At 34.0% G+C, this 144,179-nt stretch overlaps 3 protein-coding genes across 3 annotated transcripts; 2 read left to right on the top strand and 1 right to left on the bottom strand.

The window, feature by feature from the left end:
- The first annotated feature begins 35,754 nt into the window (after window positions 1-35,754).
- LOC149414807 (uncharacterized) lies at window positions 35,755-37,855 on the top strand. Its single transcript, XM_089643392.1, has 3 exons — window positions 35,755-35,791; window positions 35,908-37,372; window positions 37,774-37,855. Exons 1-3 carry the CDS (start codon window positions 35,755-35,757, stop codon window positions 37,853-37,855), a joined length of 1,584 nt encoding a protein of 527 aa, XP_089499518.1.
- Window positions 37,856-37,871: 16 nt separating this feature from the next.
- Window positions 37,872-126,408, top strand: PsGEF (Protostome-specific GEF). Its single transcript, XM_089643391.1, has 30 exons — window positions 37,872-37,986; window positions 38,103-38,167; window positions 40,165-40,319; window positions 70,590-70,759; window positions 78,059-78,233; window positions 79,625-79,810; window positions 81,356-81,671; window positions 87,554-87,754; window positions 89,310-89,468; window positions 91,456-91,665; window positions 92,787-92,900; window positions 95,278-95,488; window positions 98,089-98,242; window positions 98,794-98,899; window positions 103,177-103,326; window positions 105,080-105,253; window positions 105,394-106,363; window positions 107,094-107,278; window positions 107,728-107,798; window positions 108,069-108,157; window positions 108,525-108,654; window positions 109,291-109,456; window positions 109,653-109,768; window positions 110,073-110,175; window positions 113,199-113,340; window positions 113,937-114,142; window positions 115,548-115,662; window positions 116,570-116,663; window positions 117,332-117,410; window positions 119,126-126,408. The coding sequence occupies exons 1-30, from the start codon at window positions 37,872-37,874 to the stop codon at window positions 119,210-119,212; spliced, it is 5,214 nt and encodes a 1,737-aa protein (XP_089499517.1). The 3' UTR covers window positions 119,213-126,408.
- Window positions 126,409-128,014: 1,606 nt separating this feature from the next.
- On the bottom strand, window positions 128,015-136,862 carry LOC149414805 (ionotropic receptor 84a-like). The gene is made up of 8 exons (XM_089643390.1): window positions 136,855-136,862; window positions 134,440-134,607; window positions 132,789-132,933; window positions 132,058-132,166; window positions 131,761-131,972; window positions 131,473-131,598; window positions 129,365-129,513; window positions 128,015-128,234 (listed from the first exon to the last, which is right to left on the bottom strand). The coding sequence occupies exons 1-8, from the start codon at window positions 136,860-136,862 to the stop codon at window positions 128,015-128,017; spliced, it is 1,137 nt and encodes a 378-aa protein (XP_089499516.1).
- Between the last annotated feature and the right edge of the window lie 7,317 nt (window positions 136,863-144,179).

The raw sequence follows: 144,179 nt of genomic DNA, 5'->3' as shown, positions 1-144,179 counted from the left end.
ACAAACATCCATATCTGAATTTCATGTCCTTTTTCTTATTTTCGCTTCATGGCGACATAATAAAAAGTCTTCTATTTTCTGTACATATTTTCGTCAGTACACGCTCATACATAGATCTAAAAAAAGACAGAGTTGCCAATAAAGCTTGGGCACAAAATTAATAATACATAAAGAAACTTTAAATTGTTCTGAACCTCCGAAAATTCGCTACTAGGTAATAGAAATATATATTTTGTTTTACATAAGTAGGGTGAATAATCCATTTGGTTCATGAGAAACTCAAAACCAAACATCCTCGTTACAATCTGTGCACATCTTCCATCAGAACTAATCTATATTTTGCAATAATTCTTTCGTTCCGGTGACCTTTGCCTCGGACCGCGTTCGCCCTCTTTTATGCGCCCTTAAATTTGCGAAAAAATTGCATCCCTTAAACCTTAAAGCTTTCTACCCGAAATCCCACCTTGTCAGGCGGAAAGCACACAAAGGCCTCGTCTGACATGAATCCAGCGGTTCTTACGCGTTTTTTCTAATTTCTATAACAACAATAAATCAGGTTCGGAAGTAGAGTGGCGCAGGGATATCTAACTGAGGCCCACCGCTTTGGAGACATCTGCCAAATATGCAATGGAATCTAATAAAAATGTTTTAATCATCTAATATGTAAATTTATTCCAACACTGCAAATTTGTATGATGAAATGTCGTACTCTCAAATACCACATTCACGACTAGATTTATTTTCACCTCTTCTCACTTTTCTCTCTTTTCCCTTCCTTATTTCTTCCTTCTGTCCCCTCACCACTTTAAGAAAGCGATTGATTTTTAATATAAATATTAATTTTTATTATTGCATGGAGAAAAATAAGTTTTGCTAATTTTTTAGAACCTGTTCAAATTATTGGTAGGAATGATTCAGTGAATTAGCATGTTTCAAATTACGAATTTATTGTGTGGTAACACGTGTTGTGGGCCTGGAATCCCGTTTTTAACCGGATTACAAATAATAAATTAACAATACTCACTTTTCTCCGTGTGAACTATGTGCTAACATAAAATGTTAATTTGTTTGCTGTCCTTGCATTGACAAATGCATTAATGTTTAATTTTTTCCCCAGGAAAGTGTTTGTCGAAATAATGTCACTGTTACATGATTCAACCGTTATTATTATACATTTTATAAATTATTAATAATTGTACCATTTTTTTCACGACCTTTCCAAAAATATGCTCTTTTTTCCGATATAAACTATTATGAAACATCTAAAAATGTGTTTTATATTTAAACATTCTAAAGAAAATTTGCAAATGCATTGTAGCAAAATAATAAAAATATTTTGCATAGAGATATTGAAAACAAAACATCCCAGGAAAAAAGTTTTTTGTAAAATAATTTCATATATATTTTCAAAGTAGGTCGCACAGCAATTATTTGTAAAACATAATATTTAAAAAAAATCAATACCAGTTTGAAGCATCTGCAAGCAAAGAGTACAATAGGGGTACGAAGACAATACAATGCTCCGGATATTTTTACTTCTCGCCAATTTGGGGATGCTGTGCCATGAGAGAGGAACGCGGAAGAAGTACAGATCCTGATTTTCTGGATTGCCGGGTTTACAATGCGGTGGGGTGGCTTTTGGAATTTTTGATTTTGGTTTTGGAGAATGACAAGAGGGTAGCGAACACCACGTGTTTAAGAATTTATACAGCTTCTGGATGTTATTAGCACGTGTGAAAATTCGTGATTTTTTCCCACAACCTTCAAAGTCACAAATAACCTAATGTTTCCTGCTACCATCACTGAAAGCGGAAGATGGTGCTTGCGCAATGATACAGAACTTACTCAACATGTGAATTGAACCCACGATGCCTGGGGAAATCGACGCATTTGTTAAACTAACCGCCGACCAGTCTTGGCTATGTCTTCTTATTTTTGTTCTAAAGCCTTCTGGCGCTTAACTTAAGATGACTTTATGTCACTTCTGAAAGGTATGTTCAATTGTCATTATGTTGAGTTATCATAGAACCGTTCTGTACGTCTATTTATATATTATACTAATAGACCCGAGCAGACGTTGTCGTGCCACAAACCGACTTCTATGTAGAACGCATTTTATATAGGCTTCATTTTATGTAGACTGCCTTTTATCTGTTGTCGCTGATATTTTATGCATTTAACATACATAGAATACATGCGCAAATCACATCCATCGTATAAATTATTTTGACGTTTCATTTGATATCGATCATTTCAGCAGATTGTGATTACTGTTCAGTACGATGGAAAATAAGCAAAAAAGTAATTAACAAAAATATAAATTTATAATTAATAATGAATATAAGTAAAATGTAAAGTGAGCTAAATAAAGATTGATTCTTAAGTCTAAACAATATTGTTGTTTTAAATTGTGGTAATGAATTTTAATTTTGATCTCGAAAACAGCGCCACCTATCGAGTCCAAAACTATCATATGTTTTAAGCTGAAACCAACAACACACATTATCAAAATTTCATCGGAATCAGTGGGGCGGTTTCGGAGATTGACGTGTACGAACACAGTGACACGTGATTTTTTACATTAAGATAAATGATTTTGAAAAACAGTATTAAACCCGAGCAAAGCTGGGTAATGAAGCGAGTAGTTAACTAGACCAAACTGTCCTTCGCCATTAAAATATGAATAAATTAAAGTGGGGTTGAACTCTTGACCTAGATAATACTATACATATATCTGTATTCAAATTCGCACCCTCGCAGTCACCACAGCGTTTACAACAAAGCTAACAAACCAACAATACTGCTAGACTCTTCCGCACGAATGCCTCTTTTGGCGAAACACATCGGTCGGTTAGACCCGCATTGTTTGTTATTGATTTATCTAGTTCTAAAATAATAAATAAGTGATTTTTAAAGGACGTTAGGTGACCCATACTTTAGGGTTAATGTCATGAATTTCAATAATGAGTAAAACCATGAAATAAAATAGGTTAGATAGAACCTAACGGAAAACTAATGTAATGAAAATGAGCCCCATCATTTGTGGATAGGTGGACATAAAATAATCAGAACTGTGCTGTAAGGAAAAAAAACTTTGTTCATATTCTAAGTTTTGTGTACCTATTCCTATCATTTTTATTTTCAGTGCTACGGTCCTTAGATTATTATCTTTGCCGCACTTATTTAATTCCTGTCACAGCCCAGTTCTCTCTTACTCCAGATCGTAAGATCCCCACCCACTTTAGCCACCCAAGATGAGGTCTCTGAGTCTAATAACCAGATTCATAGTAAATTGGTGTCCGCTGCAGCATTCGATCGGGATTCATCAATCGATCAAACTATTTAAACACTTTATTAGTACAGAGCGTTTTTTTTTACAGTAGCTGCATACAGAAGGCCCTGAGGAAAATAATTTCCCTCTGGGTCTGTCATCTTTAAGGATAGGGATGCTGTGGATGATGAAAAACTTTTCAAGAAAAGAAATGAGAGGAAGTTCTAGAAAGGAAACAGTGGGTAGGAATCTAGGAGTCAATGGATCCAGAAGTGATGGACGTACGAATCCATCTCTCGATGGGCCGGGAGAGTCCGGCTACAGGGTCAAAGGGTCTCTCTTAACCTGTGACTCACGATCCGGTCCATCACACTGTAAGTAGACAGATGCATCTGCCGCACAAGACAAAAAACAAAGTTCATAAATAAAGCGGTACATATAAAGTTACAGTCTATCAATTATATGTTATGTAGTTCGTGTTATGTAAGTGAATAATTTTAACTATCATTTATTATTTTTTCATATTTTTTATTAATTTATAATTTTTACATTATTGTACCTACTCACTTATTGTGCCGAATAATGAAAAAAAACAAAATTTGTTGTTCTTAAAATAATTTTACTGACCAGAAACATGTCATTTTTGTTACAGCAATGACCAATACTGTCCATATTATATCAATGACGTATGATTTTTTTTTGTTTGCCTGAAAACAGTTCTTCCACTATAAACGTTTTAACCGCTTTATTGCTCAAAATAGCGTAAGTACGCGTATATTTATTTATTTGGGTAAAGCAAACTATATTGGGATCTGGTGTCATTTATGGTAGAAATACCTCGTTACGATATTATTTCATATCGTATGATAATTATATTCATTTATTCCGTCGGCCGATGAATAAAATTGTAGCCCGTTAACATTTATCTTGGCAAATAAATTTGTTTAAAGTTTCATACTGTACCGTGTGGACATATGTTTAAAGGGATAAGACGACCTTAAACTGTTAACAGATCAAAAAACGGACATAACTTTTCGGCCCCTTAGAGTCAAAAAAACGTAACTCAATTTTTTATCGATTCTGAGTTACGGATGGTAAAATGAATTACTATTTTATATTTAAAAGATGGTTCAGAAGCACAAAATACCATCCTTTAAAATTTCCTCCTTCTCATCCTTTAAATGAGAAGAAATTATTAATATGTTTCGTTTGTTTAAAAGTATACAACACTGATTAATTGAGAACTATGTTTTCTTGCTCTCCTGTAAAGTAGAGAAAAATGAGATACGTTTTTTTTACCCTAAGGGGCCGTTTTAATATTATTGATTAATAAATTACTTAAAAATTTAAGTACAAAGAATGCGTAGAAATTATAGTTTTTTTTGTAAATTCCATTATATTATTTTTCAATTTGCAAACAAATAGTTTACTTATGAAAATGCATTATCTACTTTGATAATTTAATATGGGATAATGCCTTCAGAGGGCGAAACAGCAATCAATTGTAATAATCATTACACAGCAAAACATGTTAATAAATAAATTTGTGTTTTTCCAAATAAAAATGATGTAAATATTGAATATATAAAAGAAAAACTTAAATATTAAATGACGTTCTACAAATTAAACTCGAGAACAATAAAAAACATTCAAACTTTTTATTCGATTGTAGGTAAACAATGTATAAAATAATTTTCATATTTTTCATTAAAAAAAATTTGTGAGAATTGCAGGTAAATTCTATAATACAAACTTTGCATCGTTTCTTTTTAACTATCTGTAGGAAGCTGTGTTTATCCCATAATAAAGAAAAATAAAAACAAATCATAATAGTGTAATATTTAAGTTAATACATTTGTTTCTGACACGAGTAGTTTTTCCGAAGAACAGGTTTATTTTTAAAAGTACTTTCAATATTAAAAATGACTGCTTTTCAATATTTATTACACCATATTAATATTCGTGCAGTTTCATGTGCCAAGTAAAATGAACGCAGTTTGTATAGCATTCTAATGACCCCAAAAATATGTTATATGGTCTCCTGTCTAGATGCTTGTCTATGCAAATATATCCTTCCAACTACCGCCAACAGATGGCGGCCTAGTGCCATATCTACCACAGACAATATAAAAAAAATATTAAATAATGTGTGTAGGTAGGTGCTGAGATGTCACAGGACTTTGAACTTCAACGTAACATCTGCCCAGTTTTGTATTGAATATGTTCCGTGGTGAACAGATTAAGACGTTTGTTTTAGAATCAAGGTGTTGCTGGTTGCTGGTTGGATAACTAACAGCTTGTCGTAATATTTATAACACAATACATCTAATTCACGTATAATAAATACACCTAAACACCCAAAACCCACAAGCAGCGCAGATAGTTACAGATAGACTCACATTTATGCATATTTACATTTAATTTCTCACAAATCCTATCTATTTCCTGTAATAAAGGGTTAATACGTTTCAATTTTACTTGATCAATTCGACACTTGTAACTATATTGACAAGTCTGCACCCTATTTCAACAAAGTTTTTAGTTAGAAATCTTGACGTTCAATAAAAGTTGATCAACTAAAATAGAAACGTCTGAACCCGCTATTAGTTATTCTAATCTTCGCGTTCATAATTAGTTTAGAAAAAATCAATTCGTCAATTGTTGTTGGCGGATGTTCATACAAATAATGAATTGTTTATTGGCGGGTGTACATTGTGCATACGAAATATGAATAAATAGTTTTGTGCATATAAAAACTAAATTTATTCATGAAATGATTACGAACACAATATTGTATTGGTGATTCAATCTATCCTCTGAAAATTTTACGGATAACTGTTAGAGGATTGACGAAAGTAAATTGTGGGGATTTTTCACCATCCTCGTCATAGTTTATCCATAAGATAACGTATATTTTAGATTGACGATTTATCTTAATACAATAAAAATCACGTGTCACTGTGTTCTTACACGATAATCTCCGAAACTACCCAACATGTGTATGGTGGGTTCCAACTTATTATAAAGGATAGATTTGGACCCAATTTTATTTTTCTTTGTTTCAGATTGTTCATCTAAAAAAACATTCAACCACAAATTTTACTTCCCTACATAGAATGCGATATGTGGCAGGACAACATCTTATATTATAAAATGTATTCCAAATAGTTGAGTTAAATTCTAACTGGTTTCTAATCTTTAAATACATAAATTCAGTCTGTGAATATTTGTTCTCGCAACACTCAAAAAGTAGTCGACCAATATCGCTGTACATTTCAAAGTTTGTTATTATTAGTGCCAAGAATATTTTGAGATGGTGGAAATGGCCTGAGAAATAATTAACGCAATATATCTGCACCGGAATGAGAGTACGGGAACGGAGTAGAATTTAAGTCAATTTAATGTAGTTTTTAGCAGTAACATTGTGGTATACAGTAGTCAATGGTGGAAGAAGCCGGAGGCGCCCGAGAAAGACATTAGCAGTAGCGAAGAATTGAGGGAGATCCACTAGTTTATTTATAAAATCCGAATTTACTATTCGATTCACACAACTATAAAATTTTTTTAAATTTTTTATTATATTCAAAATTTTCCACCTATTTATTTGTTTTGTTTTATGTTTACACAACTTATCGTTTGGATAAACCATCAATATGAAGGTTAAATACCCCCCCCCCCGAATGCTCTGGAGAAGGGATTCCTAAAGCGTGTATTTATATATTATAATAAAATCGTGTATAACTTAATTACTAATGAAAATACCTGAGAAAAAGGTTGATGTTAGATTGGTCGATATTTATTTACAAAAAAAAGAGAGTCTCTGGAAGATACGTGACTCGCAAGTAGATGGAAGTAGAAGTTGACATCATCTTGTAGTTGGATGTAACAGAATACCCCTGCGGAGAACTGACCTGATGGTTGGTTAGTCAAAACAAAGTGCAGTAGTTCATGTCGTTTGAAAGTGACCCCGAATAATGTTTATCGTTTTAATCTGACCACATTGCAGTAAATAATGAATAATTCATAGCAGTACTTACTTACCACCAGCGCCGGCGGGTGATGTCTGTCCAAGCGCACCGTATCGTACCTGCTTAGCTATCTATTTTATTTAGGGGTTTTGTGCCGCGTTTTGTGGCATGCGCCATATGCGCGCGCACCTTACCGGTTTTATTCTAATTTTTCGAACTTATGTACAGTGTACAGACTTGGGGCCTGTTGTTTTACAGAACTTGATCAATTCATCAAGCTTCAAACATAATATTCTAGTTCTGTACGTTTTGCGGTAAACTGAACAACAAAATTAGTTACGCTTCTTGAATTTACGTTTGTTTATCTTACAATTTGTAACAATAATATCTTAGATTTATCAAAAGCAATTGAATAAAAATGGTCCCGGAAAAATTAGCCTACGAATAATTACAAATTCTGATCACCGGGACTCATGGAGACCAATTTTTAAAAATAACAAACTTCCGATAGAGACGAACATATATATAATGGAGTTATGCCTGTTAGTTCGATCATCTCCAGAAAAGTTCCCACGAAAAAACACGCTATAAGGTTCACAGAAAACTTATTAATCCCAAAAGCAAACAAAACTATGTTTCAAAAAGGACCACACTACATGGTCAATAAAGTATATAACAACCTTCCACGTAGCATCAAACAAATAACCGATATATGTACTTAAATTAAAATCATCATTATAAACATTTCTTTTAAACAAATGAATACCTTACATAAATTAAATACCTCTGTTTTTTATTTTTTTATTTACGTACATTTGTTAACATGTGTGGGTTAGCTGGAACAAATAGGATGTAACCTATAAGCTATACCCTTTGTACTCTGTATTTTAGTGAAATAAATATTTTTTTGAATTTGAATTTGAATTTGAACTCGGATATTAAACCTCGACAGCCTCCGTGGTAATACAATTTAATCATGTAAAATAATATGCATAATATTTGCAGCACGTTCCAGAGTGGAAGATAATTCCAATAACGCCCTAGTGTAAGACCACCATTTAGAAATGAAACGTTGCTTGAAATAGCTTCAGCCGTGTTTAGTGACCAGATTCGAATGGCCAGGTACTCCCCTACTTACCTTCAGCCTCACAACTACCCCAATCGGACATGCCATAGTATCACTGGCTCTAAACGGTTGGGAGCTGTTGGGACTCTTGTATGGTATTCGCATTAGAAATATATATGTTGAGTTTTGTAAAAATGCTCCTCAATTGGATGTTAATGTTACTCTGGAGTGTGCATTGTAAAGGAATGTAAAATAAATATTTTGGAAGGTTCCTAGCTACTTAGATTGAACTAATTAACACAGCTAAAGCGATTTCAAGCTACATTTTTACTGTGCTTTTTAAGACGATACAGAAAAAAATCTACTACGTAAAGTTACTAATCGTGAACTAAGAAAAATGTTAGGTCTACTATAGGGTTTTCCAATAAGAGGTGTTATTTTAAATAGCCCGCTATTTCGGTAGATGTTACTTTTGAAGCTGACATTTTTTATCATTTGACAAGTAGAAACTACTTTATTAATAAAAATGGAACGATACACGCTTCAACAACGCATTGAAACTATTAAAATTCACATGGTGGAAATTTGGCAGAGATAGTTCGTAAAACTCGAACATTTTTGGGTCGTCGTGAAGCACCTTGTCGGACCGCAATACAGAAATTGGTGGAAAAAATCGAGCTGTTGGGACAACTTAGTGATGTGAAGAATAAAACCTGTGCACGTCGCTCAAGAACAGCCGAGAATATTGCTGCTGTAGCCGAAAGTTTTGAAGAAAACCCAGGTTTGTCCATTCCTCGTCGTTCTTTAGAATTAGGCATTCCACAAACGTCATTACACCGTATTTTGCATGAAGATTTGTGTCTTAAGGCATATAAAGTTCAGTTTACACAAGAACTCAAGGCGGCCGATCATCAACAACACCTATAAAATAAAATAACACTTCTTATTGGAAAACCCTTTATAATAAAATTAAATAACAAAAATCCAACTTCTATCAAACACAAGGGGTTGCTTTAAGGCTATATTTTAGGCTTCAACTAGGAATATTCGCTTGAAAGTTTATAATGATAATTTTTAGTCATTGTTGTTCGGTTAACCAATTTTTGATCAAGCTTAAAACAGGCGCTTACGTAAGCGATCGTGCGATCGATTCATATATATTTTAAAGAGTCCCAACCGCTTTCAACAGCCTGGAGCCAGACTATGGCATCCCCAATTGTCGTATGGAGGGTAAAGATAGTGGGGAGCGGAAAGAGATGGTGGAGTGGAAGGTGAGGAGGTAAAATATGATAGATAAGTTAATTATAAGTAGAAGTTAGTGTTTTCAGTCAGAATCCTATGATTAATGTTCCTGACAGTTAATTGCACGTTACGGCGGGTGTGCCTTTCAACCACTCTGTCGTCAGTACTCTGTTTTTACGCTTTTGGTCAGTGGGTCATAAATAATATCAACTGATGTTTGGGTCTGTCTGTTCAATGATAAGTTCTTAGGGACCTCGAGGTCCGTAGAGCGTATGAGCGAAGAAAGGAGTGTAATGAGAATATAATGTAGAAGTAGTCAGGAACGCTCGAAGAAGACTGAATCAAATACTTGAATCGGCTCATGCCGAGAGTCAGAATAACAGACGAGTATCTATGAAATGTTATATGAACGTGAATGAAGCATGGAGTGTGCGCCGATATACATGGTTTTCCAATAAGAGGTGTTATTTTGATATTCAATCGTAAAAGATCAATGGTTTCGTTGCTTGTGTGGCACGTATCGCCATCTTGTTTAAAATAAACGTTGTCCGGATCAATACCATCCAATTCCGGCCATAAAAAATCATTAATCATCTCTCGATAGCGCAATCCATTCACCGTAACTGTTGATCCAGCCTCATTTTCGAAAAAGTAGGGTCCAATGACTCCGCTGGACCATAAACCTCCCCAAACAGTCACAAGTTGAGGATAAAGAGGCTTTTCAACAATAACTCTTGGGTTTTCCGAGCCCCAGATGCGACAATTTTGCTTGTTGACGAAGCCACCGAGTTGGAAATGGGCCTCATCACTCAAGATGATTTGCATTTGATTCACTCAAGTGAATTTTAATAATTTATTAATGGCGTAGTTTCTACTTGTCAAATGTCAAAAATGACAGCTTCAAAAGTAACATCTACCGAAATAGAGTGCTATTTTAAATAACACCTCTTATTGGAAAACCCTGTAGTTATGTGGCGGCCAAGTCCCATTACATGTCCAATTTATTATTTCATATTTCTAAACATACCGCCCATTTTTACGTAGATAGGTACTTGTACACTATTAAATTATGTAATCAACTTATTGATAAACGGCAAAACATTGCACCAAGCGAATTAATTACTACCATTATAATTAATTCATATTAATACAAACCTGGAAGTAAAATCCACTTCCCCTACCCCTTATCGACCTGATCACTCCTACTTACCACATGTGCACCTTACCGGTAATATTTAAATTTGTTTAAGGAATCAGGTAAGTAAGGTTCTCTTTGCCTACCCCTGTGGAGAGAGGGTGTCTGGTGCGTATTTACGTATGCAAATCAACTGCAATTTCAAAATTATTTTTTAATTTGATTCTAGTTTGTCAAAAGGAACATTATTAGTTTTTTTGAGTGTATACTTATGTAATTATGTGTCGTGTTTAATTAATTAACTATCACACCATTTCTAACTGACTATCACAGGGGAATGCAGAGAAGATAAAACGCAACAAAACTTTGTCTTAGCTTACACTAGACATACACTCCCTTCTGCATTAACAATTAAAACATTGTCTTATTAAACTTCTTCAATTCTATTCCTCAATTTATTCTCCTGAAATATTATTTCTCCGTCTATCCGCTCTACATACAAATTATGCGCTCATTTCTCAATTTCGTTCATTCTTTCAAAGTTCAGATATTCGTTCAAAGTTATATTGTTTGTGTCTCAGAGATTTCTTAATTTCATACATTTTTTCAAAGTTCAGACATTTGTTCACAAATATACCACAATTATAACTCAGAGATACGGGTTAGTACCAGAATTCCAATGATTTCCGCTTGAATTGACTGCATTAAAACAATAGAAGAGAAACATCGCTAGAATAGTGTTTCGGGATGTGTGACACCACAAAATTAAGGTTAATTTTCCCTTACTCCTACTGAAATCGATCAAACTTTTTCAAATATCATACTCGTAATTCATGCTTTTTTTATTTTTATGTGACACCTCACAAGAGTGTCCCTACCTGTGCAGTGTACAGACAGGGGAACTATGTCACCACCCGGTTGGGCGGCGTTGTGAGGCGGAATAAGGTAGGGGCTGTAGGAAGGGATTTGTTAATGCGGGCCTTGAAGAGGCTCGGATTATAGGAGGGAGGAAAAACAGATGCCGCTAGCTCGTTCCACATACGAGCCGACTTACACAAAAACGAGTCGTAAAAACGGCCCGTTCTCATGAAGCCAACGTCAACCGTGAACGGGTGTTCAGTTCGTGTCCCTCGAGTTTCGCGCACGTGTACCGGTGCATCAGCAATGCTGCTAGCTCCTTGGAGCAGGCTCCATTGAAATACCTGTAGAACAGACACAGCATGCCTACATTGCGTCTATGCATTAGAAAAGGCAATCGGTCTGTTAATAACGGATTGTCAACAGACAGACTTGAACAGACAATCAATTCCATTGGCCTGGTGACAATGGCGATGGCGAGTTTTCTTTTTCGTCATGTTGGGTTATCTACTCTATGACAATCTATGGTCTATTCATAGAACTAAAGTTGAAGTAGATTCTACTTTGGATTTCTTTCCATATTCCTTTACATGCCTGTTCTCATTGGTTTATTTCATTATATCCTATGAAACAGATCAAAGAAGAGGCCAGTTTTAGAGGTTTATCATACACGGAAAAAAACTTCCTAATATAAAATATTGGCAATTTTTTCAGCTCTTCAAATTATCTATCAATTATCCGGTTAAAAACGAGACTGCAGGCCTTGAACGAATTTTAAAGATAGTTACCTAATAAACTATTTGTAAAATACGAATGTATTATGGCGTTTCTTGACATTATGTATTATCAAGAAAAACGCAGGTGAGTGAACACGAATTCCGATGTAGGTACTAAAAGTTTACTAGGAAACGGTATCTCATTTTTATCAGGGTTTTATTAAATCAGCAATACTCATTCTTTTCCGTGTATTTTTAGATATTCTCTTTCACAGATAACGATTATAATATACCTACGATTGATAAAGCTTTTATTGAGCTTTCGTGTTTCAACCATCAATTAATATCATTAGTTGACCTGTCAAACCGCAATAGAAACAAACTTTGACTCATTTTGTCCGTGTCAAATTGTTAATGCAACAATAAAAAAACTATTTGAGAATGCATAAACAAATCACGAAGGTGGCAATGTGATCAGGAAATAGCAATTTGAAACATTAAGTTGACAAAGGGAGAGTCAAGGTTTGTTGCACCTGCCTAATAGCATTATTAAGCTAATTATTATTAATCTTTGCGGTCATTCAGGTGTAACTCAAAGAAGGGTTGCGGACCCCTTCGTTCATAAATATAAAACAAATCATATCACATGTCTTACATAATTAAAATATTGTTAATATCTATATTAAAAATCTTTTAAATCATTCGTTTTATTGTTAAAAAACGGGCTGACGGCCTATAACGAAGGAATTGAATGAGTTCCTAACAAAGTATCAGTCAAAAGCAAATGTTTTGTGAGGACGGCGGAACACGTGTTCATACAAATACTGATATATATTTTGTAGCATTCCGATAGAAAATAACACATGTTCTCAATATATTCTGAATACCTTATATTTTAACACGGAGTTAAAATGCTGTAACTTTTTAAGGCGATGTCATACGTAGTAATGCAAAATCATGTATTTTTGGTCGCCTAGAAATGTTTCAGATGCTTTAATTAAATACTGCGAGTAGAATACATCTTGGCCTTTGAAACAATCGAGTTTTTTTTAGATAAGTCTTTTTATAAGCGCAGAAAAAAATAATGAATAAGGCCTATGAAAACTGCTTTAAATTTCAAAATCTCCTACTTACGAACCCATTTTCGGTTATAAATTTATTGTGTACTATGGCAAATTAAGTTATTTATAAAATAATCGGAAAAAAATTAAATATTTATGACTAAACATCCACAAAATAAAATAGAAGGCACTTTTTGGCCATGAATTTTTCTTGCATAAATCAAAACAGGCGTATGGTGTTAAGCGGGAATTTAAACCTTATCGCCATCTACGTAAGGGTTGTTATTGATAGCGGCACAATTTAAAATACTACATGACGTAGTGCATCGCCTTAATAGGATCTTTTTCTCGGTTTAATTACATCAGATTGTACGAAATAAATCCATTTGATTTGCTAGATATACCATGATAAATAGGTACTAATGAACAAACTAAAGAATTAACCTTTACCTGAGAAACAAATCGGTCAGTCCATGCATCATTCAGATTTAAGCACACAATTCTGTTATTCTCAAGAATTTGGTTCACTTGTTAGTGCCATGTCTTGTTCGGGCGTCCTTGACTTCTTCTGTCATTCATATTAGCGTCATATATATTTTCTTCTTTAGCTTCTTTCTTCGTTTGTCCGCTCTACACACCCAAACCATCAAATACCGTTTATATATACCCATATCGTTCATATAGAGTTAGTAAGTAAAAATATGGGGTATCGCCATGAAAAAAGACTACTGTTGAATTTGAATTCAATTGAACCGTTGCTTGAAATGCTCTGATTTGGTTTGCAAGTATTTTTAACTTTTCTCTTCCCAGTCTCCTTCTCTTCCCTTATTTCCTAAGCCTCACAAATTTGGGATTCCATAGTCCCACTGACTTCGATAATTCTTACATATTTATAGCCACAAGTGGAGTGCCACAAGGCTCTCATTTAGGACCCATTTTGTTTATTATATTCATAAATGACATTGTTGATATATTTACTAACATTAAAGTATTACTCTTTGCTGATGATTTGAAACTTTATAAAGAGATTAATAACATAAATGATTGCATTATATTGATATTATATTTAACTAATTTGAGAAATCTTTTTGAATGGTGCTCTATCAACAAACTTGCATTGAACATAAAGAAATGTCAGTTCATTAATTTTTACAGAATAAATAATCCAATATTTTTTCAATATACATTAAATGATACAAACTTAAATTGCGTCAGTGAAATTATTGACCTAGGTATATTGTTCGATAGCAAACTAACTTTTGTGTATCATATTAATAACATTATCAATAAGGCTCTTAAGACTCTTGGATTTGTTTTGAGAGTTTTAAAAGACTTCAATAATTTAGGCACATTTATCATGTTGTACAAAACCCTTGTTAGATGCCAACTAGAGTATAACTCTACGTTATGGTCTCCCTTTTACAATATTCATTCCGATAACATTGAAAAGATTCAACATAAGTTCCTGAAGTATATAAACTATAAATTGCATATTCCAGTAGAAAACATTGATTATAACTACTTACTAGATAAATTGTCCCTATTAAAACTTTCAGAAAGAAGAATAAACACAGATTTAATAGTAAGTACTACATAAAATACTTCATTACAAAATTGACTGTCCTGAGTTACTCCAATTAATCAGCATCCACATACCCAAAAGATCTTGCCGAATTTTACTACCCTTTTATTTTTATAACACCAGGACACTTTCTGTCTTATCAAAATTCCCCGATTCCAAGACTTCACCGTCTCGGAAATAAATACTCTGATCTGGGAGATATATTTCATCTTAAAAATAATCAATATAAACATTGTTTATTTCAATTCTTTTATATATCGAGACACAAATAGACATCTATAATTTCCGCAATATATATATTTTTATTTTTATTTTGAATATTTATTTATGTGAGACTTCTTATCATTTTTACTAATGTATCTTATTTTATTATATGCTTTTGTTGTAACATTTAATATTTTTCTTTTTTCGTTGTGTTATGTTTCCTTTATCGTTTTAATATGGTAGAATTTATAATAACTGTGATACTCTACTATTAAACTTTGTAGTGTGTAAAAGCCCATTGGGGCGTGTAATAATAAATAAATAAGTCTTGTCAGTTATCTAAGAACATCAAAATAAAAACGAATTTACTTAAAACACATTTCTTCGAACTTTAAAAAGGAACTTCGAATATGACTGAATTTTCACGAATGAGTTAAGTTAGCAAGATTGTTAATTTTTCGTAAAATTTTTTGTGGTGGACTGGTTCTAGTTAGGTACCTTAGTGGTACTTCTAGTAGAGATGTAGTGGATGAACTTTGAGTAATATTCAGGATGGGTTTACTTAATAATAACAGAGTTTAGGTACACTATTTATTATCACACTAAGGGGGTATTTCACTACCTCTGATTATGTTCTGACTAAGCACTAATCCGCGGATTAGTCATTTTTTCATTTTCACTATATTATATGAATAACGCTAACGCTCGAGTTAAAGTTCGATTTGACTAATCAGTGCTCGAACCTTACGTTAGGCCCTATTCCTCGAATCAAAGATGGCGTCAAAACATTCCGAGTTTGACAGCGGAGAAGTGAGTCGAATTTTGTTGAATGAATTTGAATGCTTGTATGATCCATCCTGAATTATTTGATTGTGTTCAAAATAAGAAACAATGTATTAATTCGACACGAATCTATCTACAATGACCCGATAATCAACATAACATAACCAAAAAAATGCACACTTTGCGGTGTGCGGACTGTGACGCATGACAGCCGTGGCAGTAGATGGAGTAACTGCAAACATTTTGCGATGTTGCCAGACTATTTCGAGTGTTATCTATCCGGAAGCTCGGAAACAATGGTGAAACGGTCGCAGTTGAATAACGAAGTTATTCTGATCTTTAAAGCCAGCCAACGGATAGCTAGTCAGATATTTAGCCCGACATAGTGAAATACCCCCTAAATGTACAAGTTATTTAAAGAAGGTTCCTGGTAAAAAAAACGAAAGCAGACATACCCTTTTATAATCATAATCATGCTATTTCGTACATTTAGATATACGTTTATTACACTTTTTTCTATAATAATAATACTAATTTTGCCAGTGTTTTTATATGGTCATTTACGACAAACTGTGAAAAAATGTGTTAACAAAATCAACCCCTAATAACAATTCGTTGCCACATGCTCCCCTAACCAATTAAAAATCACATTATCGTACAAACTACTATCACCCACAAAAATCTATGAAATAATTGCGAATCAATTCAGATTTTCACTAAATTAGATTGCACTCTGACACTGCGGTGCCGGTATTTTTGACCCCAACAAATGTATTTAATTTTTTGGGGTAATTTTCAACACGCAAGGCGCTCAAGTGGTATTTTGATTTGACACGGACGCTTTTTAACGGATTTTTCTAGTTTTTATCGACACTCGAAAATAACGACAATCTGATGTGGATCCCCTCATAATAGTTTAATAAAAAAATAGTTTACTTGCGTGCCTAAAACCTTTAATTTAATAATGGTTCTGTAAACAGTTTGTATCAAGCTTCGAGTCCAAAAATGAATGTGTCTAATTTTCTTTGAATCATAAGATTTGAAAATAGGTACTTAAATACATACCCATTCACTAATAATTATACACCACATCCTTTGTGTATACTTTTTTAATATCAAATAAGTAACTATACAATTTGTCCAAAGAATCGTCACTAATTCGATGAGAATATTTTTTAAAACTTTCTTCATGCAGGTAGGTAGCATAATATTGAAAAATTAAAATAATTCCAAATAAACACGACAAATTCCCATCTGAAAAATCATCCATCAAAACTGCCACTATCTTGAAATGGAAACGGAAAGTACAAACAAAATTACAGACATGGGAAATGTAAAATAGTCTAATTAACTTCGGACTTCGCTATAATCGCGCTCAGTCAATCATAAAAGGTTTTTACCAACGGAACAAATAATTTTTTGAAATATTTGTGTTTTATGGTATTATAAATGCTCTCATTACTAACAAATTTTAACCAACCTGTCAAGTCGTCCTGCGAGTAGCCAGAGAAAATGGTACGTCATAACTCTATTTTGCTACACATTTCTTGGATAATCCACATTAATATCATTCAATAATTATATTATTCTGACCATTGATTGGGCAATGTCGTCATATGAAGACAACCTATTCGTCCTTTAATCACTTTCACGTCAGGAATTCTCCTGACAATACTTTCTTCATCGATCCACCATGCCAGTTACATTCCTCACTGCTGCACATCAGGTTGTTATCAAAACCCCACTATGGACTGCTGACCTCACTTCCTTGTATAACTGTTTACTCTAATGGCCGACAAAATGATACTTAAATTAATTTGTGTTATTTCTGGTTTCGGATCAGTTGGTTTCATATTAAGTATCGAGTTATCATATTAAGTTCTTTGAAGGGTTGTAAAAAAACCATTGAAGTATTTTAAAAATATTATCTGGCTAGTTAAATAAGGGATGATACGACTTGAATGGGCACTTTATTTGAGCATACGATTTCCGTTCAAGCATAAAAAATATTTACTTCTTTTTGAGGGTGCTATTGAATAGACTTTAGGAATTACAACCGTAACCGATATTCCTGATGGTTGACAAGATATCCAAAGTTACAATATTATGCAATAATTAAATTAAAACAAAAAAATTGATTTTTCTTCTACGTGACTTACTTTTCAGTTGTGATTTTTCTTCATATACCCTTTCTTATCGGGGGTTGGCCATGGGAAACCTTCACTCTTTAGGCTGCAGCCCGAAAAAACGCGAACTCACTCGTACCAATCACGTTTATTTAGAAGACATCTCGTTCGTGTCTATAATCTTCCCTGGGATTTTATTTAACGCTATTATATTGTGACCATTAAATTGATAAGCTCATTTAAGGTTAAACGCAACGCTCGTTGTATTCTACGTATTCACAGATGGCGTTAATCAATTAATTTTGTTTAAATACGCTTTTGCAAGGTATTGCTTTACAGTATTAAGACAAATTATTTGTTTGCGCCCTCATATACGCAATATGAAAATTAATAAATAGTTTTGTCCATATAAAAACTCAATTCTATCGAAAAAGGCATACAAATACAATATTGGATTGAATCATCGGTAAAATATTGTATTTGTGTGCCTTTCTCAAAAGAATTAAGTCTTTAAACGAACAAAACTATTGATTCATATTCATATTGCGTATATACGGGCGCAGACAAATGATTTGTCTTAATATTGTAAAGCAATACCTTGCAAAAGAGTATTTAAACAAAATTAATTAATTAACGCCATCTGTGAACACGTAGAATACAACGAGCGTTGCGTTTAACCTTAAGGGGGTGACAGATTACGCTATAAGAAAGCGTTACAATCCCATACAGACCTGTCACACCTAAAAAATTATGGGTTATAAGTGTTGGCGTTGCCACGAGAGGCGCTGTGATCTGCTAGCTAGGAGATATTAGAAAATTATGCGACCCTATTCTATCATCATAAATATTCTGTCATTTGTCGAAGTGACAGATCCCATACGAATAAATGATATTCCGAGGCAGTCCCCCAACGATCTGAACCCCTCTCCTGGGGAAGATTATAGCGTAGTTGTCATCTCAACATATAATACTTACGCATAATTTGGGGGTGGCATGTGTCTCAGGCTTAATTCTCGTGTAACATTCGGACTACTGTTGCTGCTCCACACTTTTCCGAAGAATTATGCTGCTAAAAATCCCCGCTCCCGCTGCTGGTACCGCTGATGAGTTTTGAATTCCAATATTGTGTCATAGAATCTATTTCAATCTCCATCGCCCTTTGTTGAACTCGATCGCTTCATCAGCGATATTGGCAAATTCCTCCAACAAACGGGACTGACTGACAGCCTCCGGTCGTCACCCAGAGACTTCAATAAATCAGTCTTATTGGTTGAAATGGTTTCTAATATATTGACCTCCTCACTTATGGGTATAAAATCATCACAGAACTAAACTAAAAACCCCCAAAACATATTTAATTACGCTTTCAAACAATGCTCTTTCACACCTGTGAATATAATTTTGAATTAATTTTAACAAATCGTCAACACGTTATTAGACATGCAGATAATATCAAATTCCACATCGCGTATCAAACAGTTGTTGCACCAATTATCAATACAGTTTATCGTTTATCGCCTTTACAACTGTCATGCTTTCCCGAAAGGACTTTACAACCGTCCTATAAATTATTTATCGTAGCAGATCCCCACTTGATAAATTATTACAATAATAAAATGGGACTTATTAACAGCAGGACATCAATGGGTTTTTTTCAAAATGCGTATTTATATTTTATGGGGGATTAATATAATATTAATGATATTTTTAAACTTCATTGCTCTAAAACTTGCGCCAGTTTTTGTTGAAGTGAGTGCATGCTTTATTGCTGCGATATAACGAGAGTTTTGTTGCAAAGTTAAAAAAATCAACCCGTAATAAATGAATAGTTTGTTTTTAATATAAAACATTTATTTTCCAATTTCGGGAGATGTCTTGGGCCGGCTAGAAGCCAATTAGAAATACGTCTGTGCCCGTTAGTGCCACCAAAAGTTGAGAGAATGCATTGTCATTGATAACGAGTCTCGGAATCTCTTGACCCATCGATTCTTGCTCACCCTTTCTTACACTTTTCTTTTCAGAACGTCAAGTGCGATGATTATCGTAGTATTCTTAAAAACATCCAAACAATGTTGACCAGTTCATGTGGATTAAATTAAAACGTGTTGCAAGTAACAACTAGATTTGAATTCCTAGATACTGAACCATTATTATGTCAATCGTTGCACCCTTTCCCAAACTATAAATGGAAATCTATGTGCTGAAGTTGCAAAAAACTTTCAAACAGTGATGTACAACCCCATGAAATTTGCACACTTGTAAAATCTATCATTATTTCTTCAACCCCACAATTTTAAGCATTATAATACTTTTCAGGTGAATTTAAAAAAAATAAAAAAATATATATTATAGATAATAGAAACAAACGAGATATGGCATGGAACCGTGCCGACTGTCGAGCTACGACTAAACTATCATAATGGCTATGTAATAAAAATATTAGTTGAGTTTGTGGGTTGAAACAATAGCGTGACTTTGGGTGTAAATGCGATTTGCAGTAGTATGGCTCAACGATGTTAGCGACATTTTTATGGTTCATCTCCATTATTTCTATGACCTATGTTATTTACAGAGCTATGTTAGAATAAAATAGTTAATTATTAATTAAATTTTCATACTTATAATAATAGTTCATGGCTCATCTCCGTTGTTACTATGATCTATGATATTTACAGACCGGTATTTCAGATTAATATTTTTACGCTTTGAAATAGTAAAACTTTCGTAGATGTTCAGTTACAAGTTACAACAGATACTACAAGGTCTACAAGATACTACAAGGCCTTAAAATGATCTTTCTGCTCCCTAGTGTTAGTTGTTTTTTGTAAGTCGAGGAGACAGGTGCTCTCAATAATGATGGGGGGGAAAAGGTCACGTTAGGATCCCAGAAATAATTACTTGAACTAAGGGACTAGGGCAGGGGAGTTAAATGAAAGAAACGCGGCCCAGATAACACTGCAACACGTGGCTTTAATCGCATTTGTTTTTTGATTGTAGCACTGAAATGGCAGATTTTGATTAATAGTACCTAGGTATACCTATTTAAAAACTACATAAATTTGTCATGATTTTTCGGTGTTACATTAATTTGGCTGCTGATGCATTAAAGTTAGCAGGAACGAAGAATGCACATATTAAGGAAAAGAAAAATACTAGATTTCCATTGCTATGCATACAAAATAATAACTTTTAATTAATCTGTAAGACGAAGTTGAATTTGATTCCAGACACTATTTCTATTAATAATAAATACGGATCTTATTTTTTTTTGTGTTTCTTTAATTAAATGTGGTTTGATTTTTTTTTATCATATTCTATTATAGTTAAATCTGACTGTTATAGTTTTTTTTTCTATAATATTTTACACACTTTAAGGCAAAAAATTCCCGATAAACATCTTTTTATCAGTTTGTCTAACGTGCTCTTTACATTATAAATTTTATTATAGTGAGTTTACAGTTACATTTTTACAATTATATGTATAAAGAAATATAGAAAAAGAAAATTATAAAAAAAAACATAAATAACAAATTTATTAAGAGTATTTCTCAAAATAAATGTACGTAACGAAAATTTAGTTACGAAATAGTGTTACGAAATAGTCATAAGACGTAACTAAATAGTAAACATAAGGCTTGTTTACACAATGGCAAATTTTATTTTACTTTTTTTTACTATTTATTAAATTTAATTAGTTGTCGTCTTTTTTAAATGTAAGTAATTATCCTTTACTTTTTTTATTTATTGTACATACTACAAACATACATAAACTCACGACCCAAATATTTGTATTTTGTTATACCAAAGGGGTTTAAAAAAAACAAGGGAGTATAAATAAATGTTTTTTAATCAAATTATCAGCTCCCAAATTGAAGTACCTAACACAATATTCAACAAATCTTAAGAAATTAAAGAACAGGCACTGTTTAAACTATTAAAAATTTAATAACATACAATTATTTAGTTTGAATCACTATCCATTAGCGTTTTATAAATTTCTTCCTCATCTTTATAATAATTGAAATCTTTCCGAGACACATTTGGTCAGTTTTTCAGTCTTTGGTTTATCACTCCGCTTTGGCGCATGAATATAGTCATTTAGTGATAGAGATTTAGAGATAAGGCCCTTACAAACCACTTTCTTTTTTGTATGTATATTTTACAGTTTTTCGTTTTTAAGATAGTCACTCCACATGGTTTATCTTTGATTTTGTTAGAATCTTCATTTTCACTATTCATATTTTCAATATCAGTGTTATTTTCTATGGCATTATTATTTCCTATTATAACATCTCCGATTTATTATATAATCCAGTTTCAATGGAAATAGCATCATTATTAGTCTTAGTTTGTTTATGCAATAATATTTTCAGAATATTCACTTGCCTTTTCATCCGATTACAGCACTGTCTTAAATTCTTATTTCGACTTTTTAATCGAGTATTTTCTTCAGTCAGCTTTTGTAGTCTTTCCTTTAGGATTTTTTTACTATTTTTTCTACGTTCAAATGTATTATTGTCTTGTGTCGTAGGATTAGCCTTTTTCTTTCTTTCAGCTCTTTTATCATTGGCTTGTCTCCACTTTGCTCGTAGCTCTTCTTTTTCTTCTTCTGTAAGAATTTATTTTTGCCTTTCGGCATTGGTTTTTGGGGGCATTCCTAAAAAAAAGTTATGCTGTAGTTATGGTTCTATCAGAGTAAATAAAGATAAATTTATATTTAAATAAGCTTTTATAAAAAACTTAAGGCACTTATAAATATTGTATAGAGCGCCTGTAGAACGGATAGTGTGTATGAGTGCCTCAAGCTTATTTAAAATAAAACCAGTATTGGACGGCTCAGCTTGATCTTCAAGTACTTGTCATTATGTATAATGCCATATAATCGCGATGATAAAACATACAAGTCCGACGACACCTGCTCTGCCATTGACCATCAGGAATTTCCAGCGCATCCTATGTATTACAACCTACTTACTTTCCAGCGCCATCAACAGATCTGCTCTATGGTATAATAAATTTTATTTTTTTCCTATTATATCTAAATACATATGTTTATTTGTGCATTGTGCATAATATATTACATTATTACTAAACTTACATAAGACTTTCATAAAAATGTTAGACACACTTACAATATACTTACTTTTCTTAATCACGTTGTAACTGTGTACACTTAGCTTTACATTGAACTTTTTCGTTACGTTACGAAATTCATAACAAACGTTACGAAATTGTAATAAGAATTTATGTTATAAAAATTCAATGGTTTGATAAAATTTAAAAGTGTTAATACGTAAGCTTAGCAATGTTCGTACCGCACATGTTACAAAAAGATGAGTAGAAAAAGACTTACCGTTTTGTGAAAAAAGGCTAAAATATTTCCTGTTACGAAATAGTGGTCCCACTAAAGAAACACGTTGTTACTGATTTTAACAATTAATGTTATGGCGGAGAAGTCAGACCAACAACCAATCAGAAAGAGGCTAGTGTTGCCCATGTTAAATTTTACGAATGGGTTAAAAAATTACGGTGGAAGTACTAATAAAACGTAACTAAAGAGTAGTTACTAAAAAGTAAATGATGATGTCATACTTTGTTTTTTGTGCATAAATTATTAATTTATTATGAAACCCCATAGAAAATTACCTTTTTACAGAAACTACATTTAATTAAGACCCTAAAACTTACAAAAAATCACATATTATAACGTTATTATCGCATTTTATGAAGTATAAACAAATGAGGTGGGTAGGGTGGCAATTTTATTTTGTATGGAAGGTAAAAATCGATATTTTTTAAAAAATTAAAATATTTGCGAATTAATACGATTGTAATGTTTATTTTTCGATATTTTAAAGCCTAATATTTATTCTACAAAATGGTGCATATTTTTTTTGTATGATTAATTAAAAACATGTGAAATTTTTGAACTGTTTGTAGGCACACTTTATTTTTCCAAAATGTACACTTTTTTTGAGAAATACTCATAAGTCTTTAGAATAATATATCATTGTAAGCTAATACAAATTAATTCTTTCAGTAAGCCATGTCTTCAGTAAGTTCACCAATTGTTTGTTCTGGGCACAGTTTTTAATTTCAACAGGTAACATAATAAAACAACTGGAAATCATATATCACACTGTTTCGAACCAGTGTGTGATTTTCTATTTAACATTTTCGACCGACATCAACTGCTTGCCCACTGCTCTACAGGCTATTCGAAGAGGCGGCGGCACCTCAAGTATTTCTCGAATATAACTGCATTAACAGCATTTTTGAGATATGAACCGATGCAGACATTAGCTGATATTCTTAAATGGTAAATTTATATTCCGCCAAAGTTTGAAAGCTTCTGATTCCAATACGTTCAACATTACGTTGGATACCACTTTACTAACGCATTCGTAGAACGTAAAAACTGGTGAAATACTTAACAACTTCCGACATTGACTGCAACATCCCTTCTTTCTATTTCTTACCTGTCAATTACACGTAATTCATTTCCAATTCAACGGTATCCTCTAAAAACAATAACTTGTCCTTCTCTTGTGTACATCAGTAATAAATACATTAACTTCTTTTAAAAAAATCATGACAAATAACAACAGTGAAGAATATCGAGAGTTTAGTTGGGTAAAGTTAATTTTAAAACACGAAGAACTGAAACAAGGATTACACTAAACAATTTGGATAACTTTTGGTAATTAGAATTTTTGCTTTGTTAAAAAAAACTCTTAGATTATCATGCGTAATCTACCCCAAAGCAAATTTGATTTCACTGAACCAGAGTTACGCAGGATGCACAGACAAACGAAATTAATAATTTGTTAATTAAAATTTTAAATAAAATCAAAACATGAAAAAGTGATTTAAGTAGGTACCTACTTACACAAGGAGACTCAATATTTAGTTTTATTATGAAAAAATCAAGTAAAATATCAAAGACATTTGATGATAGAAAAAAAACTATATATTTTGGTGTGAAAATTCAATGTTTTATGTATGATCCACGTCAAAGTAACGACCCAGGGAACTTTTACAGTAATTCCGACACATCAACCTTTCAAAGGTTGTTTTTTTCACAAATTATCGTATTTTACTAACAGGTGCTTCGAAGTAGCTTGTTATGGATGCCTAATGGTGTTTTAAGGTACAATTTAATGTTAGGTTTACGGTAAGAACCCCTCCAGGAGTATTATAATACGATAGCGAAATTAATATGTGCATCAAATTTTCAAAATGACTTTATCCAGTCTAAATTTGTATCCATGTTATTATTAACCAATAATCAATTAATAAAACGATTGACTTATCGATGAATGAATTTAAAAAAATGTTGCAATATATCATGGAGTGGGACTTATTTGAACAAATCGAATAGGAATGTTCAAATTTAAAATAAAAATTGCATGATCAACTGTAAAGAAAAGGATAAAGATACCTACTTACACAAAAAGATGAACATAAAAAATATGTTATTAAAATAAATACCGTAAAAAACAATGGCATGTCCATTTATCCATTCTAATTACATGTGATTTTGCACATAAACGGCGCCATACAAATCATCCAAATATTATAATTAATATTTAGTACCTACAGTTATTTACAAAATATTTATAAAATCTTGCCTTAAAAATTACAACGGGTTCTTATTTGAATCCTTGTGGAAAGCCGTGATTTCTTTTTTATATGAAATACATTTAGTCAGTCGTAGATTCCAATTATATTATGTACATTAAAAAAATTTATTATGACATTTAGAATATTAGTAAATTTGCAATACATCATTAATAAATGAAATACAATTTCGAAAACATCGCTTTATTTGGGTGAACACGCCAACCGGTTTCGCACAACCTCAAAGTGCAGTAATTATGATAAAGATAGACAGTGTGAACAAGTTGAATTTGTCATTATTTTTTAAAAACTTTTACAATATACTTTCAAATGTATCCAGAAAGTAACTAAATTAGTAAGACTTTATTAAAATAATATTAATTCGCTTTTGATTTAGAAATAAACCGTATCTCAGAAATTCACGAAGAATCTAAATTAAAATAAAATTAATTGCGTTTGATTTGATAATATTATTGATATGATATTGGGATTGGGGCTACATATTCGACATTTTTCGAAAGCATAACTTTGAGCGTGTTAAATTGATGAGAGAATTTATACAAAGGCTGCAGATAGGTGTGTCAGATATGTTTTTATGATTATTTATTCTACAAGGAATTAAATAAGGAGAAACAGGTGTCGGGAATGGCTTAAACTTTAAACCAACAAAGGAGAAATAATAATGTATGAACACTTAAGGGATCGTTAACCATTTCGTCATAGTTTTTTATAATATTTATTTGTAGTAATGTAACACCATTAACAAAAATATGTTACAATATATAAAAGTAATATATATTTATTTATACTGAGTTTTTACATGTGATCTCACGTGAGAATAATATCGTTATAAAAACACAAATAGGTATATAAAATCAATTTAGACACCTATGTTATTGTCTCCTTATGCAATAATTTGCATACATCTAAATAAAGATTTAAAACAAAACAAATAAAAATACTAAATCATAAATGCTCACTTAAATGACAAATAGTACAAAGAAAGGCAAGATAACAAAAGATGTACAAATAAAGACACAAGAAAGACAAAAATAATGAAAGGCAAGAAAACAAAGGAGGCACAAATAGAGACAAAAAGAAAGGAAGGCAAGATGACAAAAGAGGCATAAACAAAGACAAAAAGAAAGAAAGGCCAGATAACAAAAGAGGCACAAGTAAAGAGACACAATTAATGCATAATATAATTAGCGCAAAATATTTTTTAACAGCAGAACATTTTTTTGGAATCCATATAAATCGAAAATATCTACTTTAGAAATATTCAAATATTTCGGCGTAAATTGTTCTATGGAGACCATGAAAAATAAATAAATTTCGTCACCCCATTTGGTCTAAATAAACATTTCATAATGATGATGAAACACTTTCCTCTATTTCACATTTAAGCAAATAAATGATCAGACTTTTGGATCAAGAAACACCCCACATCGCATTTCTGGTATTCTTCTTCGTTCTCTGGGTGGACTACTAAAATAAAAACCTCTACGGGATGGCGTGGAGGTTTACATTATTTATTTTTAATGTGAAAACCGTGACAAAGTTACATTCGGAACCATTGGGGAATAATATGACTACTTCAATTTGGGTATTTTGTAGGGCTGGGGGGAGTGAATAATGGAAGGAGATGGGTAATACGAAGATTGAGAAGTACTTGCCTATTCGGATCTGGTCACCTCACGGCTAAAGTCATTTTAAGCAACGTTTTGATTCTAATTTTGTCATCCCTAGCGCGATACTGAAAGTATTTACCATTCTTTATAATAAATTAAGAAGTCAGATGATTATGTAGGTATATACAGGGTTTTCCAATAAGAGGTGTTATTTTTATATTCAATAGTAAAAGATCAATGATTTCGTTGCTTGTGTGGCACGTAGCGCCGTCTTGTTGAAAGTAAACGTTGTCCAGATCAATACCATCCAATTCGGGCCATAAAAATCATTTCTCGATAGCGCAATCCATTCACCGTAACTGTTGCTCCAGCCTTATTTTCAAAAAAGTAAGGTCCAATGACTCCGCCGGACCATAAGCCGCACCAAACAGTCACACGTTGAGGATAAAGAGGCTTTTCAACAATAACTCTTGGGTTTTCCGAGCCCCAGATGCGACAATTTTGCTTGTTGACGAAGCCACCGAGGTGGAAATGGGCCTCATCACTCAAGATGATTTGCATTTGATTCACTCAAGTGAATTTTAATGCATTGTTGAATCGTGTATCGTTCCATTTTTACTAATGGCGTAGTTTCTACTTGTCTAATATTAAAAAATAACAGCTTTAAAAGTAACATCTACCGAAATAGCGGGCTATTCAAAATAATAACTCTTATTGGAAAACCCTGTAGTTATTTTAGTGAGAGCCGAGTGGGTATTTTAACGTGAAAAGAATATACCTGTTTAATAAAGTAAAATACGTACCACCGTTTTATTTTATTTATTTTTAAAATTTAATAGTTATCTAACAATGTTTTCAAAAATATTAACCGTTTTTGATTTATTTGTACCTCTTTCGCAATTCTGTACTCATATTAAATGTAAATATAATTGATATAAATATTTAATTTAAAATCATTTAGTTGAGCACCCCTGGAGTTGTAAGACAGGTTGAAAGCGCAAAGAAACACACTAGAAACGTCATCTGCTAGTCGCGTCTAATTATCAGGGCTATTAAACATACGGACTGCAGCGCTTACCACCTTCCAGATAGCACCCCCATAGTCCGATATCAGAGAATATCCGGTCAAACGTTTTATTTTATATATACCAGCAGTAACTACATATTATTTTGGTTTAGATAAAAATTTGTATTTTTTTTATAAAATCCCATACAAGTTAGTAGGCTGCTTTGAATGAGTGTCCCGGCCTTGTGTTCTAGTAGGTTTTGATTCTACTCGCTTTTCATCAATTCTCCTCAAATTAAATGTCACTCACAATTTCTACAACACATTACCCTAAACGCATAGGACAAGGACAAGGAAAAGAAGATGAGATGAGACATTAACCTATAACAATACTTGCCCTTCCTCAAAACTTTCCTTTCTAGTTTTTTCCCTGAAACGATCCATCTCTGTCAAAACTCATTTCGCACAATTCAAAATTGGAGCACATTTAAATATTGCGGAAAATTTATGTACTAAGAATATACCTATCCCATTTTTTTTTTAATAATATCTTTTAGGGGATGTAAGAAGGAAGCGAAGCATTGACCAATTCATTTCTCATCCTCGACTTCTTCTGTCATTCGTTTCCGCGTCATATATTCTCCTTATCTACACTATTTTTTGCGCATCTTTTCTGATCCCAAATAATCCAAGCGACCACGAAGAAAAACGAGTACTTAATTTAAGAATCTCTTAAAAACGGGAATGCAGGCCATATCCTGATAAACTTTTAGTAAATTCCAAGTATATCGGTACATGCACCTGCATTTGCCTTGACGAAATGCTCAAATATTAGGATTTTTATGAATACGTGTTCCGACATCGCATATATCCCTATTTTACTATTAATTCATTCGTTAAGGGCCTGCAATCCCCTTTTCAAACGGTTTACAAATAATTTGAAGAGATTCTTAATGAATCAGCAATACTAATTTTACTCCATGTTCCTTTCATATAAATTAAAATGATAATACATTTTATAAAAGAGTTATTTTAATATTTTAGTTTTTCAGAATGATTTTCTCCCATCAACCTTTCTAAAATTGTTTATCAACGGTTGAAATAACCTTATACTCTTATGTTACCTTCAAAAGTTCATTCTCTTGTAACACCTGTAACGCATTTTTGACATTTCTTTACGGAGCAAACAAATAAATGCCATTTATTCCCGTTGAATTAATTAAAACCATACAAATGTCAACTTGTTGTGATCGCCGAGCAACGGTTGTCATATTAAAGCAACCTGTTTGTTGACTAGCTGTTTACAGTTGACAATTTAGTATACGTAACAGAATTATTTGACATTTCGATAAGCTCTAACGTTTTTTCCACCGAAGTTTTTTGACATTTTGAGCTATTCGGTTCCGGACATCCTCAAGCTTTTATAGATCGTGATAGTATTGTTTCAACTCTTTAGTTAATTGGCATTTAAACTGAATGTGTGTTAGAGATCATGCTGGTTAATGGATAATGCTTTTTACCTGCTTTTTTGGTAGTGGGAAATATAATTAAATTTTGTGGTAATAAAGTCTTATTTCCTTGAGTGCTTTAGATTTATGAATTGATTTATGTCTTTGAACACGGGGGCGAAACAATTAGATTATCAGGCGCTATATAAAGCACTATGAAACAATATTGTTTTTCTTTTCTGTGCAGGATCTGAATATTCGTTTTTAAACGAATCTAGTAGCGCGGTGAAGCTAAAATTTAATGAGGTGGGTAAATTATAACACATTTTTTGCACAAGTGTCTAACTAAATAGAGCAACAAAACATTAAATTTAAAAATAAGACTTTTGTGTACCCGATTTGGGAATTGTAGTTAAGTTAATTTTACACAGCCGGTATTATCTTCCTAATTTAACCCAACTTATAAAGATGTTTGAAAGTGCAATAATTGTAACCGTTTAAATAAATGCATTTATTTGCCGGTAAAGTGTTCAGCTCCGCCGGATGTCGAATGTCAAACCCTAGCGAAGTGCATTGTTATTTCTTGTGTTAGAATTTTTATTCTAATGCAGGTGCCTTATATACGGGCGTGAGGGTCGCAATGCGTCCTAAATATGTATTTTAACTAAGAAACCTACGTTCCTATTTTTAATCTAAATATAAACTACAAAAATTGGCAAAAAGTGGAATTTACCAACACTTTTATTATTTATTTATTTTTTACACCTGTGTAATTTTGTAATTAATTAATTGTGTAATTTTATGAAATTGTCATTTTAAAAATTTGTATCATTTTAAAAATTTGTCATTTAAAAAATTTGTATCATTTTAAAAATTTGTATCATTTTAAAAATTTGTATCATTTAAAAAATTTGTATCATTTTAAAAATTTGTATCATTTTAAAAATTTGTATCATTTTAAAAATTTGTATCATTTTAAAAATTTGTATCATTTTCATAATTTTTATCATTTTAAAAATTTGTGTGAAGAAATCCAAAAAGCGATAAAGTACCTACACACATACCTACAATACAATATTTTATTACTTTAATTTGGAACCGATATGTCACGAACCAAGAATTCAGAATATCCCGTGATTTTTCACGGGTTCGCTCTAGTATTATAATTATTATATTAGAGATGTTTACAAAAACCTTAGTTAGTTAATTTCGACTTCATTTAGTGGATAGGCAATGTGACCGTGTTTCTTGATGGACGAATAACGAATCATATGATAGCAGACCGGACATTGAAATGGGTGTAATTGCGGATTTTCACACGCTTTTAGCGGAAATAGACTTCAGGAAACGGAACTGTACTTTGACAGTCGATCGCGAAAATCGTCCCGTGCTTTTATTGACCTTCGCAAATACAAGCAATGTAAAATTCGTTGTTTGTTGTACATCTGCTAAACTGTAGTAATTGCAAGTGCGTCCCAATTTTGAGTTTAGCGGCCACCTTTGGTCTAAGGCCCCGAAGTCGGTATCTGTGCTTTCAGGCCTCCTCCACAAGAATCTCTTCAAGATTCAACACCCCTCAACAATACCTAAATATGATAATGGCACTAAAGTTTCATATAGGTTCTCCCCTAGCAAATGAATAGTATTTTCGTATATCTCAAAGCGTTTTTTAATTTATTTTTAACTAGCTGACGTTTACCCAGCGTTGCTCGACTTTTCTCTACTTTCAATAAATATAATATCCATGTTTTATATACATATAATAAACCTTCCGGAAGAAGTTCTCTAAATGATAGTGAAAACCATATCAAAGTTCGTTGCATAGTTTAGTCTAAGCGAACAAACAGACAGACGCAGATAGCGAATTTATTTTAAGAAGAAGCTACAAGCCTAAAATGTGTATATTCTTGGTATACCTTATATTGTAAATAATAATCATTAAAATCGCTTGACAAACGGAGTCTAAAAACGTTCGATTTCAAGCAAAAAATTGGTTTTTATTTATTTTCTAAATAATTTTATATGAAAGCAAAAAAGTTGATCTAGTGAAACTATCACAGATAATCTTAGCTATAATAATGTATTTTTTTAAAGTTGTATCCTTTATGCCTTCATACATTTCTATTGGAAAAATATTTTTTTTAGTAGTTTACATTTATATTTTTAATTTAGTAATTTATTTTTTTATTTGTATTCTACTCAAGCGAAGCGATAAGAAAACCTTCAATTTATCAAATCATATTTTTTGGTATTCATAATGTTCACCAATTCGTTATAAAGATTAATCAAAATAGTGATTTGGCATTAAGCTTCGCCTTAAATATATAAATGTTTTTAACTATTCAACTTCATTAATTACATTACATTGGTAATATAGTGTGTTTGTCTCTTTTTCTGTTATTTACAAGTATATTCGTGTGTTTTTAAACATATCTGCCTACCCCTGCGTAACCTTACGTAGTACTTCTTCAAATACCACCATTATGTTTTTATTGTATATTATACTTCCTACCCAGAATAGCCATATACAAAAGTTACATGAAAATACAATTATTCCTTCAATTAGCATCGATCAAGTTTTCCATGTTGACTTATAGGATAGGTAGTATTTATTATGGATGTAAGAATATATATTGCAGTGACGTGCAGTCTGTAAAGGCTGGAAATTTATTTACTAAGAAACTTTTTAAATTTTTCGTATTCTTGTTTAAAAAAGGATTGTAGGCCATTCAAAGATGAATCGATTGGTTTCCTGATAAGCTTTAATTAAAAAAACAATGTTTTATCACATGTTCATAAAAAAATCCTAACGTTTTTGCATTTCGTCGTAGGTGGATGAACAGGTGTTACGATATTATTATGAGTTTACTAACACTTTATCAGGAAGCGGCTGGTATTCCGTTTTTAACAGAATTATCAATAATTTAAAGAGATTTTTTATAAATCTGTGAGTTTTTATTTTATTTTTTCTTATAATAATAATAACATAGCATATATAGGTACAGCGCAGTTTATGTCATTTCACTTTAAGTGCGCTTTACTATAACAAACATAAAAACGGGAATTTAGTATTAGTGGTCATGTTCTTAAAATTATTCCTACTGTGTATTACATGGTGACCGGATAAATCATCAAAATGATAATTCATCACATCTTTAAAAAATTATATAAAGTCATGGAAAGTGATGAATCAATAACTTTATTAACTGGGTTAGGTAGGTTAGGTTGGGTTAGGTAAGGTTTAATTTTTTTTTATTTCATCGTTTCTAATGACTTTATCACTTTTTAAAGGTGTGTTGAATTGTCACTGTGTTGAGTTATCATGGAACCGTATGACATTATACTCGGGGTGTTTCGATCAAGTATATGTTATCATATAATTTAAGCATGTTTATCAAAGTTTATAAATGTATTAATTGCGAGAGTTCTAAAAGAAAATTCTATAAAAATACTTCAGACAGCCTATCTTTGCTTATTTAGCAAGGCATGCCACTGGTTACAATTTATAAGGGCAGAGTGTCATCGACACTGCTCCAAGTGGCAAGTGAATAGCGACTTAGCTAGTGCCCAGTGGCACGCATGCAGTTGCAGGTGTGTTAAACGCATTTGGCCGTTTGCTTCATTAATTGCACATGCAGTTTAGCAAACGCAATAGACGCGGACAGGTGTGGAGACCATTTCAATGTTTTAACGATGCCTCATCGATCAATAGGCTGCATTCTTATGAATACTGGACAATAGATCATTAAAAATTCGACCGAAAATTTACTCTATTTTTATCAAAACAATTCATTACTGTAGTTTGTTTTTCCAAACATTAAACCTTAATGGAAAGAGTTAACTCGAAATTTCATATAAATGTATATTATTAATAAATTCACATCTTGTGATATTAAGTTTTCAATTTAATGGCTTTGCCAAAGGTAGTCAGGTATGAATTCTCACAGGGTGGCTAAAAACATTATGTATTTTGTTAATAGATCATTTTTTTTTCAAAGTATGATAGAAAGGTAGTTAAATAAATGGGTAGAAAAATAAATCACACTCTTTCTGATTCTAAAAAAGTGCGTGAAGCTCGTATGAAACCGGTTAATTGACTGATCAAATAATTAGGTTAAGATTAAATAGTGGTAAAAGCGAAAGGCTCCACGGGATCAATCCTCCACTACCTAAAACCCCACTTCACTGCACAAACAACACTTTCCGCTTATATTATTGGTAGTAGAAGGAATCCGAACCATGTTTGGTTAATCGATTCAAGTAAAAATTTGCCTCTCTTTATAAAATCAATGGTTTAAAATCAAGATATTTGTCTCCTTTTTTTATCGAAAATGAGCGAAAAACTAGTGTCTACTAAATATAAACAAAAATTTCTTGTGTAAAAATGTTTAGTTTTAATTTACTATCCATATTGCAATTTAATTCTGATAGAATCTAGAAATCATACCATAGAGATAGCAGTAAAAAGTAAAAAAATGTTCTCCGTCGATAGTGATTAAAACGCACAAATAAAAATGATGTAAGTATGGTCAAAATAGCTCAGTTTTTCTCTGAAACTTTTTCTGCCATCTTTGTTACACATTTTCGTTCTAGTGTCGTTAAAATTGTCTGCAGTGATTAAATATAATGTTTACCTTAAAGTAATGGTTCACGGATTCTTGTATATTTTTTTCTATTTCATATGGAGTAATATTTTGAAAGGACAATTCACAAACGTATAAATAAATGAATAAAAATTGTTTCGAGTTTTCTGTATACACGTCACTTGCTTGCGTGACTAAAGTGTTCAAGTCCATATATTTCGCAGCCAGACCTCCGAGTTGGAGAGGAAATGTTTTTCCGTGGTTTTACGAGACGTGGAGGGCTTTATGAGTCGACTGCAACCATAATTCCACACAGCATTTTAAAATTGATCAACATGTTGGAAAGGAGGAAGTTTTCTGACGATTTATGAATACTGTACACCGCAAAGAAAGATGGATGTGTTGCTCTTTCGGAGTAATTTAGTGCTAAAAGAAATTATTTTACAAATAATGTGTTTCGTAAAGAAAATGTTTTTTCTCTCTGGAACCAATCACAATTTTTGAAAAATATGGAAAATTTAAAACCCAATGGGCGCTTTTAACACTCTCGTTCTTTAGCACAATAATGCTGCATCTCTTTTTACACACTTAATAATAGTTAAACGAGATGCACGTCTGCTTCGTCCATAGGAAAAATACAATATCATTAAATTAGCAACCATTGCTGATAATGGAAATAACAGATTCATGAAAGATAAAACAGTGCAAATCTTAATTGATTTCTGCATTTGGAAAATGCTTTGATTAAATAACAAATTTCTTCTATATTGATTAAAGCTTGGGTTAATATATAGTGTTGCCATCTCGTATGATGACGTCTGCCCTGTTGAAACTTTGGCTTGATCAAAAATTACCCAAGATAAAGATACTTTTGGCCGTGAAAATCTCAAATCAAATCAAATGAATTTCTATTTTATAGTTGGAAATCACAAATTTTTCTTACTTGTCAAAAGTGAGTTGATCTTCAACAATTACAAACAAATTTTGACTTATTCACAAAAAATATAATTTGGAAGGGAAAAACATAATAATATCTGCGACTGTTTTTAATTAAGTGAATATTTATTTTAGAATGATTGAGACTAATATTTTTTCATCTCTTTGCAGGTTCTAGCCGCCAGCCAAGATGCTTAAGTGGGCTGTAAACTCCAAGAGGGCGGAGGGTCAGGTGCCTTCCCGACTATCCCTAGAGTCCTCGGGGGCTCTGGAGACAGGACGAAGACGATCGCTGGCTGCTCCTCCCCAAGGCAGAAGAAGGAACAGGAGATCCCTGCACAACATCGATAAGGAAAACCTGGACTTTATTGGATGCACACCAGCTTTTTCTCACAAAGAACTCTACGCTTTTAGAAAGCTGGAATATACTTCAGGAGCTTTAAAAGACGTTAGCAACCTGACTCCCAATTCCGCTACACCAAATTCTCCAAGAATTTCAACTCCTAATAGAAGAAGTAATGGCTATGTGGAAAGTGCTTTCGGACTTGAATCAAGGTTCACCATTACTCCAACGAACTGTTTGCCGCATTCCATCGTTCCTTCTCAACCATTTCTAAAGAAAAGGAGAATTTTATTAGATAAAGAAATTTATGTTGATTGTGCTGATATAGTTAACGAAGTTATAAAGATTGACGATAATTTGAGCGCGAAAACAAATCTAGTTAAAAATTTAAGTGAAAACGTTTCTAGTCCAAATTCTGGAGATGTCTTAGATAATAACAATGTACAAAAGAAAGAAGATTTAAAACCCGAGTTGGAGAATCAAACAGCGAATTTAAGTAAACCAAGACAGCATTTAAGAAGGCTGTGCATTGAAAAACCGCTTGTAAATGCTGATATTAATTTCAGCACAATTAATGCAACTAGTTTGCAAACCTTTGAAATAGAATATTCGCCTTGTGCGTTTAGTTCTGTAAATAACAACAACAAAAAATCTAACATTGGCAACGGAAGAGACCCAGCGTCTTGTTTGAGTACTTTACCAGTTATGGGATCGAGAATGTTCATAAACAATCCGCTCTACTTCAACGTGGATAATACGGCTATAGACGGGAATATTCCAGCGAATAAAAGACCGAAGGTAGATTTTGTAGATAATTTCAGTGCCATGATGAACAAACTTTCACCACTGTCAGCTTTAAGGCAGAATGGAAGCAAGGATAGAGTAAAAATGTGCTCAGAGGTTTCCCCACTTGCCAGAAAGATGGCTTCGCTTTGTTTCAACAGAATGCAAGCTAATCCGCTTTCTCCAGACGATGAACCAACAAATGCAGCAAAATCAATGTTGGAGATCAAAAAGAGACGGCCTTTATTAGCGGTGAGAGATGATGAGGTCTCAATTGAACTTGAAACCAAAACCATCAGCGAACGTAGCCTTGGAGATGAGTCAACGATAACTGATTCAAAGATGGGAGATGTAACATTAGAAAAAATGATTGAAGATATTCTAAAAAGCACTAAAAAGGTAAAGAGAGCTAGAAAGGTAAAACTTCACACGAGACTTTCAGATATGGATCAGAAGTTGAAGAAAGCAGAAGTAGTTAAATCGCCGAACAATGAAATCAGTATTTCACCTGAATGTGCACCAGTTTCACCAAAAACAATTGTGAATAATAATGCGGATGTTAAATCAGCTTCTGTCTTGTCAATCAAAAACATTTTTTTAGAGAACTCTGATACGGTTGCAAATAATTATTTAGAACAAGAAAAAACCTTTATCGAATACGACCCATTTAATTGCGAACGCGAAGTTAAAACTCCTGAAAATAGACTTTCTTGCTCTGCAAATGTAGGAATGGAAACAATGCTAAAGAGTTGTTTAGAGAAATGTTCTATTGCTTCTATGGGTAAAGTAAATTCAAGAAAGAGGGCAAACTCACTGGGTTTCACCCCTAGACACAATAGTTCTCCTCCCCATAACTGCGACTTCAACCTCAAAAGACAAAGATGTGTTAGAAGGAAACGATACTGCCACCGAGAAGAAATAGAGGAAACTGTATCATTAAATAATGACATCACGGAATCTGGACTCACTCTAAAGACTGGGATCCCAAGTCCTTTCACTCCAGAAAACAGGTCCTTGTCAAGAATATTAAAAAGCAGTTCCTACAACTCCATCACTGGATATCCATTCCTATTCAATCCAGGTGACGATGTTGAATATTCAGCAGAGAAAAACAGTTACCAAATATCAGACCACCAAATCTCAAGCAGTCCAACATTAAATTACATAAACTATAGAAACATTCCAGCGACGAGCATTTCTGGTAGTAGTTTTATGCTTGGTCAGATATCAATTGAAAAGAAGTCAAGTTCATACGCCAGTTCAAAGATGTTTGGTCTAACTTTGGAGTGTGGTATTCCGAGCCCTTCCTCACCCTTTGCAGCAAATAGATATCTGGATTTAGACACTCCAGGATTTTGCTCATCTTTTTTGACTGACAGCTCAACTCAAAAGTTTGCTGATGATTCTGTAGATGTGTTGAGCGAACCTGTTACTCCTGTCGCGGAGTTCAGGACATCGAGAAGATGTTTGACTTATTCCCCGGAAGAAGATGATTTAAGATGCTTAGAGATGAGAAGCAACTTGAACAATGCAAGAAGCAGACAAGGCATTGTTCAAACACAAACTTCTGGAGGAACTGTGGATTTAGCTATTGAATGCAAAGATGATCAGATATCTGTTCATAGTGAGTATGATCATAGTTGGAATTTTAATCATATTTAGTTGAACCACACATCGATATTAAGAAACATTGTTATTTTATAAAGCTGAGTATTAAAACTTTGTTTTATTTCATTTCAGTTGTCAAATGCAGGAATTTACAGAAGGCAAATGGCAGCTCCAAGAACATTAACGCCTACGTGAAGGTAATTTATAATTTAAATATTTTTTCAAATTTGGTAAAGTTACTATGCAGCAAACGAAATTATTAAATCGTTACCCTTGGCGAAGTAAACGATTTTCAAATGCGTATACTTTTCACGTATTCGAATTATTTTTCTCCCCTTACAGAAAACACATACATTTCGGGAAAAATATTATCTAAATAACTGGGTCAAAAGTCGGAACTTATTTCTGCGTAGTCACGCCATGGATAATATATTATGTATCTATGCGGGCAGAAACCTTTTTCAAAACAAATGATTTTTTTTATACCAAATTTAACATTTCTAAAAAGTTTATTGTGAGTTCTTTCTTATTCGTGTGGCAGGAATGTGTAAGAATGGTTCTTTTGTGACAATTAAAAATTTTAAACATTTTATTACACACCTTTTTATGCTCTTAAATTGTGTACGTATGTTATTTTTAAGATCATTTCAAGTATATAAAATTCTCTCACTAAAAAAAATCGCAAAGTAAAATCGTAAATTATTAAAACCACATCTGGTTCTGTTATTTAACATGTTATAGGTATGAAAAAATATTTAGTATTTCTTTAAATGCCACTTACTCAGAAATATGAGTAAGTGGCATTTAAAGAAATACCTCTCTAGATAGAGATAGACTAAATACATCTCTCAAGATAGAGAGATTTTTGCTCTATTTTAGGTATGTGGGATTTTATTAAATATTTTCACAACAGTCGCCCATCATCTTATATAAAAATTGTACCTGCGTACGTTTGTGCTATAACTCGCAAAACTCGAAAAGTATTCTACCGATGTTGCTGAAAATTTCAAAGACTGTTCTTCGTTTACGTATTTCCTCTATCATTCGTATTTACGTATTTCTCTTTAAAACCACCTTCAGTAATCTTCTCTTTTCTAATAACACATACACATTCACGTTCATATCCTATCGCTTGGAGTGCTAGAAACGGCCAACAGTTTTGACAGTGTCAACTAAACCAGGTCAACTTCTCGCTCGTGCACCCTGCTTGATTTATAGCTAACCGCTTCGCCGGCAGCATTGGCTCGATGCCAAGGGGCTGAAACTAAACGATAGTTTTCTAATCTACTTACTCCAACCCTTAAAAAAATGTTTGCTTTCACTTGGCCAGCAATACATATGTTCGTGTTAATACGCTGCTCTTGCGTATGTTCTGGTTGATATGATATTCCGGAAAGCTCTTGGCTCGTTGGGGAATTGTTGGCATTATGAATTCAGAACGGGATGGGAAGATTTGGCATGAGCAATTTACAAGTCTTTGATTACTGCGGATTGAAATGAAAAAAGTTTTTGTATGTTATTAATATTTTTTTTATAAAAGCAGGGCAGCACGAAGTAAAATAATATGTACGCTATCACAATTTTTGAGCAATCACTTGCTAAATTAAAAAAATCTTAAAATTCTAGGTGATTCATTAATTTAAACCGCAGTAAGAAGTTCATATGTTTCTATTTAATATTTTTAGGAATGATATTAACTAAATAATATGGTAAATGAATATAAACATTTACTATATTATATACAAACAATCGCTCAAGTGGTATACTAATCAAAAAACGTCACTTTATTACGTTATTTTTAGTGATTCATTATAATTAATGTAAACATTACAATTGCGGCTGTCTGTGATGTGCGTTATTCCCGAGGGAAATTATACATTTTCGTAGTAAAATAATACAATAACAGAAAATTATTTGAATAATTTTTGTCTTTTTCAAATTTCGAATTACAATATCGCGTGATTTTTCACGAATCAGCGTTTAGTTTTGTCTTTCAACCATTTTTTTAGTAAAATCTTCTCTCGTATGGTGAGAGGGCCAGAGGGATACATCTAGGTCTACGAGACAGTCTAGGACCTCGGGAGGCAGGAGTTGCCCTGTGGACCTCATCAATCCCGCCGGGGAATGATTCGAGCGGGCATACTTTGACCACATTTACTGCAATTTCACTCAATGTTGTTTACCCTTCCTCCAGGTGAACATCTCCGGAATGGACACTTACCAACGCACCCCAGTGAAGAGAGATTGCAGCAGCCCCCAGTTCGAGAAGCATTTCCTCCTTCCCATCCCCTCTCGAGGGGGTGGAAGACGGATCCAGGTATCTGTGTGGCACAGAGACAGTCAGAAAAGGTAACACATTTTCATTGAACTCTAAAAATAACTCATAGACATTAAAATTGATAAACCATCCAATCGGGGAAAGGGGATCAAACTAAGTTGCGTAAACGAGGGAAGCAGTATGACCGCCTCCCTTTCTTTAATCTGTCAATAAATTAATCTAACAGTATACAGGCAACTCGCTTTGTAATATCACTATTTAGTCTAATTACTAGTCCTTTTTACAATGGGCTGCGTTAAAAACAAGTCCCAAATTGGGTAAACAAAAGTTTGGGCTTGTTTCGAAATTTGAATATTCTCTTACACTATTTAGTAAGACACTTTTACAAAGGTGTTAAAATTTACCCACCTCATTCATCAAACCCTCCCGGTACCAAAAATACGGTCACGTGGTAATGTTAAATAGTTATCAATTTTAGGGCAAGTCTATCAAATTGAATATGTATGGAAGAACTGTCCGTTTGAGTAATGGTAATAAAAAGCATTGAATACTCATCAATCTTTCAACGATTAATAAAGTTTTCGATAATTTTGCAAGCAATTCCACTGAGATCTTCTACATTATACAAAAAAGTTAAATAAATAGCTTTATTCAGATGTATCTTTACCTACACACTAGTCTTTACCTATACTGTGAAGACTTAGTAATGTTGATTACCGTATCTTGGCGAGCACGCAATAGTCGCAACACTCATGCTCTGGCGGAATAAAATGGTACTATCAAATACGGCTACCATCTTGACTGGATTGACTGAAACGCAAAGTGGTCGAATCATAAAAGGAAAAATATCAGTAATATTAACAATTTCTTCAAATTATTCGTAATCCGGCTAAAAAAGGGATTGCAGGCCCTTGAATTGATAGGTTTCCTGATAATTTTTTTGTAAAATTCCTGTGTATTGTCACGATGTCGGAACACGTGCTCATAAAAATTCTACTATTTTCGAATTTCGTGAGGATATATTATCAAGAAGGAGCATGAACACATGTTCCGATATTATTACGAATTTACTAACAGTTAGTGTCTGATTTGTGAAATGCGTGAGATTAACACCCAGAGTGAGCTAAATTACTCTACCGGCATCCTTCATCGTAACGCAAGCAAACTTTCCGCTTATGATGGTATTGGCGACATAAAACTCTAATAACAGGGGTTTGCTCAACGCTCACATTTTAATTATTTCTGATGAACGTATTACTAAATTCTGAAATGTTTCTAGAGGAAAGCCTGGAGATGTAAGTTATTTATATTTAAAATTAATAAAAACAGGACCTTACCATTAAAATAATGTATGTAAAACTTTATAAAACTTTTTTCAACTATAAAGTTAGTGGTCAGAACGAGGTTTTATTTTTCTAGACGATGAATTAGTAACTTCCCGAGGGATTCCTCTTGATACATTCATCCTAATATTATTTTTACACGACTTCATCACTTACGTCATAAAGACTCCTACTTTATTTTAGAGATTTGATAGGGCAAATTCAGCCGCAGGTCTGTCCAATGCACTAGTGGCGCGCGTCGCATATTGTTGTGCACGGCTGCTTCACATACGTCGTTAAGATTCTGGAATTATTTTCGGGTATCGTCTCGTCTGAAGAATTTTTCAAATATTGTCGTGTTATTCGCAATATATGGATTTGTTTTTAAGTCATTGATTCATTGACTGTGTAAAAAGCTACATAAATAAAATTAGCCTTGGTGCGTTTAAATATATAGTATGTATTGTTATACATTATAACTCGTCACTGTGTGAAAATTTCCTTTATGAGAAAGAGATAGTTATAAAATGATTGCTAGAAAGTTAAGCAAGATCGTACCGACTGAAAAAGTTATTATTGTACGCCAAGCTAACTTGCTTTTTGTTGTTCTTTCGGTGGATCGCCTGCGACTTTACATGTACTTTGTAACATGACAGTAAACTGTCTACAAGATTGATCTGTTCTGAATCAAAAGCTCGAATCATTCATGCAATAAAATTATCAGCATTTAAGAACAAGTTAGTAAAATACATTATGCAAAATTAAAGTGTAAAATTACATGGCCTATTACCTCTGAAATAAGTGCCACTAAGCGACCACTTGGTCCAAGGGTAGAGTTCAGTGTCTCCCACGTCTTTGGGATGTCTTGCGTGACCACAATTAGGTATTGTGACTAGGCTTGAACAATCCCTCCCCCTGGGGTCAGCAGTGCGTAAAATGTGTCAGCGAGCAAAGAGAGAAATAGAAACCACGTAATTAAAGATGTATTCGTCTTAAAGGGTAGACATTTATTGTTTTAAGGGTCGGTTTTTATGTTGCAAACCGGTCACTGAGAAATTAGTTATAAAGCAAATGTACTAACTTTTGTTGATATTTATTAAAATAAACATGAACATTTTGTTGCAAATTATTATTGGGTGTTTTTGGAAATAATTATAGGTTCACAAAACATTTTTCAGCCCGCACCCTTATTTCCTTCATTTATACAACTGTAGAGCTTTTTAAATAGCTATGTAGGTAATCTATTTATTTATCTATAAGATAAAAAGGAGTGCCTGTGGCGGGTGGCGTGGATTTGATTTGTGTACAATTCTTCAATTTTATTTTGAGATTCATGAAATTTTGCACATTTGAACTTCAAAACAAGAGGAAGGTCACTGTCTACATCAAATGTCGAAAAACTTTTGCACAAAGATAACGCCGAGTAATTCGGCCATGTGCCTTTTAATAGAATACAGCATGAGATCACGCCGTTTTATTTGCTCTAATTTTTTTTAAACAATATCTTGATAAAACTGTTTAGTTAAGGAAGCATATAATAAAAAAAAAAGTTAGGTATATGATTGTACAGGATATATACGTGGGTACACAACATTTCAATGCAATAATAATAAGTTAGGTATATGATTAGACAAGTTATATACACAATGTAGGTACATAACATTTCAATCCAATAAAATAAGTTAGGTATATGATCATACAAGTTATATACACAATGTAGGTACACAACATTTCAATGCAATAAAAATAAGTTAGATATATGATCATACAAGTTATATAAGTAGGTACATAACATTTCAATGCTGCAAAAATAAGTTAGGTATATGATTATACAAGTTATTTACGTAGGTACTAAACATTTCAATGCAATAAAAATAAGTTAGGTATATGATTAGACAAGTTATATACGTAGGTACTTAACTTTTCAATACAATAAAAATAAGTTAGGTATATGATTATACAAGTTATTTACGTAGGTACTAAACATTTTAATGCAATAAAAATAAGTTAGGTATATAATTAGACAAGTTATATACGTAGGTACTTAACATTTCAATGCAATAAAAATAAGTTAGGTATATGATTAGACAAGTTATATACGTAGGTACTTAACATTTCAATGCAATAAAAATAAGTTAGGTATATGATTAGACAAGTTATATACGTAGATACTTAACATTTCAATGCAATAAAAATAAGTTAGGTATATGATTAGACAAGTTATATACGTAGGTACTTAACATTTCAATGCAATAAAAATAAGTTAGGTATATGATTATACAAGTTATATACGTAGGTACATAACATTTCAATGCAATAAAAATAAGTAAGGTGCATGATTATAGAAGTTATATACGTAGGTACATAACATTTCAATGAAATAAAAATTTGGCTCAGTGTTCAAAAAATGTTCGAAGACATATTTAAATATGTATTATTTTCTAAAAATACCTGGTTTAACTGTGACTGAAAAATTACGCCCTCCTAATTTTGCTTCTTGCCTTATTGCGTATTTGGTCTAGTGATCCCGATAAAGGTCAGCGATAGCCTTCGGTCCCCTAAGAAGTAAGCAGTATTGTAGAATTTAGGTTCGTTTTGTAGCAATTACATGCATTCATAGCGCACGCGAGGCTACTTCTAAGACATCTGCGTTATTTCATGCCCAAACCATAACTTTTTGTGGTCTACAAATAATATAACCGTTAGAACTCTGCCTTATGATGTAATAGGTATAATTAACTATTTGACGTAATTTATAGCATTAAATTTCATGACACAAATTTCAACGTATTTATTATACGTTAAAAAAACGCTTTATACTTTAACCATTGGCCAGAAAACAGTTTTATTTGTCATACTAATGAAGAAAATTACTGGTATAGAAGAAAGTAGAGGAACTAGAGCCTTCATCCCCTTCACACTCACGTAGGGGGTAGTTTATGTCTGCAGCAAGAGGACGAGACGTTTCTTTGACTACTAGTTATACCATTTTTGTACATATTTTCCCTCTCTTTGTTTTTGGCATATTATACAAAGTTTACAAAAATGTTTTTAGCGATCGCTTGTCATAATTTGCAAATTTTATAGAACCTAAAAATATAGGATAAACGGTGAAATGTAGGTGGATTCATTGGCTTTAAGATATACACATACTTCCCATGAACACATTTTTAAGCTCTTAAATATATAGAGAAATGTAATTTTTTTAAGAAAATCTCTAGTAAGATGTCAAGTTGAAAAAATAATTATATGAAATTCCCTTGATAGAAAAAAATCGCAAAATACGCTCGAAAAATTATAAAGTCACATCTAGTTCTGTAATTTAATATGTTATAAGTAAGAAAAAATGTACAGTAATTTTTTTAAATGCTAATGTAGAGACTTTTTACTCTGTTTTAAATTTGTTGAGTTTTGTTAAATGTTTTCACAAAAGCTTACTCTTGTTCTTCGTAAGCTTTTTTTTGCTGTATTTACATAAATCTCCCTTTCAAACCGACTTAGTAATCTTCTTCTTCTCTTTGAACTCTTATAACAGCCCAGTCTTTAATCCGCCTCATAATGTCACCCAACAACATACTTTTATGATTGCCTCTGAAATGTATACAATACCAGCTATACCCCGCCATGCACTACTGTGGGCCACTCTAAGCAGATAGAGAAAATCGAGTGTTGCTTTTACCTCCAACAGATGGCGCTGTTTAAAAAAACATGTTTTTAGCTGTCACAGGCAATGGCAAAAAAATATCCTAAGAGGTCACAGGTGACATTTATATTGTAAAGATTAATAAAAACACACGCGTATTCGAATGCAACGCTTTGTCACAATTTTAATATAGAAGATAACTTGGCGCGTAAGGTTGGAATAGTGAAAAACTTAACTTATTAGTTGAAATGGCAATAAACTGGGCTTACTGAACCGGTGCATAAGAATCTAATAAGGTTAGTATCGTATTTGTACTTATGTGTACAAAATGTACATGTGAGAGTATAGATTTTTTTTTAAATATTTTCATCTATCCTAGATACCATAGGACATTACCGCCTCACTGCCTACCCCTTTGCAGCCAGCTAATTCGGTTGTAGTTTTATTACAACTTCCGTCAACTCGCGTCAGCACAACTGACTCAGTTGGGGACATTTGTGATTTTAATATCAGATTAAGAACTAATGACATCAGTTATTTGACCCAACCGCAATAATTAAAGACGGTTTTTTTATCCCACGCTTTTCTAACTATTGTGGAATTGTTCTATGACTGTTGATTTCGTGCTTTAAAACTAATTGTGGTTAAAAAAATGTGTTACTTTCATAGACAATTATTAAATGGAGAATATATGGAGCCACTACAATATTGCACCGACTTTCAGAGCGGCTACACAATGAAAGTTATGCGTATGGCTGGAATTTTGGATTACCCAACCAATTAATATTATATAAAATTTTATTGGAATACATTTTTAAATAACGTTTGAATGTAATATAATACAAAATCATAAATTGAAGAAGAATATAATACTGATAAATCTAAACGAAACATGAAACAGAACAAGACAAAGAAAAATAAAAAAGGTAACGTTCACAACTGGGAATCGAACCCAGGATATTTTGTCTTACCGGGACAACTCCTCAACCAACTTGGTCGTGTTATCGAGTTAAAGAAAGCGGTTTTCTCTATTAAGTCACAAATAATTGCGAAAGTTGTCTCTAAAATCATGAAAATTTCAATTGTTATATAATGCCTAAATAAATAAAAATGGCTGACCTCTGCACTAAATATTTTCTAAAACGTTTTTTTTTACTTGTTCGATTTGATAAGGTATTTTGACTCCAATCGCCAAATTAAAATTTATATGAACAAGGTCTCGCAGCCTTCTCTTGAAGCCATTTCGTAACCCTGTGCAGCAAACATATCATTAGTCAACTAGGTACATACGCATTTTAAAATCGATTGGAAAATATAAAAATCTCTCTCCTCTGGAACAACTCTGCGGAAGTGCACTAATAAGTACCACTTACATACAAATAATAAATATTTTCATCAGTTTGAAATGTACTGGATGCGCTTCGCGGTTCAGAGGTCTAATGTCTAAGACGCCGGCATTGCATGTCAAGAGTTGCAGGTTGACTACCCACACCGTTTCGAGAGGGCGTAACACAAGGAGGTGTGTTGGGCCTACAGCTAATTTTGTAAATTTATACTCGTTTATATGTTGGGCTGGGTTCCAACATAACAGTGCAAAATCTCACATTGAAGAAAAACTAACCTAATATACCCTAACGTAACCTAACCTAACCTAACCTAACTTAAGCCAATCGAACGTGTTTTGTCACGTTTCTGTTTTATCCGGTTTCCGTGGGGATGATACACTTTTTTGATCAAGTAACTTTTTAAAATATAATATACTTGTTTGTAACTTTTACCAACTAGTAATTTATTCAATTAACACAAGAGGACAACCAGGGAATAAAATATTATCTAAATTATGTAAATGCTTCATTATTTATTTTTATGATGAACTAATGTTTTTAAGACAAGGTTTTATGCATGGCACAAAGTATAATAAATTATTATAAGCAATAATTAGTCACCTGAAAAGTTCAGCTCAAAAAGCTCAGTGGTCCAGAGCATCTGACCGGAAATCAGAAGGCGCGGGTTCAATTCCCGTCGGCGACATTTATTTTTACTCGGGAAAATTTTTCAATTTGTACTGTAATTTCAGGCGATTAATTATTGCTTATAATAATTTATATGAATGCCATTATAACAAAAGCAATTCCGCGGTGTTCTTACCCCTATAACACAAACAGAAAATATAAAATATGTTGGTACAGAGTTAATTGACATGACACACACGACACGACACGATAATCTTCTGTGGGGCGCTCACATAAATCGTTTTGCACCCAGTGGGAGGGATGGATTCATATGTCTGTCACTCCTGGACACACTGACCCCCATATTCCTAACCATCCCTCATGCCTTTTTCCTTTCCAGGATCTCCTATCCTTCATTTCCGTAAAAGACCTACCACAACGCATCCCGAAAGAAGGCATAGTCAATTATTTTCTTCAGGGCCTCCTGTGTGGAGCTTATGTTAAAAAATAAAAAACAATATTTTTTGTTGCACATTAAAAATTATTTTTGTTCAACAAAGATTTTTTTTAAATACTTGGAAAAAATCTGCCAGTAACGTGGTTATCGCAAAGATATCATGAACAACTGTTCCAAAGCTAGTATTTTTTTCAATGTATTATTTTTCATATCAAAATAGAATGAACGATTAACTTGGTCACCCTATTCGCTGCCTTGACGCAGGACAACTTTTACAAACCCTCCCACTAATTGGTCGATCCGTTAAATTAAAAAAAGCATGCGAGACGGGTAACCATTATTTCACGGTTTAACGGCGGTGTCTTGCGTGCGAAATGGTAATAAAAATAAAATTATATACAACAATTAAAATGCATTTATGTTTTTTATACAATAAAATGATCATTTTATTATTATTTCAATATTTTATTAATTATTTACAGTTCTTACCACAGTGATAAGACATAGCATTTACTAAATATCTAAACCCAGGTAAGAGTATTTAATTATTTTCTTATTTGTAGTATTTTACCATACTTATACACATGTATTATTTACAAAAAATCAATTTTTAGAATAAATTAATAATATATCTTCGTAATTTGTGTTTATTTCTTCATGTTTTCTTCTAAATTTATTTATTCTGGTAATGCGCCAAATATCTAATATGCTTCGTACATCAACGACTTTTGACTCATTTTTAATTTCTTAGAACTTCAATTAGTGTACACGACGTATGGTAACTTTTTAATTTAATTTAGACCGAAATAGCATAAGATTTGTACTCATAAAGATGTATCTGTCAATTTTCACTATTTGAAGCTATTTAAATCGGTTAGCTACGTGTCCAATATAAATTGAGAGCAGTGAAAGGTAACTAGGCTAGAATTCCATAGTGGAGTTATGATACCAACCCTGATGTACGGCTGCGACCCATGCAGAAAACACAGAATGAACTGAATGCAGTACAAATGAGTTCACTGAGGCGGATGAACATAGTAAATATATTTATGTATAAATAATAATTACAAGATACAAAATTGAATAACGTATTTAACACTTGTATTACGGTGACTTATGCAAATTTTCCATCTGTGAGTATTTTCCGATTTACGATAGCTCTGACTCGTCCCGGATACTCTGTGGCGCATCAAAGCAGTGAATCCATGCTCCCTTCCCTCTGAGAACATCTGCGAGGCGCTGTATTGCCAGGGGAGGCCAAACAGCGACTCGAATGCGTGTCCATAGTTCGGGTAAAAGCTCGTGCAGTATGACTGGAATAGATGATTTAATGCAAGGTCAATTTTATTTTGGTTACTGTTATGAACGTTGAATGAGAATCAGAAAAGGTTCTAAGGATAACTTGAACACTTAGAGTGGATGGACGCGAAAATGAGTGTCACGAGCTCACGCACGAGTACTTGGAAAAAGACGTTAGGGACGTCCCAAAAAGACGTGACCTGAAAAAGTTAATGAAATAAGAGTAGGGTCATGTCAAGAATCATAATAACAGAAGAGTACGTGTGAACGTGGATGAGGCAATTACTCTGAGCTAGACAGAGATGTGTAGCGCTTTTCCCGATCAGTCTATATAATAATTACACACGGAGAAAACATACTGATATAAAATATTGCTAATTGAGATTGAGAATTATTGAGAATCTATTCAAATTATTTATTTATTTATTCATTTTTGGGAAATCGAGAGTTTACATTTAATCAGTTTGTACATAAGTGTTATTTAGTAAAATTAAACCAATTATGGATTTCCTTCTTTGTGACTTTAACTCAGACAGCATAATTTAAATTTGTGAGAAAGGAATATGAATCAAAAAAATTATACAAAACAAAAGATTATATGAAACGAAAAAATTACAAAACAATACATTTATAGCCATGGAGAGAGGTTGTAGATATAAATCAAATCATAATAAAGATATAAATAATAGAGACATAAAAATTATTCATAAACCATCAAAGAAATATTATTTTATGGACCTCATGGATTTTGTAAGTTCGCAACTGAAAATATCAACCTTAGATAATACGCTATTGTAATCATTACATAGTCTATTCAGGTAAGAATTCTGCTTAGAGTTCGTTTTGCTTTGATCAACCCTGAACAGGACACAAAAGCGTGTTGAACGCGCAGTTACATTGAATGGAATCTTGTTTAGCAACTTTGGGCATTGAAAATTATTGTTAACTACTTTATACAAGAATAGTGCATCCTGCATGATGCCACCATACACTCAGTGAATCAATTTTAAAGTATGAAGCTGCCTCTGCATAATTATTAAATTTTACAAATGCCTGCAATCCCATTTTTAACCGGATTACGAATAATTTGGATAGATTTTGAAGCAACACTCATTTTTCTCCGTGCTCGTGCTTGATAACGTCATCGAAGTGAAACAGCATCATTTGTGAAAATTAAAAAATAACTGACATTTTGTTGTTGTAAATATCTTCAAAATGAAATTACTGCTTGCTTTATGATTCGTCATTCACATTCGCCGCAAAACATCAATAATTAGAAGGATTGGGTTCGGTTAGGTTGTTCCAACCACCATGCTAATTATTAAAACAGTACGGGACCGAAGTTTGAAGCAGAGATTAATGCACGTAATGATTACAATAATTTAGTATAGCCGGCAATCCACTTCTGTATGACCGTTGTATCTGTGTATGAGTTTAGTTGTGTACGTATTAAAGTTAACCTACACACAGGCATCCCCTAAAACCGATCTCCACAAACTGTGTATTCTGGGGTGGTTCCTTCAACCCTTTGAGATAAGCGCGCGAGAAACAAATGTGAAAGAGTGACAAACATTTAACAACTTATTATATCGACTGTGATTTGGTAAAACTCTTCAAGACACAAAACAAAAATTTTGCAGCAGACAATAAAAATTATATTTACTGATACATAAATATATTTAAAAATCTTGAAGGTTTTATAAAATTTGTTATTTTTTCCATTATTTCAATGTTAAATACTGCTATTGTATCTATAATTATGACAGGTTTTAGGGTTGTGTAATATCATTCACTAATATCATTGACATTCACATGTCACTTTAGTTTTAGCAAGGTCTTGACTTGACACTTCTATTTCATTTCTATTTTCTTATGTTTTCCCTGTCTGTCTCCGCTTTTATATACCATCCTTAATTTTGTATTGAACATTGTCATAAATCTGGTGTCGCTTTGTAATATATTGGACGTAAGTCCGTTAATTAATTAATAACAATAAATAATAATAATTAAATCATCTATGTTTTTCTAGAAATAATCTAAAAAAATTGATCGCATAAATTTATTTCAAGAATTAATAATGTCAAGAGGTTACAAATACTTTAGCATGTTGTAATTTGAAGACTATTCTATATGAAACCACTGAAAAATAATGTATCTTGAAGAGTTTTACCAAAACGCTGTCGAATTTTTGGTATAGGTACTGTATATTTTGTGAAAAAAATGAAAAGTTAAATAAAAGAAATAATCATTAAGTAGGTATTTGAAATCTTCAGGGAATCATTAATGCTGTACTTAGAATGTATTATCTAGACCTCAGTCAGACAGCAGTCGGCTATTGTAGTTTGTCGGGCGATCAAAAGTTAGAAGTACTTTGATGGGCGATTTTATGTGATTTGGTGATGCACTTACTTCATTATAAACACTGATTTAGAGACATTAGGTACTTTTCTTTGAATCTGATAAATATTTGTGTGTCCTTAGGCCTAGTAAAATTTGAGGAGGGTGGGTACTAGCAAAAATATACTTGAATAGTCAGCGACGGGTCAAAAAAGGTTGCTCAACATAAACAGTAAATAATACACAAATGTTATCCTCTCACGGATCGTCACATCTTTAATAAATATTAATATAATTCATATCCTAATTTATAACGCCTCTTTTTCTCTGTGTTTTTGTTGTGAGTTATGAACATTGCTCCCGGTTGATAACATCAAAACCGAATCGAAAGACGAAGGATGAGCATCACCTGAACAACTGGATGAATTCAAAATTCGCAAGGCCAGATTGAATATATCATACGACTCTACGCATTGGATTCTATTTCTGAAAATTGGTAATCCATGATTTCAGCTTTCGGGAAGTTGGCCTTTGCAATGATGACCAACTCGACAAAATTACTCTTAAATACGCCGTTTACTCGCAGAGGTAGGCAGAAACCACGCTATCTCGGCACACACACCTTGCTTCACATTTCACAGATTACTCCCACTTTGAATAAATCGTGAATTTGTTCAGGTCTAAAGGTGTTAAGGAGAGTGGCTGGGCGGTAGGAGTGGGGCGGGAGCGGGGGTGGAGAAAGTCATCCCCGTGTGCGCAGTGGCGGATCGATGCGCGCACCCCCCGGGCGGCGTTCCGGGCAAACCATCCGCCCAGTGTTCCGAGCGCTCGCAGCCCTGTCCCGGCGCGGCCCGTATGACGTAACGCCAAGAGCAACCCCGCGCCGCGAAAACTACCGATCTAAAGAAATTTACGCGAAAATACGACTAAAACGCGAAAAAACACAACAAAACACACGAAAAACCAGCAAAATTTGACGAAAACACGGTAAAATATCAATTCAGCAAGTGGATATACGAAAGAACGCGAGATAATGCTATTTCATTGAAAATTTTGTATTCGAATAAAACGAACTCGAGAATTACGCGATAAGACGAGCTAAAATTCGGGTATTTTAGCTCCTAACCACTCAAAATTGCTAATAAATGTTAAAATATTAATACAAGAAGTGAATTGAAGAAAAAATGGACAAATCTTATGTTTTTTTGGAAAATTTTTGTCCACATTAAAATTACGTTAATTGATTAAATCACTGCAAAATTCGTTGACAAACACGCTAAATTGACAGAAAATGTTTAAATCCCATTACAACGAGTGATTTCAAGATAAAAACTTACGAACTAAGGAGAAAAGTGAATTAGTATCTTTACAGTCTGAATTCCAAGTTCTGCGACTGGGTATTAAAATGAAAAGCGTCAGATTTCTCTCGTTATGATTTCAAAGTGTTTTTTTCGGTTTTTACAAACTGCGCTGCGTTGAAAACATTTAATACTCTTGTTGTTCCAGTTTATTAATAAATTTAGGCAATTAATTAATGGTTGAAATGTTTTTAAAATCATTATAATTAAATATACAACTTGGTAATAAAATATTTGCTAATTTCAATAGTATTTTACATGGTGTACCGCTTAGTCATTAGTGTCATTCCGCAGTTTCGTTTGCTTATATATTTCTCTTAATCCCAACAGTTCCTGACTCAGGTTGAGTTCTTGGTCATCATAAAATATTACAATTGACAATTTTTTACGGCCTTTGCTATAAGTTAAAGCTTTTAAGGTCATAAAGCGTTTTTATTGATCTATAACCTGTCACTTTATAAGCTATAAAAATATAATATTTCACCATTTTTCTAGGAGCTCTAAATTTTTTTTATCATTTCTAATTACAGTTAGAATTGGCAGACTAACCTATAAAAATACTGCGTCATAAGTCCTTGGATTCAGTAGAGACTGTTGTCCTACAATATCTAATTAAACAAATAAATTTTTAATTCATCTTTATTAATTACATTTACATCGGCGATGTACTGTCCCTATCTCACTAGGTACGTAGTGTTTAGAGCAGGCGCAGTTTATAATATAAGTAGTTTACAACAAAAATAAAATGAAGCATGTTACCATAGAAGTACCTACTTATAAATGGGTTTTAACAAAATCATTGATGTTTGATCTGTCTTGCCTGATTTATATTTTAAAAAAATTGTGTTCTGTCTAATGTCAAGTGCATTGTATAGCTTCTCTGCAAAGTATTTAAAATTTATTTGGTTCTAGTATCACGAGCCGTTTGGACATTGTCAAAAACATTCATGGATGTTTGAAGGCAGATCGCTGTATATAAATCTGATTGTGTTCAAACAAAATCAACCATATACAATTGTGTAAAAATTGTATGCTTAAAATATCTAGTAATTAATAATAAGAAGAACATTAATAAATCCTTGTTTCAACCCAAACACAGCTCACAAACAAATCTTAATTTTCAAAATACGTGAACTGTGAGCTAAAAAAATATAATAATTACTAAAAATCGCTACGTTTCTTTCTATACGAGCTCCAATTTGATAGTAACGATTTCACCCTGCTTAGGGCATCTTCAGTCCGTTAAAATACATTACATTTTTTAAAGAAACTAACAAACCACTGCACCTGAGCACCTGCAAGTGACCAGCTCAGGTTCGGGGGTTCCATCAAAGCCAGAGTAAAGTTGGCCTCTCAGAAGCTAAGCGTACTGTACAGGGCCCGCAGATACAACTGCTGACCCTGTACAAATCGCAAGTGCGCCCTACTGTCGAATTTGGCAGCCATCTCTGGTCCAGAGCCCCTAAATACCTGAAAAAAACCCTTGACTATGCAGAAACGGGCGGTCCGTTTGATAGATTCCCCAATCTTAACAAACGGACTGCAATCTTTAGAGCACAGGCGTCAGGTAGGTATGCTGTCCTTGTTCTATCGGTATTACAATGGTAAGGTAGGTCAGGTAGGTATGCTGTCCTTGTTCTATCGGTATTACAATGGAAGATGCTCTGAGGAACTAGCGTTATTGATGCCTTCGGCACCGGTGCGTAGTCGGGATACACGCCAAACGCGCGCCCAACATTTGTACACGGTTGACATTTGTCACATGAGAACGGGTCGCTTCTACGATTCGTTCTTAGGTTCAACAGCTCGGCTGTGGAACGAACTGCCGGCCTCTGTGTTTCCTTCCTCCTACAACTTGGGACTCTTCAAGACCCATGTTCACTCCTTCCTCTCCCCAAAAAGACCCTTTACACAGCATCCCCAAAGATGACATTGGCCCTGAGGGAAATTATTTTCTTCAGTTTCTTTTTCTTCTTTGTGGAGTTAATATAAAAAAAAACCTTTTCCATTAAGGGGAAGACCCAGACGATAGACTAACATACATATTAGTATTGGGACACAATCCTCGCTTCACCCATATTAAGATCGCTTGAACACGTTTAATTATAAAACTCTTAAAAGAATATTTATAATTTTTTAAGACAATGTCTATAAATTTGCCGAGTTCAAAAATGAATTATTTCAAATTCTTTCGTTAGGGAAAAAATTGCGAAGCACGCTCCGAAAATTAAAAAAAACACACATCTGATTCTGTTAATTAACATTCTTTAGGCATGAAAAAATTCACAGTGTTTCTTTAAATGCTGCTAAAACATTTGTCGACAGATTTTTGCCCTATTTTAAATTAGTCATGCTTTATAAAAAAAATCGGTACATCTATTAATAATTATAAACTTTTTTTTATATTGACGGTCTCCCTCTAAAATTCGCATCTACATATCTCCATTTCACACTATCTTCTTCTTTTTTTGAAGTTTTATTACGGAAACTCAACAAATCAGCATAATATCAGTTCCATTTTTTTATTTCGATGAGTTTTTTCATCATAAACGAGGCAGTACGTAACGTGTATAGGATGATTTGTGTCACAGATTGCAAATCGCATAATGTGAAAATGCTGTCCATTTCATTCAAGATAACATTACTGGCGGAGGCTTTCACGCTGATAACGAAATCAGTTAAAACGACAACGGAAAATCCGTTACAAGTTCCAGTTTCCCTAATGAGGTTATATTTTCAAGACGTTTCTGTGTAATTTCCTCCGATAGCGATTAAGCCCGTCGAATTTCCTCACGTTTTAAATTCTCTACGTTTTTTCCTCGAAATGATAAATTATTGCACGATTTAAACAGAATCCATTTTTTTTAGCAGTAGTCCTGTGAGCAGTAATGGTTTTAGGCCTTGCGTCCAAAAATGTATGTTTCTAATTATCTCTTATTTAATTCGAAACCAAAATTTTCTCTGCAAATCATGAAATTTGTAAGTAGGTATGAGCCAACTTACACAAAAACGAGTTGAAGAAACGATCCGTTTTGACGACAAATCAAGTGTGAACGGATGTTACGGTCGTGTCCGTCGAATGCACTGGGGATCAATTCTGATAGTTCCAGCATGCTCCAGTGAAATATCTGTAGAACAGACTCATCGTTACATCTGTCTGTTAACGACGAATCGTCAATCAGACGAATTGTGCTCCTTGGCACACAATCAACTAGGTTCATCGACGTGGATATTTGAGATCTATACAGGGTTAACAGCTGGTCACTATTGAAGAATTGGTATGATATCGACAAAAGTACAGCGACTCGAGTGAATCCATTAAACTACATTTTTTCTCATAACTAAATGTAATGCGATATTCTTCAACATTAAAATGAAATAAAAAATAATAAATTATATTTTTCAGAATTATCTTCACTAAAAAAAGTTTTATTTTTAAAGTTTAATAAAAAGTGAAATGAGGTCGAGGAGTTAATCCAGTTTAACATCGGTGTCTTCTTCTTCTATCCTCATGCCCCCTGATGTTCGACCTTTCGTGACAGAAGGTAATTAAAACGTATTGTTACATGTTCTACTGTAATATTTCAAATTCACTTTCGTTGTGTTTTAGCCCAATCCAGTTTGCTTTCGGTTTCAAGATCTTACTAAATTCTTTTGTTTTGGAATTATTTGAATTTAAAACATTTTTGCTGTTTGATATATTGTTCTGGAATTATTTGAATTTTGAACATATCTGGTGTTTAATGTTATGTTCGGGAATTATTTGAATTTTGAACATATTCGGTTTTTAATGTTATGTTCTGGAATTATTTGAATTTTGAACATTACCGATGTTTAATATTATGTTCGGGAACTATTTGAATTTTGAACATTTCCGATGTTTAATATTATATTCTGGAATTATTTGAATCCACGGTGTATTTTCATTGACTATGAATATCGTTAAAATTAACTATAAGGAAAAGATCACGTGTTCTCGATATATTCTGTACGACTAATATTTTGTCAATTTTTTAACAGAATAATTTTTCTCCGTGTACTTTTTTTAATTATTTGTATACGCCTGTACATATCAATGTGAATAATTAGTTTTGTCGATATAAAATCTCAGTTATTTCAAGGAAGATATATAAATATAATATTGGATTGAATCACCGATACAATATTGTATTTGCATACTATTTATTCAAATTTATTTCAAACAAATAATTAATATTTTAAAACTTAACTTTCAAAAAAGTATATAATTAATATATTAGAATTTTTATGATCACGTATTCCAACATCAGCACAACACATTCGTGTTTTTTCGACAGTTTATTATAAAATTTGTCTGTTCATTCGTTAAAGGCCTGCTGTCCAGTTATTAACAGGAATACGAGTAACTTGAAGAGATTTTTTTATAAATAAGCAACATTTTATATCAGCAAATTTTCTGTGTGATATTTTTACTTCCTACGATCATGAAACTACATACTTGTATTGTACCTACTTATATATTTCGTACCCAGTTAATTTCACTGTGTAGATATATACTGTACACTTATTGTTCCACTTCTTTGTACATTTTACCGTTAATAATGTGTACATGTAAAAGCCTTCAAGGTGGGAGTAAATATATAAATCTCTGTGTAATTTTAAATTCGATTACGTCGTTAAACACCCCAACGTCTAATGATTATGAATACTTTCCTGAAGAAGTTAGTCCCCTGCACTTTAACACTCGAGTCACTTAATCGTGTAGCGTGATTGTAAATCAACGCTAAGCATTCGTTGGCGGGGGCTGTTTCACCAACACTTTCCGCTAAGGGTAGCTTGTGTTTTTCCCAAACGGTGACCGCCCGCACCCCGGGGGATACTATAAAAGGACACAAAATTCCATCAGGCGTCTTTCAGGGGTTGGGTTATATCACTCCCTATATTGTCTTCGATGGGGATGATTATGGTTTCCTTCTGAATAAAACAAAAGGTTTTTCTGATATCACAGATTTTGCGGCTGGAATTCGAAGGATTTATGGAGGTAAACATACTAAGAAATAGATTTGAAGACGCAATTTTCGGTACGTTTTTAGAATTATGTTTTCTTAGAGATGTGGGAAAGATCTGTAATTTCAAAGCGTTGTCATTGTAATTAATAGTTGATTATAATATTCTGCATTTTAAACGAATGGCATAAATAAAATGAGAAACTATAATATAGCAAATGTTATTACATTATTGTAGTCACTTGTACAATATGTAAAATACATAGAAAGAAAGATTTAACGAAGGCATTACAACATACTCAAACACACTCACAGACATATCTATACATATGATTACACGCATAAAATCAATAGATACTAATATAAAGCTGTCCAATAAGACAATATCAATATAAGAAATCTCGATCTATTAAACACTTTTTCAACATTTTTTTGAGTTAAGTGATTTAGGCATCCTGTTAAATATAGCAGATACAAGATAACCGAATGGCCATGCCTTCATTTTGACTAAATCTTATGTTGTGTTTATGATATTCTTTCTCTTTATATCAGGAATCAGCCAGATTTTGACATACAATTTTATACCAAATTATCCTAACGGTAATATATACACACATAATATGTTTACTTCTGTTTCTTAATGTTTTTATTAATGGTACCGTCTTTCAAGAAAATTTGTTTATACATTTATAAAAGTAGTATATAGTCTGCCGGAAGTAGTTTCCCCAGAATAGCTAATTATATTCAAAGAAATGATTTTGAGATTTCTCCACCTATAGAGATCGGAAATTTGAAAATTTGATAGTGGTAAATGCGGTAAAATGGCACAAAGCTCTACAATAGTTGTTATTTGTGATGTTAGTGTTACCTTTTTAGGTGATCTATTAATATTTTCGATAAAAACCGAATTATAATATCGAAAATTTATTATTTTGTCAAAAGATTTGGTTTTCTCCTTTTTTATTGATGGCATTAATTGTTTTATAATTGGTAAAAAATCTGTTGTCTCTTTATAAACCTATCTGATCAAAGTATTTTTAAATTTTTGTTTCATTTATTTATATTGCGTGTATTTTTTTTAATTTCTTTCTCATGTTAAAATCATACTACCTAAATTTTTATGTAAGAGGTCTCTGGGCGTAAAATATATAAAATCATTAAATTAAAAATAAATAATTCAATTTCATTGGCTAAAATTATGCGAATTTTTCAGCAGTAAAATATTACTGCCGCAAAGAGATGAAAAACTTGGATCACATACTCTACATAATCTTAGCGTACTATCGCCTTTCTCCCTTTCAAAATCAAAATCATTTTTTTGGTGCGACAAAATTATAAATGAAATCGTCTTTCCAATCTCCGGACTTTGAATCTATGATCAAATCCTATTAAAATACGATTGTACGAAAAAATACCATTCATGCTTACAATTCATGTTTATTATGTCAAAACACCACACTGTTACTAATTACACTGATTCAAATCGGAATCAAATTTTCTATCAAAAGAAAAGTAATCACTTCACGTTGCAGTGTTTAACAAGCACGAATAACCAAGCTAACGAAAGGTTGTTGTGAACAAGGGAGCTTCCGGTCTGGTAGGAAGTACAAAGCGATGCGATGATGACTTTATCGATCCAACACAGCCTTTGTGATTTGCAGGTACTCTAAACTACCCCACTAACTCGATAAATGCTCTACAATCTGATTACATGTGTGTCGACACTTTATTAATGCAGTTTTCTTTATTTTTAAAGTTGGAAGTTTTGTTGTACAGTTTCAAATTAACACATTGTTGTTCACACGAGGAAACTTAGTAATTTTAAATTTTGATCACACGTGGTTGTGGAATTGTGAATAGTAATTCCAGCTTTTTATGCATTTCTGTGGTTCTGTAGGCACGTGTGTAGTAATGCAATGCACGCCATAACAAACGTAAGTTCATTTTTTTAAATCATTACCGTAGTAAATTTTTTTTTAGTTATTTATTTGAATACAGAAAAGGTGAACCGCACCCGTCGGCAATATTGAATTTTTACATATTTTTCTATAAGACAAAGTGAAAGAGGACAATATGTGAAATTTGTCAATAAATGAAGTTTTACACGAAGTTTCTTTTTATCATCGATTCCATATGAAAATCTTTGGTTAACATTACACGATCATAAATAACTAACTAACCATCACGCGGTTTCTCCACAGGGGTAGGCAGAGAGGACCGACAGCCAAACTACTCTGTCTTTTCACACACACCTTGCCTCATTCACATTCATACATCGTCTCATATATACTCTTTTTTTCTGACTCTTGACGTGACTCGATTCCAGTATATGATTTACTTAATCGTGCCATGTCTTCCTCGGGCCTCCCCAACTTGTTCTACCATTCACATTTGCGTCATATGTTCTCTACGATCTCTCGCTTACACGATCATTGTTTTTCAATATCGAATATTATATCTGAATAGTTGCCATTAGTTAAGAAATAATATTTTGGGACGGTACTAAATCGACAACAAACGGCAACACCTTAAACTTAACCATAAATTACATAAAAGCATCTGTCGTTTGCCCTTAAAAATACATAATAAATTCACAATACCAAACAGTAATAAGCGTTAACAATCAATAATTAACGTTAACAGTCAGTAATAAACGTTAACAATCAGTAATAACCGATAACAATCAGTAATAACCGATATCAATCAGTAATAAACACATATTATAGTCGTTATATCAGTTATGAATAATAAAAAAAATAAACGAGAAACATTTCCTCATAAAACAATTACGATGGAAATGTCAAATAATGCCCACCTCTTAAACTGTACAAAAATCGGTACCAAAATAGAAAAAGTCTTTTTTCATCCCGAATCCATATGAAACGTGTAAAACTGTAAAGTGTTAAAACTCTTATAACTTTAACGAAATACTTTAAATATTCCGAACAATTAAAGTAAAATTTGTTTTATTGCCAAGAGTTACACTACGCTAATCTCCCCAGTAGGTGAAAGTAGCCACCTACTAGACTGAAATATCCCATTGTTAGTAGGTGACCGTGAAATTACATCTTATCTGAGATGAAATCTGTGCCAAAGTACGTCGGCATCCCTTGGCCGGAATATTATTTCCAAGCGATAATATTACAATGCCGACGTCTTCTCGTTGTATCACTTGTAATCAAGTGTAAGAAAGGCTTTAATCGGCTTGACCTCTGTCATCTTTGAGGATGTTGTGTGGACGGTGAACATTTAACTTTAATATCTACGTCGCATCACAAGGAGAGTCAAATACATAATAATCATACTGAAAAGCCGAAACGTTGCTTGAAATGGCTTTAGTCGTCTTTGGGGACCAGATCTGAATATACAGTTACTACCCCACCTTACTCTTCCCATCTCAATCCCCTTCCAATTTAAAAAAAAATATATATTAATTTTGTTTTTAATTTTTTTTTTTTTTTTTTTTGTATGTGACACCTCACAAGAGTGTCCCTGCCTGTGCAATACCCTTCTTCCTTAATGTTGCCAAATCGGGGATACGATAGTCTCACACACTCCAGATGGTTGGGAGCAGTTGGGTCACTTGTGCGGTATTTACATTTAAGAGAAAGTCGATATTCCATGGTAGCCTTCTGAATTACAATCTCAGAAGTGTAATATTATACGCATTTGACATTAAGTACACTGAGAAAAATGATTTTTGCTAATTTATTAAGTGATTTTTCTTAAAATTATTGGTAATCCGATTAAAAACGTGATTAAACACGTGTTCGAAAATGGTGATAATACGTTCGTATTTTACTAAAAGTTTATTCGTATTTATTAGGAAACCTTTCAATTCATTCGTTAAGGCCTGCAATTCCTTTTTTTAAAATTGAGAATAATTTGAAAAGATTCTTAATAAATTAGCAAAACTTAATTTTCTCTCTGTACTTAAGTAAGTTTGTGACCTGGGTATCGATTCTCCAATCCGGGCGGCTCGCAATTGCCGTAGAAATTACATACATTGGTCGACATTTCTATTCTTGAGTCTCGTCGAAGGTACATAATTACATTCGCCAAACGTTAAAAGTCATTTCGACTGTTTGGGTCGAACCACTCGTTGTTCGAGTGGAATGACTTCGTCGAGAATGGCCCTGAATTCACAAAGTCATGCGATAACCGTCAGGATACTTGAAAATGAAAAAAATAAAACCTAGAAAAACATTCTAAACATACACAGAACAGAAGGAAATTAAACGCTACCGCGCAGCCTATTTGATTGCTTTTCCTGTCGTAGAGCTTTTCGGGCGCTCTGACCTCATTTTTTAAAAGCCTTCTTCAAACGTGCTAAGCGAAAATAACCGTAGGCGTTTCAGTGATGCAGCTATTTACCTGTTTCGTCAACAGTGATTCAAAAAAGAAAATAATGTCAGCTTTTTGATATCATATTTTCATCTACATTGATTTTATTGAGTAACGTCTCGGCATTTCAAAACTTGGTATTTTCAAAATTATGAATTAATAATTTTATTTTAAATAATAGAAAAATATTAAAAGCTTTCACACAATGAAACAGAAAAAATCAAAAAATATTTCTGCGAATTTTAAATAGCGAAATTTGGCTCTTGACTCACTTTCCGGCACCGAGTGTAACCATATTTATGTTCGATGAAATATCATATACGTATTTAGCTTCAAATGTGCGTTCGGGGATCCGCACATATGAAGGCGCACGCCATGTTCCTGTTGGTGGATTTTTTCGTTATGGAGTCTTGGCGCACTGTTTGTATATACGATCAAATACGGTAGTGCACTGTCCAATTACTGTTCAACTGTTAAATTTAGGAGATCATTGCACAATAGCTCATTTGAGAAAACTGCCATTGTTCACAATGAAATACTTCACATTATAGATTACTTACATTGATAGATTGCTTTGATTTTTGACCGAAAAAAAAACCCGAAACTCTCATTGAAAATACAACGCATAGGAAAACTGAGTCACCTATTTGCTTCCATGCAAATAGTTGACTCAGTTTTGAGCAACTCGGAATGAAAACTACTCCCAACTGCGTTGGAAACGCAAAGTTTGTGCTATCGTTCCTTATCGGTCGCTCAGTTTGATTGGCGATAGCAACCGAATGTTCAAAAAAATCAAGAAAAAATAGATATTATATTTGTGAGTCTTCAATCTATATAGGCGTAAATATTATTGTACTCTTTTCTGCCAAGAATTTCTCCGTCATTATCTTGAATAAAGTAAAAACAGTTTATAAAAACAGATAAATACAAAGGAAAGATTTTGGCAGACGAATCAGTCAAAATGTTTTACAAAAAATATTTAAAAAAGCAGTACATACCTCATACATACTAAAATATTGAAAAAAATTGTACCCGAATGAGGTCAGACAATAAGATAAAATGATGACAGTGTTTGTAATAGAACACTTTTGACAGATTTTTTCACGGAATTTGAACAATTCATTTCAATTAATTTCAAAGTTGGTTTGCAAATTCTTTGAAGGTTCTATTCCAGTTCTATTATTATATTATTATAGGCCAGTTGCTTCAAAAAACTGAAATCACAAATTCCGTTGTGATATAGAAATAATAGAACTTGAATAGAACCTTGAAAGTTTTTCACAGAACTTGAAAATGAACTTATAATTTGAAGAATTCGTTAAATTACAGTCAAACAACCAGTCCTTAGATCGTGTGGGATGAGTTCTTCAAATTGGACAAATTGATAGTTAATCCACAATTATACGAAACTGAATGGATGTCTAACGTTGGTATTTTAAATGTCAGCAAATTATAAAAAGTACGTAATGATACAATTATTCCTCATCGGGTATTTTGTATTCTAAGGTTTGCTGAGTTTTTAAAGGTAATGATGTGCGACGTGAAATAGTAATAAATATGTTATTTAATCGAAGGTTCGATTGATTTTTTGTCGGTAATGAATGTAGCATCAATAATGCATTTCGGCCACGAAGCAAAGGCGTTCGGTCAAACTGAAACTAGGTTATCGATTTCTTTGGCATACTTTCTTCAAACACCCGCTACTATTGAAAATAGATTAGGAATTGGACATCACGCTTGTGAACTAAATAAATTTCGTCCCAGGATTACGTTTAAATCTAAAGAATCACATCCGAAGTAGGCAGATCTCTGAGTATAGGATCTAGGATCTAAGAAAATAGACACAAAGGCATATTTGGCATGAAAGCGTGTTGACTGTTGCCGAACTACGAACAAGCTGCATGAAATATCAAAGCGGCGGAGCCAACGAAAGTCATTCATTTGTTGTGTTGCTAGAAATAAATGTGGAGCATCGCTGTACGTAATTGCGATTTGCAGTAATATGGGTGACCGATGTCGGCGACATTTTTGTGCCACCTAATAATTTTGCATGGCCAATCTCTCTTTTCTCTTTAATCTATTGCAAGGACAAATCTTGCGTCAATCTTATTTCAATGGTTGAAACCTGGAAAAAAATTTATGTATTTTCTTTATTCGTAAGAAATTTGTTGGCATTAAAAGATATGCAAGAAGGTTCTTAAATGGTTAAATAATAGTTATATGACAAGAATATTATATTGTTATTTTAAACAAATACTTTGTCAAACCACTATGTTTTTTTATGGAGAGACCACTATTCAGAATATCTACATCGCGTTGCAAACCATTTGAAATTGCAATGGCATCCTCCATTCAGCACTTTCATTCCCACAATAGCGGCTAGATTTGAATAGCAGGTGCCCCAATACAACCTTCCTTCCTAAGGTACCTTTGCACAACCCTTTCTCTATAGAGCCCACAAAAGCCTACGCGGGTATTCAACCGGCGCCAAATTTCAAAAGAATCCATTATCTTCATTAAAAGCCTACATTGTTCAGAAATGCTTAGTCAATTTTTAAATATGGGAGGTGTTGAAATATTATTTAATATCTCGGATGAATAATATACATATTAAAAAATATACCAAAAATTAACTAACTTACCATAACGCCGTTTCCCCTCAGGGGTATGCAGAGAGGATGGACCGCCAAACAACCCGGCAAACACTCCATTAATCATTCACATTCATACATCGTCTCATACATACTCTTCTATTATTCTGACTCTTGACATGGCCCGACTCAAGTATCTGATTCACTTGGTCGTGCCAAGTCTTCTTCGGGCGTCCCCGACTTCTGCTACCATTCACATTCACTTCTTATAAAACCTTATGGTTATGTAGTTTTGGAAAAAAAATGGATGATACGTACGAAAAATAAACAAATCGACCTTTAATTTACTTATCAGTCTACCTAAATCAAATCTATTTGAAAAACTACCTCCTTTAAAAGCATCTGAAAATATTCGTATCAAAGAGAGATAAAATTTTGTAACTAAATCACGCAAATTCAGCAGCCAAACGAATACTTACGGCGTACCACAAGGCCGCTCAGTGAGACCCCTTTTCTAGACAAATTTGAATCTATTCATCCTGGGGGAGAAGTTTTCTTACTACTTCACTCGCTTCTTCTCCCGTTTCTTCTTCACTGGCGCCACGCATCTACCACCCATATAACCCATTCCACCACTTTCTCCTTGCGTAACCCTATCAATTATTTCGCCTCAATATTTCTAGTATTCTTCGTGTTATTTATCTCAAAATTTTCTCCGAATAATGCTCACGTAATAAAACTTTTGCTGGTTGTTTTTTCAACAATTTTCCGATAATCACGGCCTGTAAATAAATATTTTTGTTGTGGTGACCTTATAAACACACCGATATAGAAAACACAAATCACTATACATTACTTAAATATCTTGGAATATCGCATGGTGAGCACTGGCCACTTGAAAGTTTGCACAGTTTTCGCTGTGTAGAATTAATTTCTATGATAACGCAAATATCAGTTAAAACTTATATTGAGCTATGACGCTTTGAAAAATTCAATAATTTGTCCAAAATAAGACAAGACGCCAAATTATTTTTATCTTTTCTGAAAAAATGTGTAAAAAAAAAAATTTTAAAAAAGGTGTAAAATTCCGGATGAAACAAATTAAAATATTATTCATGTCATATATTATTCAGAACGACGTGTAGACAATACTGTTTGGTGGTATCGTGAAAGGGTATAAAGACAACTAATATTGAACCTACCAAGATTACGAAATGAGCCAACTTATAAAATTGATCTGCTGAAATAGGGCATATCTTTCGTGCTCTTTATCATTGCTTGTGATACTTGTACTCCAATTGCTTGGACAAAAAAGGCTTCCAAATACTTTATCAATAATCAATACGAACACAATGGCAAAAGAAAAACAATATTTCTCTGAGTGTTCTGTCTATTAGTAAACTGAAGCCAACGTGTTTATTTCTATTATCATCTTATATTATTTCATTCTATCATAAATAACATTTCTCAACGAAGTTAAAATAATTCTCGTGTATTATTTAATTGGTTAAGGATAGTAATTACATATTTGATCAAAGTTTTCATGCATTTAAAGAGTAATTTGAATTAATTGTGATTGCCATACAAAAGTCTAAAGTAATTAAATCGGGAAATGTTGCTGGAAAATAAAAATAAATTGAATTTTCAACTGCTCCCAACAACCTGGAGCCAATAGAAGACTATGGCATACTTAATTGGGGTATTTTGTGAGGCTGAAGTGGGGAGGGGAGGAGATGGGAAGAGGCATGTGAGGATGTACCCTGGCTTTTCAGATCTATTCACTAAACACGACTGAATCCATTTCAAGCAACATTTCTGTAATATTCTTGATATTAGTGTATGAGCTCACGTATGTATGGTACTACTGGGTTTTCCAATAAGAGGTGTTATTTTTATACTCAATCGTAAAAGATCAATGGTTTCGTTGCTTGTGTGGCACGTAGCGCCGTCTTGTTAAAACTAAACGTTGTCCAGATCAATACCATCCAATTTTAGCCATAAAAAAATATTAATCATCTCTCGATAGCACAACCCATTCACCGTAACTGTTGCTCCAGCCTCATTTTCAAAAAAGTAAGGTCCGATGACTCTGCCGGACCATAAACCGCACCAAACAGTTACACGTTGAAGAAAGAGAGGCTTTTTAACAATAACTCTTGGGTTTTCCGAGCACCAGATGCGACAATTTTGCTTGTTGACGAAGCCACCGAGGTGGAAATGGGCCTCATTACTCAAGTTGATTTGCATTTGATTCACTCAAGTGAATTTTAATAATTTCAATACGTTGTTGAAGCGTGTATCGTTCCATTTTTATTAATGTCGTAGTTTCTACTTGTCAAATGTCAAAAAATGACAGCTTCACAAGTAACATCTACCGAAATAGCGGGCTATTTAAAATACACCTCTTATTGGAAAACCCTGTATATAAGTCTATCAGGATAATAAACAAGGTGAGAACTCAAGGTCGGGGTCCAGATTATTCCTTCCGCTTTCTAATTAGATCTCATAGCCTCTATCTATCACAATCTTCCACAATAAAACTTCAAGTGTAAAAAGTTGTTGAAGCCCGAGATTTATTGAATCAAAGAGTTTGTGAGAAAACAACGGAGAAAATTCCCGAATTGTTGAGGTCTTTTACAACTTGCCGCAAACATACAATGAAATTCAGTTTTATTTTAAATAATGGCTGAAATTGGACTTATAAAATAATTAAAACTCGCGACCGTATGTAAGGTGTTACCTGCATTATGTTCTAGGTACAATCCTGAATTCAAGGTGCTTACATTGAATACATTATAAATTTCATTAATATAGATCGGATCGTGTTTATTGATGGAAACTGGCGTGTTGGCCACAAGTTGACCTGATTAGGTCCGAAGGTCAGCTACAGTTTGGGGAATTAAAAAGCCTTATCTTTAATCTTTCAAATACCAAATAGGTTAACCCGCTAACCTGAAAATGGCGTATTTTATTTTCTCATCTAGATTGAACGCATTTTCTTAGCAAATGAATTTAGCTAATAGATATTTATTTAATATCCACGGTATAAATATACAAAACGCAATAATTACATGTCACAGAATACATACGCATAATCAAACACTAGAAATAATTTAAACAAAAAGAACAATTAACAACAGAAAGTATAAAATTATTACAAGCTCTAAAAGGAGATACAATTACATATTAGTAAGTGAATATTAATTTATACTATGAGTAGACTTAGGATTAATTAATAATGATTTAAAATACATGATAGTGTAGCCTTTTTGTACCTAGCTTCTGTGAAGTTAAACAGATCCACTACATCTGCGTACATATTACTAATTTCATGTCATCTAGGTAAAAGCGAGTGTTTGAAATGCTCAGTCTTAGGACGGGTTGTTTCGGAGAATTTGAACAATTCATCAAATTTCAACGTTCATTTTCCAGTTCCGCGAAAGATTTTTTCAAGTTCTGTTTTAATTTCAGTTCTGTCAAGCCAATAACCTATCATGATATATTAAGAGAACTTGCATAGGACTTTCACAGACCCCGAAAATGAACGTTGAAATTTGATGAATTGTTCAAATTCTCCGAAACAACCCGTCCTTAGAATTTTTACAATTAAACAGGGTTTTAGAACGAGTAGCTCTTATGGGTACATGAAATTCAATGAGGTTAATTAAATCAAGGCTGTCTACACTACCATTTACAATTTTGAACATAAATACTAAGCCGGATATAATTCTTCGATCTGAGAGTTTTAATTTTTTTTTTCATTAAGTAATCATAGTTTATGCTTTCAATGGGAATACCGAGTTAAAAAATATTGTGTCATAGGAATTTGTGTTGAATTTTTTCCATTGGACCTGATTGTATTTTAAAATGGGGGTATGTGGGGATGTTTTCATAAAAATTACACATACTAATCAACAAATGAATAAAATCTACCAGTATTTCGATCATACGACGAAAGAATATCATTGGTTTTGAGGTGTAGAAATCATTAGGTCAATTTTGAAGAGTAGTCTCATTTTTGGGAGACTCCTGGAAGATTTTTGGATATAAATTAGAACATTGGAATCTGGTAAAGTATTATCAAAAGAACGAAGGGGATTTGTAATAAACTCTCACTGAAATTATGAAAAGCCGCTTTGTTGCTGTTAGAAGTCGGATAGCATACTTATCGTTACTGGTACAAAAATTGGTCTTTGATGCTTTATCTCCTTAGTAATAAAAACAAACGTCCCATAGCCCAGCGCCCAGCACTTTTCTCACTTACACTCGCCTAACATCGTAGACCCTATTTAAATTTCGTAAACACAGTTTTGTATTGGTAATTTAAGCTTCAATTAGGCAAATATTTGGATTACGAAACACGCCAATACGGTACTTATTCTATGGTATATACCTACACACCAAACTTATAACCGCTTTGGTCGGATGGTCTTTGGCTACGGTCTGTAAGCTTCCATGCCATATCTCTTCTTGTTTCTATCACACCTTTTTTGTACTTGTAACCGGACGAGTCGAACAATATATTCGTTATAATTCTGCCGTCATCAACTATTAGGAACGAGTGCTTATTATAGAGTTTCTGGTCAGTGTACCGTTGAGGCTTTGATTCAGATAATTTATTAATCACAGCCCTTTTACAGTGCTTGCCACGCAACTGTTCAATTTCTTGAGCAGTCAAACCTATTTTTGATCAAAGTAATAAATTATTCTTACGCTTATTCTCTGTCTATGAGCTATTTCTGGATACATTGAGGCCATTATTATTATTTGACAGTTTTATCGCCGAGTTGTTTTTCAACGATGAAAATTTGTAAAGAGTTTTTTGGTTTGTTATTTTTTGATCAATCAAAGAAAAATGTCTTATGAAATATCTGCAAAGAAATGGCATACAAACGTCTGAAAAATAAACAGACAAAATCAAATAATACATAAAGGTACTATTTCGTACGCGCATCTTGACACAGACATCATTAGTTTCATATATTTCTAATCTAGGTATATTATTTAATGTTTAATCCAATAATATGTCCGACTGGACGGTTTCGGCCCTCTGATTGGTCGAATTCAAATAGTGTGCTTCGGGTAAATTCCGCGTAGCCTTCGCGCAAAAAATTAAATAGGGGGTCTGCAGGCAAAAAATGACCACTCTGCCCCTCAATTTTAACCAACCGTAAGGTTCATTTCGGTTTGCAGGCGACCGGAACCAAAAAATTAAGACCCTAATTCATACTGAAATATCATTACAACATTTACCTGTGACCTCACGGAGACCAAAACCAGAACCTCTCTTAACTCACCGAAGAAATTCCGCCGTAGTTATAATTTTAAGCGGCAGGTTCGCCAGTAAAAAAAGTAAGTTTTGACAAGGAAAATTTCGTGAAAAAACATATTTAAATATTGTTCTTTTTTTTGCCGTCGTGCCATCATGCCGTTATAAAATTTACTATTTTTTGGATCGCCTGATGTTATTCGAGTGTTATATTTATATGCTATTCATAATAACACTATCAAATTTTTTTGTTATAACATTAAATCACAATAAAATAAAACATATTTTAATGTAATCATAATTTAATTTAATGCGCCTGCGCGCTCCAAACACTCTTCCATCCTATTTAAAATGGATTAATGTGTAACAAACTGTAAACAAAATTCTTGCTTGAACAAACCATGTGATAACAATATTAAAAGTGGACGTTTTCAATATTGCGAGCTGAATTCACATAAAAGCCTATGAAAGATTATTTTTGACGTGTCATGATTAACTTTTATGTTGTTGTTTTCAGTCTTTTCATTGTATTTTAATATTATGTTTTTTGTTCATTTCTTAACACAAGGATGATTTATTTCATTGGTTGTGTTTTTAATAGAATCACATCTTTTTACACTTCTCTTAGGTGGCAGTCATTGATGCTTCTTTAGCATGCTATTTTACAAGCTTCTAGTTTCTAGAGCTACAGAAGACTTTACGTTCCGACTCCCTCAAATCACAATGTTTTTTAATTTTTTTCTTGATTTTCCGTCAAACTAACTTAGTACTTTGTTAATTCCAGACGCAGCGAGTTCCTAGGATGTATGTCATTCCCGGTGCGGCATGCGCGTAGGCGTGCGCTCGTGGGCCCGTTCCGGCTGCATGCGGCCCGGCCGCGCCGCAACCGCACCGCAACCGCCATGGCCGCGCCGGCCGCCGCTCCGGCCCTTCAGCTCGACCAGATGGATGCTGGTATGCTATATGCTTCTTCTTACCATCTTGTCACTTGCATGCTAATAAATGGGCATACGTGTATGTAATTCAAAATTTGTTTATTTGAGAGATTTTGCTTGTGGATGCATGAAAAATTCTTACCAACATAGCGTTTCACTGGCATGCTTGTGTGCTCTTCTTCGGCTTTCCTATTTCACACTAGCATACGTATCTTTCGACATTTCGACCTAAGTTTTATGTACGCTTTAAATATTGATACTAGCATGCTTTTCATTCGTTACGCGCTTCATGTTGGTCTTATCTTGATTTATAAGCTTGTCTGTAGAATACTTGCCGTTTGGTGTGTGTTTGAACGCAAGTTCATGAATGTTGGTATGTTATAATTTATTTAAAGATTGCTACTAGCATGCTTGTCATTAGCATTGACATGTATCACCCCAAAACCTTTAACTGAAAGCTGCCTATCAAATGGATATCATAGCTGTCTGGATAGAATTCCCCTTATAGCCCAGTGGAGACATAAAATCATCTAATAACCTCCATATATTGACATTTGACCTCATTTCTAAAAAAGTTATTGATCCTGGGGTTTTCTTTAAGTACTCAAATGTAGACACTATTAATGGACTATAACTATAAATGATACTAGAGTTTTTTTTAGAGTCGTATAAGATAACTAAATAACTTGACCTAATGGCAAATAATAGAAAAGGAATTTTCTTTTGCTTTCTCTAATTATTTAAATATGGATTTTTAATTATGAATAAATTTAGGTTTCCGGCAATATGTCCGGCTTTTTCTTTAGTAAATCGATTTTTAAAATACATATTTAAATGCTCGACAATAAACAACTCTCTAAAACAAATATAAATACAGCTTTACGACAAATGTTCGTGCTTTACAAGTATTATCGAAATCTACAATAATTCATATTTGTAACATTTCGTACCCTTTTGGCGAACTCGAAATTTTTGGTATGTTAAATTATTCACATTTTTAATCAGATTTTCTACCTTTCTACGTTAGCGAAAATTGATGCTTTCCATTTTCCTGTTGTAAAATTCTCGACGGGAATAAAAATTCCAGAAAATTATTTTCGTAATCAATCAATTGATTTTCACGGCCACAAATTTGAGCAGTTAGGTAATCACAATTTGACAAATTAAGTTTATGTTAGTCGACAGCATTTGTCTGAAAAGTTATTAAAGGAACAGTTAAAAAACAAAACAGCAGCACACAAATATCTGTCTGCATCAGTAAAAACTTTCTCTGCATACGAGATTTCGGCCAAATTTTCGGTTTTTTGAACACAGGAGTACAACATTCGTGTGAGAATTGAATTCTCAACTCCACTTTTCATTTTGGCTACAATCCAGAGGCTGTCTGTTCTCCCAACTGTTCAAATTCGTTTTAATGCTTTGCCCAGAGATAGAAATACCCAGTGGGGTGGTTTTATTATAATTTCAGTGTGAATTAATAACTCTCCGGTGAGCTGTGCCAATTTGCGTGAATGATGTTTTTCAGGTGGAGTGTTTTAAAATTCAATAAACCCACAGTTGGGTAATTGCTTTGAATTTAGGTAATGGGCTGTGAGTTTTAATTTTTGATGATCCTTGTTCTGCGGTTGAACACGGAGAAAGAAAGCTTCAATAAATGACACGTTTTGGAAGTGAGTATTATGAGCCAAATTGTTGTTTGCTTAGCGTCTAATGTTTTTCTTTTTTTTAAGATAAACTTATGTTTACAAGACAAGGTTTTTTATGCAATAAAATCAACAATTATAATCGTAAAACAATTATATAAACAGAAAAAAGCCGCCGACGGGAATCCAACCCTCAACCAATAATAATTTGTTAATTGGCATTCTTTCAATAGAGGAACGTTCATACTAGTGAATGAATGCAAATCTTCGATGCGGAAATCAACACACTTCCAGATATCCGATAAATACACGGATTAGATGACATTACCACAGTTCACATATGGAAAAAATGTTAAATCATGTTTTGATCATATTGCAATACGTAACTGCTATAACACTGTATTGTCATGTATTGTAACTAATAAAATATACGACCATTGTAGAAAAAGAGGTACTTAAAATAGATTTGTATAAAATTAAAAATTAAAATTAGTTAGAACAAAAAATACTGATAATACCTTTGCATAAAGAAAAGTTGTAAAAATGGGAGATTTCTTACAATCAAACTGAATACTAATCAGTTTTGTAAGACACTTTAAAATACAAATGTAAAAAAACAACTGAATAAAGGAATCATTAAAAATATAAATATATACATTTCTGTTGAAGAAATAACTATTCCACATGCCAACTGTCTTAAATTACAACTACCTTATAATGTATGTGTTTTAGCAGTTTATAGATCTCCTTCTCAAGCACACATTGATACCTTTCTTGACCACCTAAATGACTTACTACGTTCTGTATCAACACATAACCATGAAGTGATTTTATGTGGTGATATAAATATAAATATTTTGGATATGAACAGCATAAAAAGTGAACAATATCTTTCACTTTTGATTTACCACGGTCTAAAACCATTAATTATTTCACCGACTAGAGTAACATCAAGTACTGAGAGTTGTATTGATCACATTATGGTTAAGTCAAAAGACGATCCTCAGAGTGCTGTATTCAGGACCAGTATTACAGACCATTTTGCTACATTATTGAAATATCCTAAATCCAGAGTAACAAAATCAAAAAAAATAGACGTAAAGCTTAGACTAACTGTGGATAATGACCTACTAAATTCGACACTGAAAGAGGAAACATGGGATACAGTCTTATCCACCAGTGATGTCAATACTGCAGCTGATAATTTCATAAGACGTCTAAAATTACATATTGGAAATTGCTCATATACTAAGAGAATCCATTGTAATAAAAAGCACTTGAAACCATGGATAACTTCTGGAATTGTTAACTGCCTCATTAAACGTGACAAATTACACAAGATTTGTCGTAAAGAACCAAATAATATCGAACTGTTTGCACATTATAAAAAATACAGAAATTGGTGTTCTAAAATTATAAAAACGACCAAACAGACATATTATAAAGGGAAGCTTCACGAGGTAAAAGGAAACATAAAGCAAGAATGGAAAATAATAAAACAAGCATTGGATTTGCAAAAGGAATCAGTGCCCATAAATAAACTGAAAGTAAATAATAACATTGTATCCATAAATGATAATCCAACAGTCATTACTAACCATGTGAATAATTTTTTTAGTGATATAGGTCAAAATTTTGCTAATCTTTTGTGTAGTGCAAATAACACCAGTGAAGAATCTTTAGTAAAAAATTATAATCCAACACAATCTATGCAAAATGCCTGCTTTGAATTCAAACCAACGAATTGTAATGAAGTTTTAAATGTGATTAATGAGCTAAAATCAGGTTTTTCGAGTGGAAATGACAATATAAGTGCAATGGTCTACAAACAAAATGCTTCTGAACTAGTAATACCTATTACACACATTGTAAATGTTAGTTTTGAGAATGGCTTGTTCCCTAATCATTGCAAAAATTCCAAAGTTATTCCTTTATTTAAAGGAGGAGATAACAAAGATGTAAATAACTATCGACCTATCTCCTTGCTAAATACGTTATCAAAAATAATAGAGAAATTAGCTAAAATTAGGTTGATGTCTTATGTAAAAAGATATGAAATTCTCTCAGATAATCAATTTGGCTTCCGAGAGAACATGGGAACAAGTGATGCTGCATTAAAAATGATCACCACAGTCGTAGAAGCTCTTGATACTGGCAATAAAGCAATGGCCGTCTTTTTAGACTTGTCTAAGGCATTTGATACCGTATCCCACGGTTTACTCTTAAAAAAACTCAGTTCAATGGGTATTGTTAATAAATCTTTAGATTGGTTCAGATCATATCTTGAAAATAGAACACAGAGAGTAATAATTAATGATCACATTAGCTCAAATAAATCAATTGTATATGGTGTTCCTCAAGGTAGTGTTCTGGGTCCAATTCTATTTTTGTTATATATTAACGACCTCTGTAAACTGAAATTTTCTGGATCTTCAATTGTATTTGCAGATGACACTGTCTTGGTGTTTGCTGCTGACACGTGGAACGAAACGTATGCTAAGTGCGAGGCAGGATTAAGGGCAGTCAAAAATTGGCTTGATCAAAACTTGTTAACCTTAAACATGAACAAAACTAAATATATTACTTTTAGCATTTCCTCTGTAAATCAACCATCTTTGGAACGTTCATTAAAAATACATTGTTGTGTGCAGGAGTGTAACTGTCAATCTTTGGAAAGAGTAGACAACATCAAATACCTGGGTTTAATTATTGATAAAAATTTAAAATGGAACAATCACATTACTACATTAAGAAACAAAATAAGAAGGCTAGCCTACATTTTCAAAAATCTAAGAAACATATTGGACAAAGTTACATTAAAAACTGTATATTATGCTCTAGTTCAATCAATGCTTTCATATAATGTTGTCTGTTGGGGTTCTTGTAACAAGACTACCTTAGAGCCTTTGAATGTTGCGCAAAAATTAATTTTAAAAATAATGTATAGGAGAAATTTTATGTATCCATCAAAGTTATTATATAGTGAAAGCAAAATTATGACAATAAGGCAGTTGTACATAATACAGGTTCTCTGTAAATTTTTCAACAACACTATTACTGCTAAAAGATCTCAACAAGTGCGCAGCACTAGAATGGGTTCTTCTTTTGTATCAGCCGGTGTATACCAGAACATCCTTCGGACAAAGGAGTTTTTCATATAAAGCTCCGTTGCTATATAATATGCTTGGAGAAAATATAAAAAAACTATAGGTTCGTTAAATTCATTCAAGAAAATGGTCAAAATCTCCGTACTAGCTGAGAATGATGATTTTGGATCACCCATGTTGTCGCTTATATCATAATTCCTTGTGGAAGCTCTGTTTCGATACAATCCTTATTTACTTACTGCGCATGCACTTATTTACTTCTAAAATAACTTTTGGTTATTTATTATTATGTTACTTATTATTATTATTATCTACTTAATTATCGTATTAATATTTACTTTAATTATTATCTAGCTAAAATATTTACTTACTTACTTTTTATTATAATATTATCTACTTACCTATCGGTTATTATTTACCTTTTTTTATTTAGTTATGTTTATTTTTTCTTATAATCTATTATTCATACTATCCATGTTGTAATTGTTAGTATGGTTACCCTATGCTTGTGTCTGATAAGCCAGCACAGGTACCTTGTACTTTAATTAACAGAAGAATATTATTGTTGCCAACTTACTTAATAATGCTTCTTTTGTTGACTTTTTTTGTTTTTTGTTTTTATTTTTTTCATACATTTTTTTAATACATTTGTTACTAAAATTTTGTTTATTTTTGTCTACCGGTCTCGAAACGTCCGTGTCATAAACTTTTCTTTTTTTGTTTAAATTTAATTTAATGTTGTTATTATTTTAAATTTACATATATGTATTTTTTAAATGATATTATTGTAAAGCTGCACATCTTGATACAGGAATGCCCTAGTGAGATGTGCAGAGTATGCTTTTTATGTAAAAACTGTTTTTTGAATTAAATAAATAAATAAATAAATACAAAATAAATATCGGTCCCACCCGATCGACATTTGGTGAAGTTGTTAGCGCGATTGATTCCAGTAATTAGAAAGGATGGTAAAATCCTCAGTAAAACCAAAAAACAGTTTTAAAAGACATTTTAAAATAGATTTATTTTAGTAAAAAAAAACTTTGTCTTTTATGGTTTGATTTTTTTAATGTTCAGAAACAAAACTTTTTATTTGACTTCTAGACTCGTTTACTTTGATGTCTTTGTAAAAGCGGCTACCTTGTTTCGCCTTCCATTAATTGAATATCCGGCAATCACTCCGTCAATGTCCTTATCATTTTCACAGCACATTTCTACAGCACTTTAACATTCTTCAAAATAACGTCCACCTCATTTAAAGATAATATATTATTAACAAATCTTAATGAAAAATCAAACAGAAAATAAACAAGTAACGGTGGCAACGGGGACCCAACGCAGCACCTCTGTCTTACCGCGACAATAATCTACCAATTAACTAAACAATTAGTAATCTAAAACTTCCGGCAAAGAACAAAAAAACATTGGCAAAAGCTCTTAAAAACTATTTCCTCAGCAGTTTTATTAATGACTTACACCATCTTTCTTTGGAACTCTATAATAACATCTGCATTTATTTAGTTTAATGTATTTACGTTGTCTTGTCAATCGTATATGTGATTGCAATTGTAATCTAATGTTGTCTTTCCCGAAATAAGTTTTGTAAACTCACTGGGAATAATACATTATAACTTTGTTATTGTTTTTGTGATGTATTATCTTATTTTATTTTATTTTATTTGGAAAACCAACAGTTATAATCATTACAAGGTATGGTGTAGTAAGTGTTAAATTATTTAACCAATAATAGGTTTTCACTAAGGTATTTTAATTATTTAGTGAAGATATATATATAGATATATCTTGTAATAAATAAATGAAATAAATAACTACCGAGACCTGAATATTTTCCAAAATTGCGATCCAAATATTTAGGTACTTAAAGATATATAAACGACAGTTTGTAGTATCAGTAGCTGTTTTTTATGTTTCATGGTTAGCTTATATTTAAATATTATCTTCTTCTTTAATTTTTCATTATTATCTACATTGATGTGATGTAACCTTCAAAATAAATAAAAAAAATTATTTTGCAAATTGCACCGTGTTTACTTAATTCTGCTATATGCTAGAGTTTAGTTTAACCCTTCACGCTAATTTGTTCGCTTTTGGGAACAACTCAAATGATCTCACAGAAATCACTGTATCTTCTTTTACTGTTCTGACGGTTACCGTTTAAATATGATTTAAACGGCGATTAAGTCATATTTCTAAGAAAGAAAAAATATCAAGCTTTATATTCAAATCTAGAATAGAATTAAAATATGCACCTTTGTGTAACCTAAGGTTCCGATCGCAATTTAAAAAAACTTACTAGACTTTTAGAACTTTTAGAGTCGAAAGTATTTTGTTGACCCCTGCATGTTATTAAAAGAGTTTGTGAGACAATCCGGGAGTTACAACAAAATCTACCATTTTAGACATGAAATTCATTAGAAAAAAGCTATCCTTCAACAAGCGGCCAGTAATCAGTAGATTTACCATATAAACGGCTAAGACATCCAGGGCTTCCACTGCGTAACTTCTTCCACAAATCGAGCCCAATTTTAAGCAACCCTTTCTTTCCAGGCACTGCTCTGGCTGCCCGCCTAGCCCTTCAGCAACGAGAGGCAGACGATCACCTTTTTCTGAGATACCTGGAACTAGACCCTCTGGAGGGTCCTGACGCAGCACCTGCCGCCGTTCAGAGGAAAGCCTCTGCTGGAGGACGATCAGGGAGGACTCCGTTCACCACCACTAGAAGGTAAGACTTCAAGATTCTTCCAGATTTCTAAATCACATAGGTTGGCATGTTTCATAAAATTCAAATGTAACATAGTCAACAAATGGCCAATAGGCGATTTGGTTTTTGTTTTCCATTAGAAATGTTCCCGTTAAATGCCGATTTTAGGACTGCTTCAGCCTCCTATCAAATTGTGATCAGTTCACGAGCATAAAAACATGATTTTCGTGCTTTTCTGATAATCACACTTTGTCCAAAAGCCAAAACGGGCCTTGAATCGGCGCGCGTTTAGCGGGGACTTTCAAATATAAGAAAATCCATTTGATAACAATGTTGCATTTGAATTTCAGAGAAGTATTTTTGTGAATGTCGCAGTCCACCTTTCAGAAAGAGATCTAAGTCGATTCTCGTTCCACTTTTAGTCGACTCTTCTACTAATGCCTTTTAACGTCGAGTTTTAAATGTAAAACATGACGCTGTTTTAAGTTTAGCAGATTATTGGCAGTTAGTTGCGTTGGTTGAATACTTTTCAAACAATACCATTGAGCTGCCTAATAATGCAGGGTTTAGAAAGGAAAGTTTTGGGAATGCCACAGACTTACCGACTTATCCGCTACTTGCTTCTCAATGCCTCTTCTTTCGATAATGACACACAGATTGACTGCCGCAGGATTCATGAAACTATCGTTTTGCTGTGGTGCGTGAGCGATACTCGACCAATTTTCGAATATTTGCGTTGCGTTCACCAATAAGAACAAATTTGCATACACTGAGGTTTGTCTGTGGTTCGAGTTCGGTTACGGGAATTGGAGTTGAAATTGGAAGGAACTAGGGACGCATATTTTTAGGCAATTCAACTGCGTATCAAACCAATTGATAAAGATGTAGGCATCAAACCGACACAACCATCAGTTTTTAAAGCGATCTTATTATAAGTCTTAAGTCTTCTGCCAACCAGCTATGAATTTCTCTTCCCTTTTATTCACTTATATTATCCTTTACTTTGGTGATTTTTGGTGGCCCTCGTTTATTTTAAACCATCTCTTTAGATATTAAACCATATCAAATTTCTTTTTCATTTTTTTTCGCCATTTTCTTTGGTTGGCACCAAACTATTAACTTATTTATATATATTATTTGCGTGGATTGTCTGGCAAGCTTTGTAAGACTATCACTTATCACCCAAAGATATTCATAAATGGTACGAAAGGAGATAGAGAGCGCTAGTAATGATATCTTTTAGAAATCGGTATGCACTTGATAAATACTTGTGTTGGGTCATGTCAAGAGCCACACCAAAACAGCAACGTTACCTTTCTTAAGCTTTGCTTGCCTCTGAGAAGAAATGGCTTGACGGTTTCCAAATCTTTGTCACTGTCTTCAATCAATACTAATCTTGTTTTTCTTTTCAGACTCGACCGAGGGCTAGACCAAGGGTTCGGCTTCTCCGTGCTCTGGACCAGGCCTCCCCGCGTAGAGCGCGTGGACGCTGGACGGGCTGCAGAGAGAGCTGGTCTCTACCCTGGAGATTATATCGTCTTCGTAGATAGGCACAACGTGGTCACCATGCCGGAAAGTCAAGTTCTCACACTTATCAAGTGAGTTGATTGACATAATCTATCTTCTTCCCACTATCCTATTTGTGTCGGCGACTCATCGCATCGACCAGGCGTCTCCAGGCGTCCTTGCTTTGAGCTACTTCAGCTGCTTTCGTCCACTTAAGGCCCAACCTCTTTTCGCACAGATTCTGGAGTTGATTCTTCTAACTGTATCTGGGGCGGTCCAGTGGACGTCTACCCAATAAAATAGCACCCAGAATTTTCAGCGGAATTTTATCTTCTGGCATTCTTAACATTTTATGACCAAGTCACCTCAATTGCGACTTTTCTATGAAGAGAAGCAGGGGTTCAACGTTTACTCAGAAAAAATGCCAGAGTTGCCTCTAAAATTGGGAAAAAGCGTATTATTTAATAGCCTTTTCAAATACAAATCATAAAATATCTACAATTCGTCTAAGTTATGATTTAAAAAATTCAGTTTGGTTGGGTATTCAAAAATTTAATTTTGTAAAAAAAATGCCGTACAGCCGTTTTCCTCAACAGTAAGAAATAAATACAAGAGTTCAAGTTGTTTATTGCTCATTAAAAAGTAAAACATTTATAAACCAATCAGTAAAAGTGACTGACAAAAGATAACAAAACCTTTGGACATCAATCATTAGCTGCAGTGGTTTATTGAAATTTAATGTAAAATAAACTGTAAACAATAGACTAGACGCCATATTGGCAGTTGTGTATTTTTCAATAACTCATTAAATAGATTTGAAAATAGAACGATGCCAGGAAGCTGAACGATGACAGGAATTTTATACTTGCCATTTGACGTCATAATCATTATTCTGTTGGTTGGCCTGGATTTCGTAATAGGCTGGTTTTCTCTCAAATAAAACAGAAAAATGTTCATTGCGAGGAGTGAATTCAAATCGAATCTCGCCAGAACGATTCCGAGAAATCAATTTAGCGGAAATTGCCAGCGATTTGGTTTGTAGCGGCGATGACAACTGTACTCTTCTCGTCTGCGCAAAGGCTTTTCCGATTGACACTAATTTGGACAAATGAGTTATATTCAAGGTAGAAAGTATAATAAAATATCTCTAATTATCTTTGAATATCTCGTAGATTAATGAAGGCATTTTTTAGTCATTACACTCTATTGCAGGCGATGCTTTTGCAAAAACATGTTTTTAATGGAATACCGAACGAGGGTGCGTTGTACCCCAATTAGAAAAGGGCAGAATGTGCGGTTATTCAGATTTGGTCACCAAATACGGCTAAAGCCATTTGAATCAACCAACGTTTCGAATCTGAATTCATCAGGATGGTACTGAAATAATCAAACTCTCTGGAACGCGCCAAAAATATAGTGCATATTTTTTCAATGAATTATTTCTGAAATAACTCTAAATAGTCAAATAAAATTTACATGTGCACGAAGGAATTTGAATCCCTACCTTCAGATTTGTAGTCAAGGATCGTAACCACTTAGCAATTGAATATATCATCAAATGAATTACAAACCGACATGCTGTTTTACTTCTTGCTTCATTCACATTCATACACTAATAACGATTTTATTATTTTCAGATCTAGCGGTACCCAACTCCTTCTAGAAACATTTCGGCGCGCCCCTGGGGACCCTAGGCCCCCCGCGTCTCGCACAGCACGCGGGTCCGTCACGTCCCACGCCACGCTGTCCGACGCACCCTACTCCCCCGCGCCGCTGCCACGCCAGATCGTGGCGCGCGTGGCCCCCGATGCCACGCCCGCCGAGTGGACTCCCTCGCGCCCCGCGCACCAGCGGCCCTCCACGGCGTGCTCCAACAACACGGCGAGGTCCGATGCGGCCGCCACAAGTGTGGCTAGCAAGAAGAGGCCCACGCAAGTAGCCTTCACGAGAGAGGTGGGTAAAGGGATAATTGTTTAATGAATCAATCATAAAACAGTCAATTCGTTCCCGAAATAGGGAAAATCGTCCATTGAATCAATCATAAAACAATTATTACAAATTCGAAAATCCCCAATAAAGGTAAAACATTCATTACATTTGTAGTAAAAATAGTGAATCAATGATATATTAAACAAATATGATAAAATCACTCACAAAAAGTTATTAAGCGAGAAGTGAGTAAAGAATTTATCATAATACAGTAAGTAATAGTGAATCAATCATGAATCAATTGTTCAAAATTCATTCAAGAATTACTTCGATAAATACTTTTTCTAAGCAAAATTTTCACATTTCATCATTCCACAATCACTCGGTAAAAAATCTGACTATAATTTCTATAGAATTAGTCAATAAATTGATAAATACTTGTGAAAATAGTTTAAGACGAAGTTTGTAGTGAATCAATCTTAAAACAATCACAATCATTCCAAACCTATTTAAGAATTGAAAGAGTGTGAAGCGCATGCACTCATTCAACTAGCTTCATAAAAATGTATGTACATAATTAATCGTTTGTAGTCAATCAATCAGTTTCATATTGATACGAAATTTATTCATCCCAAAGTGAACAATATATTCATTCCTTGGATCGTACAAGTTTTGTAATTTTGTAAACATGTATAATTATTGCAACCTTTTAAATAAGTATAATCAATTAAGCTATTCATTTCACATAAGATATTTTATGGTTGTGTTACATTTGAATTATTTTATGTCACTTTTTTTTTGATTGTTCATTTATGTACGTCACCTGTAAGTTTAATTGTTGTATAAATGTCCTAAGAACTTATATTAATTATTAAGGTTGTGTTATTTTTTACAAATGATATTATTTGTGTGTTTTGTTATAATTTTCGTTGAAAATATATGCTTTCTGATTTATTCCTTACTATGATTTGATGTAATTTTTTTTTTAATATTTTAAAAAGCTCTGGAAAATATCAATTACCTTGGCTCATGTGGGACACTAACGCTTAAAATTTCACTGTAAATAAAACACAAAATCAATTGATTTTTACCCTTTTTTTCTTTATTTGTATATTTGATTGTACATTAGCATTCATGGTTCCTCGATGTAAATAATATCACTTTAAGACTTTGTAACTCGTAATTTTCACTTCTTAAAAATATTTTTTAATGATTCTTGATGGCTTTTAATGTCTTCTCCTATAATGTAATGATAGTTTTCATGCTTTTATTAAGTTTTTTATTTAATTTAATCTGTCTGTCTTGTTGTTTTTAATTCCTCTATATTATTTTCTCTTTGATAGTCTGTGTAAGTTAGTAAAAGTGATTAATTTATTCAAAATTTCAAAAATATATTCACTTTTTACCCCAATAAACTTTTAGTCATGTTAGGTTAGTTAAAATGTCGTTACTAAATAACTTTGAGGAAATTTGTACTTACTGTTAATTTAAGACTTAATTTTAAACTGTTTTATTTCTTCTATAAATTATTAATTAGTTATAGACCTCCTATTGATAAGAGTCTCCTTTTCCACGTTGGTTGCATTTATTTAATTTATTAGTAAAAATTTACACTTTTTAGACATTTTGGTGCCATTTAAAATTTACTTAGCAAAATTATTTTAGTTGTAAATTGTATTTTTTTTTAAATGCATTAAATTTTATCAGAAAAAAATAGGAATTGATGAAAGAAAATATTAGAAAAATTTCCTTAGCACTGAAGCATAAAGAGAGAACCCTTCAATTCAGATCTATCCACTACGCTAGTCAAGGTTTAGATTCTGAAATAAGGGAATTCTGAAGTTTTTTGATGCCAAGCATGGCTTTTGAGTTTGCTAAAATAAAATTAAAAAAACAGAGTTTTATAAGGTAAAGGGCGTTTATCAAAATTAAGCATTTTAAAATGTATAATTTATTCCTTTTATTTAAAAAATATAATTTGTTTTAGGTTAACAAGTCTTAGCAAAATTTAATTTTCAAAATCCTTGTTTTGGCCAGTCTTTAAATAAATATGATGTTATTTAATTTAATTTATTATTTTCCTACCATAAAAGGTTATTTAACGTATGGTAAACGGTTGTTTATTGATTGCGTAAAATTTAAAACACGTTTATTAGTAAGGCCCTTAGTGATTTAGTGCTATTTATTTATTTTTAAGTGGTTTTTTTGTGTTTGTTTATTTATTATACTTTAGTTTATTGAATTCTTAAACCTACCTTAAACATTGCACACTGTTTTTTTGTGAAATTTTGTCAACAGGATAAGTAATCTTTTAATTATCTTCAATAAACAATTAATTATAAAAAAAATATTTTGAAACAAAAACCGAAAACCTTCAATACACGTATAGAGTTTAAGTAACGGACTCTTGCTGCAAAATAAAGAAACTACAATAAACCAAAAAGTTAGAAAGTCAATTGTCAAAAATTAATAATGTTCCCTGAAAAGGCATGTCTCTGAAGAGACCACAACGATGCTGGTAATTTGCTCAGTTGTCTAACCAATTTCGTATGTCGTAAAAAAAACATTTAAGGCTAAAATCAACGTCATAAACAAATACCGTTTATGTTGAATAATCGATGTCACTTCCACTCGAACAATTGATTGTATATATATTTATATACATTTATCCTTATTATTTAATTAACATCATCCCTTAAAAAAATTGTGTGGAAAACATAACATGAACTGCTTACTGCAATTTAAAGCCAATGAATCTATATTGATTTTGCCGCTTATCCCATATTATTTGACAAAAATCGCTCGGGTGGTAAATAAAATACCGTAGTTGAATAATCAACGGTTTCTCCACCTTCGTTCATTATTGTTTTTGTCATCAATCATTACCAGATATTATTAAAGTACAATTGACTTAATAATGAACTTTGTTGTACTTAACACATTAGTTTAAGATTTTCTTTATTTCATTTCTGTTAATTAGTTTTTATTATTTATTACATCGATGTTATACGTTTTTGTCATTTCCTTTTTTATGTTGTGTTCCTTTTTCATTAATAAATGTGTAGAATTTTTATTTTTGTTATTTTATTTATTATTTTCATATCATGTTTTATGTATTATTTCCTTTTTCCAAATTTAAAATAAATACTAAAATTATTGAAGAATTAGAAATCGGTATACAAAATCTTAGATTTTCAACCCATAAGCAAATGCAGTAAAAAGGTCAGCCTTTTTAACCTGAAAACCTGATGGGTGACAGTCAGTTCTGTACCCAAGATAAAATACCTTTGCAAAATTCATTGGTTGTCGTAGAGCTAAGACGAGGTTAACTTATTGGTTAATTTTGTTTCTTTTAAGGCGATGCACTACGTCGTGTAGTATTTTAAATTGAGCCGCTATCAATAACAACCTTTACGTAGATGGCGAAAAGGTTTAAATTCCCGCTTAACACCATCCGCCTGTTTTGATTTATGCAAGAAGAAAACATTGCCAAAAAGTGCCTTTTATTTTATTTTGTGGATGTTCAGGCATAAATATTTAATTTTTTTCCGATAATTTTATAAATAACTTAATTTGCCACATTATACAATAAAATCACAACCGAAAATGGGTTCGTAAGTAGGAGATTTTGAACTTTAAAGCAGTTTTCATAGGCCTTTACATTATTTTATTCTGGGCTTATAAAAAGACTTATCTAAAAAATACTCAATTATTTCAAAGGCAAAGATGTATTCTACTCGCAGTATTTAATTAAAGCATCTGAAACATTTCTAGGCGACCAAATTTTCAAACCAAAAACACATGATTTTGCATTACTACGTATGGCATCGCCTTAATACACGGTACATCGATAGCAATATTTTTGTGTCTATACGGCACAAACTGAGACGGACTATTAGAAGGTCGTAACGCAGCGCTTTGTATTTTCTTTTAAAAGTTTATGAAAATTATTGTTAACCGTGAATATGTCTAAATAAGTCACGAATTTCACAGATCATTTGATTTGTGTCTTCCTCGGGCGTCCCCGTCACTTTCTACCATACACTCATCACATTACTTCATCACACTTCATCGTAGTACCATGAACATTGTTACTTTTAAAAACTACATTGTAACGACTTCGCATCTCATCCAGAGTAAAGATAATGCGAGATTCGTAAAAATAAAATTTGAAATAGTCTTTCAGATTTTAGTGTTACCATAAACTTGAATTGTGAAGAGTGCTGTAAAAGATAATTGAAAACTTTGTGCGTATGTCTCAGGTTTCGCTCCTTTTCAGCAATACTTGGAAGCGTTATAATCACAGACATAGGAATTAATAGACGAGAAGATAATGGCGAGGGGTAAAATCAACTGTTGAAGAACGAAGGGAGTAAGGCTGACTGTGATTCGTCAATAAATCAATCTGACAGTAAATAGGCATCTCGCATTATAATATCACCATTTAGTTCTTAAAAGTAAAATCTGCTTTTGAATGAATAGACATTTTTACATGGGAGCGCAAATTACTCGCCACGTTATGAACAAATTTACGAAGTCCAAATTCGGCAAAAAAATTCGGTTCCATTTTCAGAGTCGAATATTTCGTTTAAGTATTTAGTTAAGACACTCTTATAAATGTTCATAATTTACTTCCCAGCAACCAACCAGCTTTGTGTTTCGCGTCCAGACGTTTCTCGATGTGATAGTAACAACTGATTCATATTATACGATGTGAATATGCTTAAAATAAAGTAAAATAATGCTTATATATGGAATGTAATACGACAATTGGGTTTATTCTCTTTTTCACATCTATTTTTACAAGTTTTCATAGTACAAGTCAACATTTTGCCGTGTTATTTCGTAAAATGAACCGATGATGCCTCGACCATAGTTCGCACAAGAATGATGACGTCACGTTTTCAAATTTCACTTGAGGCCATACGCGAGCACAGCCGGCTCCAATGGAACCGGTATGGGGAGTGGGGATAATACGCTTTTAATCACTTAGGGCAGGTCTACTAATATTCATATGTCTATGGTTATAATTTATAATATTATTTATTTAGTTCTTCAATGAAAAAATATTGAAAAGGGTACATTACTGACATCTGTAAAAAGATCTGGTAACTTAATTATCAAAGACTCAAACCATTCATTAGAAGCTCACATTATTACTTCTGCCATCTTTTGAATTGATCTCAAAGCTCATACTCAAGTTCCAAATCAAAAGCATTCAAAACCATGTCAACAACACTCTCGGCAGGCGTAGGTACTGTGGGTATTGCATTGGTTCCGAATTGAAACGCGATCTTTCACAACACTAGACAAGATCGGAGAAGTGGGATCTATTACATATCAATTTGAATAGCACCCGATGTCGCTAATTTACAAAAGACTTTTCAATTCCTATGCCTCACACAAGCAAATGAAATTAATTACCTTTACCACTTGCCTATACTCAGAAATACTTCGACATGATTAATTTCACCTAATTACGGCAAAATTTGCTTAATTTGAGTACATGGCAAGCCCTCAACGCACATATTATATCATATAACAAAATAAAAACCACCAAGATATATTGAAACATGAACCATCCGTCATGAAGTAAAATATTTGCTTTGCGCTCGTTGAGTCATTCTCATACCTCAAAAACCTTCGATCCATCACTGAAAACCACTTTCTGATTAAACACTGGTAAAATTTACAATTATAGACATTATTATATTTTTTCTGTTGTAAAAACTTACATTACATCAAAAGAAAATAATCAAGTTTGCATTACTGCCATCTATTAAATTAATCCACAACCATTACTGAAGAAAATAATTTCATGGAACATTTTCATTACTGCCATCTATCGAGTCAATCCCAAACCACTTTACCCAATGTTCCAAAACTGAACTAAGCTTAACTTACAGAGCCTATCAGCCCTCGGCGCGCCCACAACTTCAGGAAGTCCGAGCGAGATGGGACGCGCATTACACGCCCTCATTCTCCGCGAACAGCATTACGCGCAGTCCATGCAGTTCGGAGTTGAGAGATTCGTTCTGCCGCTGGCTGGGAGAACTGACATCCTGACGCCTCAGGAACACAAGCTGCTCTTTCAAAATTGTGAAGAGGTAAATATTGGTTTTAGATCAGACAATATTGTCTATGGGAATAGCTTATGAATCCTTTATGATATCTATATATTATTAAATTATTACTTATGTCATTAAATTAACATTAAAATTAATGTTTCTTTCACACATCAATATAAAAACAAACAAAGGATTCAAAATGATTTGCTTCATTCTCCGTTATGGCAGAGACTTAAAAAATATTTCAACATTAAAAATCTTATATTCTTCATTAGTTCGAAGTCAAATAGAATATAATTAATTCTTCTATCTGGTCCACTGATTTTAAATTCACTCTGATTCCATTGAAAACATGTATAATTTTAGAAATGTTAACTATAAACTCGATCTACAAAGAAACCATAAAAGGGGCCGTTCAAGTATTACGTAAGCAGATTTATTACAATTATTTACCCCCTCTTCCCCCTTGTCGCCAAAAGTAAGCAAAGCTCTTACCCCCCCCCCCCTCCCATGCTTACGTAAAAATTGGTACCTATATGCATTTTTCTGTTAATGTATTCTGTTTTTTAAGCGAGTACCTAAACGTATTAATTTTGTGGGAATCCCCGAATATGTATTCGGTTTTCAAACATAGACAATGTGTGGGTTGCCAATGTGTAAAAAAAAATAACCACTGCTGAGCAGTGCTGACGTAATCACTATGTCGACCCCCCCACCCCCCATGTCATCAAAAATAAGCAAAGCAAAGACCCCCCTGCCCCCCTATAGTGCTTACATAATACTTGAACGGCCCCAAATTACTTGATGAAAAATGACTAAAACTCTAAGATAGAAGGCTACTTGTTTCCGACTTAATTTATATTATGGTATTATAGACAGTCCTGATTTACTCAGCCTAATTAACTACAGTTTACCAACTAGAAATACTCGATAAGAATTATGTTTAATTGCAACTACAATATCAAGACTTTAAATATTTTCTTATATCTAGATTGCATGCAGTTGGTAATACTATCTCAGAAATAGTAGATGTGTTCAACTAGGAATTTGGTTACAAGAAGGCTATAATAATAATATTAATGTTAGCTTTTACTATTGTTTTGCATATGTTATATTGTAAAATTTCTTTAACAAAGGTTCCTCCTTAATAAAGTTCCACTAACTTATTACATAAAATATATCTCACATATTTTTAACAGCATGTGTAGGCGTATATTATAAACATGGAAAATGTTAATAATAGAATGTAAGAAAACAAGTTATTTACAGAGAAATTGAAACAAGAAAATAATAAAATAAATTAGCTATTCATTGAGTTTCAAAGCAACACTCATTAAAACTAATTTAAAATGTCCACGATGGACAAGGTTCTATTCCTCGCGGTCCTGCGCTGCGCAAGGACACCTTACTTGTGGGACGTAGGTGATATTTGATCACTTAAACACATTAGTGAACTTGTGATATAAAGTGAGACAATGTTTAAAAAATATTGTCACCACATTAATTAGTAAAAAAACTATTTTGAAACTACTAATTACATTTTGTAAACATTATGTTTGCAACTTTTCAAGCGACGATACCATCAATATTTCAGCTCCTGAGACTATCCGAAGACATCTTGGAGCAGTTAGTCATGGAAGATGGTGAAATCCATTTCCACTCAGTGGCCAGCGTTTACCTGTCCAAGATGCCGCAAATCATTTCCATGTACAAGACCTACTGCAACGGACTCAAGAGAGCAGACTGTGTTCTGGTATGCATAATAATAACATTTATTTAGTTAACGCTAAAGTGCCCATTTACAACTTAGCTTACAATGTTTGTCATATTGTATTATCATTATTTTTTGCACGGTATTTGATGACGGTATTTTTATATTATTTTTCCTTTTGCGAACAACTTTTAAAATGTGCCATTTTTGATTTTCCGACAAAACGACATGTTTGTTTTTATTCGTGAATATGGCAGCGTTGACGTCACGCCTGGCAACGACAGTGACAGCCGCCATAATGACGTTGTTGCCAGTCAGAACCGATTCGGTATGTGCTGTTATAGATTGTTTACATTTAAAAAACTTTGAATACTTTTGAATTAAAATATACATTTTGAGAACAATCAGAATCAGAAAAATTAACTTTAAATCTTTGGCAAATGTTAACCGTATTTGTGGTTTGTGAAAATTGTATATATTGAATTTATATTGATGTTATTATAACATAGATTATTGAGAAATTAATGTATTGTTAGTTTATACATACTAACAGTGCGAATTACAAAAAAATATTTACTAACGAACTTCGTGTGAGTCTCATAATGGTTTTTATTAATATATTATTAACATTTAACAAACTTCGTGTGATTCTCAAAATGGTTTTTATTTATATATTAGTAACATTAACATTTGAAAAACATGAATTCCTTTACATAGAAAATCGAGAAAAGGTTGTGCAGCGTTCATATAAAGTCAAAGCTCACTGCGTATATTTGCTGTATCAAAATTAAAATGGATTAAACAGAACACCATTAAAATAATTGGTTATCCGGAATCGTATTTTATTAGATTTTTTCGATTCTTTCCTGTGATTATTGTGTTTCCAAATTTTAAAATATTGGTTAGTAATTACTGAAGATGTTAAATTTTTATGTTAATAACGAACAATTTCTTGGGTAAAATGTAAATTTGGTATTTAAAACTATTTTTTGTAACGTACGACCTTACATTCCTTAGATCCTAAGCCTTATTTATTTATTTATTTATTTATTTGTTTGTACACGCCCAATTAGGGCTTTTACATATGATACAATTATAATACATTTGATATAATCAGAGAGTAGAAGAGATAAAACAATTAAAAATGTACCGAGTATAAAAATATTAAGTTAAAAACAACAAACAGAGTAAACTATAGGATGCACATTTCTATAACTTTAGATACATTGAAAATTATAAACATTACAAAGCTCAAGATAGACATACAGATTTAATAACAATGAATCTCAAAAAAAATCAAGATAGACATACAGATTTAATAACAATGTTTTTATAGGCTGACAGACATTCAGTACCGTTGGTGTTCATGTTATATTTAGACGTTTTAAGGAATCGCCGAATTGTACCTTGTTGCTTGGTGGTGAAATTCATTTATATCCAGGGAAAAACATAAACAATGTGACCAACGAAGGATTTTAATCTCCAATTACAATCTCCTGGTATAAGAATTCGGGGACGCACGAGGAAGACATGGCACGATCATAGCACCAGTCGCTGGCTGAGTTGACATCGCGTTTGTGTCCCACCCAGGAGTAGTGTGTTCAATTCCTCGGCTGGCTAAGTCCTCCGTCACAACGCAAGCAACATTTTCCGCGTACTGTGGTGGTAGTAGGAGATTTTCAATTATTGTTATCAAACAGGTTATTCGTTACATGGGAATGTATGCCTTTTTTTAAAAGTGAACCCCATACTTAAGTCGGGCCATGTCAAGAGTCGAAATAACATGAAAGTATATGTGAAAGTGAATGAGGCAAGGAGTGTGTGTGCAAAGACTGAGTTGTTTGGCGGTCCGTCCGCTGCGCCTACCCCTGCGAGGAGGCGGTGTGAAGGTTAGTTAGTCAATCTCCGATTGAACTCCCAATTAAATGGGATACAAACCGCCACTGGTTAGACCTCTTTTTTCTTTGTCACTTTCCTCCACTTTGCTGTTTTTCCATAGAATCTTATCAAACAATGGTGATCGTTTCAGGTGCAAAAGTCCCGGCAGTCAGGCGGTGCCTTCACCCGGCTCTGCACGGAGCCCGCCATCCCCTCTCGGCGGCCCGATGTCACGCAGCTCATCCATAAGCCTTTGGAGCAGATTCGGGAACTGTTACGGCTGCTGCGGGCTGCCAACACGGCCGTGCCCAGCACGCACCCCGATCAGCGCGCGCTCGCGAGGTTGGTCGCTGATTTGCAGGTTGGTCAACTAAATATCCTTAAACTACACCGCCACATTAATACACATAAAAAAATTCGATCTGGATCAAAATAAAAGTAACAGAATAGAAGAATATCGATGTCAACCTTTTTCAAAGCTTCTATTCACCACCTTCGTGTTAGGAGATCGGATATTTGAAATGCATAAAAACACATTACTTTATATTTGTAATGTATCATGCAATAATCTATTATCCTGACGAAAAGAAAACACGGTTTATAACAACTTTTTTTATCACAACCCCAAAAAATTTATAACAAAAGTTAAAGTAACTAAACAATAGTATGTAACAGTTATAACGAACATAAGAAAATTCTCAGAAAAGTTGACTACGTAATACTATCTATCTATGAAAGATATAAAATTACTTTAGTCACTCTTCAACCTTACTGAAAAGGACGACACATCCCCCTATCAGTTATCAAGTGTCGAGCCTAGAACTTCTTTAAGACCTTTCTAGAAGGGACGACACATCTCGCTACCAGTATCAGATCTTGAGCCTACGACCGGCTCAGGATCTTTGCTCGTTCAAAGCCGTGCACTCACTTATATAGGCCGTCTGTGGTACGCCATTCGGTAAGTAGCAGAAGGGCTAAGTATGCCGTATTAGGTGTGAGCAAGAGAGGATTAGGGCTATTTATTAATTGCATTTTGATAGCTGCTATATGAGAAAAAAGTGCTAACACATTAATTATTATTATTATCGGCCATAGCGTATAAACAATAAACATTGCACGACTTAATTTTTCTCGCGGAAATAAATTAATTGCAGGAAGTGATCTGCATTGGGGAAAAAGAATCAGGGCCGGCCCTGTGCCAAACGACGCTTGACGCTAGTAAAAAGCCTTTGCTTCTTGTATTTCCGAATTTTTAATACTGTTTATTCTGAATAAGAAATATGAGATTGACAAAATGACGTATAATAATTGGGCTCAATGGTCGAGTGGATAAATACTCAGTCCCGGTAAGACGGAGATCCTGGGTTCGATTCCCAGTTGACACTGTTATCTTTTTTTTATTTTATGTGTCTTATTCTAATTCATGTTTCGTTTAAATTTGTCAGTATTATCTTCTTCTTCAATGATTGTGAATTATTTCAGATTGCCTATCATGACGTAACGGCTGGAGCTGGACTGATGGGTCCCATCGGTGAGGGAAGACCATTGTTATCAGTAGCAGACTTGGAAAGCAGATTAGTGTTTACGAGATGTAAAGTAAGTGTATTCTCCTCCACAATCAATCTAGTATCACCATACAATTGCCAATGTTTTGATGTGAACTTGAAAAGACGGCAATTTGTTCAATCAGTTACCCAAAAAATTGCTTCTATCTGCCACGATCACTATCTACCAGTTACTTGTATTTACGAAGAGACGAAACCCTCTCCCATCCCGGGGCCTTTAGGGAACCAAGGAGGAGTGGAGAGTAGAGATGAGGCTCTCTTCCCTTTTGGGGTCTTCAGGGAACCAAAGGGGATTGGAGAGGAGAAATGAGACCTGGGAATACACATTGTGGAACCAGAAGATATAGCCACATATCCAATGACAACCCTAGTGAACTTCATAAAAGGGACCGGGTGACTGTTAGGCTAAGGACTCACGGAGCGATTTTTACCCGCGCCCGCTGCGGTGGCGGAATGGAGTTTTATTTTCAAAACTCACGAGACCAGACTTTTTTGCGGTGACGCAGCCGTCGCGGTTGCGGTTATCGCCCGCAATCTTGGCGGTTGATTATCGAAAGCCGGGCGGTTGCAAGACGGGCAGTTAAACGATCAGTTGAGTTCCACTAACTCGCCCGCCAACCGATCGCAGAGCGCGCCCGCCGGTACAAGATAACCGCCGGTGCAGCGGGACCCGCAAACAATCGCACACGCCGCGGGCGTAAAACGCGTCGTGAAATGTGCTTTAATTTTTTACATAAATATCTGCATTCTACAAAGGCTGCGGGCCCGCAACCGCGGCGGGCGCGGGTAAAAATCGCTCCGTGAGTCCTTAGCCTTAAAGGAATAGAGGTAAAATGAGAGATAGCACAATGGGCCTATGGCCTAAGTGCTCATGAGAACTATATGTAAACCGTCTCCGCTCTATAAAAAAATGTATATACATTTACCATATTATTTAATTAATACCATTCCTCAAAATATTAATATGGAAACATATGAAGTTGCTTACTGAGGCTTAAAGCCACCTAGATTTTACTGTTTATTCCATATTTTTACTTTCTATAAACTTGGTACATTATGGCAAGCCAACGCTCAAAAGTTTTTACAAACTTGGCATAAAATGTCAAAAATCGCTCGAATGGTTATTACGCTATTTGCATGTTAGCATGCCAATGACTTATAAGTGCTTATAACTTACGAGCCATGTTCCGATATAACATAATTCCTCAGAGAATAATCCCGACCTTGCAATATTTACAAAACTTCTGTGGTCTATTTACAAAACAAGCTTTCTGCTTCGATATTCACTTGTTTGGGCATTTTTTTCAAAGTTTGTACATGTTTTTTTATCATTTTATATATTCCGTTTCCATTATTTTACGTTTCACTTACGAGTATGTTTCCACCAATACCAGATTATTAGGAAACAGGATTTTTTTCAGTGCAAAATTTTTGAGACTAACCACCATAATATTATGTATTCCTTATTGCCCAGATAATGAAGGGTAATAATAATTATAGTCAGTGGACATCTTCAATATTTCAATGTATCACTTAATAAATATAAATGATTGTTGCTAAAGCAATTCAGTTACGCATAAACAAAAAAATGAACACGTAATAGTAATTGCTTTTTATACAAGAAATAATAACGCTAAAGATAAAGACCGTAAATTGACTCATTACGGTTTATATAAACTAAAATGTATTAAATGTTCCTCCAGTAATAAGCATTAGAAATAAAGAAAATAATTATGAGTTCATTATCATATTACATATTATCTTTCATCGTCCGTTCTATCTCTTCTCCCCACTCTTCACTAATTCCTGGAAACGTTTCCACCCCCACTTCAACACTTAGTAATATATTATGTTCACCCATTGTTTTGTAATGTCAAGTTAGTATATTATAAGAACGGTTGTTCCGAAATAGGGCAGCGTATATAAAAAAGTATACAGTGTTCAAACAAAGTAACATTTTCTCACTAGATTTGTAAATATTTTTACAAACTTTTCCTGTATAAAAGCCCCTACAAGGGGAGTTAAAAAAGTGTAGTCACGGATTCTACATCAGAAATGTCTTTTTTAATGATGGTCCAAACTTGCGTAAAATTGTATATTATTTCCCAAAATATGTAAAGCAAACTATTGACAATACACACTCCCACCGACTTTATTAAATTTGATATTTAAATAACATAATTAATTTGAAACTTGGACAGGTACAAGAGCTGCCTTTTAGTAGTTAAATAAAGTAAATTAATACATTTCCCTGTTAAAAATATTTAACTTTTCAATATTCTGTAATACAAAAATACGAAAAAACCAATTGTAATGGTGAGACATGATAAAAATTCAATGTACAAACTTTGGCGAAAATGCCCGTTTATTTAAAAAAAATTATAAAATATAATGCATGTTTGTTCCAGCCCTTCGTTTTAGCCAAGCCCGGCCGACAATGGATATTCGGAGGCGACCTGTTCAGGGTGGAAGGTCGCAGCTGCAGGTCGCATTGGGCTCTATTGTTCTCCGACCTGCTGTTGTTTGCCACCGTCTCAAGAGACAGGGTGCTCTTCATAACCGAGGAGCCACTGCCCATAGCCAATATAGCGGAGACCTGCTTTAGCATTAGAAAAAGACGTAAGTTAGAAGATGGTCACAGCTTAACTCTTAAACCCTACCTGGGGTACTGGAGTACCCCCCTGGTGTTTAAAATATCAACAATTTTGACAATATTGCACTGTTGCAAAAAACGCTCTAGCTAATCTACTCTCGATAAATGGCGCGTAAGTACGTCGGAAAGCCGTGACCTCCCGGCAAGTGCAGTCGCGTCCACAGGTGTTCCGGGGTACCCCAGTACCCCGTGGTAGGAATAGTGTTAGTTCTTCCTTCCAGTTATACTTGAATTACTGAAGTTGTTTATCGACACCTCTCTGGTAAGTTCATACATTATTTATGATTTACTTTACTTTGTGATAATGGATAGAGTACAGTGTTGATAGAAAGGGCCTGCGCCCAGTAACGAGACATTCATGGACTAATAATGTGTTATGAATGTAATGACAGTGTATGCAGTGTAATGAGGTGTTGTATTGTTTTCAGATATGGAATTCCAGACTCGAAATCTTGGGGGGGGGGTAAAATTGCAGCTGTTTTGTTGGTTTCTGACGACGAAGAGCTAAACCTAGGAGAAGATTCAGAAAATGAGCCCGACGGTGTTATCGAGGATTTCTGGGACCATTCTGAAGTCCCATCTCATGAAGACGGTGATCAAGTGGAAGGAGATGAAGAGTATTTAGTGCCTGACAATGATGGGGCTGGTATAAATGAAGAAGACAGGCGCTTGGTTCATGTGCTAGATTCTCCAGTAGTTCTGTACAGAAAATTTCATAATAATGTTATGGAACTGACTGCTCCCGTATAAGGTCTTAACAGAAACCTGACATGTAACAATTGGTTCACGTCTATACCCACAGCCAAGAAGTTACTGGAAAAAGGGATAACATTAGTTGGAACTGTAAAGAAGAATAAACGAGAAATTCCTCGTGTATACTTGGACACTAAAAATTGAGAAAGATGCACCTCAATGTTTGCCTACGACGGACCTCTCACACTTTTGCCGTATTGTCCTCTGAAGTCAGCTAAGAAGAAAGTTGTAATCATGCTGTCCACCATGCATGACAGCCCTGACAAGGATAATGAAGTGTACCTTCCAGAAAGAATACATTTCTATAATAAAACCAAATGCGGGGTGGATGTGTTCGACCAACTTTGTAAGAAGTACTCAACGTCCAGGAAGACCAGAAGGTGGCCCATGTGTCTCTTCTACGGGTTGCTAAATGCCGTTGTTGTCAACTCTTGGGTCTTATTCAAGCTGCCAACTAACATTGATAAAGAGAAAATAACTAAGCGGCGTGAATTTCTTAAGAGTTTGTCAATGGCACTCATATATTCTCATATGAGAGCAAAATTTCAATGGCCAAGTTTACCCCGGGATATCAGAGAAACTATTCATGCAGTCTTGAATATTCATAGTGAAGATCACAGGCCGGTTCCTCATAATCTCAAACCTGGTCGCTGCTGTTTTTGTCCGCGCACAAAGTACAGAAAATCTCGATCTGTCTGTAACACTTTTCGCCGCCATATTTGTGATGACCATCAATACAAAATCTGTCCTTCATGTGACGACAAAAATGTCCATTAGTTTTTATTAATAAATTTTATTGTCTTTTCTTATTACTTTGCCATAATACAAATAATATTTTTTTAAATATCATATTCTTTTATTTTTTTCTGCCCGGGGTACTTCAGTACCCCGCGGTAGGAATAATTACATTCCCAGAGTGGTAGGATTTAAGAGTTAAGGCAAAATGAAATAAAAATACTGAATATGGTTTGAAAGGGAGATATTTAAATGAGAATGACAGAGGGAACTCGATAATACAAAAAAATTATAATTAATAGGCCTAAGCGATTGTTGTGAAAATAATTAATAAAACTTGATTCTTTAATACAGCAAAAACTCCCGAAATCTGAGTGAACTCCGTCTGTTTGCCTACAATCTGAAAAAGCAATTATTCGTTCTTTCCAATATCTGTGTTCATGTTTTACATTTCAATGAGCCTTTATCAATAATCCATCACATCTATAGCTATTTTTTTTATAGAGGGAATTTCATATGCTTAATTACTTTTCAACTTGGCATCTGAATAGATATTGTCTAGAAAATGGTGTATATTTCATTGTCAATAGAAATTCGTGTTGCATAATTCAAATACGGAGTAAAAAATCTATTGGCGTCCTTTTCAAGACATTTTCAACTACAGTTGTAACAAAAATGGCTTCAAGGGGGTTTTTGCTATCTAAACCAATCCGGTTTTTCTTAATGCTAAGGAATGGTCATTATCTTTAAAATTAACAACTTTTTCGTTAACTGGGATTTCAGTTCTTTCAGGTGACATCGAAAGAGTTGTAATATTAATGTTAATTCCTTACCCTTGTAGAAATCGCCCCTCTGAGGGAAGAGTGACATACTTGTGATAGATACACTGTCAAATAATCTCAAAATAGAAATACAGAAATTGTCTTTGATGACAGAAAAATAAAATAAGAGTTTTTTCGCAGTGTGCAAATCAAGCGTGTTATCGATTATGTGTTAAATTCTACTAACCCCTAGCTAGGAGTGTCTTAATCAAAATAAAATGTATGTGTTGTGGTTAACCTTTAAATGTTGATTACAGCCACCGAGTTCAGGATAGGCGTAGGTTCCGGCCGTGCCAGTAGCCCCACCATGAAGTGTGGCCCGCCGGTGCGTGCGCGGACTCGCACACTCGTGCTGCGCGCACCTACCGCGGACCTCAAAGCTGTGTGGCAGACACTGCTGCTGAGACAAATGTAAGATAACCCATTCATAATTTCATCGCTTCACCACTTCGTCACTTCACCACTTCATCACTTCACAACTTCATCACTTCATCACTTCATCACTTCACCACTTTAACCTAGATGCTGAACAAACATTTGTTGATGTTATTCTGGTTAGAACCTGTAATGATGGCCTTGGATAGAGATGACAATATATACATTGTTTTGGCCGAGCATTAATCTTTCAAGCATTGAATAAAAGTTGGAACAACCTTACAGAGATAAACTTGGTGAAGGTGTTGATGTTTTTTTTAATGTTATATGGTTTCAAACCGTTTTGGAACAGACAATGCTCAGTGAAGCGGTAACACACATAAATAGTACATCATGAAAAGATAACATTTTGAAAACTCAAGAAATTGAACATGATTATCCTTGTTTATTGTAATCCGACATATTTTATAAATAAATTCAGACCCTGTGAGGAAAATAAAATTATTGATAAGGAAAAACAAATAACTTCAATGAACAATGAGGTCATTTATTATACGTTATTTACATTTTCGTCTTATTTTTCGCAGACTTAGGGTGAACTCTTCCAACGGGACCCCGCTGAGCTCCCCGATGGAGTCCCCAGCGCCACTGGGCTGCTATTCCGAGGCCACTCTGGACTCCCAGCAGCACCAGGTACCTCCTGCACCCACCCTGCTGAACAAGGCCCGCGCCCACAGGCCCCTGGAGGCCCGCCAGTCCGACCCTAGCGAGACCAGACACCATTCCGTTAGCTTCGCCTCAACCGGCGCAGTCTACGACTCCATTTCCAAGCTATCCACCATGTCGTACACTAACAACAGATCGGTTATTGAAGAAGAGTGCAGAACCGCTATGAGGTCTTTCGAAATACTCAGCTGTAGGATTAACGAGGAGTCCATCAATCAAATCGATGATGCTACCAGTACTGACTTTGCACCTAATGCCAATGATATCCAAAACGGAACAAAAACCCCTGACACCCCTCCCCCAAACATTTCTCCTTCGGGCGAATCTTCTAAATACTCTCAAACGTTCTCTTCTCACTTCGTGTCTCTTACAAGTCTCGAAAAGAACTCAGAAGACAGCGCTTTTCCGAGGAGATTTGACAATTCTGATGCTCCTTCTTCTCCTAGTGCCATATTGACTCCTTCCACTACTGACTTCATTCTGGATCTCAGAAAAAGAGACCATTTTGGTGAGAGCCTTATTTTAGACGACGAAGATCCTGATATTTGGGACTCTGATGGATTGTGCCGATGGGAATCTTTTGAAGCAGATCTTGCTTTGACTGATCTGAATCTCGATCCGTCCTTTAAAACCGACGTAGAAGAGAACATTTACTTCAAGGAAGATTTCCTTCCTTACAGTAGAAAGTCCAGGCAGCACCCGCCTCAAACTTTGGATCTCTGATCCTTGATTCTTTTCCTCTACGTGATTAATTGGTAAGAGTTTAAACTTTCATACAGTTTATTGAATAGTTGATCTTGAAGATGTATATTTTTAATAAAATGAAAGATAACTTTTATTGTCGGTGGTGTGTTACATAAATTGTTTCTTACGCGAAGGCTGATAAATTTTTTATAAGTGTTTTGTAAAATTTCTAAAGTAATCGACACACTTTTAACCTCTGAAATTCATATTACTGTTGGCATTTTATCATCAACTCATTTTATATTTAGCCACAGCAATATATTGTAACAAGATTTTAAAATTTCGTAACACCATTTTTTTCATTCTTTAGGAAAATCAATCAAAAACGACTTACCTCTTATAGTACAGAAATCAATTAACATTTATCTGAAAAAATCTATCATTTGAAGATATTTTTGAAAGTATTAGGTAAAATAAGGCATTGACTATTTTTTATGCTCAAAATTACATTATTAATCTTTAACCTTATGATTATGAAAAGGCTTGAACTGCAAATTTGAAGAAAAAAAATCAAGACGAGTTTGGTAAGTCAAATAAAACTATTGACATTTTAGTCTGAATTTTAGCAAATTTTTTTTAACTACTTTTTAATTAACTACTGATCGTAATACTGCAAATAATGTTAGTTAGTTGAATTGATGATATATACTTGCAGGAGATAGACACTTGTAATTCTGGCCCAAGTAGAGGGTGACAAGTTAACTGTGGTAGTTATCAACATTAGTTCATTATTACCGTTGAGTTTTACCTATTTATTTTTGATGTAGATTTGTCAAATTTAGGTGGATATTCGCGGCGCTGGCAATGATAAAAACTAAAATCAATCATTTTTCACCCACAATTCTAATTTCTTATCTTTCTGATTGTTTTTTGTGAATTAAATTCCTCTCTTTTTTAAAAAAAATCTTCTTCACTGATCTGGCCAAATTCATGTAAGTTTTAGTTAAAAAATAACAAATTAAATGACACCAACTTCATTCAAGGCACATTTCATTCAACCTGCACAACGTTTTCAATAATTTTACAGCAAAATATGCATACATTTTACAAGAAAAAAATCATTTATGAACACAAAACAAAAAAATTACTCATATACAGTTCAAGAACTTTATTTTTTTTTAATATTTAATAAAATTAAATAGATTTTTAGAATCATTTTATTCCAGCGCGATATAACTATGTACAACTTGTAGGTTAGTTTTAGAAAATCCATTTGAAATGCTTCAAAGCCTAAAAGAGAGCTTAAAGATTGAAACTTAACGTAACTTAATGTAAATCATCGCTAGCATCGCTTATATTCACTTAAAATTTCCGGGTAAAATGTTGTTACTGTAATATGTGTAATTTGTAAAAAAATGTTTTTAGAAATCGTCTTTGAGAAAAAACTAAGAAATAAATTTATTTCTTTTAAAAAGTGTTTCATTTTCACCTCTCATTTTTGTTGTTGTAATTTGTTAGTTAAAAGAGGTAATATCTGCGATACTAGCGATCATTTATATTCGTTACATCATTTTATTTTTATCACTAAGATTTTGATTGTGTAAATCTACAAATAGAAAGAATTAGCTAGTTTTTACGCGTGACAGCTTAGAATTAATGGTAAAAGGACACACACACATAGATCGATAGTATTCATTTCTCTTTCTAAATAGACAAATTGTTATGCATGTAATCGATTACAAAACTTATACACATCTTAAAATTTAAAAAAAGAACAAGGTGTCAAGGAACCTACTAAATTTATTGGAGAGTAGGTAGTACAGTTTAAAATAAGATTTTAAAATAAAATTAAAGTGTTTCAGAAATCACCTGACAAAAAATAAGCAAATTAAAGGTGCCTTCAAATGTTATATATGATATATGAATAGTTAGTAGTAAGTAGTCAGTAGTCAGTAGTAAGGGTCAGGGACAATAACACACACAACGTTGAAGTAGTAAGGGTCAGGGACAATAACACACTCAACGTTGAAGTAGGAAGGGTCAGGGATAGTGACACACACAACGTTGAAGTAGTAAGGGTCAGGGATAATAACACACTCAACGTTGAAGTAGTAAGGGTCAGGGATAGTAACACACACAACGTTGAAGTAGTAAGGGTCAGGGATAGTAACACACACAACGTTGAAGTAGTAAGAGTCAGGGATAGTAACACACTCAACGTTGAAGTAGTAAGGGTCAGGGATAGTAACACACACAACGTTGAAGTAGTAAGGGTCAGGGATCATAACACACACAACGTTAAAGTAGTAAGGGTCAGGGATAGTGACACACACAACGTTGAAGTAGTAAGGGTCAGGGATAATAACACACACAACGTTGAACATCCAATATCCACAGCTTTTTCATTACACAAAGTGTTGATTAGTGAAAAAAGTCAAAGTATTAACAATACCTTGCATTTTTATACTTAGCTAAATTTAGTGATATTCCACCAGATTAACTTAATAATATAAATATATTTTATATACATGTTTACTTGAATAATATGTTCTACTTGACGACAGCTCCATTAATAATAATGAAATTAAAGAAAACCACGCATTCACTGAGTACATAAATTAGTATGAAAGGTCAAAAAGTGAAAAATCTTAGGAAATTCAGAGGAATAGAGTTAATTTAACCTTATTGCTATTTTCGTAGTTTGTTATTTTAAATTACTCTTAATTCTCATGAAATATCCGTTAAATTTCAGAAAGACAATAGAAAATATCAATATTGTAGCAGTCCACATTCTTTCAAGTTACGAAACGTAATCTATTTTTCACTTTCAACAAATATTTTTCAGTAATAACGACTAACAACATCATGACACTTACTCAACCATACACGAAACAAAAATATTCCTTCGTTACAGATAAGTCTTCAATTATAATATAAGTCTTAAACACATCAATTTTATGAAGATCGTGCAAAGTGCCTTAAAATTCACGGTAAGTATACCTTTCCCTGAGAAATAATGTACACAATCTCGTTTTTATTTAAGAATTTGAAAACTCTTTGTCTTCTCAATTTCTTTCTAAAGGGAAGCACTCCATGACAAATATTGAAGGCACTCCCCAAATAAAGACAAACCAAAATATTTTGCACAAATATGCCTTTGCTAGACCATTAATTCACTAGTGAAAAGTGAACCTACTTAATATTTGCCCTGCCTAAGGTAAGGTTTTGACAAAATCAATTGACTTGTTCCAATTAAAAACTTTATGCACTAAACAAAATGGCTGTAATACAATTAGGCCAACAACGTCGTTGGTGTAATTCATCGCCAAAACGAAGATATATCGTTGTTTGGTAAGCGAGGATTAAATAGGGTGAATATGCAAAAATTCATCAGGACAATATGATATTAATATATTTGTTTAAATCCGAAATACTGGCAAGGCAACTCAAACTGTCTGTTACTCATCCTAATACTGGATTGTTTATGAATATTTATTTTATTTCGGTACATTCGTACCTTTTATAATTCCTTATGATACTAGTGTATGTAATGTCTGTAGGTCACCCCCAAGGCGCGTGCCCCCCCGGGCAATGCGCCCCCGGCCGATGCCGCCCCGCGTCCCTCGCCCTGCCGGGGCGCAGCTCTGCACTTGGCCAGGTGGATGAAGACTCACCCCGGAAGTGGGGAACTCTCAGAACCGGAGCCTGAGGTAATATTTTTTCCATTTCTCCTGCCAAGCGTTAAAAAAGAAGGAGAAAATGACATAATATAAAATATGTAAATATGAATGATAGAGGGAGCATGCTTATATTAAAAATGATTGTAATTAAATCGAAAATATTAATAAAACATGATTTGTTTACAATAGATCAAAATCTATTATTTTTTATTACTACAATTCTAATGGTGAAAAAAGTAGTCACGCTGTGCCGCCACAAGGCAGCTCGTCTGCAGGTTCTACCATTTTTCTTTAATTTAATGAACATTACACAATATAATCATTTTGTTGGTAAATTTTGTTAAATTTAATTTCACTTAATGTCTATCCGTAATGCACTAGTCTCTTCTTCTAATTGTAGCTGCTTCCTTTGTCATGTTTCCAGTATTCCTCCCATTGACTTCCGAGTTGTAAGTAGCATTTAAAGACACACTGTGAAATTTTTCACACCTATGAAATCATATTATATAACAGAACCAGATGTGTTTTTATAATATTTCATTTAATTCATTTTTCTCTCTGCATCTAAATAGAGATTATCTTAAAAAATAAATTTAATTATTTTCTATGTCGGTATAAATTCATAATGTATAAACATTTCCTAGCGGTGCTAGAAAATTTCGAATGCTCCGGTGCTGTACACTGCTGATATTTTATGTTTATTATACACTAGTAATATTATGTTAATATTATTATTTTATTTTATTGATATAAGATGTAAATTATAACTTATAAAATAATGTATATGAAACTAAACTTTAAGAACCTGTTGACAAGCCAATTCAATTGGCTTAGCAGGATTTGTTTGTTGATATGTATTAACTATTTATTCAATAAAAAAAAGTAAACGAAATGCATGTATAAAAAAATGTGGATAGATTCTGCATAGGAAAAACATCAACCATGCAAAAAACCATAAAAAAATCCATTACTGTCGGCAGACCGAAATCGGTGTACCTTTACAACAGGCTCTGCCACACGTACACTTCGGAGCGGCGCGGGCGGTACCACGCGCTGCTCCAGGTTACCGCGCAGAAAAGTCCCACAATTGACTGCGCTGTAAGCCGTTTCCTTACTTTTGGACTTTACTTTTCTTCGCGGTGGCCTGGAGTTTCACGTGATACCGTCGCTTCGAATAAAGGAGAACGTAATGTATGTTATAATCTACGTGTTAATTTAATTATTTTTTCAAAATACACTTTTTGCAAGTTATGCGTTTATATATTAAGATGAATTATTGGTTTGCACCCGTACTATGCAATATAACTAAATAGTTCAATTCAATATTGTATTTGTATCCCTTTCTTGAAAGAATTGAGTTTTTATACGGACAAAACTATTTATTCATATTCACATTGCTTATGTTCTGGCGCAAACAAATAATTTTTCTTAGTATTTTAAAGCATCGCTTGCATAAATTGTATTTTCTTAAAATAATTAAATAAATATCATCTGTGAAATGGTAGATTATAATATTCATTACGTTTACCCTTAATTGGTGCTTAATTATCATACAATGTACCTTCCACATACTGCCACCAATTACGGTCTACCGACAGTAATATCAGATTCATAAATTTTGTGTGTGGTTGATTTTTTTCCTATCCAGAATCTATCTACATTTTTTAACTGCATTTCACTTACAAAATATTACTAATATATGATATTACTTATCAACTATTTTATTATGTAAAAACTTGTATTGGCTCCTAAACAGAGAATATATATTTTTAATGAAATCAAGGTTTGGAGTGCAGAGCAGTTAAGGAAGAGGTCCCAGGAACTGAGGTTGGTAGACGTTGCCTTGGCAGCAGCCAAACAGTCTTCAGCTGCGGGAGCGGGGGCGCCGCCAGAGTGCAACAAGTCCCCCTCGGAGAATGAAAGGAGTCCCTCGCGAAGCACAAACTCCGACAGTCAGGTGCGTAATCTAACATATCTAATCGTAATCTAACCTAACCTAACCTAACTATTTGCTTTTATATCTATACATTACTTATGGTGTATTGCGTATTACTTATTGTGATATTGCGTGTACCTACTGTATTGTTCTTATTTCAGATAACGGTCAGATCCAGTCCAGTGGTACCTGAAACTGTCGCCGTCTGCCGACAATGCCATAAACGGTGCTTCTCCAAACCAGGAAGTCCTCAAGTGTCCACTAAAACTCCTACACTCACCGACAGAAAAAACCTAACATCACCCGTCAACAACGGTTTCCTCTCAGCGACACACACCTGCCAAAATACTTACAGCCTAATAGACAATAAAAGCGAATGCCAAAACCGATGTAAAAAAGAAATATGTATAGCAGAAACCAAAATCACATCTTCACCAGAAAAGACAGAAGAAAAAACCATCATACTACCAATTGTTAGTCCAACTGTAAGTCCAAGAGTGGCAATCAGAAGAAGCAGGGAAGAATTCTTTAGGAACTCCGAAACCAAGCAAAACTGTACTAGTCCTTTTGGAAGAATGTCTAAAAGTCCTTCTTCTCAAAGCCCCAGTTCACAAAAAAGCTCGGATAGTTCCAGATCAACTCTTTTCAGTACGAATAGTCTTATGTCCTTCGCTCATACGACTTGTAGCTCGATGGCACTTAGTTCTTCGACAAAGAACACACTAAGTCCCGAAAGGAGCTCGAATGCATCGACAGGTAGTGAAGAAATCGTACAGTGCGTCATAGCTCAAGAAAAGTACCTAAACGAAGTGAAGTGTGTCGAAAATGTTGTGTTGTCAAAAAACCAAATTTCCCGCGCCAGGTTGAAAGAGATGAGAGCATACTGTAACGTGACCAAAACTTTTGAAAAGAGTGCTAATTCCTCGCCAAAAACTAATAAGTATTTAGCTAGTGCTGAAAGTACCAGTGCAGATAAAGATACTTTCTCGTCTTTTAATCCCAATTTTTTTTCTATGCCAACGAAAACGACGGTAAACGGTGATATTAGAAGATCCCTTGATGCTCAGAACGCAAAACCTGATGCCTCGAAGCCTAACGTTAATTTTTCGTGGAGTCCCATGATGTTAATGGGTAAGTTTACACACTTTGGACATTTTTTGGGTTTCTTTTATCGAAATTAAATTTCATAAGAAATACTGAGCTCTTCCAAAAATACTGAAAGATCTCAGTATTTTTCTTTCAGTGTGGAAGAGAAATACTGAGCTCTAACTAACTAACTAACTAACTAACCATCACGCCGTTTCCCCGCAGGGGTAGGCAGAGAGGACGGACCGCCAAACAACTCGGTCTTGGCACACACTCCTTGCCTCATTCACATTCATACATCGTCTCATACATACTCTTCTATTATTCTGACTCTTGACATGGCCCGACTCGAGTATCTGATTCACTTGATCGTGCCATGTCTTCCTCGGGCGTCCCCGACTTCTGCTACCATTCACATTTGCATCATATATCCTCCTTACACTCTTTCTAATTAAATCTTGATGCTTCCTAAATACTGTAAATTTAACCTTCTTAATGGAGGTATCTTTTTCCGCTTGCCATGCATGCAATTCACCATGCATTCCCTTTTGGATCTTAAATATACAATATTCTATAACATGGATTAAGGCCACCATAAGGATTTCTCGCACTGATGATTGATTAATTCTAAACACAGCACAAACAAAACATAAATAGACCAACAAGGGCCGCCCTGTTAATGCGTTATATCATAACTAACTTCCCCTGAAAACATACTGCATTGGTCATTTAGTTTTGTGAGTTATTTATTAACGTGAATGAATTGAAATTCCAGGTCTCTCGTCGATGAATCCGGCAGCCCACTTGCTGGCTCTGGAGTCAGAAAACCAGTCGCCGGAACGCAATGCCCGAACTAACCAGCCTTACAAACCTCCCACCACATCCCCAACGAGAGTGCCAAACATCTCCGTGGTACCACCGACACCGGATTTCAAGTGTGATGGCATGAAATTAATATCGGTTCGTTACTTTCATTCATATTTTAAATCATCCCAATTTTTTTCCCATTTTCTTCAATGGTTTGATTCTTATGCCTTTTGCTCTTATTAGATTATTAGTTGACAATTATTGCAACAAATGTCCCCACCTTAAGTCTGTATTATGATGTAATATATGTGGTAGATGACTATCGACAGTACATATCTAATTACGAATAATATACACCATCATCATTATAGATTATATCACTTGGGGAGTTCTGCCAGCTTCTAGGAAACGCTTATATTTCTACCGGTCGCCTATATCAAATGTTTCCCCCAACTGCATTAAAGAAATCCTAATTAGTTCACTCTTGTGTCTTGCAGACTTAATAAACTGGAAGCCACTTTGATGGCCGGCTATCTTTCGACCTTGCTTTCAGCCAACCATATACTAATACTAAAGGCTTATGTTTAAATGTATTTTTGCAGCAACACACCTTAGAAGACTCTCCCGATGATTCTCCAATAGCGGAAGACCCTCCATACACAGCCTTGAAAAGGTTAAACAATATTAACTTTAGGTACACAAAACAATAGATTCAAATTGTAAAATATTTGGTTTTCTTCCTTCACTATCTTTCTTCTAGTTCTTTAAATTTTTCTTTGTCATAATGTAAGAAATTTGATTTAATTTAACGCTTTACTTTAATATATGTTATATTATTTAAAGTACTCGTTGGTTTGTTTTATCTACATATGTATGTTTAACACTTCTAGAATGTGGTTACTTTTAAAAATATTTGTGCAAATTGTTCTGATAATTCTTTTAGGTATGGAACAATGTCAAGTCTTGAGAGAATGCCATCGGACGAGATAGATGACCTACAATTAAATGCTGACCAACAACCTCACGAAAAGGGTACGTGCACTTATTGATACGAATTGTATATTTATTGTAGTATGTAGTTGACAACAAAATTTCCAAGCATATTTTAAAATCAGTTTTCATCTGAGAATAGTTAATCACCTATATAATATTTTTTGGAGGGGCAATAGACAGTCTAAGAATACATAGAGTTGATACCTTGAATTTGGCACGGGACTGATTTTGACGTGTCCCATGATCAAGTCAGCGCCATCGAGCAAGGACAATTTACAAATGGCGTCGATTGTTGTTGATGCCCGTTGTTTCTGCCGACTTGTAAATTGTTTTACTGAAAGTATATAAACCTGGTCCTCTCATAAACTTTAAATTTGAATACATTATAGTTGTACTTGTGTTACAGATGTGGAAGCTGCCCCAGGACTCATGAGCTGGACCTCAAGAGCCGGCAGTTACGTTGCTGAAAAAATGGCTCTATTAAATAGTTTGGCAGAATCTGGAGCTGCCTCCACTGGAGCTTCTTTCCTAGAAAGGTAATTTTCCTGCATACAGATTATTACATCCCTAAGACAAAGAAAAGGCACTGATTAGCAAATACAAGATTCGGAAAGTTAATCACATTCAATGATCCATATTATCACGGATAGAGATGGAGGCCAGAGAAGCCTTATCCCCAAGATGTTACACGTTTAAGAGTTTGATTCTGCACTAAAAGGAAGTTACCGTCCATTGCTCCATTTTTGAATTATGTTGGCGACAGAGACATCTAATGTTATTATTATTGAGCAAACATCTTGTGATAATAGCTTTAAACCTTTTTATACATAAATATAACTTTAAAATTATACATGTAGTATATGGAAATGGCTTGACATTCAAATCATCACTTCTTTGTTCCCTGCTAACTGGAGCTAATGAGACAATGACATGGAGGAATGGGGAGGGGAGAGATCGGGCAGAGGAAGGTAGGGAAGTACCTGGCTATCCAGATCTGGTCATTTCAAGGAATTTTTCGATTGTGAATGGTTCTCTTTCACCAAGGCTCTTTCATACTATGAAAGTATCTACCACTCTGAACATCATAGGACTAAATACAAGTAATTTGTGTTCATTTTTCAAGCAATTTGTTCTTAACTTGCCCCTTCATTAACATCCTTTCTTCTTTGCAGATACCTAGGCACAGGTGAATGGAGAGCGGTGCGGGGATCAGTTGGGGGCGCCGAGGGTTCTGGTGGTGAGGGCTCAGGGGCATCTGGCGAGGAGGCCTGGGGCACTCCTTCTTCGGGGGACTTAAGCGACCACGCGTTCCCCGATTCGGATCACGCCACGCTCTCGGTGAGTGAAAGATATTCTAAACCTAGAAGATATCCTGACCTAGAAGACCTAAATAATATGAGTATGGTATAGAGAACTGTAAAAATAATGAAGGCATTTCCTGTAAATAGGCGATACGATAAAACTTTGTATTATAATCGCAAAAACAAAATTTTACTCAGCGTGCCCATTAAATACATACGAAAAATACTTTCAGTCACCGACGAAATCATCCTCTTCTTGTCCGGGTGATGACGACACCGAATTGATGATGGACGAACTCCTCATGACCCCACCAATAGCAGGACCGTCTCTGCGACCATTGCTACCCAGGTAACATAATATAATATGTACATATGATTCTATTAGGTTTGCCAATAAAATTTTTACATTATATCGTGGCTAGCTGCATGGGTAACCTTATATCTTATATTTTTTTTAAATACCACAATAGCCATCTGCAAACGACACACTTTACCATATAATATTAGTTTAAACATTGGATTAATAAAACAACTAAATACAACAGGTCCAATGTCCGTCTCTTGTGGGATTACCGGAAACAGACGGTTTAGTCTAAGTCAATAATGCTGATAAATTTACTTTTTGACCATGTTATTATAATGTGTGTTTTCAGGAGAAGACTAGAGCCTCTGTTGGAGGAAGACGGCTCGGACAGTTCCTCCACGAGCAGCGTGGGAGCCGAATCAGAGGTCACTCCCAGCCCCACAGATAAACAGGTACGATTGAGTTCTATAAATTAATCACGATTCACATCATTAAATTTCCACCATACTTTAGACATCTTCAATTATTGCAACATAGAATTCGAATAAATTTATTCATTAAAAAAATTGGATTCTTGTTAACAGCGGGACAGTATTTCCAAACAATTGATATTAGTTATTTTCTTTATTCTCTAATGATGACTAAATTTTGGTAAATATATCATCGGGGGATTAAATGGTCGACGCAATGAACCAGAAAATACAACCAGTGTATCGATTTGTTGGCACGACCTTCACAAACTTCAATAAAATGTTGTGCTTTTTCATTAATTAGCAAAATTACCTTGACATTTTAATACTCGCACATCTCTTACATCCTCTGAACAGTTGTAAGTTATCCTTTCCAACATTAAATTTTCATATTTTTTTCCTAATAAAACTGACAGCTGGCAGACTAATTACTGCAGTTGAACAAAGCAAATAAAAAACAGTAAATGTATGAAAAACTGTCCCCTTAACAAAGAGCTTAAAATCCATAATAGAGATAATAACAAAAATTTGCTTTGAATTATTACAGTGCAACTCCGATATAAAATAAAAAATTTGCTCTATCCTAACTTCCCATTTACTTATGACAAATAGTAAAATTCATAAAAAAACATCTCAATTTAAATATTTTAAAATAAAACTATTAATAAGCGAGTTTCACGGAATAATAAATTTATTGCAAATTATTTTAGTAAATTTTTTTGAATTTCTTTGAACGAAAATTCATTTCACGTGGCTGGTCATATTTTATAATTATAGCAAGTATTTTTGTTTTAGTGGACAGATTTTGATGAAACTTAATGTACGTATGTAGAAGTACAACATATTGGAGAATAAATCAATGGTGTTAGGAAGTCGTAGATATTGGGTTAATGCATGGTTCCGAAAATGGACTCATTTAAAAAAGGTATTATAATAATATTTTGGGTAAAAAATTAAAATTGCTAAAAATGCACAAAAATCCCAAGTTTTAAAATATGATTTTTATTATTGTAACCAGCACTAATGTAATCTGATAAATTAAATTAAATTTATGTAACCATTTTAGTTATTGCCCCAAATACAAAAAATTACCAAAATTCTTTAAAATTTAATGGTAAAAACCATGTGGGTATTGTTATTATTTGTAGAATCAACACGATTCCTTTACCGATTAGCAATAATTTATGTGATTTGTGAAAAAAAATAGTTTCATATTATTGAAATAGTGTAAATTGTATCTGTTGTAGCAAAACATTTGGAATAAACAACACTTTAATCCACATAAAACTAGATCATTTATTGATAAATCCAAAATAAATCTATTAGTAGCTTTAAATACATTTAGCTGAGACTGTTGGTAATTTGAATGCTAAATGCATTTTGAATGTAAGCTAAGCACTGATTGTGTATTTTGGTTTTGATTAGAAAATCACGAATTTGCGTAGATCTGTCCGAAAAGTGTACTTAGTTAAAAAGCAATAAGCCTAGTTAATCTTTTGGAATCAAATGTAGTACTAGTTTTCAATTGGGATAATTTACTCAACAAGGGCATATCGGGAAATCAAATAGCAGACTACACTATCCTAGGAAGAGTAGGATAATATGAAAGGTAATTAGCGAAACGAATGGAATGAACCACGCTCATTTCAAAACGAAGTCACAGTTCTACCAATTCCGACAATTTCATAGTGAATTAATTTGTCATCAATCGAAAAGTCTTAAATTATTATTCATTAATTCAAATTATTTAAAAAACTTAGTTTTTTTTATTTTTTCTCTCCTTTCACTGAACTTTGAATATAAGTCTAAGAGCATCCGTAAGAGTGCGTAAAAATATAGTCTTATAAGAACATTCTGAAGCTTTTGGATAAAATTTTGTGCAACTTGGCTGAAAATCAGCACAACTGAAAGTGTAGACAGATTTGATGTGGTATTTTGTGGAGCAGGGCACTAGACTCAATGCTAAGACGTGGTATAGTAATGGAACATATGCCGGGTGTAGTGTGGTGTCTAGTGTTTGGTGGCAAAAGGCATAAAAGCAGTGTGAGGGCAGCACAGTAGAGCAGGGCACAAGACTTAAGGGCTTAGACGTGGTGTAGTAACAAAGTGGATGCCGAGTGTGGTGTTTTGTCTGGTGTTTGACGGCAAGATGGCAGAAAGGCAGTGTGAGGACAGTAAAGTAGAGCAGGACACCGTGGTGTAATAATGAAGCAGATTCCGGGTGTGGTGTGGTGTCCGGTGTTTGACGGCTAGTGGACAGATAGGAAGTGTGAGGACAGTAAAGTGGAGCAAGACACTAGACCTAAGGTTGAAACATGGTGTAGTACCTAATGGAGAGGATGCCGGGTATGGTGTGGTGTGATGTCTGGTGTTTGGCGGCAAGTGGGCAGAAAGATAGTCTGAGGACAGTACAGTGGAGCAGGACACCAGACCGTAGGCTGAGATGTTGTGTAGTAATTGAGAATATGCCGGGTGTGATGTGTTGTCTGGTGTTTGACGGCTAGTGGACAGATAGGAAGTATGAGGACAGTAAAGTGGAGCAGGACACTAGACCTAAGGCTGAAACATGGTGTAGTACCTAATGGAGAGGATGCCGGGTATGGTGTGGTGTGATGTCTGGTGTTTGGCGGCAAGTGGGCAGAAAGATAGTCTGAGGACAGTACAGTGGAGCAGGACACCAGACCTTAGGCTGAGATGTTGTGTAGTAATTGAGAATATGCCGGGTGTGATGTGTTGTCTGGTGTTTGACGGCTAGTGGACAGATAGGAAGTATGAGGACAGTAAAGTGGAGCAGGACACTAGACCTAAGGCTGAAACATGGTGTAGTACCTAATGGAGAGGATGCCGGGTGTGGTGTGGTGTGGTTTCTGGTGTTTGACGGCAAGTGGGCAGAAAAGCCGTGTGAGGACAGTATATTGGAGCAGGGCACTAGACCTAAGGCTGAGACGTGGTGTAGTAACGGAGCGGATGCCGGGTGTGGTGTGGTGTCTGGTGTTTGGCGGCAGGAAAGCAGCGCGGCTGGCGGTGCTGCTGACGGCGGCGCGCGGGCGGTGGGGGGCGGACTGGGATGGCAGGCTCGGGGAAGGGAGACAGAAGACCCGGAGCTAACACCAACAAACGGGCCACCCGGACTCGTATCGCCTCTGCGTAAGTACACTTTCATTAAACATTACACAAGAACGATCTCCCTGAAAATCACTGACCAGTTTTTGACAAGAATTATAGTTCAAATGTCAACAGAACACCATATTGTGGTGGTGGAATATTTTGGGACACTATTTGTGAAACTGTGGAACCAGCATAGAGTTCCTTCGCAATACTGCGTTTTTGGCATTCCTTCAATGAACATTATACAATATTTATGTTAATTGCCAATATCTGGTCCGGTTGTTATTTTCTGTATGAAAATGAAAGGTTGTTGAACAATGCTGACTAAACGGTTCTTTTAAAGACCGAGTGTAACTTTCCATCCTACGTAGTCTATGGATTCTTGGTAAATAATAACGCTTTCTTCGGAAAAAATAAACACTTGGTTTTATTTAGACTATGAACTCTTATATTCAGCATCATGCGTGTAGGATGACCTGGAGGCCGACATCTTCTATATTATGCTCTCCAAATCTCTCAGTTTCTCAAAATCGGCTTCCCGTACCTTGGTACCCACTATATGTAACATTTAAGATCTATCGTAGCCACAAATATCTCATAGCTCGAACTATCACTAATGTGTTTGTGTTTCCTAGTATCAAACGGTTCGCCGCCGCCCGCATTGGATTCGGACCGGGTCAGCACCTGCGGCTCGACAGCCAGCGGGGACACGCTGGGGGCTCATTCCGGGCCCCCTTGTTCTCCCACTGCTGGCGGCGGGGCCCGTCTCAGCCCGCGCATGGAGATGAGGCTGGCCCTTCAGGAGGGGCGGGACATCCTGGCCGAGCAGGATCAGCTATGGGTGAGCCTCGTCGCAGCAGTTATTCTGGTTCCATGATAAAACAGAACAAAAAAGGAAAAACCAATCTAACCTAACCTAACCAAACTTATTATTTTACCATATTCTGTTTTGTCACTGTTCTGTTTTGTCCGGTTTCCATTATTCTATTTAAGACACGTTAGAGGCACAGTCCAGTAATGCTGGTCAAGCCTCTTACTTAATATTTTTGGTTTTCAGGAGAACAGTTACTATATAATATACGTTGTGTTACATAACTTACCTGACAGACTTTAAACAACGTTTCCTAGGCTTATCTGTAGTAAGGAAGGTAGACTCCATTTTACTCTAACGTGACATTTGTTTATATTATAACAAATAATGACTGGCCATTAATACTGGATAGATTTTCTGACTCCATCACTTGTATCACAAAGATCGAACTGTCCCTTTCCCACAGCATTTGATATTAAGGGATGGTGCGCGTGTTGCCACTGGCAAGAGCTTTTGTATGGTTCGCATGGTAAGTGTCGTCCCTTTCCCGAGTGAGATAGTGCGGGGATAGGCGTTTAGTGATTAGTGTGTATACATGTCAATATATCGGGTTCTCTTCTCTCCCGACACCCGCTCTCCTCGCAGCCACCGTCCACGCCAGCAGATGAGATGAGACTGGCCCTGCAAGAGGGCCGGGACATTCTGGCCGAGCAGGACCAGCTATGGGTGAGTCTGACTACATCAGTTAGTATAGTCGGAATGCTGCAATACTGCGGGAGCCCTAATAGTATACATATAGACTGCGCCGGCAACCAGGCTCGAAACCACAACACCATGCATGACTAGCTTTGTAGAAGTCATTTCGATCTTCTGAACGGTAACCGGACAAAACTGAACAATGACAAACCAGAACCCGTTTAAAAGTAATATACGAGTCATGAAAAGTAGTTTAAAAAAGTTCACTTATCATGACTTTTTAAAGTGTTCTGTTCTGTCGTGAAACCCTTCTCAACAACCTTTTGTTTTTAACAAGTAGATACTATGACGAAATGGATTTCTTTAATAATTAAATAAAATTTGAGGTTGAATTGGTTGATATATTATTTATACCAGACAAACTATAAACGTGCACATATGGAATTCACGTTGTGTGTCAAAAACTCCCGCCAAAACCTCAGCAGTAGCAAAAATACCGGTAAAAATATAATTCTGTTGACAAAAATGTCTTTCACAATTTTTTTTCACCAAGGTCTTCTGCCAGGACCACTTCTATTTTCACTTATAATAATTTTCAATAATTTCAATAATTCTCAATAATTTCTTTCAATCAACCTCCGAGATATGGAAGTATTAAATCGAGAGGATTTGAATGAGCAAATGAATGGGTAACATAAAGAAGTGGACACCTTTACTAACATTGTTTGTTTGTTTTTAGGATCAGGCGCACGCCCGCTCCGGGTGGGTACGTCGCTCCTTCCCGCTGCCCCGCCCCCGCGCACTCGGCCCCCTCCCCACTATTACTTCACACAGTTCTGCGTCTGCGCAAATAGGTACATGCCTGCATCATATTCTTACATATGTATTATCAAAAGTCACTACTGAAGTATTACTAACATTAAAATGTTTCGTTAACCAAAATAACAAATATAAACTTAACAAAAGCCCTGCAATGATGCGGCAGGACAAATCTATTTGATTTATTTACTTATATTGACACTTTATTGAATTTATAATATATAAAATATCTCATTTTCAGTTTCTGAAATATAATAATAAATATCTGAATTTGCTTTTCTAGCTTGAAAGTAAAAAGCGGTATCACTGAGAGGATGGACAGTTTTGATGTGGTGATTCCTTATTGGTGTACATTATGAACAATATGAACTGGCACGACCGGTTAGTGACTGTGTTGACAAATGCGTGTGACACCCAGGCGTGCGTGGTGGGTTAAACATAATGTGGGTAAAGCTAGCTAAAACCTCCACCATGACACAGGCAACATTTCCGCTCAGTACAATGACAGTTGGAGTTCTTGAAATATTATCGTATTGTTGGTATCTCATGAATGTTTATCTTTATTTTTTAATGGTTAAATTTTGTCCTTTTCTTCTTTTTTCGTATGGTGGGGGGGTCAGATGAAGTCATCCAGGTCTGCGAGCCATTCTAGGGCCCGCCGGGGAATGAATTAGGCGGGCATTCGTTGACCACATTTTCGGTGGTCTGCACCGCACCACATTCACACATCGCCTACTCTTTAAGGCCCCATCTATACATCATGTGGGCACAGCGGCTATGGGCGCACTTTAACCTATTGACCAGGTTTTTGCGAGGCAATGAAAACCCAGGCTGTCTCTCGGTGGGGTCCTGTATGAGATGGGCATTTCCCAAGTTGGCCATTTGCCACTCAAATTTCCACCTATCTGTTGAATTTTCTAATTTTTATTTGTTTGTTTACAGAGGGGGTGAAAGTGACAGCGATGGAGCGCCTAGCCCAACAAGAGGCGCGCGGGGGACGCAGGGGGGGCCGTCGTCTCCGTCCCACTGCTAGACTGTAAGTACGAAATGAATGAGATAGTCAATATACACAATTCATCAATAATGAAGTATTAAATTATAATTTATAGACGGGATTTGAAGTCATCACCTTTTCATTTGGCTTCAGCAAGCTCCATTCAGCATTAATTTTTACCATAGAGATTGATTCAACATCATCGTATTTAATACACTTTTCTTAAGAGCAACAAGAATTTCTTACAGGGGTTTGAAGTTCCATACAAATTTGTTTTTCAGGGGTCCCACAAGGTCTTCTCTCGGGACCGCTTCTATTTTTGCAATATATCGTATTGAATGGAAAATAATATCAGTAATTTTTTTAAAAATCAATACGAATTCGTTCTATACTCTATAGAAAATCCTCAATTCCCAGTACATACTTGAAATACCAAAATGATTCATTTCTATCTACCTTAATTCCATCCCTTTAGCTTGAGAACTATATATTAGTATTTTTACTAACGTTATCGCTTACCATTTTTAATAATGTGTGTAATTTATTACCATAAACATAATTCACACCATTCCACAGTGTTGTTATAGTAAAAATTGTCGTGACAAAATACTGTGCGTACCTTGGACAGTAGACTCCATATTCTAAACAAGCACAAATAGGTAATATATTTACTACTGATGCTCACGATGTAAAACTGTTGGTTGTTCCAGGATGGGTCTGGTGCGACGGCGCGCGTCCTCGGACAGTCCAGAGCGTCGACCCTACTCGCCTCGCCGTCAGCAGCCGCACGTGAGCAGCCACGGCTACTACAAGATATGCTTTGTCAATGGCTTTGTGTAGCGCACCTGCTACAGCTGATACCACGCCGCTACGCCATTCGCAAGGGTGTGCAAGCAACATTATCATCATCAAGTCATGGTTCACATTTTATAAAAACTGGCTCCGTGCAACAGGTTGGAGTGTTTCTTAGAAATTTAAATGTAACGTTGAAGCACCATTTTGATTCTTTTTTTACATTTGAAAGGTCACCGTTAATTACCGATCACAGGTTCATTTCAGCTTTTAAACAAATTGTGATCAGCATAAAAGCACAACTGTCATATTGTAATAATGCTTGTCAGCATAACAAAATTATAGTTGCGTCTTGATCAGAATTTTGATAGAAAATGAAACACCTTAATTGCCAAGTTCCCAGTTAGAAAAAATAATGACTTATACCTTATTTCCGAGTGTGCCAGACTGCCAGCAGAATTACAATATTCAGTCTAAAGAAAATATCGGTTGTCAGTCTAAAAGTGGATTGGTCCAGAATATTAGTTCTCTAAATATCGTTCTTAAAATGCCTATAGTTTGTCTTCGTCTCTTGTGGTTTGATTCAAATTCGTTTAAATTATGGTTGGTTTGTCCAATTTCCATGTTAAAAACATTTGGAATTAATACAATTATTAGGCATTAAGATACCGCCTGCCAATGTTTATGATATCAATAAACATTTATGAAAATGTTGTGAAAAGTTTGCACACCCTTGATGAAAAAATAACATGACTTTTTTTTAATTTACCTACCCATTTCTAACCCTGTCACAGCTTGCATTTTTTTTTACTTTTCACAAGTCACGAATTCTTAAACATTACATATTATTTTAAAGTATAGATTATATTATAACTACTTTACTTTGTTTATGTTTAGACCATCATCTGCTTCTCAAACCGCCTGTCAGTTGCCTCAATGTTTTCTATATTGTACATTTTTCTATTTTTACTATTTTTAGCAAAATATTTTTCCCCAAGCTTGTTGCATTTTTACCCTATTTTACCCTCTTGTTGGTTTTCTTCATTTTCTAGATATTTTCAAATTATAAATAATTATTTTTTCTTTGTAATATATGCATTTCGCATCTATCTTTACCTCTACCTAAGAACTCCCTCAAATATTCATTCTTTCCGTAACTTTACGGATCTCATAAGTTCTCTTTGGGCTATCTCTATATCCTATTTCAAATATGGGTGATTTCCCACGAAATCCAATAACATTGAGATTCCCACACTAAAAGCACACAAATATGAAGATTTTGATGGTAATTTTACTATCTTTTTCTTTCTCTTTAATCCATAAATTATTAGTTATATCAAACTAAATTACCACTTTACACCGGTTTAAATTTAAAGTCCTTCCTCCTCCAGAACAATTCATATTCTATCACAATGACATAGGACCACAATTAAATTAGATATCAACAATTATAAATACACTTGAATGTTATCTTACAAAACTTTTAACCACGCAAATCAATGGTTTGTGGTTAGTATCTAGTCAGCAATCCTTTATTTTCTATACACATGTCGTGAATTTAAACTACTGATAAATGTTTTAAAAACATTCTTAAAATAGCCACACTAATTTATGTTCATTCAGCTATGCTAATATTTAATACTTTGAGTCAATTTAATACTTTTCTGTTTACACAATACCTGTTATTTGAAAACATTGTGATGTCCTCTTAGGTTTTACAGGAAAGGCAATTAGACAGGCGGTTTTGGAAACAGTTGAGGCGAAGGTCCTGCGGCTCCTTGAGAAATTTACCGACTTGAAGAAATACTCACATCTCACGGGTTACCTTAAGCAAATCATTCAATCGACCTATCACTAATCAATCATTTGATCTTTCATTAGATAAATCAATTGACCTGTATAACTAGATCAATCAATTGACCGGTCAGTAGGTCAACCAATTGCTGACCAACTTATTAATACTGGAGTCAATCGATTGATTTATCAATAGAAATAATTGTTGCCCAATTATTTATCACTACAGCCTCGGTCACGTTGAGCAACTTTGACGCTGCTATGTTTATCGCCACTAAACTTGTTGTCGCTATTAGAACACGGAGCTTCTGAAACTGCAATGGTATTAGCGATAGAAAATACCTCCAAACATCATGGGTTTAGTAAAATCGCACAATCAGATTTGGATATGTATTCTAACTGAATGGCGCGAATGTTTAAAAGCTGCCAATTGAGTTACTCGCAGCCAATACCTTGTCACACCAAGCGATTTCAAGTCTACTATTCAAATAGCAAGTATTGAAATCACTCCTTATGACCGAGGCGAGATCAATCTATTAACCTATCACTAGAGCAATCAACTAATTAAATACCTGATCAATCAATTGACCTAGAACCAGCTCATTTAAATCTAAATGGATCAATTAATCGGTCACTCGCTTTCACGAAGAGGACAATGAAAGACTTTTAAAAGTTGAAATCTTGCATACTTGATACACTGATCAATAGTTCCAGCTGCCTGGAACAAGAGGTATAATGGCATTCCCGAGGTGTTTCGATGTTTCTAGGAAGTGTGTAGGCTTTGAATATGGGATATAGAAAGAGAGTCTCGCTATACAGATCTTTTCATTTTAAATAGCTGAAACCTTTTTAAGTAATTTTCAGATTCTGAATAATACTTTCGCGCTGATTCTGAGAGTATCTATGGAAATTAAACGTTTAATTAACGCCCTTGCTTGATTTGGCTAAATGACCATCTCAGCGACGTGCTATAAAATTACACGCACTTGATATTTTTGACTTTTTGTTGATTTAATCGGAGTAGTATCTTTATAACAAAATTGTTAAATAAATAAAATGAATTTCCAGAACTCAACTTATCATTCCAAAAAAATATACGGTCCTGATATCAAGTTCGGCACTGTATCGATTGAATGAATAACACATAATTCGTTTACCAAGAATCAGAATACCATTTTGTTTCAACTTGAAACCATATCGAATCTTGCGTCGGGTCATTTCGATTTAGATTGAATATTACGAAGATTCACTAAAAAGTGACAAATTGTTTTAGATCAATTTGATTCGTATTAAGATTATTTTTAAATAACTAATCTTTTAACGTGATATCACTGCTATATATCATCTATTTGAAAAAAGTCATTTAGTAAGTGTAATTGATGAAAATATTCAAACATGAAGCCATTTTTCTATAAACACCAGTCATGCTAGTTAAGCAAGAAGCAAAATTTGTATCTTTTTTTTACACATTTTTCTAAATTTATCTTTTTTTACAGAACGAAACCAATTACTAGGCGTCGGTAAGGGAATATTTATATATTTTGCTTTATAGAGAGACAAAAAATATAGTATAGTTGTTGGAGAAACATTTGTTGCGTGAAATACTAATTTGTTTAGTTGCTTATAGATTTATAACTTTAAATATACGAAGAAAGTTTTATTTAGATTATTGTGAACTGTGATTTGTAGTTAGTTAAGAAGGGAGCTAAAAAAATGTTACTGTATTAATATTGTTTTTTTGTGTAAGATTTTGAAAACCGAATGATATAAAAATGAATAATATGTGTTCTTTAGAATGAGAAAACATTCTATGAGGTATCTAGCGCAAGAGTGAATTAACTGATGCTTTTGAGAAACCGATTTATGGTTCTAATCTATGTATATTTGTGATAAAATTATTTAACCCATAAAATATGTCGATGGCTTAAAGTCAGAATGTTATATTTCCACTTTGTGGGGAAAATACGTCATGTACCCATCAAAAATATGTAATGATGGCTTGAAGCCAGAACGCAATATTAATATTGTTTGGAGAAATTTCGTTTTGAACCCATCATAAAGTATATACCAGTGGCTTAAAGCCAGAAGATAATATTTACACTTTTTGAATAAAATTCGTTAACTCATCAAAAAGTCGATGGCTTAAAGGCAGGACAGAACATCACCACCTTTTGGAGAAAAAATGTCAAGAGACCCATTATGGAAGCATATTTAATTTATTGATTTTTTTTAAAATAAAGACAAACATTCCCGGGTTACGAATAACTTGACAATATTTTAAAATCTCCTACTACCACCACAATAAGCGGAAAATGTTGCTTGTGTTGTGATGGAGGAGTTAGCCAGCTAAGGAATTGAACACACTATACCTGGGTAGGACCCAAACGGGATGCCAACTTAGCCACTGACGGGTCGATGCATATATATATATTTAAGCATATATGTATATCGATGCCTTAAAGCCAGAAGACAATATTTAGACTTTTTGGAGAACATACTTTATTATGTCGTTAATTTGTCTGTGTAAAATACAGCACCTCTCTAACTTCCACCACTGCAGAAATAGTTACACATTTCAATATTTTGAAATGTTTGTTTGCTTTTTATCTCAAAATAACGTTTGATGGAGATAAAATATCATAGCTGAAAAAAACATCAATTTTTAAATATTGGAGTTCGACCAGTCTTGCGCTATTGGTCTCATGATATGTACTTAGTAGACTTGGAAATAATCACGGTCTAATTAATTAGTATTTCAAATACGAAAGACATTATGAGTAATTTCCCCAAACTGGGACCAACGGTTTGGTTGTGAAGCGAACGAAAGCACTTGCCAAAAATATAGCACTTGTTAAAAAAGCACACTTTGCCAATATTTTGTCTGTATTGCCAAAATCTAAAAAAGCCACAATTCAGCAATGAGATTATTAAAAACATCTACACAATAAAAGCGTAAATAAATTATATTTGCAAATCCGATATATATTTAACTAACTTAGGCTGTAATTATAAATAATCATAAAGCTGTATATTGCCACGATTTGTAAGATTTTGAGAGATTAAAAACGATTTTCAATTTTTAAAAATAATTGCACAGCCAAAAAATTACAATCGCAGTGAACATTTGTATACGAAATGTTCGTAGCTTATCGATTTATTGTAATTAAATATTTTAAAATTGTAACTGCACAAAATTGGATGCTAAGCGATGTCTTTTTATCAATGTTTGCATATATCGCTTATTCAATTTGTCTTCTCTGGGTCATTGGTGAGTTTGTCTAAAAATTAAACATTTCTAGGCCTAAAAATTGAGCTAATAGAAAAATTCTGTACATATTTGAGTCACTGGCAAGTGACCTTTTGCATATGTGGTAAGACTGTAAGACGGCATACCGTTTGCATGATTGACGAGATTACATACAATAATTGAATGGTAAGATTACTTACTATTATGCAACTGGTATGTTTACCCAAATGAGTCATTCTTAATATTACATACTTACCATTGGAGTAAACAGTATGGTTGCTTACTATCTGATAAGATTACTTAGTTACCGGTAAGCGTACAACATACCAATTGTGTCATTATTTGTAAGATTGCTTACCATTTAAGTCTGTACTGGACACCTACGCCAGTGACATCGACTGTAAGTGTGAGGTGATTTAAAATCTTATCAATATGACTCATCGTGCGAGATAAGCCTCAAAGGATTCAGCATCGAAAAATGTGTGATATCAGAATATTCATTTTCTTAATTATTTAATAATTAGTACAAAGTCATTTGGGAGATCAATAATAATTTGAGTCATTTGGTAAGTTTACCTACTATGTGAGTAACTAAAGCTTACTTACCAATCTACCATTTGATTAATTCTTTAGATTTCATACCAGTTGACAATTGTAAGAATGCTTACCATTTGAGATTTTAACTTAAACTTTGGAAATAATTAGAAGCCATAAATCTGTAAATAAAGATAATAATATGTAAATAGGTAGCTAACAAGCTCTAACACCCAAACGAATACTTTGTAGAGTTGAAGTTTGTCATATTAGAAAATAAGTAGTTTTTGTTTACGTATTTTTCTGAAATCTAAATTTTCCACATAGTGGATTCGATAAATTGATAAAATAAGCCTTACAACATTGCTAATTTTTCTTAAATTATAAGTAAAAAATATTGACTAGAGTAAGAATTTTATTCGGGATTCACGATTTAGTTGAAGTTAAAGGTATTGTAAGGTATTATATTGTATGTGGCTTTGTGGGAAAAAATATTGTTAGTTTTTCGGTAGTTCCTATGAAATCCATATAATTATTTGATTAAGAACAAATAGTTAGAAAAGCCAAATATTATAAAATTGCTTTAACGAATGCTGCTCTTGCTCTGAAAATTGTTATCTATATCAGAAACAAGAAAACCTAATGCTTCTTAGTAAGTTAGTTATAAAGTGAAAAATAACAACTGAAAATTGAAAAAAATCCGTGTTGGATCTACCATGGGTGCAGATTAATAATCTAGCAATCATTTATCATTTCTACAAAATACGCGTGATAAATGTATTATTAATTAGTGTGACATTAATAAATATGGTATAAAGAGAATAAACAAGTGTGGGTGTGTTTTGTGATCCAAAAGCCTGGCCAATCGAGCCTTAAATTTCCAAAACAGATCTGTGTCATCATATATTATGAAATCATTTTTGGGAATGGGAAGGCATTTATAGAATTTATTGTCTGAAATCATAATGCACTCATATTCGGCAATAATGGCAAAACGCGAGAAATTTGCTCATTTTTACAGAACGAAGGGCATTGCTTGACAAGCTTAGCTTGCAAATGAAAAAAATTATGAATTCATAAAACATTTGTAATAACAATAATGACTTTTTCTCCATCTTCACGAGCCTTTTTGCATTCAGTATCCCTCAATTTTTTTCCAGATTTTCGTTTAATTGACCACTTTAACCCACCGAAGTCAGTAGTTTTCTTCAAATCGTCAGCTCTCATATAATATTTGGGCAAAATATTAGTAATCTACCTTAAGAGGAAGCTACAAGCCGAAATGTGTATATTCTTGGTATACCTTATATCGTAGGTAGGTAATAGGCATTAAAATTGCTTGACAAACGGAGTCTAGAAACGTTCGATTTCAAGCACAAAACTAGTTTTATTTTATTTTGTAAATAATTTATAAGAAATCAAAAAAGTGAAACTGTCACAGATAATTTTAGCTATAATACCGTATTTTTTAAAGTTGTTTCCTTTATGCGTTCATACATTTCTACTGAAAAAAAATATTTTTTTGTAGTTTGCATTTATATTTTTTATTGAGTAATTCATTTATTTATTTGTATTCTACTTAAGCGAAACGATAGGAAAACCTTCAATTTATCTAAAGCATATTTTTTGGCATTCATAATGTACACCAATTCGTTATAAAGATTAATCAAAATAGTGATTAGGCATTAAGCTTCGCCTTAATTTTCGTCCAAAAGAAATATTACGTTTTATTTACTGTTTTGTGAAAAATTTGTTTTGGAAATATATATTGTTTCAAATGATTTATTTCGCTGCTTTAAATTCGCGTGTTTAGGGCATTGATAATAATAAATTGTAACAAAAGTTTAAAGATAATGCTTTGTGAGGATAGATTATAAATGAACAATGTTTTTGCATTTCGTGCTTATTTTAGAAAAACATTGAGCGATTGCTTGAACTGTAACACGTTTCACTAGCACCTACGATAGATCCAACGCTAGCAAAAAAATGAAAATAACATCAGTTTATCAATTCAACATAAAATGTCTTTAACTCTCGTATATTATATCTCCTTGAATTATTAAATATATTAACATAAGAAACCAATCATTCACATTTATATATCAGAACAATACAATGAATATTATAGCAATAAAGGCATTATAAAAATTAGCAAAGCAATATTTTTTGTCATGTTGCCACAGACAAACTAAGTCCAAACGCTATTTTGTAGTAAGATTGTAATAAAACTTCAAATTCATGATAATATTATATATTTTTAACATAAATAAATTGTATTTCTCTATTAAACTTGATCGTTTAGTGAAGTTATTAAGAGTTCAGAGTTGTGATTGAGGTAGAAAAAGTAGCATTTAGAATTACGACAAAATATTTTTAACTATTAATTTATCAATCATTATTTATTTTGAGAATTAGTAACCACTGTGATGAAATTTATGTAAGGCTTAGTTGCTTAATTGACTTGTGCCCATGTCAAATGTAACAGTATGTCAAACAACTGACCCTGGTATAAACTCGTAAACAGTATAAACTTGTTCAAATCAATTTATTTTTACGAAAATTCTTAACGGTTTCGGCTCAATCATTTCTTCAAATCAGATATAAATTTAAAATGTAATGAGAGTGATTTATTTTTTGGTTACTATGCCGTGTTGCGCTACCTACTTCTTAAGCCAACGATTCGACCAGCGTTACAGTGTCCATCATCAGGGCAGATGTAACACATTAGATGCTTACACACTGGAGCATTATAGTATAATGCTGTTCGAAACGTTTGATAAATAAGGAGGTAGCGTACTATAAATACTAGTAGTTGATTACTTCGACTTGGCAGCCAGCAACAATTATGGGCTCTGGCGGAATAAAAAGATACTATTAAACATTGCTACCATCGTGAAAGAATCAATTGGATACGTAACACACTAACAAATTTAAATACAGACGAAATTTAAAGTGGTCGAGTGTAAAATAACTTTGATAAGCACAGTCAATAATCTGCCCTGAGAAAGGCAAAGCTGTGCCGAAACCGGTTGGGACGATCTTATAAAATAAAGTGATGCTAAAAGAGATTAATAGTATCATTATTTATTTTTGTTGAAAGCTTGCCAATTATTTCAACAATTTAAAACTTATATAATGTAGGTTGTAACAAAAACAATTATTCATATTTTTAATTATAGATTAGATTCCCGATTCGGAAGCATGGACAAGAAAAATTAAAGTTGGAACATTAGCTGGTTTGTGAAAAATTCTAGGGCCTATTTGATAAATTCATTGTTTATCTAAATGTTTTGACAATTATTTTTATCTTGTTGTGTGTTAGAAAAATCACTGTAAAGTAGGAGAGAGTTACAGTTATGTTCTCATCAGCTCTCGACTTTTTTTAGACGTTTTTATTATCGTTTATGTTTTGAAAACTAGATCTCAATTATGTACTGTATTGATAGATTTCTTTTTACTGTATTCTGAAATTTTATCGTAAAAAATTTAAATAAAAATATAAAAAACTTGATTGTGTTTTTCTAAACGTGCATCCCTAAGCGACTATATTAGGGTACACATAAAATAATTCTTAGTCTGCTCTTTCATGGATGATGTAAATCGAATTATTTTAGGAAACCTAAAATTACAATATTGCGTTGTATCACCGATTTGTATGCCTTTCTTGAAAGAATTGAGATTGTATAAGACAAAACTATTTTTTTAATATTCATATTGCGTACGTACAGGCGCAAACAAATAATTCATCTAAAGCAGCTCACAAAAAGTGTTTCTAAAATAATTAAATTAGTGTCATCTATGAAAGAGCAGATTATGAATCTTCTTGAGTATACCATTGAACTAGGAACCTAATTCTCGTGTGATTTTTTTTCTACACGGTGTCCGGAAACTAGTGGTACAAGCAGAAAACTACAATCTACATACCATTTGGAATCCATTTTGTGGTATAACATTTGAGCTTTCATTTTTGAGTAAATCTAGTCCAAAGCTGTTTTAAAATGCCCTGAAGCGTCGACCGATCTCTAATTTTTTTGAACCCTTAATTGACGAACAAAATGGAAAAAAGAAAAAATCGAAATGCTCTTATAAATGGGTTCTCCGTGTTTTGTGATGTAGATTCACCAGTTTGCCGATATTACAATGATTTTCCGGACACTGTGTATATAATTTTAAGATGAATAATCTCAAAATTTGCCATAATAGGCACTGAAAATATTTAGCTAAAAACACCTACACATTTTTTTTTGGTAAAACCCTTACAAGAGTCCCAACTGTCCGTAGGATGTCACTGGGATGGTATCCCAATAATTCCGGTACGATGGCTGAAGGTACTGGGGAAGGGAAGGAATCAGAGAAAAGGTAGGCGGTGAAGTATCTTGATATTCAGATCTGGTCACAAAACACGGCAAAACCATTTCAAGCAACGTTTCGATCCTGAATGGTGGTATTACACCAGGGCCACACTGAGAGTATCTTCAACAATAATGAAAATGAAAATGACAATACCTATTTGTAGAATAATTGTATATTGTCCTAAGGAAAAAAATAGGAGAAAAAAAATGAACTTTGTAATTTTCGTCTCCCTAATAAGATTTTATTGTAATTTTTGGGTATCTATCTGTCTAACTAACCATTAATTTTCCAGCAGGTGGTAGGCAGAGAGAATGTACTGAGACACAACTCTGTCTTGACACCCACTTTTTGCATAAATCACATTCACACATACTCTCCTGATATTCAGATTCAAGTATTTGATTCACTTGGTCGTATCATGTCATCCTCGGGTGTCCCTGACATCTTATACCATTAACTTTCGCATCATGATATATTCCTCTTACACTCCTTTTATCCACATTATTAACACGGTAATATAAAGTTTTACCACATATACGCCTCAGAGATCTCATCTATACGTCAAGGTTGATAACAGCAGTTATGTACATCTATTTTGTTGGGAATAAAACAAAAAATATGAAATCTGAAGGTCAGGTAAACAAGCCGGATGGGTAGTATCCATCCATTTGATTTATTTGAGTGTTCGTCTTCTCCTGGCCACCACAATCTCCCCCAGCATGATGAAGACAGCCAGAGCGGCTCCGGCGACCAGCAGGAGTAGGGCGGTTTCCACGCCAGTGATGGTGACGCTGCCTATGCCGCCCTGCGCGCTGGGCGGGCACTGAGGGCGGGGATGATGCCACACCCTCTGCTGGTACTGCAGAATGCCACTCTCGTGAATTTTTCGCAGTCTGAAAAAAAATAGACAGAGAAAATCTTACAGATCACGAGACCATTGCAAGGTTCGGTAGGTCCCAAAAACTGCCTTAGGCTGGTCATGTAGAAATAATACCAGATGATTGGACGCCGAAAGTTATGACTGTGTGGTTGCCCCAGTGGAAGCAACCCAGTGGGAATAGTGAGGAATAGGAGGCAAGACTGTGTGGAGTAGGCTTGAAGCAAAATGGGAAGGACAGAGAGCTGGAGGTGAGAAACCACAGCTAGCGGAGAACATCAGTGTAGTAAGCAAAATCCTACCCTGGGATGTAATACTGTGATTATGATGATGAAAAAAATCAATTATATTACAATGAGTTGTTATATTTTTCATGTTTTTCTAAATGGCATTGATTTTTGGAGTTCCCCGAGGTTCCACCATTGGTCCCCTTCTCTTTATTCTGTTTTCAGGTCATATAATAAGATGAAGTATCTCTTCAATAAAAGTGACATGAAACCATTTAAAATAAATGTGAGTAAATGCAATTTTATTAAGTCTGATTTATATAAGGTTGATAATTGATTAATGCAACCCAAAATGCTTAATATTGGTTACTTTACCTCAGGCTGTAGGTAGCTATCAGTATCGTACTGATGAAAGACCACTAATCAGAATCGAAAATTGGCTTGAAATTGCAATGACCTTGTTTGGTTAACTGGTCTGAAGAGCCTAGGCTTTTTCTTACCTCACCCCATCATTCACACAATGTAACCCAATGTGGGGATGCTGCTGACATTGGACAGTTGTGCTGAGAAAGTGCGTTCTTGATATTAGTTTTAAGTTTTTTAAACCAGTTTCTGATCTCAAAAAGGCAAAAGAGATTAGCCACATGAAATTTGAATATTTGAAACCGCCTATTATCTCGATTAACAATACCAGATCTGCACACTGATAAACAGGGTTTTTTGCAAACGATCAAGCAATACTTATTGCCCTCAAAAACATTAAATACTAAACATTGATACAAATTAAGATAAAAACTGTATACACGTAGACCGAACACTTTCAATGTATCTACTTTGCACTCCGATTTCTGTGTTTAAATGTTTATCAAAATAAATATCTGAAAGTTTTTGAGTTTGGAAATTCAAATGTATTACTTACCCTTTAGTAATAGTTTCCCTGTACGGAGAGTGTTTCCTTGTAACGGTGACGAGTGGTTTGGGAACAAATAGAAACATTTCTGCCAGATCACAAACTTCTCTCTCATTGAAACTCTCTGGAATCATTTTGTAGGCAGCTGCAACATCAACCTGCAAAGTTAACATATATATATATTTATATAATTTAAACATCACCTTTTAAGCATTATTTTCCTTTTGTATATACTTACTCCTCCCATAATCACAAGCTCCTAGAGTTCATCTTATGGAGTAGTAGAAAATTTAAGAAAAAAAATATTTATTTTGCTTACTGTTATAATATGAAATCTTGTAATATTCAATACATATTCATACCACCCGGGAGGCCATGAGAAAAATAATCTCTCTTTTTTATAGGAAGAGAAGGAGAGGAAGTTCTGGGCAGGAATATGTATGAGGAATCTGGATGTCGATGTGTCCAGTAGCGACGGACATATGAATCTATCCCTCCCGTTGCGGTGATTGAACCGACAAGGCTCTGGACGGAGCTATTCGAGAACAATTTGAAGCCGCGGGGTGCGGGGGAAGATGTATGAAAAGAGAAGGAGAGGAAGTTCTGGGCAGGAATATGTATGAGGAATCTGGATGTCGATGTGTCCAGTAGCGACGGACATATGAATCTATCCCTCCCGTTGCGGTGATTGAACCGACAAGGCTCTGGACGGAGCTATTCGAGAACAATTTGAAGCCGCGGGGTGCGGGGGAAGATGTATGAAAAGAGAAGGAGAGGAAGTTCTGGGCAGGAATATGTATGAGGAATCTGGATGTCGATGTGTCCAGTAGCGACGGACATATGAATCTATCCCTCCCGTTGCGGTGATTGAACCGACAAGGCTCTGGACGGAGCTATTCGAGAACAATTTGAAGCCGCGGGGTGCGGGGGAAGATGTATGAAAAGAGAAGGAGAGGAAGTTCTGGGCAGGAATATGTATGAGGAATCTGGATGTCGATGTGTCCAGTAGCGACGGACATATGAATCTATCCCTCCCGTTGCGGTGATTGAACCGACAAGGCTCTGGACGGAGCTATTCGAGAACAATTTGAAGCCGCGGGGTGCGGGGGAAGATGTATGAAAAGAGAAGGAGAGGAAGTTCTGGGCAGGAATATGTATGAGGAATCTGGATGTCGATGTGTCCAGTAGCGACGGACATATGAATCTATCCCTCCCGTTGCGGTGATTGAACCGACAAGGCTCTGGACGGAGCTATTCGAGAACAATTTGAAGCCGCGGGGTGCGGGGGAAGATGTATGAAAAGAGAAGGAGAGGAAGTTCTGGGCAGGAATATGTATGAGGAATCTGGATGTCGATGTGTCCAGTAGCGACGGACATATGAATCTATCCCTCCCGTTGCGGTGATTGAACCGACAAGGCTCTGGACGGAGCTATTCGAGAACAATTTGAAGCCGCGGGGTGCGGGGGAAGATGTATGAAAAGAGAAGGAGAGGAAGTTCTGGGCAGGAATATGTATGAGGAATCTGGATGTCGATGTGTCCAGTAGCGACGGACATATGAATCTATCCCTCCCGTTGCGGTGATTGAACCGACAAGGCTCTGGACGGAGCTATTCGAGAACAATTTGAAGCCGCGGGGTGCGGGGGAAGATGTATGAAAAATGCCAAAACCTACATAATTTTTTTAATGAAATATCACCTTCCCGTCTCATCAAATACCAAAAAAAATCATAAGCCGTTATAATTTCATTAACATTGCCACATGACGCCGTGGTGGGCAGACGCACATGCCGCCAATACCTGGACAAACCTTACCCCATGAACCCCCGCGCAGCGCGGGCGGCCCATCCTCTCTGCCTACCCCTGCAGTAAACAGCCTGATAGTATTATAGTCCGTTATCATGACTGAAGTAGCTATTTGCCTTGTAAATTATGTTGCACCAACAAAAGCGGGCACCCCAAGTATCACCAAACGTAGCGATCCATTTGGGGTGACCTAAGGCAATGTTGAATTAAACTGTTCCTGGGGTCGCGGTACCCAGTACCAATACCTGCCTCCCAAATTAATTGGCATTGTATATTTTAATGTATATTATCTTTCGTGGGTTTAGTACTTACTTGAAAAGCATATCCTCCACGCCTTACTTTTTCCAAGCCAAATGCCGGATTAACAAAATTTTCCAAACTGCTTGTTGGTCTTACTTTCTTTTTGTATAACTCAATTGCTACCTGGTCATTCGTTGTCTGAAACAGCACAATAATGAATTAAAAATTACTCAAAAGACATATTTTTTAAACCAATTGCTACTTTTTCTTGACTGATTTCATTCAAATCTTATTAATTCCGTAGATTACAATACAATATTATCTTTACCTAGAAGCCACATGGATTCAACACTAACTAACCTCAAAGAAATCGTAGTTGTACGGTATATCTTCAATAAGAACTTTAAGCTGACTCTTGAGCAGATCAGCGAGGGTAATTATGGTTCTTGGGGGCTCTGAGAGAAGCGACGAGACGATGGATGCCGAGTAGAACTGGTAAAGCATGAAAGTGAAAATCAGCAGAGACAAGGAAATGGCCCGCCCGCTGAATATAGTAGGGCTATGCACTAAACCTGAAAAAAAACAGGAAGTCATAATATTATAAGACAGAAAAATTAACCAAATAACAGATTGATGCCGATTAACCATTATTTTTACCTTGTTGAAACAGTGCGCCAGGAACAGCTAAAACTAACGCATAATCCCACGAATCATCTTCCAACATTTCAGAAGCATGCTGAGAGCCATCTTGCTTCATGTATTTTGCCTGTGAACAGTCAGGGAATAAGTAAGCACTTAAGTTAGTTAAAACCCTCGGTAATCGGTAACTGATCTGAATTTTTGAAAAATTATTCCATAACTATTTTTTTAAGATATTAAATAATATCTTTCCAATTTCGAAGAAACATTAATTAATTAATTACGCATTAGGCTCGATGATTGACCGCTGGGCAAAAATGGACGATATCTGGTTAAAAGGTAGATAAGAAACAATTATTAACACTTGTGTCAATAGAAAGGTAAAATTGAAAATTAATAGACATAAGCTCCACGGTATATTACAGTGGGTATACGTGATTTTTTCTTTCAGGTACGTTAAGGTTAAAGCATTCATCCACAATATAAGGTATATACTTTTCTATTTTGAAAAATAGAAAAGAAAAAAGATAACTAAACAATATGACTACTCGTGAGGTTTTTTTGCCATTTCGGAGGGTGAAGCTACTTCACGGCAGGAGATAGATTAATTCCCAAGGGCTGCCAAGACTTGGGTCGTACTCTGATCACAATGACTATAGATTTTGTCAAAACATTTTCCTTATGGGGAGTTCTCCGATGTGTATTTTCTATTCATCATTTCTCCGAGCGAAATGATTAAATAAAGATACCTCATGTTGTAAAGCAATCCTCAGCATAACTCCGACTACAGCTAAGACCGCTATGGTGGCCCACCAAACGTTTGGAGCCAGCGGCTTTGTAAAACTATCCTTCAAGCCCTCTTCCTTGGATGGATGCCTGAATAATATTGCTGGCCTGAAATATGAAAATTTTATGTAAATCATTTCTTTAATTATTTTTCACAATTAACAGTCTCAAAACTTTGATGAAAACCCGTAAAATCATTACCGTAGTAATGGGCGTTTTACACTATACTTTTTCATACCGATCCCTATGTAAAAATATTTGTTTTACTTGATCATTATTTGCATACTCACGATTCTATACAGATAGTTGCCATTAGAGAATATACTCGTCAAAAAATGACAACACCTTAAACTTATAGGTATTCCAGCAATTTTGTTGAAATACAACACACTTTTGAATTAAATAAATTTGCATAAATTCGCGGATGGAAGGATATTCACTGACTTGGCATTTCTTGTATAGAATTCTAAATAATGCTTTTGATAGTACAGAATTGCTTGCATTGATAAGCTTTTGAATTCCACCACGTGATACTGGAAGTCGGGATTTATTTCAGTGAAAAAATTCTGGGACTAACTACCAAATGTATTCCTAATTGCCCAGAATACTTACAGGGGAAAATAATTACACCGAGCCAGTGGAAATCTTAAATTTATCACTTCACGGATACAAAAGATTGTTACTGAGGCAGTTTAGTTATATATGTACAATATACTGCATAATTTTTACTATTTCTATAAAAAACTCCTAAAGGGGGCGTTAATATATATTCAATTCAATTTCAGTGCCGGCAACCCGGGCGTTTATTTATTATTAGTTATGTACATACATGATTTTTCTCCTTACCCTCCTCACTAGACAAAGTCTGTTCTGATATTACAAATGATAATAATATGCAGACCTATATATATATTTTTTATCGTTATTATTCTACTACTCCATAAGTTGAGCTCCAGGAGCTCGTGTTTGTGGTAGGAGTATTTACCTTTAGAGTAAAAATAATGTTCTAATGATTTTTTTAAACAATAATCAAAAACTTATTAAATAAATATAAACAAAATATTAACATAGATACACAAATTAGAAAAGTGTTTTTTAAAGACAATTAAAATAAAATATCTTCTTACAGATTAAGTAAGCGTAAGAAATTTAAGGGTGCAATATATCACTATCCAATTTTAAGGAACCTAATTCACTTTTTGAATTGTTCATAATTCAAAGTTTGGGTTACACTAATTTTATTTTTGGACAACAATATATTGTACCATCTCACATCTAAATACAAATAGTGGTGCTGAACCGTGGTCGTTCTAAGCATAGGGATGGCTATTAATCCATTAGTTTAGAATCTATTGCTTATGCTATCCGAGGGGTGAATTTTATGTATAAAATATTCTTTAGAAATTTGATATAAGGCGATTCTCTTATACTATTCTGTGATAGATGGTACATTCAAATAAAAATGATACACAAATAAATAAACAACCACATATTACACAAAAGCTTCTGTCGAAAAAATCTGCGCATGCCTTTACCGTTTCCGTCAAGAAATCATCAAATAGGTATACTCGCAAAATTCACAATATCGGACACAATCGATCGATTCATGCTTACCGCCCAAGCCATGTGATGGCTGTCTGGTCAACGATGAGGAACCTTTCGTCCTTGAACTGGGTTGGGGTGATGCCAAGTTCAGCCTCGTTCCTCATCAGCACTCCAATAACTCCTGTCCAGCTACCGTTTTGCAGGTAGCCCCAACTGTTGGTTCGAAGAATGTTGGTCCTAAATTTATTGAAATTGACATCTTAAATGTGGTGAAAATTTCCATCAGTGAAATGAAATCAATTCTCTTTTGAATTTTAAAAATTATTGTGAATTCAAAATACGGTTCTTCCATAACATGGAGTAAAATTTTATCACTTAATTAGCGTATTTTTTTGAAGTCACACATCGATTCAACATTATTTCAGATATGGTTTTAAATTTTCACGGCAAAAAGAACTATAGTGTTTTTTTGGAGTATTATGCCTTTTTGCGCTACCTCCTTCCTTAGACAACATTTCTGACGGCATTGCAGTGTCCAAAACGTTGGCTCAAGAGGTAGGACAACACGGCATGATACATAAAAAAATAAATCACTATAATATTTATTTCGTTCATATCAAAATTTATAGTGATTACGCTATTTATTTTTAATTAAACTTTGAGTTATGTATTAATAGAGCCTACATTCCTTTTAATATCAGTACGAAATATTTTTCCCATGCGGGTAGAAGGAAGGGGGTGTGGCGGCTGTTGATGTCGCCCGAATCCTTCTGACCTCGAACGAACTCAATGAACGGAGTCAAAGGTGACCGGCAAATTTTCGTTGAGTTTTTAACATTAATAAGTCAATTTACACCACTACTGATTATTATGGTAAAACCCTACTTAAAAATGAAACGTTTTACGATTGCTTTCCCTATATTTTCCAATACGACTTTTACAATATCTCAGTGTGCATGTTGGCATTTTGAAGTTATCGCCGGAGACCTGCGCTCATAAATCGGAGAGCGCTTGTAACCTACCGATGTCCGTGATAAGTCACAGTGGTCAATGAACCGATATGCGTGGCCCATACTTTGAACGCAAAAGCTGGCTCTATCTATATACCTCATGCACGGTTTTTGCAGAAGGTTGTTTTACGCTTTAAGCATAGTTGGATTTCTTACTTGAAATTGTACATTTCCATCAGAATGACATATAGGATATAGTTGTGTCTATGCATTGTGTCCTTTTCTAGGTCAAATGGAGTAGACAGATAATGCAACAGGCTGCATTTTGGTCTGGTAGTAATCTATAAACAAAGTCGTTCATCGAAATCATGTATATCAAAAGTAAATATTAACTTATTACATTAAATTTATAAAGGAAACATTAACTTACTGCGACAACGGAACTGATGGTAATCCCTTGCAAATCACGACGTTGGGTAATTTGGTCTTCTAGTAAGTAAAAATGCCAGCGACCTTGTTTCCTTATTCTTTCTGATGTCGATTCATTTTGAAAGCATTCTGAAAAGAAAAAGTACATACCTAAATGCTATATAGTTCAATGAACAGTCTACTAACGATATAATTATTCTTGGCAAAATGCAGTAGGTTTTCAACAAAAAATACTACAATAAAAGATATAAATTTGTTTTAGACCACTTTAATTTTAATTGCATTGGTTTAGTAGCCATTTGTCAAATCGTTAACTGTTCGTTAAAATAAAATCTTGTATGTCGAAAGCTTTCCGGGCTACCAGTGGCCTACCGCAAGGTAGTCACCTTGGCCCGGTTTTGTTCCTCATTTTCATCAATGATATAACCTACAATAAATGATATAAATTTGTTTTAGACCACTTTGATTTTAATTGCACTCAACCGGTTTCGGAAGCACCCTTCCTTCGTCAGGAGAGTATTAAAACTGTTTTAAACTGCTTAAAACTTGCTTAAAACTGTTTTAATATTCTCCTGACGAAGGAAGGGTGCTTCATAAACTGGTAGAGTGCAATTAAGATTAAAGTGGTCTAAAACAAATTTTTATCTTTTATTGTAAATCATGACGAGCCACAAAGTAAATGCTTATTACAAATATGAAAAACTACTTCTTTCAGAAACGCTGACAACCCAACTATAACCAGAGAAAGCACGACATAATAGAAGAAATTAATATCGGAGAATATTATAAGTGTTTTTAGGTTCATGATTGCCAAAAGATTCAGAGCTTTCTCATTCGTGTATGTTTTAGGTACATCTAATCATAAATCTCAATTTTTAAGTTTAACCTTTCAGGCTTTTAAATATATTATCATAGAATTTCGGAATGGTTCTAAGGTATTTATATATTATGTTTATCTTATTTTTGTAGTTGTCGTAAAAACAAATACCATTTAAGAATGTAGATAAATCTGTCTTTTAGTTGTGCGTATTTGAAAAAAAACATCGATATATCATGAATTATAAAATTTTAATATCAAATACGAAAATGTCGACAAAAAACTTACTGAAACATTTTGACTCAAAACGACCATACTTTTGACAGAATTCGATATTTAGAAAACACATTCCATTTGTGTAGGGAATTTATAAGAAAACTGTCATACCATTTATACGATAAAAAATATCAATAATTTTCTAACTTTTAACAGTCAATTATAATTATTAATAATAATTATTTCCTTTCCAAGAACGAATAAATCTCCGCATTACAGAAAACATGCAAAAAATACTTGTATGTAATGTATATACGCCCGGTCAGATCTGTCGTAATGGAATACGATGTTTGTGGCTAGAAGTGTTAACAAGTTGAAGGGTTAATACAATAAAACATGAAGTATTCTGGTCGCCTACAAATTCATTTAGACAGAATATCATTGTCAACTTGAAATATCAAATTACACATTCTTACCAATATCTGGGTTCAAAGTTTTACATTTCAAGGAACTTTTATTGCTTTCTTTCACAGTGATTAGCGACTTGGAGTCATTATCGGAAAACCTCCTAGGATGGAAAGAGCTGTCTTTCAACGTTGAAAACCATAAGCCATAAAATTGCATTATCATTTTGCCGCGAAATTTTAAGCCGGGATTGTGAAAGTCATAAATCATCCAAGGATCTATAAAACAAGTAATAAATTGTCAGTCCATTAAATAAAAAAAATAAAATTTACATTTGAATTTCGTTGCATTGTGAACTTTTACCTATAGGAGGGCAGCATAGATAAGAGAAACTAAAGAAGAAGTGGCATGGAAGTGGGCTGATTGTCGCCGGGCTGCAACCAAAATGAATGGACTATCACAGCGCCTAGGTTGAAACAATGGCATCTGTGCGTATATGCAATTTGCAGTCTTACTGGTACATGGCCCATCTCCTTTGTTTCTATTATCTATGAAAATCAGTGATCACCGGGGCCATTTCTCGTTTGGTTCAGAAACTCGATATGTGGCAAGTTTTTCTGACTGATTCGTTTATCAATGTCGTACATATTTCTACTAGATGTTTCACAAAGTAAAATATGTTCCGAAAAGGGAGTAGGTAAGTTGGTGCCCTCTGTGTGTTTCTAACTCGATCCATCTGTCTTGTAGCTGATCAAGGATGAACATTTAAAACATGTTTCTTCACATTATTCACAACTTCTACACGTTGACCAGTTTATTTCGATGTTTGGAGTTCTGACCAATGACGTGATTGCTGTAATACCGATATAGGGTATTTTAAAATGCGTCAAAGCGTAGACCCGGCTACAAAAGTTTTTTTAAACCCTAGAGCCTCTGATATTTTTAAGCTATTATTTCTCTAGCGAACTGATTGCGCAGGAAATATCTTCGGATTACATTCAAAACAAATTACTGTTTTCGTCTAAAGCAGATGAAAAACTTGTCAGATTTTAGTATTATTAATAGATATGTACAATTAAAAATATTAGAATTTTGAACAGCAGATAAAGTTGTTAAAGTCGATTACCGACGATTTTTAAAGAGACTAAAAAAAGCTATAGTCACTATATTTCGCGTTTTATATAAAAATATTTACCACCTTTCGATGATGGTCCAGGCAGCACAAACAAGACGTTATTGTCAAGTCTTAAATCCAATGGCGTCAACAGTTTTATAACTGTATTCAAATCTTCACCAAACAAAAGCCAGTAGTGACTCTCGTCAAATAACTCCATTTCCGATGCCTGAATCAAATAGTAGATACATAAAAAATGGATAATACATTTTATAAAAATGTTTAGACAGATTTTAAAGTTACAAAATAAAATGAGAAAGTGATAAAATGATATAAAAATATACGAATCGTCGAAATAATAATAAATGCATAAATATAAATAAATAATAAATACATGAAATAATTGTCAAATAACTCCTACGCCAAGCTCAAGAGCTAGCACTCTTCATTGGATTAGAAATTCAATAACATATGTTTTTCACTATTACCTATTATTACCTAATTTAATGTACAACGTAACAATGTTATAAGTTAAACAATAAAAAATAAATAAAAATGTGCAAAATGGTTAGTGATTTGGGAACATTCACCGTCGACAACTTAGAAATTCCCCACACACCCCACAATGCATATGATCATTATCTTATTAACACACACTCCCCACAATGCATAAGTTCATTATCTTATTAACACAAACTCCCCACAATGCATAAGATCATTATCTTATAAACACACACTCCCCACAATGCATAAGATCATTATCTTATTAACACACACTCCCCACAATGCTTAAGATCATTATCTTATAAACACACACTTCCCACAATGCATAAGATCATTATCTTATTAACACACACACTCCCCACAATGCTTAAGATCATTATATTAAACGGCAACGTGACAATAACAAAACGGTAACGTGATAATTATCAACACAGCCAAATTTCAGCACAATTCTATTCAACAACTCAACATCATGATTTTACATTATGTTTCCAACCAACAAACATTAATATAACACGATACGAATCAACAAATACGTGCAAATATGTGCAACGTGATGCTAAAATTATGCAATCGAAAAAATACAAATTTGAAACATAACACAACGATCACCAATAGATGAATCATGGCAACAAATATTATTTATTATTTTTAACGAGATGGTACAGATTAATATTAAATTACAAACCCAAATTAACGACATGATAACTAACTACACAACACACACATTTTTTTTAACATGTTAAAGTCAACAAATTAATAAAGAAATATACCAAACAAAATACGACATTTATTTATTTTTTTATTTATTTATTTATTTATTTAGACGCCGTAAAAGGCTTTTACAATATACATGATTTATGTTTACAGTGGTTCACAGGAGCGAAACAGTATTATGTTAAACAGAATAATTACTGAGAAATTATGTTGAAAATTAAACAAGAATAACATCTGGTATACATAGGTACAATAGCATTTTTATTTTCAATCCGTACAGTAGTTTAGTATTGAGGTTATTGTTACCTTCAATATTGAATTTGGTTGAATTTGCTGAGAACTAAGAGTTAGCTCTATTGAAACAGGGCTGTCAGTAAGACATCTCATAATAATTTTGGGAAAAATTATAGTTTTGATTAAGTATATAAAATTATTAGATAACACTCTTCTGTCTGATATCTGATGTAAGTGCATAGTTTAGGTTCTGTGATAACTTATGAATAGAATGGTATTATGCCTAATAACATTGATAATTACGACAGAGGTATGTTATTATAGCCTTCTTATAACTATATTCCGTGCAGTTGAACACATCTACTACTTCTGAGAAAGCATTGCCAACTGCATGCAATCTAGGTATAAGCGAGTTTCTAAATGACTCAGTCCTGATATTATTATTGAAATTAAAAATAATTTTGGATCGAGTGGTTCTAGTGGGTATATGGAAGGTAATTAGGCTTAATATATCAGGGCTGTCTATAATACCATTGACAATTTTAAAAATAAAAGTCAAATCGGAAATAAGTCTTCTATCTGAGAGTTTAAGTAAGACATTGCACCTGGTACAATTTTAAACAAAATAAACATGTTACAAACAACATTATTATTATTATTAAAACTAAATCAAGAATATAAAAATATAATAAAATTTTCAAATACTTACATATTTCAGAACCTGATTTGATCGATTGCACGCGACGTCTAAAATGATTGCAGTTTTATAAATTTTCTTGTCGTGAAAAAGATTAGTAAAAACATTCTTAGCACTTTCATGGCCGTGAAATATTTCTGAATCTAGATTCTTTACCGTAACACGTTTATTTGTGGTCTGGTGAAACATACGAGACAATTTTACCAATTCTATAAAAAAAACATAAGCGTTTGTTAAACATTTTATTTCAATTGATAATTTTATTAATTGTGTTGTTGAGACATGATACAATTGGAGAAAAACATTACAGGCAAATTAGGCAAAATATTTATCCACATACGTAATATTAATATGGTGATGATGTCTAAGGAATTCTAAAGAAAAATTGGTTTCATTTATGAAAACTAATTATATTGTCAACTAGAAAAAAAAGCATGCAGAAATCTATTCTGTACCGTTTAATTATAAAATAAAATTCCATTACAAAAAATCTCTTCTGTACCGGAGTTTGACTATAAAATAAAATAATAACAGAAATCTCTTCTGTACAGGCAGTTGAACTATAAAACAAAATTCCATAACAGAAATCTCTTTTGCACCAGAGTTTAACTATAAAATAAAATTCCATAACAGAAATCTCTTCTGTACAGGCAGTTGAACTATAATACAAAATTCCATAACAGAAATCTCTTTTGCACCAGAGTTTAACTATAAAATAAAATTCCATAACAGAAATCTCTTTTGCACCGGCCGCGGCGGTTTAACCATAAAATAAAATTCCATTACAAAAATCTCTTCTGTAGCGGTGGTAATTTTTAAAGCATTCTTCGTGGTTTTTTCTTTCGAGGAAATTTTATATACCTAATTAATTTTTCAACTAAATGGAGATGATTTTCAAAAATAACGTTTTAAGGACGGATTGTTTCGGAGAATTTGAACAATTCTTCAAATTTCAAAGTTAATTTTCAAGTGATGTGAAAGATTTTTTCAAGTTCTGTTACTATTTCAGTCATGTCAAGCAAATAGCCTATAATGATATAATAACAGAACTTGAACAGGACTCTCACAGAACCCGAAAATGAAAGTTGAAATTTGATGAATTGTTTAAATTCTCCGAAACAACCCGTCTTTGTGTACAGTTTTTTTTTACTTTTTAGCTAAGATTGATCAAAGGAAATCTTAATATATAACAATTCAGCATGGTGTGTTTGCGCTCGCAAAACTCGAAAACTGGTCTACCGATATTGCTGAAAATTTCAAAGTTTGTTCTCATTAGTGCCAGGAGTGTTTGTTTTGTCTAAGTAGTTTGAATGGTAGAAGATATCGGGGACGCCCGAGGAAAACTTAACTTATTTCTGCACCGGATTGAGATACAGAGTAGAATTAAAGTTGATGTAATGTAGTTTTTTAACAGTAACACTGTGGTGTACAGTAATGAACGGTGGAATAAGTCGTAGACGCCAAAGAAAGTAATTAGCAAAAGCGAAGCAATGCGTTGTCCACTAGTTTGTTATATTTCGGTAGAAATTCGAAATGGTCTTAATACGAATGTATTGTTGTTGGTTTGTCTGTTTATTTAATATTTACCAGAATCAAGTTCACATGCTAGCAGAGTTCCGTAATGAAAAGAGTTCAGTACAAAAAAATCATTTGCGAGTAACGGTAAATCAGTATGAAGCGAATTACAACCATTTTTTACAAAAAATAATATAAAATTAATAAAAATTATGAGAGTTTGTTCAGTGAACTCCATCGTCACAAGGCTTTTAGTGAACTGAGGGAAAATTTTAGTACTCTTATGGAAATGGAAGGTAATGTGGTTTTAATGCTTCATACTTCAAAGGCATTGGATCGCATGATTTTTGTACTATGTGATTTTTCGCTGAAAAGAAGATTTGATAAATTATGTAAAGCAATGAAAAAATTAAAATGTGTATCAGCTTAGTGAGCTTAGCTATTAAAGTATGTGTATAGGGTACCTAAGTTATGTTATACCGTTTGTCTTAAAAAATTACATTTTTTTATTTATTAAAAAATAATATAATATGATAAGCCACTCATCTCACTAGGATTTCCTAAGTCGAGATGTTCAGCTTTACAATAATTTTAAATAATGTGATAATAATAATAATTGGATGACTTGTATAGCGCCGTTTTTGTGCAAAATCACCTCAAGGGCGCTGTACAAACTTATAATACATTTCTACAGTGATCTATGTTATTACTTAACTATTTATGAAGATAATATACAGTACAATACTTACCTGGTAGGTCACTTGAGATTAACACTTAATTAACATTATCTAATTGTTTATTAGCGAAATTTAGATACAGGATTTAGGACTTAATTGGAAAATTGAATATAACTGGACTTTCTCTTAGGAATGGTATATTTAATTTAAGGGTACGACAGCTTAAAAAGGTAAGTTTTTAGTTTAGACCTGAATTTTGTTGGACTTGTTATGGATCTTAGTTCCGGGGGGAGTTTATTACAAGCCTTCGGCCCAGATACTCCGAAAGCGCGATCACCAAACTTAGTATTTGGCTTGCACTTAGGTTCTATCAGTCTGCCTACAACTGATGATGTTGCTGATCTAAGAGTTGACTGCCTCAGACCAGTGTTTTCCGGGACGCATAGTTCAGAGATGTAGGGTGGGGCCATTTCATTGATGGATTTAAACACCACCCAGCACAGTTTGTACTGGATTCTTTCAGGGCACTTGAGCCAGTGAATGTTACGAAGGTGTTCTGAAATGTGCGCATATTTTGAAACCCCGGTTATGAGCCGTGCTGCTGCATTAAACACAGGTTGAAGTTTGTCAATTTGATATTTTGGAAGGTTGGCATAAATTCCGTTGCAGTAATCGAGACGTGAGACTACGTAAGAGTTGATAAGTAGTTTTGTTGCTTCTGAAGGAAGGTTTCTTCGGACAGACTTGAGTTGTCTTAGGTGAAAAAAAACCGGTGCTTACAGTCCTATTTATTTGATTTTTAAACGAAAAGTCTGAATCTAAATTGACACCGAGAAGTTTGACTGTTGTTTTTGGGATGATATCGCTGCCGGAAATAGTAATAGGTGAATCGTCTATATCGGTGATGTAATTAAATAAAATACAAGTGAGTTTAATATAATATTCAAAATACAAACCTAAAAAAATTAACACTAAAGTTATTCAAACCAAAATTACAGCTGGGCAATATGTTTAAGGTTGGCAACTATAACATTCAACTGACAAAATTAGTATTACAAAGAACCAGTGTTGGCTTATCAGCCACAATCATATAACTTACTATTATTTACTGAAGTTCTTTGAAAGTTTGAAATAAATTAAAGTAATAATAGGTGTGATTTTTTTCACATTCTGTTACAAATTACGATAATTTTTATAAATAATTAATAAAGCGAGTTCGTTATTGGATTTGAACATTTCTTAAAAGCCTGGGTCAAGTGTATTAATCATATGTTTGTTACGGTTGTTAGAAGTGTGCTCGAATTTTGTTTCAAGTTTACTACAATATTGTCAAAAGTTAGTTACAAGGGTCTTACAAAATTGTCTCGAAATTGTTACAATTGTGTTACATTTAATTTGTTCTACAAGATTGTTGCAGGTGTGTTGTAAGTGTGCTGAAGGTTTTTTTAATGCTTGCTGCAAGGCTTTAATGTATGTTACAAGAAGTGTTCATGTTTTTTCAAATATGTAATAATTTGTTAATTTTATTACAAGC

The sequence above is a fragment of the Hesperophylax consimilis genome, chromosome 19 (assembly GCF_061612785.1).
Source record: "Hesperophylax consimilis isolate HC1 chromosome 19, BYU_Hcon_1.0, whole genome shotgun sequence".
Classification (NCBI taxonomy): domain Eukaryota; kingdom Metazoa; phylum Arthropoda; class Insecta; order Trichoptera; family Limnephilidae; genus Hesperophylax; species Hesperophylax consimilis.
This window is presented reverse-complemented; position numbering and strand designations above follow the sequence as displayed.

Bases quoted from the DNA above. Each gene is read 5' to 3' on its own strand.
- LOC149414805 (XM_089643390.1), bottom strand. The intron at 132,934-134,439 runs GTAAGCATGAAT...TTCATATTTCAG, and splicing joins GCCATCACATGGCTTGGGCG to GCCAGCAATATTATTCAGGC. The intron at 131,973-132,057 runs GTAAAAATAATG...GTTTTTTTTCAG, and splicing joins TGGCGCACTGTTTCAACAAG to GTTTAGTGCATAGCCCTACT.
- PsGEF (XM_089643391.1), top strand. From the start codon at position 37,872: ATGAGAAGCAACTTGAACAATGCAAGAAGCAGACAAGGCATTGTTCAA. The intron at 38,168-40,164 runs GTAATTTATAAT...CCCTTCCTCCAG, and splicing joins ACATTAACGCCTACGTGAAG to GTGAACATCTCCGGAATGGA. The intron at 79,811-81,355 runs GTGAGTTGATTG...TATTATTTTCAG, and splicing joins CAAGTTCTCACACTTATCAA to ATCTAGCGGTACCCAACTCC.
- LOC149414807 (XM_089643392.1), top strand. From the start codon at position 35,755: ATGGCTATGTGGAAAGTGCTTTCGGACTTGAATCAAG. The intron at 35,792-35,907 runs GTTCACCATTAC...GTGCTGATATAG, and splicing joins GCTTTCGGACTTGAATCAAG to TTAACGAAGTTATAAAGATT. The intron at 37,373-37,773 runs GTCCTTGTCAAG...ATGATTCTGTAG, and splicing joins CCTTTCACTCCAGAAAACAG to ATGTGTTGAGCGAACCTGTT.